A 124422-nucleotide genomic window follows, 5' to 3' on the forward strand; every position below is an offset into this window, starting at 1 on the left:
CACACCAACGTGTGTGTGTTTGCGCGCACGCACGCTCTGCTAGCTAGTTGAGAGATTAAAGAACAATTGCTTTGTCACAAATCACATACTTCTGCACTATTTTACACTATTTTATAGTGTAGTGTATGTAATGAAAAGAATATTATGCTATGAAGAGTACTATTAGTACCCAGATGGTGTACTTCAACCTGACAAAACAATTGTAATTAATGGTGAATTGACAACTATATATACAGTTTATGTATATACAGTGTGTGTGTGTGTATATATATATATATATATAGATAGATAGATAGATAGATAGTATATATAGATATATACTAAAGTGTATCTGCTAGGAGTTACTGTCATTATTTTTGAAATTACATATGTTAGCCAGCAGGTGGTGGCAAAATATTTTTTTTGTGTGTAATATGAGCCAGTTGGCGACGTAAAGTGAATCCGTTAGTCATTGTTTACATAGACCAGTGCTCGATGATCGCTGTATTACTAATACATTACCAAAGCTAGGAAATAGCTTTAAAAGGCTTTAAACTGACATCTGCAGGATTAAGGCTCATGCTGAGAGACACAAAACACTGATTTATTACAGAACTCAAGTGCTTACCTTTTATCGGAGTTTCCACATTGGATACATACTGTTTAACATGGTGGAGGACATCGCTGTTTCTATAGTGAATGACTCTTGCACACCAGCTACCGCGAAACAGAGAGGAATTTCCCCCGCTTGGGCATCTATTTTCCACTAAAAAAAGCATCTCAGATTGGGTGTGACAACAGGTGATTGCACATGCTCACACACACACACATATCCAGCCGTCTATCCAATAACTTGTTAGAAACAGCAAAAGCCGTGATACTATTTCTGAAGTGAACTTTTTGAATTAATAATGGAGATTCTGATCCATCGCGTAAGAAAGTAGTTCCATGCACAAATGCTTTTTTATGACCGTACTCGGTTTTTCCAGGTTTTTTTTAAATGTACTTGTTCATTGAACTGTTGTATATAAGCAATATCACACTCGCAATCATGCTATATGGCCCTACATCAGCACTGCTGTAATTACCTGCGGCCGAATCACAGCAGTGCTGATGTAGGCCCATATAGCACTCTTGCTCATGTGATATTGCTAAAAAATAATAATAATATATATATATATATATAATATACACAGGTGCATCTCAAATGTGAATATCATGGAAAAGTCCCAATAATACAGATGAGCTGAAGGCCGCTATCAAAGCAACCTGGGCTTCCATAAAATCTCAGCAGTGCACAGGCTGATTGCCTCCATGCCACTACACATTGATTCAGTAATTCGTGCAAAAGGAGCCCTGACCAAGTATTGAGCGCATAAATTAATATAATTTTCAGAAGGTTAACATTTTTGTATTATAATTCTTTATTCTAATATTTTGAGATACTGGAATTTTTTTTTTTTTTTTTAAAGGCTTGAAATATTTCACTTGATGTGTAATGAATCTAGAATTTGTTTTTTAGATGCACCTGTATATATATATATATGTCAGTTGGGATCACTATTTTAAGAATGTGAAATGTCAGAGAGAACTATTTATTTCAGATTTTATTTCTTTCATCACATTCCCAGTGGGTCAGAAGTTTACATACACTTAGTAATCATTTGGTAGCATTGCCTTTAAATTGTTTAACTTGAGTCAAACTTTTTGGGTAGCCTTGCACAACCTTCTCACAATAAGTTGCTGGAATTTTGGCCCATTCCTCCAGACAGAACTGGTGTAACGGAGTCAGGTTTGTAGGCCTCTTTGCTCAGACATGCTTTTTCAGTTCTGCCCACAAATTTTCGGATTGAGGTCAGGGCTTTGTGATGTTTGCCACTCCAATACCTTGACTTTGTTGTCCTTAAGCCATTTTGCCACAACTTTGGAGGTATGCTTGGGGTCATTGTCCATTTGAAAGATCCATTGGCAACCAAGCTTTAACTTCCTGGCTGATGTCTTGAGATGTTGCTTCACTATATCCACATATTTTTCCTTCCTCATGATGCATCTATTTTGTGAAGTGTACCAGTCCCTCCTGCAACAAAGCACCCCCACAACATGATGCTGCCACCCCCATGCTTTACGGTTAGGATGGCGTTCTTGCAAGACTCACCCTTTTTTCTCCAAATATAACGATGGTCATTATGGCCAAACAGTTCAATTTTTGTTTCATTACACCAGATGACATTTGTCCAAAAAGTAAGATCTTTGTCCCCATCTGCACTTACAAACTGTAGTCTGGCTTTTTTTTTATGGCAGTTTTGGAGCAGTGGCTTCTTTCTTGCTGTGCAGCCTTTCAGATTATGTTGATATAGGACTTGTTTTACTGTGAATATAGATACTTGTCTACCTGTTAACAGTTAACTTAGTGGATATAAACGTGTGACCCACTGGAATTGTGATATAGTCAATTAAAAGTGAAACAATCTGTAGTAAACAATTGCTGGTAAAATTACTTGCGTCATGCACAAAGTAACTGTCCTAAACAACTTGCCAAATATAAAGTTTGTTAATATTAAATCTGTGGAGTCTTTAAACATTTTTTTAAAGACTTCATCCTAAGTGTATGTAAACTTCTGACTTCAACTGTACGTGTGTGTGTGTATATATGTGTGTATATGTGTATGTATGTATGTACATATACATATATATACACACATATGTATATAGATATAAAAGGATATAAATAAACTGTATATGCTCATCAATATTTTATCAGCTACAAATTGCATTTTTCAAGGCCAATCTCTATAAAATAAATGGTTAAAATCCTTATCCAGTAATAAAAAATGACTGAAATAGTCATTGAAATTCAATGGTCAAAAACAATGGCAATCATTTACATACATTCTTTTTTTTTCTCCACATCTTTTAGAAATTAGCTTTTAATTTTTTTAAGGTGTCTAAACATGGATTAACATGCATGAATAAAAGAGTAAGAATCCTTGCTATTGGTTGGATCATTATGAATGAGTGTTTCACAATACTAACTTGCCGTGGTCTTAGTCATGTAGCTTGGGATATCTTATTTATAGAAAATCATACGGGAAAGTGAACATTCTTACTAAGGGCAAGGATCCTGGCACAAAGCTAGCTTTAGCCACAAGCTTGGAACAAAATGATCTATCTTTTCTTTTGCACTGCTACTAATCTCTCCTTACAGCACTTGAGTTTGTGGTGCCCCGCCTCCTTTGGAAAGCTTTGCTCTATTTTAGGATCTATAACTGCACCGCTTGACCTGTCAATCACCCACACTATGTTGCCCATGTAATGCCATACAGTTGCTGTTAGTCCCTTACTTCAATAACAATTACAGTAACCTATTGTTGCCATGCATCACAAACTTGTTTATAATTTTTCACCATTATGTACTTTCTTACATCATTTACAAAGGCCAAACTCTGATAGTCTGTCTATACCTTTGCAGTGTTAGAGTTTGAAATGTAGGTGGCTATTTCTCTGTTTTATCTCCTTTCCTTTGTAGAGAATTAGTTGAAACAGGCTGTTTTCTAGGAAGAAGAATCATTGCTTCCATATGGCATTTGTTGGGGGGCAGAGAGGAAGCAAGTGCAGACACTCCCCCAAATTCACACGCAACACAGCAATCACATCACACAAGCTGCAAGGGGAGATAGCAACATCAAATCAGTGCATACAAGAAGAGACCATTATCACGTATCAAAAACAGTTGACCGAGTGCTTTGCTGAGGCCAGTGACTGCCAAAGAGTGATCTCGAAAAGGTTGAAAGGACAAACATAGATTTGATCGCATTATAATAAAGTAGGCCTTCACAGAATCTGCGCACACAAAACTCTGCATAATCTCTGCAATTTTTCAGCAGAACTTCATATGTCATTCATAACATTTTAGAAATCCCTACAGGCCGTTCGTTCCTTGCGAGCACATTTATATGTATCAGTGCTTGTGTTGATACTTTAATGGCTTGTAAATAAATATCATGTTTTAATCCATTCTATAGGATTCCACAGATCATCCTTTTAAATAAACACAGAAAAAGCAAAAATCTGAAGATTCTATATGTTCCTACTAATACACAACAGATTTGTTGTTAGTCATACTGCCCCTACTTTTTACACTTATATGCCAGTAAATAATGGATAATGATTTTTCTAAATCATTTATAGGACTTGCACTTATAGCTGAGAATAACTAGAAAAAAAAACATAGTCACTAATAGAAGCTTCCATGATTTTTCCAGGCCTAGAAATCACAGTTTGAAAATGGTATCTTTCTGGGTTTTTTATGACTATGGTGGTAACTGTGTATAATCAAACTCAGGTTTTAAGCATGTCTGCCAAGTCCGTAGATCATTTTTTGAAAGGGAAACAAATTTTCCATTACACCAGCAGCACATTACAGATAATAGTTGAATAAGATGTCATGTCTAAGCAATGAATGCTTTTGTCATGAGAAAAATAAAGTGCTTATCAGGGATTAACCCTGAATAATAAATGAAACAAGCGACAGTAGTAATGTATCGCTCTCTCTTTTGATGGTCCTTGTTGCTTTAGATCTTGTCTATTTAGTTCAGCTCTAAAAGTGTTCTTAAAGGTAATTTGAGACAAGTTAAATTACTTTGAGGAATCTTAGAATAAAAGAATATGAATAAAAGCTGCATGTTTGATCTGAATAAATGTTCTTTTCATATGGAATTCTGCAGGACCACAGTTGAAACTCTTTGTGCCAAAGAGCCAAAATGGATCTCAAAGTGTAATTATTATGTATATTTTACTCGTACTAACCCAAGCTTTAAAAATGCATTGACTATCTGAAATGTATCTGTTCTCAAGTTTGTCCTTTGCTAAACTGCATTATTAGCAGTTGTCATATAATGTGTATTTTGTCAACTCCAAAAGTCTTTGAAAATTTATGAAAATTAATTGGTCAAAAGGTGTGGGAACCTTTTGGTCTTCTGTAAATAGCCCTTCCTTGAAACATGGATGTGTGAAAAGTTACTTTTAAGTGTTTTATATTTAGAAAAGGATATTACATATATAAGAATTATTATTAAAAGCTAAATTTTCTTTTTAATGTACAGTATACCTATCAGACTATTGGAGTGCAAAAAGCAGCTCAGTGTGGAAGGTGCTATTTCACCTAGTGCAAATCACTCTGTATTTTGTTTCTTATTTTCTATCAACCATTCAATGTTGTGTATAAAATAGTTTGCTTCTGACCTCATATACAGGCTCAGGAATAGCAGCCCTCCATTTTTTGTGTGTACTTTGTGTTCAGAAGAATTAACCATAACCTCCACTGTTCTGGAGCTCTGGAGTAGTCAAAGCATGCCTGCAACACCTACTTGATAGAAAGACAACTATGTAAAATAAGGAGAACATTCATATTTTATCACCTACTGTAAGTGACAACAGCTTAAAGGAATAGTTCGGAATAGTTCATTAAAATAAATGTTTTTATTTTGATGGTATATCACGGAAAGCTCGTTCCAAATCGCTTTCCGTGAAACACAAAAGGTGACTTTGAGAGCATTTCAATGAATAATGGCTTTACTTTCAGTCTGTTCCTCACATAAAGCTATATATGGTTTTGGCTTCAAAACACTTGGAATATAGTGCACAAGTCATATGAACAACTTTTGTGGTACCTCAATAGGGCTTTGTTGTTTTGTCGTTATATGTGGGTGGGGGTGGGGGAAGCTGCATTCTTAACTATGTCATATTGGTTTGGAACAGCATGGGGGTGAGTTAATGATGACAGCATATTTATTTTTTGGGTGAACTGCTCCTTTAATTTAAAACACAAACTTTAGAGTGTTGACAGGATTTAGATGTGCAATCATGACTTTGCATTTGCAGTCCTTTGAAAATAAGGTGTCTGGCGCAGTCCAGCGACTCTCGCGTAACACAGTAGTGTAAAGGTGCATGTCCACTCAAGGACAAACTGTTGATCCGAGCCCCCCTTTCCAGCACACGTTCCACACTGTCAGCATTAGATGCAGTACAGGCCACGTGTAAAGGGGTCTTCCCGTTGGGTTTCCTGTTGACAGCTGCTCCATTCTACAGAAGTACTATGGCACTCTCCAGTGCATTGTACATCATACACACGTGAAGACCCATTGCCCAGGATGACTCCAACTTATAACTTGTAGCCAATAACCAGGCTGGTGGAACATTTTTCATTTAAGAATTATCATATAATTCTATAATGTCTATGTTATTTGCAAAGTTGACAAATAACATAGACAATAGCTGTATTCTCATCAAGATTTTAGAAGTAAATTTTATATAAATGTACAAGGGAACATAGTTCATCTTAAGTTTTGCAGCTGGTCACTATGTTTACCCACCATTTGTTAATCACCGTTTAGCTTTTTGCAGTTCACTTAAATAGTCCTGCAGTGTGACAAATACATTTTAACCCAATTAAAGGCAAGAAGGCAAGCCGTTGTCATTGCTTGACATCTCATGAATAAACTCTAGCTTATTCAGTGTGCTTCACTGAACGGAATTTCAGATTGATTCTTGTGTATTTTGCTTGCAGTCTAGCGCCGACATGTGGCAAGATCAGGAAACTGCACAACAGAATCATGTAGCCTAATCACTGCTATCTCAAGGGACTGTTGTTATTTTCACACCTTGCCTATATTGCCGAAGTGTCTTAATGCAGTCCTCCACGTCTAACATAGTGTCTTTGTCAATGTTGGTGGTGCTTAGGATTGTTGCCACCTGGTCTGCATCGTTATGCTTGAGCGCTTCCAGGAACCGTGCCTTTAGTCGGTTTGCTGCCTCCTGCCGTGACAAATCCATGCCGTTATCTTCCTCCGGTAAACCGAGAAGTGCTCGCGGCCAGTTCATATCTCAGCCATATAAATAAACTGCGTACCGATTAATCCGCGAAGAAGAATTATTTCCGTAATATTAAATTATTCCCGAAAGTTCACCTCTGGTAGATTCCAGTGGACAATAGTGCGAGTGTGAAACACAATCGGTGTAGACTAACTTCTAACAGTCTGGGGTCTAGATATTTAGAAATGGACGCTGAGGGGGGAAAGGCACCGGCAGGGAAAACGACAGAATCTTACCTTTAAAAATAATACAGTAAGAACACGGCCGTCAAAAATAATTGTAAGCAAAATGGCAGAAAGTTTCTGAAAGCTTTCATCTTTGTGTGTTTGTAATTTACAGTGGTGCTTGAACGTTTGTGAACCCTTTAGAATTTTCTATATTTCTTCATAAATATTACCTCAAACATCGTCAGATGTTCACACAAGTCCTAAAAGTAAATGCAGAGAACCCAATTAAATAAATGAGACAAAAATATTAAACTTGGTCATTTCTTTATTGAGGAAAATTATCCATATCTGTGAGTGGCAAATGTATGTGAACCTCTAGGATTAGCAGTTAATTTGAAGGTGAAATTAGAGTCAGGTGTTTTCAAACAATGGGATGACAATCAGGTGTGAGTGGGTTCCCTGTTTTATTTAAAGAACAGGGTTCTATCAAAGTTGGATCTTCACAACACACGTTTGTGAAAGTGTATCATGGCATGAACAAAGGAGATTTCTGAGGACCTCAGAAAAAGATTTGTTGATGCTCATAAGGCTGGAAAAGTTTACAAAACCATCTCTTAAGAGTTTGGACTACACAAATCCACAATCAGACAGATTGTGTACAAATGGAGGGAATTTAAGATCATTGTTACCCTCCCCAGGAATGGTCGACCACCAAAGATCACTCCAAGATCTTGGTGTGTAATAGTCCAAGGGTAACTTCTAAGCAACTAAAGGCCTCCCTCACATTGGCTAATGTTCATGAGTCCACAATCAGGAGAACACTGAACAACAATGGTGTGCATGGCAGGGTTGGGAGAAAGCCACTGCTCTCCAAAAAGAACATTGCTGCCTGTCTGCACTTTGCTAAAGATCACATGGACAAGCCAGATGTCAATTGGAAAAATGTTTTTTGGATGGATGAGACTTTTTGGTTTAAATGAGAAGGGTTATGTTTGGAGAAAGGAAAACCCAGCATTGCAGCATAAGAACCTATTTCCATCTGTGAAAGGTGGTGGTGGTGGTGGTAGCATCATGGTTTGGGCCCGTTTTGCTGCATACTGGGTCAGGACGGCTTGCCATCATTGATGGAACAATGATTTCTGAATTCTACCAGTGAATTCTAAAGGAAAATGTCAAGACATCTAAAGAAGAATAAAGTTAATATCAAACCTTAATCCAATAGAAATGTTGTGGAAGAAATGTGAGGAAACCCACCAACATCACAGAGTTGAAGCTGTTCTGTACTGAGGAAAGGGCTAAAATTTCTCCAAGCCGATGTGCAGGACCGATCAACAGTTACAGAAACGTTTATTTGCAGTTATTGCTGCAGAAGGGGGTCACATTCAATACTGAAAGCAAAGGTTCACATACTTTTGCCACACAGAGATATGTAATATTACTCTAAATAAATGATAGGTATAATATTTGTTTAACTGGGTTCTCTTTATCTACTTCTAGGAAATGTTGATGTTTGAAGTCATATTTATGCTGAAATATAGAACATTCTAAAGGGTTCACAAACTTTCAAGCACCACTGTATGTAGTAAAAATAAAGGTTTATCAATAACTTTAAACCAACATTTGCTCTCAAATTAGCCAGTATTGAGTGATGGCTTAGTTCAGGCTAAATTTACAATCCTGTAACCCATACTTGGTGTGACCCATAGCCCCAACTATTATTATTAATATTATTATCTAAATGTATTATTCTTTTATTTGTCTCTGTTAAGCACCATCTTTCATTGACCATTTGTAGAATTATTTTTTCTAATTTTCAGCCCCATTGTTTGTACCCTATTTGAGCAAAGTGTCACAATATGTTAATTTACTAAATATTTATTATACTGGATAATTTGTGTATCTTACTAGTCTGTATCCTTTTTTTTATAGTAAGTATACATTATAGTGTGCACTACTATCTTGTGAGATGTGCTATGTTTTATGATTTGTCACTCATGAAAATTGAGTATTTTTTAATAAAATAATAAAAACAATTAAGAATTAATTTTGGTTCAACATTATACAATTGAATTTGATTAAGTATTATGAAACTGAAATGTATCTTAAAAATATTTTTAGTGTTTGTGTGCAATGTAGTTGCACAATCTGAGTGCTAGGTAGTTTTTAAGCATCTGACATCACAAGCCAACATTTGCCTTTTTTTGCTTTTTTTATTTCCATTATCTCAATGTATTGGCTAATTGCAAAAAAGAAAAGTGCAACATGTCAATCCACATCTGATTAACTGCTTTCATCATGAACACCACCAAAATCAAGACAGGTTTGGAATGATCATTGCATTTCTCTGAACAGTTAAGTCATTTGAAGTGTATTTACAGTCCAACATGGCAAACCTTCACAAGGATTTTAATCTTTCATGAACAAAAATAAAGGACAGAATTTAGCCGTTTTGGGAAGAATGGGTATGGCACAACAACGTCCCTCATGTGGGTATGACAAAAGAAAATATTCAGTTTAATGCTCTTTTCTCAGGTGTTGCATGCAATTCCTCTATATATCCTGACCGATTCTGTCATATACCAACAACAGGGTACAACGATTTTCATAGATGTCAGGTAAGCATCCTAATGGAGAGAGTCAGTGAAATTTAACAAAATCTATGAATTACAAACCACATTTCTGTGCTCAGATCCAGATGTGATTATCCCTGCACGCAAACACATTCCAACAGACAGACCCGGTAGACCATCTATTGTCTCAAGAAATTGAGACACAAATTTATAAAGATGAAAAAGAAGAAAAAAAACACCGGGCTAAATAGCTATTGCTTTAATGTTTACATACAAAAGTCAGTATTTAGTAAATGACTGAGCAGGTTAGATTTGGATTTACAGCAGGTTATTTTTAGTTGATTCTTAGCAGAGGGCTGGAAAGGATTTTATTATGCTAAGACAAGCTTTTCTTTGCAAGATTTGTTCACAAGAGCATTGCGAGTTTATAAAGAAACATACAATCTCCTAATATCATCACTGGACTTTTGTAATATTTAGATACAATTTAGAACAGCTTTTTGGTAATAATTTTTTGCTTTGGAAATAAATAATATTCAGCTGATTTACAAACATTTCTTAGATTAGGAAAAATAAATAAATAGACTATGACAGACTTAATTACTATTCAGAAGTAATTAACACTGAATATAATCTTACATAGAGTCACATTTGAATACATAGGCACTGCCTAATGTCCTCTGTACAGTGCCCAAGTACCACAGAAGCTGCCTTCGTGTTGCTATGGAAATAATCAGTAATTCAAATGTAAACACAAATGATATGCATCAACATAAATGTGAGAACTGCAAATTATGTTTACAAGGTAGCTCTTCATGAGCACAGAAATTAGAATTAAATGTGGACAGTTCAATTTTGGCAGCCAAAAGAAGACAGGTTAAAATGGGTTAATATGATTTATCAAAGCTGAATCCGAAATACAGAAGCAATGGGAATGTCTGTAGGCTACTGTGTTTTCGTATACTTACACTGCATACATATTGGAAATGTGTTGCATAAAATGTAACCCAGGATAAATCAGTAGAGGCGATATTGGTTACTCTATGCATAACATTTTTATGGTGCTCTCTTTGTGGATGTGAGAAATAATTGACAAAAACAATAGGATCGAACCAAATAAAATTTAGCATGATAAAATAATGGTAAGTAAAATAACATATAGAGTAGGTCCATTTTAACTGCACATTTGTCATCTGCTCTGCAACATTAGGATGCAAGAGAAAACAAAGATGCATTCACACAATCAGTGTGATTCAGAGTGTAACATCATACCATACAAATAAAATAAGGAAAAATGCATCACTTCAAAAGGCAGCACTTGGGTCTAACTGAGAATCTACCTCAGGGCAATGGAGAAGGATAGAAGCAGGTAGCTGTGGAATAAAAGCAGCAGGGTCTAGCAAGAGTTTTTTTCTTCTTCTTTTGTTTTTTAGAGTACTTATCTTGCATCTTTAGAGCAGTTTTAAACAGTGGACTCCTGAAATCGCCATTGCGTGTGATAAGTCTTCCAAAGATCGAAGAAAATTGATAGAGGTTTCAAGCTCGGAGAAGAACACACTGGAACATAATTTGTCCGTTGTACTCAACTGGAATACTGGCAGGTCATTGAAGGAGATGTGAATCCAAACAGTAGGTTTACAGTATACAGAATCCACAAAGATCAGAGGGATTGTGAGGTCCATGATATCTCAGTAGCTGGAATGGCTTTCTTCTCACAGCAGCGTCTGGATGCTAGTGGTTCTTGTGAGCAGCACTCAGAATCTTTGAGTATTTGAATAAATACTGTAATCGTCACCATGACAGTGACCATCCATCACTATGACCTTTGCTTTACCAAAGCCAATGCATGTAAATCTTTCCCCATTTCTTGGACAGACCACACATCTTGGGTATTGATAGAAAATGGCACATTAGACATATTAATATTTATGTTGTCTGCATATGTACATTGTCTCAACATCTAAAGGTGCTTGTAATGCAGAGTTATAAGCTGATATGCTCTGGATCAACATATACATATACTCAATAACCAAATAAATAGATATTAATCAGACATAAAACAAGAAACAAAACAGCAGTGATCATTCTGCAAAAACAAAAGAAAACCTGAATTTAAAGTATGTTTTTCAGTTAAGATAATAAAATCCATATTTGGACAATTTGGTTTTTAATTTGTCCAGTGGCAGCTCAATAGCAATAAGCCCCTTTTGCAATGAACTTTGAGTCCCATGAAATACTGAAATTCTCTGTACTTATAATGCTGTTCATGGTGAAACAAGTGAGGGTCAAGTGCTGTCAATCAGTGGTGCCCTCTCCTGGTCCACACGACTTGCTGTTTTTCCGGACCGGTTTTTGAACCTGCTCCAGTTCTTTTTTGCGCTGTTTTTCCATTTTTTCTCTGTTTCTGCGAGCTTTTTCTATCAGCACCTTCAGATCTTTCAGCTTTTTCTTAATGACAGCCCGATCCTGAGAAGACTCCACGCCCAGAGCCTGCCAAAAACAATTAGGGTTTAATGGCCCAAAGGTAACTTTCTCATAGTGAAAGCAGAAAAGGCCATGAATTATTCTAGTCTCTGTAAGTCTTTGGCTGGACACTGCCATATTTTGATGCAGGAAAACACTTAATGGACCACTTTCCCAAAAGAGTGCATATCTATGACATGCTTCAAGGAATAGTTCACCCAAAAAAGAAAATTCTCTCATCATTTACTCACCCTCATGCTGTCCCGAACTCATATTACTTTCTTCTCAATACACAAACGAAGATAATTTGAAGAATGTAATTGAAGGTGTTATTTTTCATACAGTATAGGTCAATACGGTCCAAAAAGCTCCATAAAGGACATACTAGTAAATGGGGTGTAAAATAATCCAAACAACTCGAGTGGTTTAATCCATGTTTTCCTTATTGGAATTGGGCAGGATGTCAAAATGTATAGTGAATAAGGAATTGATTTTGGTCTGTTGCTCACCCAAAGTGATCATATCACTTCAGAAGACATGGATTAAAACACTCTAGTCATATGGATGACAGCTGTGCTGCCTTAAGTCCATTTTTGTATCCCACTGAATACCACTATATGGACAAAAACACCTCATACATTCTTCAAAATATATTTGTTTGTGTTAAGCAGTAAAAATAAAGACATACGAGTTTGGGCGGCACAAGGGTGAGTAAATGATCCTTTAAGGTTGATTAGTATTTGTATCAATACAAAAATACTCCTTACCTTGAGTGCTGTACTGTCCAGCTTCAATAGCTGCTCTCCATCTACATTCTTGGCAGTGAAGAGAGAGACATACTGTTCCAGATTCAGTCCCATGAGCCAGCATGACACCTGTTGACATGTCCACTCAGTCACACTACGGTTTTGCCACTGGTACTGTTTTGGAGGCTGACAATCATCCATGATCTGACACACACACACACACACATAGTTACAGCACTGACTGCACTAGGTCACATACATAGTCATCAGCTTCGACTAATTTAAGATAAATGGCTTCCACAAATTTTGCATCTATTTCTAATAGCCACAATTAATATAATTTATCACCATGTACAAACCAAGTTTCCAGCGACAAGCAATTTGTCAGTCCACACTGTAAGCGAAAATGCTGTGTGACGCACAGCCAACCAGACGATATTTCAGATTTAACACAGCTATACGGAGTGAGATTTTTGACCAGTGAGATTTCACAGGATAAAACTTTGCTCTTGTCGCTTTATCACATCACACCTGGTTAGGACATGGTGTAAAGGAACAATTGGAACCCTAGATAAAATACTAATATAGACAAAAACGTACGTTTTTACTGTTTATATTCCCAAGGACATGCTAAGCAATGCCACAACTAGACTACATGCATTTCTGAGATAAATCAATTGGAAATGAGTTGGGACACAATTACATACAAACAAAGCCTCACCTCATCTTCAATCATTTCCACACTCTAATAAACGCAGCATAGAGAATAAGAGAAACACTTGCAGAGTCAGAAAAGGCCTGTCCTTTTCTTATATGCACTTTACAGGCAGAACAAGCATGCAAGTGAAGTATTAGATCTAATTCATTTAAACCTGCTGCGCCATTACACATACATTTAAAAATGTTGTATAAACATCACCTCATCTGAGGACAGTGTTAGTGTGTGTGATCGGCCAGACATCTTAACCTCAGTCAGGACACCACTGATCTCTGTCGAGCTCGTACTGCTGATGCTGAGGTCATCACTGACTCTAGGACCCTGAAAGAGAGATTCACCAGTGAGACACATTGTTATCTGATTGAGAAACCAGTGTACCAATTTGACTTGCATGAACTGCTTTTCCATTGCTAAAGAGGCAATTATTTATTCTTTGATTTTGATTGTTATATTGACTATGACAAAGTATTGTCAGTGTAATTAATGTTGATTGACAGCTAGGCCAATCAAGTCTCTTGAGATTAATTGAACGAAATACAGGAAGACTAACTCACACAACAAAATGTTTTTTGTACATTGATCCTGTCATTCAAATTTATTTGCATTTAAGAATGCAATGCTGGAAAGTCGTTCAAAATGTGTATTCAACTAACAAGGTCTATTAAAGTATCAATTTCAGGACAGATGTTCTGTTCCGAGCACAGGGTCAAGAATCAAAGTGACCCAGGAGCATATGAATCAGCCATATGCATGTGTATGTGTGCTTCTAGGCAGGTGTATTATCTAAAACATTATGTGTATAGGTATGACTTTGTGTGCATTTTAATACTCATATATTTCAGCGTAGTGTTCAACAGATATGGGTTTTAGCCAAGAGCCGATGCTGATATCTACAGATTAGGATGGCAAATTTCTAATATACTGTAGATAATACAATTTAATAGGTACTGTTTGTAAAGACAAACTTTGATGTTGATTTGACAAAGCATGTCCTGAAAGCTTTAACAGATCGATAGGCTTTGTGCATGATTGTTTACTTTTAAAAGTTTGAATAATCTTGGCAAGTTTGAACTTGAAAGGAATGTCAATGGAAGTAAATGGGATTTCTTAGAGATTTGGTTGTCCACTGTGTGAAAAAGTCCAATCAGTTAGAAAAGGCATTACACAGCAAGACAGAACAGTCTGAAGGTCTGTCCCAACTTTGTGGGAAGTAGCTTGAAAGCTCTATAATGAGTTACACTGAATAATTTTGGTCTTTTTGGAAAAACCCTAAACAGCGTGATAGCGATTAAGATTGCTGAATTTGAATAAACAGATATTTGACACAATATTGAATCAAAATGCACTAAAAATATTTGAGCACTTCTGTTAATCAGCCAGTCCAACATAATTAAATGGAAAATAATGTGCTGCTTTCGAAAATTCATATATCCAGAAATCGACCCCATGCAGCTGAATTACTGACAAGCAGCATCCCAAAACAGACAAATGTGTTAACTTTTCCAAATGGCAAAACAATATGGGTTCTGGTGCCATGGCAGCTAGGAAGTTATAGTGATCACATAAAAAATGGTGAGCTTGATTCAGAGGTTGCATTTTTGCTGTAATATTAGATTTTTACTCCACTAATGGTTGGGTATAGGTTTGGGGTTTGGGTTGGTTAATAAAATAAGACATTCCTGTTAACTGTGTTACAATGTTACCTACTAAAAATACAATTCACTTTTGCTGCTACCCTGTGGACATTTCACATCAACACCACTTCCAGCTTTGGCCACTAGGGGCAATGCTTAGAATGTCTGTAAGCACAGATTGAATTTAGCATCAGAACTTTCAACCTACGGTCACTGAATTCACAGTGTGATCAATCTGGACAGTCAGGACCACTTTTTGGCTGATGCATATAAACTCAAAGCTATTCAAAGCTAATTCAATGCATATATTCTTTGTGTCCTTCAGTCATTTGCACAAACTTTTAATACAAGATTTCATTGATCCCAGGATGGGTACTTTGAAGTTATAACTGGAGAGCTGTTGGAGCAAGGTCACTGTTATGGGGCTCAACTGTTTATAGGAATGAAAATATTTAAATATCATGATTATAACAGTGAGATTCCATGATGCTTAATTATCCTCCCCAATTTGAAGATAAAATAGTCAATTTAAAACTGAAGTGTGCAACTTTTTCGATGTGAAAATGCGTTCTCCTATCACCAGCTTAATATGACAACTTGGTTGATTTCCTCGAAAACTGTAAATACTGCAACTCTGTGGCACTATAAAAATATTTCTCTGTTTGAACGTCTTGACTGCCCAACATAGTAATATAGGTAGGTGTTCTGGAAAGCTGTTTGAAAAACGTTTTTTTTTTTCTGTATTGTTTCTGCAATTCCATTTGGTGGCACTACTGACACAGAATTTATACACTTTTGCATTAAATTTGAGAATTTCTGTAATATTTTGGCAATAATCTTCAAGCATTAAGCAGTAATGTCCAAGTATGTCTACAGCTAAAATCAAAAGTACTGTACATTATAATTTTTTTTAATGTATTTTTAATTAGCCTTGGATCTGTTGAAACAAGACGTGATACAGTACCAAGTAATACGAATAAGAGAAGAAGCATGACCATGAAAGAGATTTCTGTTTAATGGAAAAGGCAACACACCAGAAGAAGATTATGTCACTTAATGTTGGCTCAATAAACAAACAGTAAACATTCATGTTTGAAAAAATTCGATAGCATTTTTAATCTAGATGACTGTGTATGACTTTTCTCACCTTGCTGTTGAGTCTTTCTGGGCTGTTTTCTGCAGAAGGCTCTGTGGAGCTAAAGATAGGGGACTGGTTACTGAAGCATACACAATGAATGACTGGCAAATGTGACATTGGGATTGTGCTATTTGGAGTTGGAATCCAGACTATCTATATGTATCCATCTGCTGAGTGATTCTCCTAGATCATCTATTAAGCAATTGTTTGAAGCGGTGAAGATTTGTTCAAATGCAACCTACTTTACAATTCCTGAAAATTAAGCCACAGTATTTTGATGCTGACATTGTTATGAAAAGATCCAGAATTATGTATGGTATGTATTTGTTATAGGTACTGTACTCTGTATTTACCTTTTATCAGGAGATCCTTTGGGATACTGCTCTTTCCCTTTACTTTTACTCAGTGAAGGCCTGAAAGGATAAGTCAAAGCAGCATGTAAAATTCAGCCTCCGTCACCATTCACTTTAATTATATGTAAAATGAGATGTGATTAAAGTGAATGGTGACGGAAGCTGTTAGTCCCTAACATTATTCCTAATATCTTCATTTGTGTTCAATGAAAGTTAGTCATAAAGCATTGCAACAACATAAGGGTGAGGAAAAGATGATTGAATTGTCATATTCACATGAACTGCCATTTAAAAGGGATATTCCAGTTTTAATACAAGCTCAATCGACAGCATTTGTGGCATAATGTTGATTAACATGAAAATAAATTTTTACACATCCCTCCTTTTCTTAAAATAAGCAAAAATCTGGGTTACAGTGAGGCACTTATAATGGAGGTGAATGGATCCAATCCGTAAACCGTAAAAGTACTCATTGTTTCAAAAGTATAGCCACAATATTTAAAGAATATGCAAATTTTTGCATGATAAAATTGCTTACTAACATTTCTGTGTAAAGTTATATCCAATTTTACAACTTTCTTGCCATGATGATATAACACTATAAACCCTAAAAAAAAAAACATACAAATTATGGTTTTGTTTAAGTGAAGATGTATTTATGTAAGGGCTTTTATAAAACTATAAGCTTCAGATTTCTGCCTTTATACCCTCTAAAACATTATTCACTTCCATTGTAAGTGCCTCACTGTAACCTCAATTTTTGAACTTTTCAAGAAAAGGAGCTGCAAGTTAAAATAGTTGTTTGTGGTGATGAACATGGTGTCAAAATTTGCTGTTGATTGAGCTTAACTTGTAATAGTATAAATGTCTTACGTTATATAACATGATATATTTACAGCTTTAACATTAGCACTTACCCCAAGTCTAGAAGTGTTTTACCAGATTTCTCCTCTCGACTGATAACGGCTGAAGATCCTGTAATAAAATACAGAAACATTCAGAAAGTCAGCATACAACAAGATTCAACAATTATAAAGGCTGTGACACCACAGGGCTGTGAGGAGCAGCCCATGGCCAAGAGAGAAGGTCCCACCTAGGAGAGATCATTAACCAAGAGTACTTCCAAGTCAATGATGGGCTAATGAGGATCGCCATAAAAACTTGCACCTAGCATCACTCAAGGGGATATGTCTGGTCCTGTGAGAAGCTTAAACAGGACCTTGTCTGGGTGCTGGATGTCTACTGAAACTGGCAGAGGAGTATAAAAACTTTTAAATCTAGATCACACTTGCTTTAAAGGCTAATGAGTCACTGAGGATCTAAAACTCTGCAGATACCCCGGTTTAGTTTAACTTTGAGATGCACACAATTTTATTTTTTATAAAGTACTCTGTCTCTGGTCTTATTTTGGTGCAACTCATCCCTTGCCTTGGGGTGCGACAAGGCCATTTTTGAAGTCTTTGAAAGTGTTTATTTGCCAATACTACAAATGGTCAAAGATGCTTTCATGATGGGGGGGAAAAGCTAATTGTTATGAAAAGGATTTTATGGGGGTGTTCCTTTTATGTTATCTTGTCTTTTGGGAATTTGCCCAAAAGACAAGATTGTGCCCCCTTATTGTATCTCTAGGGCAGGGGTCCCCAAACTACGGCCCGCCCCCACATTTGGACCGGCCCTCTGAACAATGCCATGCAGAGAAATATTTTTACAATTTAATTTTAAATACGTTTTAATCATATCATATTTGTGTTTGATAATACATATTGTTTTTCAAAATAAAATTTCCCTTAGTTATAATTATTAAAGTAGCCAAATTATTTGTTAGATTCACCCGGATTAACGTTCCATCGTGATCGAGCAGGTGCACGCGATCCAGCAAGAAAATTTAAAGTGACAACAAAATGGCCAAACGGTTGGGAAAGAGAAAAGTTGATTCAGAATGCAGGGTATTTAACCAAAAGTGGACAAGTGATTATTTTTTTGTTCAATGCAAAGAAATTGCTGTTTGCCTCATCTGTCAAGAAACAGTCTCCGTGTTCAAAGAATACAATCTGCGCCGACACTATGAAACCCGCCACAGAGACAAGTATGCGAGTTTACAAGGCCAAATGAGAGCAGACAAAGTGTCGAAGCTAAAAAGTGGACTATCTGCTCAGCAAAATACGTTTGTACGGCAAACCCAGTTGAACCAGTCATCCATTCGAGCTAGCTTTCAGGTAGCTAAACTGATTGCAACCTGCGGTAGGCCATTCAGTGATGGTGAGTTCGTAAAGAAATGTATGAATGCTGTTGCGGAGGAGGTGTGCCCCGATAAGAAAGACGTCTTAAATGCGGTGAGTCTGTCCGCAAGTACAATCACCAGACGAATTGAAGAACTGGGGTATAATATGCCCAGCTGAAGGAAAAAGTGAAAGAATTAGATTGTTTTTGCATTAGCGCTGGATGAAAGTAATGACGTGCAGGACACGGCACAGCTGCTCATTTTTCTTCGCGGAGTTAGCTCAAACTTTGAAGTGTCCGAGGAGCTGGCAGCCCTAAAAAGTCTCAAAGGTACTACGACAGGGGAGGATATTTTTGGTAAAGTGTGCCAAACGATAGAAGAGTTGGATCTAGACTGGTCTAAGCTGGCCAGCATCACGACTGACGGAGCTTCTAGTATGGTTGGCGCGTCAAGGGGACATAGTTCACACTGATTAGCCTAATACGCATGAGTAAGTAAATAATTTGATTTCAATAGCAATGAATATGAAAAAATGTCATTACGATAGTAATAATTCTCTTTTAATAGGCTATATATCACTTGATATGTATGGTGCATAAATAATAAATTTATCTAGCTTTAGGAGGCATAATACTGTAAATCCATTTAAAATCATAATAAAATCTCCACAATAAATCACTCCGGCCCATGCCATTTTCTGTTAGACTACGGCCCTCCATTATAGAAAGGAAAAATGATGTGGCCCTCATAGAAAAAAGTTTGGGGACCCCTGCTCTAGGGCCTTAAGAATAATTCAATAGCCTTGCAACGAGTCCTAATCGGGTATTAATTGGTTGGTGTATTTACCCTCATTATCAGATTCCTGCTGTGGGTGCCTGATTGTAGCTTCTGTTGCACCAGCCACTCTGGAGGATTGAGGCCCAGAGCTCTGCAAACAGGGAGAAAGAGAAGTTCTAAACCTAAGAAGGACTGTTTAAAGCAATCTGTACTTTGCAAAAAGCTGTTTCCTGTCTGTTTCTGCTGAGTCACCAGTGTACTTTGTTTTCCTGCAGAGACTTAAGTTACAAGCACTTACATTACCAACACTTTTGATTATGGGAGAAAATGCACTGTGTTTTGTTAGACAAAACTATTATTAAAGGGGTCATGACATGCAGAATCACATTTTACTTGAACTTTTGACATATAAGAGGTCATTGTACTATACAATTATACTGTCAATTTCAGAACTGAAACCTCAATACAAAAAGATCAGCTATTTAAACCAGGCTCTAGAAATGCCCCGTTTTGGAATTTATGAAACATGTCACAAGTTAGTCTTTTGTTAATTGATAGTCTTTTGTACACATGTCATTTATCTTTTTGATGCCATTTGATGGGGCAGTTAAAATACTATTGGACTGCAAAAACCTAAGTAAACCACTTCATCAATATGTCATGACTGTTTGATAGTTTGTGGTGCTGCTTGAGTAAACATTTTAATATATTCAGTGTGTACATTGTATTAACCCTGAAAAGTAGTTTTATGACGTTATGTGGAGTTTGTTAATTTTCTTTGTTTTGCATTTCAAATATGGCTGTATTGGAAGGCTGGATGACGTTAGCCAATCATAACAGTGACAATTTACATTGAAGTCTTAAAGGGCCAGAGAGCTTGAGCTAGGCTGCAAGTGATCACATGACCAGCCAAATTCTAGTTATTTTATCAAATTTAATCTACTCATTTATCTCCCACTTTATTTAACACTTATATTCATGGAATAAATTAATCATTGTTGACTGATGTGTGCATTTTTCCAATGGCATGAGTAACAGAAAACAGTTGTAAACTGTTGGTTTTACGTGATGCTGCATCCACACCACTAGATGTCGGCAAAGACAAAGACGAATGCCATATTGAGCAGCGCAACATAAAAACAACAAAAATACACTTTTAACAAAGCATAAAGGCTTCCTGAGAGAACTGGATCGGTCAGTGCTACAATTATTGTCTTTCAAAGAATGCTAAATGTGCAAACAATCTTAATTAACACTCAGTAGTAAATTGCTGTGGCCATTCATACAACAGAAACACACTCAATGTTAATAGAATATATTGTATCTGAACCTACCAGACATAATCTGCTAGCACTAATAAATTGTTAAGTATGAGATTAGAATTGACTTTCACTCTTTATCAGTGCATCTGGCCCTCTGTGTGTCTTAAATATCGTCTGCCTGCATGAGAGGATTCTGGTGTGTGTGTGTGTGTGTGTGTGTGTGTGTGTGTGTGTGAGCGTGTATTTATCACTTTGTGGGGACCAAATGTCCCCATAAGGATAGTAAAACCCGAAATTTTTGACCTTGTGGGGACATTTTGTCGGTCCCCATGAGGAAAACAGCTTATAAATCATACTAAATTATGTTTTTTGAAAATGTAAAAATGCAGAAAGTTTTCTGTGAGGGTTAGGTTTAGGGGTAGGGTTAGGTTTAGGGGATAGAATATAAAGTTTGTACAGTATAAAAACCATTATGTCTATGGAAAGTCCCCATAAAACATGGAAACACAACATGTGTGTGTGTGTGTGAGCGGAGAGAGAGAGAGAGAGAGAGAGACTTACCCTCCTTTCCAGACTCTCATCTCTCTCTGTAGACCTGCAAAATCCCTGTACTCCACTGGCACCTGTCAGCTCACCCAGTTCTAGCACACAAAACAGAGCTTTCTTTTCCAGAATACAAATTAAGATTTTTACAAGAAAATTTCAGCTCTGTATTTCCTCACAAAGGAAGTGAATGGGTGCCAAAATTTGAAGCTCAAAAGCCACATAAAGGGAGTATAAATAAATCTATATGTTCAGACAATGTCTGAAACAGATATATATATTTAAGTAATTTTTATCATACATTCTCCTTTCTGACAGGTAGGGGGCAATATGCATTAAGACTGAATCACCAAAAACAGAAGAAGAAGATTGTTAAAGTTGAGTTTGACTGAAAAGGGAGAGTTTATAGTAAAAAAAAAAAAAAAAAAAAAGGACATAAATATTGATCTGTTTCTCACACAGACATATCATAACATGTCTGAACACATGGATTTGAACACTGGAGTCATACGGATTACTTTTATGCCTCCCTTTATGTGGATAAAGAGCCCTTAAAATTTTGGCACCCATTTACTTCCATTCTTTTCTAAAAAAAAAAAAAATCTTAATTTGTGTTTTGCAGAAGAAAGTCATACACATCTGGGATGGCATGAGGGTGAGTAAATGATGATCATTTTCGAGTGAACAATTCCTTTAAGATAGCATATTAGGAGAAAGTATTTATAAGTAATTAAAAAAATGACACAAATCTGCATGCCACTATCAAATATCTTGTACTTTGGCTGATGAAAAAACATAATCCTACAGCAGCCATTTGGCTACTTTGTTCATATATTAGAATGTCCTGTACTGCCATATGCACTTTAGGGATATTTGAAACTAAACGCACTCTTGTTTGAAACAGGGCTGAGATGATTACTGTTGAAGAGCCTTTGAGTGAACTAAAAGTGCTGCCGTCCCTGCGGCACTTCCTCTTAATCTGCCTCATTCAGTCACAATGCATCCAGTCAGTTTTGCAATGCTGTCCACTCTTATCAGTGATCATAGTGGATTCAGAATAGGTGGATTTGAAGGGCCAATGCATCCATTAAAAGTGAGGTGTGAAGCAACAAGCGTGTGAGATGAACAGTGCTGGTTTAATTTCATAAACAGATCTAGTTTGTGGTCAACCACAAGGTCAGGGTTCACAGAGAGGCACAGTGCAAAATGGTAGAGTTTATTACATTGAGATAATGTTACACAACAGGAGTTACACGATGTGTACTCTGCTGTGTACTCGATCTGTACACAGAAAGCGACAAATGGAGACTTAAGACTAGTCGCCATATTTAGTCTGCCATGAACGAGGCTGTGAGGGTTGTAAGTACACAGTTCAATTTGCCGTATTTTTATGTACATGGGTATTGATCGTTCAGCTGATAATGTATTGAAAAATGTGACCTAGGGCCTTAAGATATTTTAGTTTGTGTTAAATTTAATGTGGTATTGGCTACAGTATACAAGAGCCAAAATGTTTAATCTCAGCTTGTTGGCTAAGATGTTGATTATGTAACATATTTGACAGAGGTCTGACAACTTCAGACTAAAACAATTGCTTGAGTTTTGGGCAGGGCTATCTGACCAACGGAAGACAGGGGGAGTGTTCATAAAACCAGTTTGAAATCAGCTATTATTTTTACCACTCTTTTTGGTGATGCTTTGCCACATAAATTACATTTTTCACCTTTAACTAAAAGCCATGGAAATCAGGAAACTGGATGGGTTTGATATATTTGATGAGACATATTTCCCCTCCTGAGTAGCTAAATCCCTTCTCATTTCCTCTTACAGTATATTCCTGATAAGCACAGCTCTTATTAAGACTGATAAAGATATCTGTGCACCGACTATGTATTAAAATTCTTTCCTGTCACATTATGACGATGCCATCTGGTACTTGCTTGGTTCTTCACCTAACACTATATTAATAGTTTAAAGCTGTAGTTGATATGTGTGAATTGTCTTACCTCCTCCAGGGACACTTCTCCTTGGACACTGTGAGGCTGCCATTCTTTCAGTCAGCCTGGCTAGGCTCTCAGCACTGTTGTTGTTGTTGTTTACCTGGATGCCATTTTGTTTCATCAGCTGCATTAGCTCTGACTCCAGAGTAGCAATCTGTAAAAGAGCACATGTGGCATGCCATTGTATGTAGTATCAACAAACGAGGTAAACCTAAACTCCCATTTGAGAAACCTGGTACACTGGGCGCGTCCATTGACGCGGCATGCCACAACGGCTTGAGGCTGTCTACACTGGACATGTCAACACGAACGCTGTAAACCATTTAATTTGTGTAGTAGTGCCAGTGCGTGCAGCGCAAAATGGAACAGGACACCCGTTTATCATAGGCGCGATGGACACACTGCAACGGACACTTCCAGTGTAGACCGCATCATTGAGTAAAATGGGGTTCTATTGCTTCTGACACAATGCGACAGTCAAGTCCAGTGTAGACAGGGTGAAAGTTTAAACAATAATATTTCAATCTAAATATTACAAAATCCATAGATCTACCTTCTTGCTAATAGTTTTGTGTGTTTTCATATACAGTTGGTTTCAAACTATGAAAGTAGCTCATTGGGGAGAAATACGGTCAGTTTAAGTCATATCAAACTATTACAAGATATTGCATATTTGTTAAAGACATACAGAGCATTCAGAAAGTATTCAAACCACTTAATTTTTTTTACATTTTATTATGTTGCATCTAGGGCTGAAATGAAAATGAGTGAGATCACATTAAACTCTAATGATGACACGTGAGAGCAGCACTGCAGCTCGCGCCTGACTGAGAAGAGGAAGAATTCCTGACAGTCCAGATGAACTCTAAACTTTCCAAACAGCTTCAGGTGATGTAGATCGCAAAGTATGAGGGAATTATAATGCAAAAATACAAAGTAAGTAAATACAGAAGCACTCTCGTTGTGGAAGAGGTCAGCGCCTCTTCTATGAGTTGCGCAAATGTCCCGATCTGAGGGGGAGGGTTTGAAACTGCACCCGGCTGAGGCACACTCTAATATATGTATATTTTGTCTTTACTGCACTTGCAGAGGTATAACCAAGTGAAAACATACCCTTATATACAAAATACACTTATATTGAAGATACATACTCTTAAAGCAAGTCTAAATATCTTCTATGTTGCTTTTCAAGTAAAGGTCTCTTGTTTTAAGGATTTTTAGACAATTTTAAATGGAAAAAAAGTCAAAAACACATGATAAAAATAGTATTTTTTTCCTTTAATTCAGTGAACGTATTTTTAAAAGATGATTTTGTCCTCTTTGCATTTAAAGAGTCCTTTAGTTGCTTTTTTGCTAATTCCAAGCTGGCTTTCATGTGTCTGGCACTGAGGAGAGGCTTCTGTCTGGCCACTCTGCCATAAAGCCCAGATCGGTGGAGTATTGCAGTCATGGTTGTTCTATACACTCATTTACACTCATGATCTCTGGAGCTCAACCAGAGTGACTGACTTTCTCAGTTACTGTTCATAATTATGCCTCATCAACTGAATCTGTCTTGTGGTGTTCCCCAAGGTTCTGTCCTGGGCCCGATGTTGTTTGCAATGTACTTGCTTCCTCTCGGGCATAATAACACATTTTAAAGGTATCTCTTACTATTGTTATGCAGATGATATTCAATAATAAATGTTAAGCCTCAAAATATTTCAAAACTGTCTGTTCTTTTGAATTGTTGTAGAGTTATTCTGGCACAACTTCACAAAACCAACAAAGTGCTTGGAAAAAGAAAGAAGAGTAAAATCCAGCAAATCCACTTGGGGTGGAGAGAAATACAAACTTTATTTTGCCAAAGTATTTCGGCATCTAGGCCTTCATCAAGGCTAAAGCAATACATGTGAATAAAATGATTTTTCAAATACAAACAAAGACCAAACAAAGACAACCAATCAATGGGCTAGAATGAAACCACATGGTATAGTTGTTTCTGTTTGAAAAATCCTTTTATACACATTGTTTTAGCCCTGATGAAGGCCTAGATGCTGAAACATGTTGGCAAAATAAAGTTTTAATTATTGTCCACTCCACAAGTGCTGCAGTATTTGTTCTTTTGAATTGCCTCAACTCTATAAAAGTTTGGATGGCAGATAATTTTCTACAGCTAAATACTGAGAAAACAGAAGTTCTGATTTCTGCACCTGCAGGCATTGTCCCAAAAGTGATGGAAAGTCTTGGCTTTTCATCATCTTCTATTAAACCTACCCTTTGTAATTTAGGTGTCTCTATGGGCTAAGCTTTGAGTCTTGACCTGCATGTAAATTGTATGTTTCGCTCGTATTTCAGCCAGCTGATGAATATTGCTAAACTCACAATATTGCCAATTGTGTCCATAGCTGAGATGGAGGAGATTATACATGCGTTTATTTCCTCCCTCCTTGACTATTGCAATTTCCTTTTCACCTGTCTTAGCAATACATCCCTGAACTGATTACAAGTGGTCCAAAATGCTGCTGCCAAGCTTCTGACCAAGTCATCAAGAAGGTCTCATGTAAAACCAATTCTGATTTCTTTACACTGGCTTCCTATCAAATTTAGAATCCAGTTTAAGATTCTTGTGATTAAATTTAGAGCCTTGCATGGTCTATATAAAAGAGCTAATGCAGCCATATACTACCAGTAGAAATCTGAGGTCCTCTGATCAGGGTTTGTTGGCTGATCCTCGCTCCAGGCTCAAGACAAAAGAAGACTTTGCCTTTGAGGTTGTAGCTTCTAAACTTTGGAACTGTCTCCCATTGGAGTTAAGGTCTGTGGACACTGTGGACACTGTGGACACTTTTAAAATGTAGCTTAAGACCTACTTGTTTAGACTTGCTTTTGTTTAAATTTGTTTGTTTTTGTTTTGCTCCATTTTTTGTAGCCTTCCCCAGATCTGTGCCTCAACAAAATTGTGTCTCTGAGCACTGCAGGCCGTTCCTTTGACCTCATGGCTTGGATTTTGCTCTGATATGCATTTTCAGATGTGAGACCTTTAATTAGCCACAGATGGACTACAATCAAAGTGTAGAAACATCTCAAAGATGATCCAGAGAAATTGGATGCACCTCAGCAAAATTTCAAGTGTCATAGCAAAGGATCTGAAAACTAATGTCTATGGGATATTTCAGTTTTTTATTTTTTATACATTTGCAAAGTAATCAAAAATCTGGTTTTTGCTTTGTCCTTATGGGGTATGGAGTGTAGATTTATGTCATTTTTATTATATATATTTTTTAAAAGCATTTTAGTATAAGACTGCAACAAAACAAAATGGGTCTGAATACTTTCTGAATGCACTGCAGGGCTCAACATTAACGCTTGTCTGACAAGTGGATTTTTGAACAGGCAAGTGAATGAGAATTTTACTTGCCCAGCCAGACAAGCAGACTGATTAAAATGTCAATAACTAAAAAATAACCGGCTATATTTGTGATAGGCTAGGCCTGTGTAACTTATTAGAAAGTTCATATTCTTATTCTGCTGTTGAAAATAATGCATCGCATGTCATTTTAGAATTCGATAGGATCTAGTAACAGCTGTGCCCTGTTTGATTGACAGGTGGGTTATGTGTGTGTGCTGAAAATGCTTGCACTAATGCATCTGAATGGTCAAAAACATTTCAAAATTCCACCAAAATAAAATTAAATCTCCTTCCGTGCTCATTGTATGGACTATTTTATGATAAATTGATGTTGCTTATTTGCCATTTTGGAGCTTGACAGCCCCAGTCCCGCATTATATGGAAAAAAGTGGTCCGGATATTCTTCTGTTCCACAGAAGAGAAATATTCGTATGGGTTTGGAATTACATGATGGTGAGTAAATAATGACAGAACATGAATTTTGGGTGAACTATTCTTTAGGAATCTTGCTTTAATTTATATTTTCCATATGGGCAAATTAACTAAATAATGTTTGGAGACTCTTGGATGATTTTGCAATACTAGCCAGTTGCTATGAAATTGTGCATTGGAGTGGGTGTGTGTGTGGATAATTACCCTCACTTGAAGACTCTGGATTTCAGCCAAATTAGCCTTTTCTGCCTCCTCCAGCCTCTTCTTCTCAGCATCATCCTTCTGAGCAAACTCCAGCTCTCTGACAGACAGAAAGACAGACAGAAACACACACAGATTTGGAGGTAGGTCAATAATGTGTGTGTGCTAATAAATTGGAGTGAAACATGCTTACATGGAAATATTACTCTCTTTTGAAGGGCATAGAGAGCAGACAGCCTCATTGTCATGCAAACAACAAAAGATTAACCCATCAAAGCACTGACTACTAGGAAATATATTATACAATGCCGTCCCCTGACTGCTTATTTAGGCTTCTTAGAAAGGACAGACAGCAAGACTCTGCAGCAAACAATGGCATTAATGCCTGAAGGGAAACCACAATTAAAGGCAGTCAGGATCCAGAGGAGGAGAGGAGTTATGATAGACATGACCACAAAGATCATCACACACTCTGCCACTCTCAGTTCCCTTTAGTTCAGCTTGTGCAGAGAAATGCACACCAAGATTTATTTAGTAGACATAAAAGTCCTCAGCTACACAGAAATGGCACTGCAGATCCCACTGCATCATGAAGATTAAACTCAAGGCACACAAGAGAGGATTTTCTACCTAATAGTCTAGTAGAGGACTAGTTTACCCAGTATTTGGGTGTAATATATATTATTATGCTAATTAAGAGTGTCAATTTGTTTGCTTAGCAACATGCTAACACAAAAATGTCAATGAAAAACTTTAAGATGGCAGAGGAACGTACCTTATAATTCATTCAATAGCAAAAAATTTTAATAAATTAGTTAAATTTAATAAAAATGTGACTTTCAGCATATTTGTGTTAGCTGTTTTTTATGTCTGCTTAAGTCAGCGTTTCCCAACCACACTAGTGTGCCGTGAAAGATTGTCAGGTGTGCGGTGGAAAATTATAAAATTACACAAAATAAATGCATGACATTTTTTTCCTCATCTTTCGGAGAAATCCGCAGTTTTGAAAGTAATATTATCAGTCACTTTTGTGATTGTGAAGAGCAATTATTAATGTGCAAGAATGAGTATTATTTATAATTTATATTTATAAGTTATGACTGTGAAGTGACACCACTTTACACCAAAGTGTTTTTCGTTTTTGCTTCACCAATAATGTCTTTGAGAGTAATAAGCAACAAGAAATATTTAAAAACTGTCCAAATTTGTGAAGAGATATTGAATGTCTCATTATTTATTTTAATTAAATGTTACCTTATCGTTTATGAATATCAGAGACCCCAGTTATTGAACTAATTTAATTAAACATAAACGAGTCCTTTTATTACTTTCTGCTATCAAAGCAACTGCAAGATTTTTTTCTCTCTTTTAGTGGCCTCCGCTGTCACTGCGGGGAAAAAAAACGTTCATCTGCTTCGTGTGGTGTCTCTGTTGTTCATCTGTTCTCTTCATAAATAAATAAATGCATAATCTGCTATATGCCCATCCTGTAAGTTCATGATTAAAAATGAAAATGTGAAAATATGAAAATAAAAGCTTTTTATTATTTAAAAAGAAAATTAAATGTCTTATCATTAAAATATGAAAATTAATATGACGGGTTATAATAGATTATGATGGAATTTTTACGACCCTGTCCGTCAAAATGACGGACGATAAGAAAGTCTAACACAAGCACTGTATGTGACATTTTAATTATTTATTTTCTGCATAGCCGAATTTCAAACATTACAGAAAAAAGGTTGGGAAACACTGGCTTAAGTGTCATAGCAACATGCTAATGCTAAACTTTATTGAAATCAGTTGTTACTCGAGCCTCATGTGAACTTCATGTGATGACATAGAGCATTCCAAATCAGTCACTTTGAGGTTCCATTTAAATAAATTAAATTAGGCAGTAGACAGCAAGACATTTTCATTTTGTGCACAGAACTAAGGGAAATAGCTTATTTAAAATCTCAGAATCTCTTTTACTGCCATTTATTGTAATTAGTTCATATGTGGTCTTTTGAAGTATTATGATAACTATATAATCAAGACACTCATCTTCTGTTTTCAGCACTGTGCTGATACTAGAATTACCTTAAATGTAATTACTATTCCCTAGGACTCTTATATTTTGATGATACAGTTAAAGTACTGCAAAGATCATCTCAGTAGAAATGTACCTCTGCTGGAAGTCCTTAATGAGCTTCTTGGCCTTGTTGTACTTCTTCTCCAGGGTCTGATACTGACTCTGGGCCTCCTTCAGATGCTCATTGACCGTATGGCACAACGTTTGAGCCTCGATCCAGTAGGTCTCTAACTTCAGCATCCTCTCCTTGTTGTCCTCGATGCTTTGCTTTAGCTGTGTCTTCTCTCTGTCCCATCGTGCCTTCTCTTTTTCCACTGCAGCCAGCTAAATGAAGAGCGCAGGACGCAGGGGCAGAGAAGAAATGGTACAGCTGATCATGCTTGTTTCATGACATTTAACAGCAGTGTTTTAAAAAGGGACACATGGTTTGAATACCTTCCCATAATTAAATATTTAAAAATAAAAAAATGAAGGTAAACATCCCACAAAGGCAGCAAATGAACTGTCAGAAAAGCAAATACTAAAGACAACATGAAATCACAATTGAGCCTATTTACAGTACTTTTACAGTAAATGTTCTTGGTCTTATTGTGCATGTTATTTGAATAAATACAGATAAAAAAGGAAGTTTGTTTTCATAAACTTTCATCAAATGAAATAAATTTCTCTGCCTCTAAAACAGCTTTTTGGTGGCGTCAATATGGCTGCACAGATGAGGAAAATTAATTCATAATATTACTAACCAATAATATAATAGCACCTTTTCACAATCCAATCAAATCCCGATAGATCTAAAATCAGAATATGGCCTGAAGGGGAAAACTACAAAATATACTTTATCTTTTTAATTGTGTAATAATATTTTCCCATCTTTATTAGAGGAATTTGTCTTAAGAAAAAATAGAAAATTTCAACATGGTATCAAATGAGCCAAAGAAATAGCAAGAGCCCTGTGAATGCAGTTCTGATCTTGCTCAGTTTATTAATGATAATAGACTATAAAGTCTGGTGTAGAGGTGAATTGGCACTTTCCAAGATTAGGATACAAATGGATGTCCCATTACTTTTTGGAGGTGTTATCATTAGACGCACAAATCCCATGTTTTAGTAATGAGAACTAGTAGATTGTTAAATAAACTATTATCTAAAGATTATCTCTGATCTACTATATATATTTTTTTCTTTATTATGAAAAATGTGTTCAAATCAAAATCAAATCAAATCAAATCCCTTTATTGTCACTCAACCATATACACAAGTGCAACAGTGGGTGAAAGTCTTGAGTGCGGTTCCAAGCAACATAGCAGTACAACATTTACAATAAACATCTGATTTACATTCATTTAAGTTTAATTTGATATTTAATGTCTATTGCTAGAAACCCCCCAAAATCAGGTTTCTATTTAGGCATAACAAGGTTACAAACATTTTAAGAGGCACAATTGTGAAAAAATGCCTGTTGTTCTGTCCCTGCAATGCACTGCAGTCAACATTATAATAAGTTAACTTACAAAAAACTCCAGTTTGTAGCTTACACTTATTGAGAGATAATCGTTAGCTGGCAGCCTCTTACCTTGTTCTTGAGTTTCTGGATCTCAGCTTCAGTGACAGTGTGTTTAATATGCAGCTGTAGACAAAGTGATAAGAGAGAGCAGAAGAAGATGAGTGAATACTCAAGGACTGTGTTTCTCTCTAAGTGCACAGACCATGACAACACTCCCTCTCTCTGCAAGTCATCACTCGAAAGACAGAACAGGAGAGAGGGAGCAAAAGAGAGCAAGAGAAGAGAAATGAAGAAGTGAGCTCTGTAATGCAATGATTTTATGATTTCTCACCCAAGTACATGGTCTCTCGTCTGCATCAGTTTATAAGAAGATCAGTATATGCATTAGATTGTCCTTGGTTCAAGCCAATACTGGAAATACTGACTTCTTCTAAGATTAAACAGGCATTGTCCAAAATGAACTTTTTGCAACCATTACCTAGGGCAGGTAAATAGTGAAGCTTTACCTGCATTACATATTTCTTAGCAGTAGTATATAAATACAGAATAATATACTATAAAATATATTTTGTCCCTACAGGATTTTTCCATGCATATTTGTGACAAACAGTGCAGGTCATTATTTCACTTGATAGTCTTCATCTCTTGGTAAAACTAAACATGTCACAAAAATGTGCAGGCACATGTTTTGTTGGCTTAAAGGGATAGTGCACCCAAAATTAAAATTCTCTCATAATTTACTCACCCTCATTCCATCACAGATTTTTATGACTTTCTTTCATCTGCAAAACACAAACGAAGATTTTTTACAAATAGTTCAGCTCTGTTGGTCCTCACAATGCAAGTTAATGGTGACCAGAACTTAGAAGGCCCAAAAGGCGGTATAAAAGTAATTCATAAGACTCCAGTGATTAAATCCATATCTTCTGAAGTGATATGATAGGTGGGGTGAGAAACAGATCAATATTTAAGTCCTTTTTTAACTTGTAATCTTTGAATTTTTCATTCAGCCACCTACTGTTTGGGGCTGGTCAAAGGTAAATTGATAGTAAAAAAGGACTTAAATGTTGATGTTTTCACCCAGACCTATCATATTGCTTCAGAAGTTATGTATTTAACCACTGAAGTTATATGGATTATTTGTATGCCTCCTTAATGTCATTTTTGGACCTTGTGAGATCTGGTCACCATTCACTTGCATTGTGAGGACCCACTAAACTGAAATATTCTTCAAAAAAAAATCTTAATATCAGTTCTGCAGAAGAAAGAAAGTCATACACACCTAGGATGGTATGAGGGTGAGTACCGTAAATGATGAGAAAATTTGCATTTTTGGGTGAACTATCCCTTTAATGTGAGTATTATTTCACAATCTTCTGGAAAAAAATATTATAATAAAAAAAACATCCTCAAAAAACGTATGATGGGAAATTTTCACAACGTAAATGTCGTTAGAAGTCAGATTTGTATATTTTTATTTCAATCGCTCACGTCACTTACAATACATAACAAGGGTAAGACTGCAATGCAACCAAAACTGTGTATCCTTTTGCAGTACCCAATACTAATTATCTTACCAGCCAAAATGCTGATAACTTGGTTATATTATTTTCTTTTCTTTTCTATGTTTTATTTTTTATTTTTTTTGCATATACACTGAATTTTGGTCAGGCGATTTTGTAGGCAGACAAAACAAAATAATTAGTAAGATGTGAGGTGAGTATAGACAAAATGGAAAAGGACCAATGCAACATCTATTTTCTAAACTCAGGGATGAACAGGATGCAGTGAGGACTTACCTCTCTGAACTTCTGATAGAGCTTGGTGGCATCCAGTTCAGATGGCGAGATGATATCCTCGTTTTCAGGTAAATCAAATACCTCAATGGCCACATCTCTGTTTGTTCCCGTTTGCCCCGCCTCCTCTTCCTCATCTGTGGCATACTCACCTGTCTGAGTACAGACACATGGGATTAAACATCCACCATACATTTACTGAAGCGATCAATGTGGACCGGAGACTCTATCTTTAATAAGATGTGCAATGCTTATTACAAGCTTTGTGTCTCCAAGATGCTGTATATTAAAAACAACAATATCCGTAGATATTTGATACTTAAACAATTATATTTAATTGGTAAATTTGGCCAATTGAGACACATTAAATACTTAAGATTAAGACACTTTAACACAATAAAGGAGGGAGCTAGGACATATCTGAAAAACAGACCATCATGGAGACTTTGTGGTGGGCTCTTTTAACTTGGGCCAATAACAAAGCCTCAACAACCACCCGGAACACCCTAGCAATCACCTAGCAATCCCCCATAACACACTAGGAAGCATCAGGCAACACACTAAAAACCATTCAGAACATCTTAGCAAACGCACAGCAATGCTTTGGTAACAACACACTAGCATTGTAGCGACAAGTTTAGCAAGGGCAAGCACAAAAAATCTACTCTAAAAATAAACATTTCATCTTAAGCACCTCTTAAATTTTTTTAGCCAAGAATTGCAGATGTATTTTGAGGTATGCCGGCTATCTTTTGACAATAAAAAAGATCAATGCAGCATCTATTTCTCCTGCTTGAGTGTGGGTCTGCCAAGTTATTTTGGGTGAATTGATGTGCAGACACACAGTCAGGTTGGTTCCGCTTGGCTGGGACTCATATCTGATTGCAGGGCAGTTCCCTGGGAGGCCTCCTTTCCAGATCAAATTATCCTGCCAGGCAGGATATAACCTTGCCTGTGCTACTGTACAGTTTAAACTTCATAAACCTAAGTCTCATTTGTGTCTCATCTGTTTCTCTATTATTGTCTTTCACATAATATGCAGAATGAGGAAATGTACCAAAATGAAGAGCACACAGACTCCCATGTCATCAGTGTGATTTTACCTCTCACATGCCCTCAAGGGGCAAATTAACTCATTTTGCAGTGACACATTCAATTAGTATGTGTCACCAACAAATTAACAGACCGGAGGTTACCTTTCCACACATGGATGTGGAAACTAATTGTAACAACAAATTTTACATAGTTTTACACTTGTCTTCTGAAGTCTTATAAGTCCTTTAGATAATGAGCACATGACAATGTGCCAGTAAGGGAACATAATGAGCACCAAATCTCCCTGGATTTTATAGTGCATTCTGGGAATTTGTAGGGAGAAAATGTTTCATTGCACTGGAACGATTTTGCGATTAGGATTGGGACTCCCTGAGCAGTGCCCTGACTACTGAACTAGAGAGCTGATTGAGACACACCCAAAGTAGCATTGGTATAACATTTTACCAAAAAAAAGTTTTAAGGTTTAGATTATAAAAAGACAGATGGTATATTGTTGAAAATTTAGACTAATAAGTATTTGGACTCTTTCTGGTTGTCAAACTGTGGAAAAACTGCCATAGTTAATTCGATGAACTACCTCGTGGTTACTCTGCTTGGACACCTGTGTGAACTTAAGGGGAACTGACATCATACATCCACTAAAAATGACATTCGGACCAGTTGGTTAAAAGTAATTACAAAATGTTGTATTATTGATGTGTTGCGTACCTTCCACCACATCTGCTGACAGGTCATCTCTGTCTACCTGGACCAGCGATGGGACAAGGGGAGGGAAAGCAACAAAAAAAATGCGGTACTTGTACGCTGTAACGGCGATGGTACCAAATTAAATAACTAATATTAAAAAGAGAGGGAAAAGGCCAACATGGAGTGGCAGTGGGACAGAGAGTTTGAAGCGAAATTAGGGTGATCAAATCATGACAGAATTTTCATTTTTGGGTGAACTATTCCTTGAAGGCCATTTACTGCTGGCAATTAATTTGTGAATCTTTTTGGGAGCTGCTAATCCACAGCACAGCAAGATTTTAGGAAGGTTCACAACATTCTGGCTCACTGAACACACCAGCCCTTAAACATTCATTTTGTGAGGCCCCTCTTGCATGACACTAATATGACACATTGCACACACAAATACATTTACATTTTCTGAGACTCAGAAACACACACAGTACATTTTCAAATACAAACACCCACTCACCCACACACACAAACACACTAATCTTTTCCAAGGACTGTTACATTCATTACAATTCCTCCTAGGCAGCCGGTCTGCAGGGAAAAGGAGCCTGTGCCAGAATTATAAAACAGTGCTGATCACACAGCCATTTCAAGAGCTCAGTCTGCATTTCAGCCAGCCGCTACAAAATATCCAGACACAACAGCACATTAGAAACAAATAAAACAATGTGCATTTACATCACGCATGTCCGTTAGATCCAAAGACCACTGCATAAAGCTGACATCAGCATTCAAACACAGAGCCTTAAAATTTATAATGTGATATTCTGATGCAATACACTGCCAAAATTCATATTTTTAACAAGTACAGTGTTTCAGTATTTCTTGTGAAAAGGATGCTTAGAAGATAACAGAGAAAAGACAGAAAGCTGAAGTAGAAATCAATGTCTTTAAAAAGCCATTATTTCAAACACTAATTTAGATTCTCACTAACAAATAATGAAGGGCATTAATTCACTCTTACATTAGCACATATAAGTCTTGCATCATTTTTCACTGCACGAGAGCTTATCATGCTAAATTGTGCATGTCCTCCGAATCATAAGGTAGAAATTGTTTTGAAAGGCCTACTGATGTAATTATCTCTAAATCGTAGTGGACGATTAATTCAATGTTTCCTTCAGTCAGTCATCAGAGCTTTAATATAGAATCCTATTGCTATGACAGCCCTGCATGCATTATGGAAAGTTTCTTTCTGGATGGCTCGAAAACAAATCGCAGTATGCATCAGACAAACAGATGTGAAAACAGACTTGTGGCCCTTTTGTATGGAAAGTTACCTGATCTGTTAATAAGAAATTAGTGATTTGTAATACAACAAGCATCTCCGTTTTTCTCATACGGGTTTGGAACGACATAAATGTGAGTAAATGATGACAGAATGTTCATTTTTGGGTGAACTATCCCTTTAATGATGTTCTAAGTTATGCTTCATTTAAGTATCAATTTTGCCTTAGATGCTATTCCTAAAATGATTTAAAATAGATAAAAATATAAACAAATGAGACAATTGTTGACAAACTGTTAAGAGTATAGAGCTTTAAAATTAATGTGGACATAATAGCTCAAATTATTTGATCTAGGAAGAATTTGATTTACAAGTTCACTTTTAGGCAAAACTAAGCACAATTTGGAACATTGCTGGAAGACTTCTAGAGGAGATGCATGTGAGATTACTTTCTAAGGTTTAAAAAAATGAAATAAAATTAGCCTATTTATAACCCTGTTCCTGGAGGCCCCCCAACACTACACATTTTTTATATCTCCCATATCTGACACACCCAATTCAGGTCTTGGAGTCTCCACTACCTGATGAGATGAATCATTTTAGGGAGATATCCAAAATGTGTAGTGCTGGGTGGCTCCGGGAACAGGGTTGGGAATCACTGCATTAGACATATACTTATTAAAAAGTATTTGGACTATTCTGAAAAACAAATTCAGAATTGAAAGAAAAAGAAAGAATTATCTTAATCGACAGCAACATTTGAAGAATACCCTCATGTTATAAACAAATGGATTGTAAGATATTGCGACAAAAATATGCAATAGATCTGTTAACGAAATAGAACCTCTGCAACCCATCAACTGTAACTTGAATATATAGGTTTTGACCGGAAGAACTGGTTCCCTCTTGTTGCACTTTAATGTGGCAAGTTGTTATAGGTTTAGGCTTGTAGCGTGAACAAATTGGTAAAAGTAGATTTGAACCTGCTCCAACTGGCTCTTGACTGTTGATTAACCTGTTCAGACAGACTTTGACATGCTCAGACAAGCTCTGATCTGGAGACCTGTTCTGTCCTTACCTCATCATCATCAGCGTCGTACTGAGCATACTGTTGCTCTATCATCTCTCTCTGAAGTCTCTCCTGCTCCAGAGTTTGACTGATGAGCTGAGCCACCTCACTCTGCTGTCCCGGCCGCTCTCGGCCTATCACAAACCTGCAAAGACATTCCAACTACCAATGAGAAGGGAAGGATTAAATGAAGATCAAATAAGGAAAGTAAAGGCTATATCTGAAAGATCTGAGCTATTGATTTTCAAATGAAGACAAAAACAGAAAAGAACAGATTTTAAATAAACATTGCAGATTGTGACAAGGAGGAGGGCGGAGCCGTGTCGTGACTACGCACGCCCGGCCCCCAATTGGGCTAATCAGTGGAGGAGAGGGATAAATGCGGTGGAACACGGCAGATCGGGAGACAGAGAGCCACATGCAGCTGTCATGTGTGTGTTTCTGTTGTGTGTCTTTTGGTTTAAGTTCTTATTAAATATTATTTGGACTGTTCAGCCGGTTCCTGCCTCCTCCTTTCCCAACCTAACCTGTGTTACATTGGTGCCGAAGCTCGGGAAGGAGGTGGGATGTGCTGTTGTGGAGTCCTCACCACTGCCATCCACCCAAAGGAACAGCCGTGGTCATCCGCCAGGGGATGGAGGGGTTTGCTACCGACCGCCTGGACGGCTCCACCACTCCAGGCTCGCTGCCGGCCAACACAAAGATCAACCGCTGCGGCTGTCGTCCACCAGAGGGTGGAGGAGTGACCGAGGACAAGGTGACGCCGTGTCTGGGAAACCGGCGAGCAAGTTTTGTTTTTCTCTCTCTCTCCTCTCTCTCTCACTGTCATGGAGCCCTTGCCCTTCCCCTCTCTTCTTTTTAGTTTTTCCCTCCCCTCGCAGTTTTGGAGAGAGAGAGCCACATGCAGCTGCCATGTGTGTGTTTATGTTGTGTGACTTTTTGTATAAATTAAATATTATTTTGACAGTTCAGCTGGTTCCCTCCTCCTCCTTTCCCAACCTTTACCGTGTTACACAGATATAAAGAGGTGGATGGTTAAATTGAGTGTCATTCAGTTAACTCAGTTAACACCTGTTCTAATTCAATAAAGTTAAAGTATGTCAAGTTCTTGAATTGTCTGGCTTCAAGTAATGATTTTCATTTTAACTTTGCCAATGGGATATAACTACATACGCCACAAAGTATTTCAAGGAAGATGGTGGGAGGTCAGTGTGATGAATGGAGAATATTTATGAAAATAATCCTACAAGAAAATATAATGCAAAATTTCACTTAAATTGAGTGTTCTACTTTCACTCAGTTTTACAGCGCAAAATCCATTAAAAAGAGAACTAGCAGGGGAGCATTCAGCAGGGAGTCCTAATCACTTTGCATTAGCTGCAGATAACGGCCCAAATTTGATCTCAATCTAAAGCAACAACTGGACCAAATACCCCTTGATGCTGAGCATCTCTGTTACTTCGACAATGCAGCTGACCTGGAAACAGTTCTTCCAGCTCAGTACCACACGCAGGGAGTCCCAACTGCTCCGGGACAAAGCTCTCTTATAGGTAAAACCTGCCATCATGATTCACGTACATCTGGAGTGACAGGATGCATTTGAGGATGTATACATCACCTAACCCGGCGAGGAGGCGTTCTTGACAACTTGCTAAAAGCCCCCTGACACTGACACTGAATCATCACAGCCACGAAACACTCTTAATAGAGAGTCAATCTCGATATATTTATTGGTGTCTCTGGAGCAGATACAGTTTAAGACCTGCCTTAAATCCTACAGTAGTTTAAATATAGCTGATCTAGAATCTGGGCCATGCTGCCTCATTGGTGATTTCAGAGAGGAATTATGAGAAGGAGGGAAGTGAATCAAAGAAAAAGGAAAGAATAGACAGTTGAAATAGAAAAATAAAACAATCCTAAAACTGTGTTTTTTGAGACCTTCGTACTACTAGATATGTAAATATATCTTCACACCCAGGCTGTCAGCTAACACCTGTGGTGCAGTCTGGTTGGCCATGTGGCACACTATAAAAACATTTTATCAGACAACCTAAAAAAATTATAGAGCCTGGTGCTAGCAACACAAAGATCATGGGTTCAATTCCCAAGGAACACACACACACACACTGATACAATGTATGCCTTGAATGTATTGTAAGTTACTTTGGATAAAAGCATCTGCCAAATGCATACATATAAATATCAATCAACCTGACTACATTAGCTTACAACAACAAAAGTCATCTTTAAAAGGTCAGATCTAGTAGAAATAGCTCCTTAAAGACACTGAATCAACTGACATGTGTTTTCTTTCTTGTGTTGACATATTTTCTATTGAAACAAGAAGTTTGATTGGGACAGAACAAAGTACTCATCGGTTTTTTCAAATAGTCAACAGCCCTGAACCATGATTTGATACTTGCTAGTTGGTTGCAAATGGTTTTAGGGGAGGGGCATTCTCCTTCTTGAAAGCATTTGATTGGACAAAGATCTGTAGTGTGAGATGAGTCATCAATATTTTTGCTCTGTTTTCCTGGAAGAGAATGACTGTAGTTTTAAATGCGTATCCTTGCTTTAAGTACATTTTTTGTACTTTTTGTAGTACCCTAACATATAGATGACTTCAAAGCTAATAGACATGGACTACAACTCACAAAACTCCAATTTTGATTTCCGGGGACTTCTATGCACATAAATATGATTCAAAGTCAATTCTGAATTCTAATCAGTTATTAAATTGGCATTAAATTGGCAGTAATTGCAGAGCCAGCAGCAGTGAGGTGACTGTGTGTTTATATTTACAGAGGAAGAAGAATACACCACTGACAGCTTCTGTCTAATAATAATAATATGCTCCTTCACGCTGTGCTGTCGTATTGTTAATGGAGAGCCTTGTTCGCTCATGGTGTGAAGTCCTCCTGCAAGCTGGTATGCTTTTCAAAAGCATGCTCTGTTCTGAAGCATCTAAGGGGCGTTTAGACACTAATAAGAAGCCAGTGTTTTTCTCATAGTAGTCCTGAGTGAGCGGGAGGGATGATGGTGTGTCATGGTATTTTATACATTAATAATAACATTGGTCATTCTAGCAGCTTTGTTAAGACAGTGGTGATGATTTGGATGAGGGATCTGGTAGAATTAAAAGGCAAAACGGAATAAATAAAGTGATAGTTTGTCCAGAAATGAACATTATGTCATAATTTACTCACTGTCAGGTTGCTCCAAAGCTGTATTAATTTCCTTCTTACATGGAACACAAAAGTAGATGTTAAGCAGAATGTTAGAGATTGCCTCAGTCACCATTCATTTTCATTTCACTGCCTAACACCTCCTTTTGTGTTCCATGAAAGAGAGAAAATCATGCGGGTTGGGAACAACAAGAAGGTGCGTAAATGATGACAGCTTTCATTTTTGGATGAGCTATCAAATTAAACTTAAATGACTGTGGATATCTGGCATCTTACCTGACCACTCCTTGTGTGTTTCTCAGGACAGATGCAGCAAAGCTCTGAGTCACACCCACCAGACTGGTGCCATCAACCTCCACTATTTGATCATTCACTTTAATCCTGTGGAAAATGGTGGTTATATATTAGTGGTTGCTTCAGAGGCGCTATTAGAAAAAAAAGCTGCAAACTTTAAAACAGGTTTTTATAACAGTATCATCATTTCTCTGCTTCCCATTGTGATTCTTAAATAACACTGTAATAAAAGCATAATTTTTTTCTGCCTGAGGCCTTTTCATAACTCTGTTATGACTACTGTTTTTTTTAATGAATCAAATATGGAGATGTGCTGTATGTGGGACAGTGTTTTCCAACGCAGGGTTCGGGTTGAAACTGTAGGGTATTTGCCAGAGTTAAGGTGCCAGCTCCAAGCTGTACTAAAACATACTGGTTTTGATACAGGCAGCTCTAGTGTGGCTTTGGTTCAGTGTGAACAAAATGCTCAGAGTTGCTTTAAACTTCTTTGCACCTTTGTAAATACATTTGTGCCACCTCTGTGCGGCATTCAAAAATCAGAGTAAATGCAAATTTTCATGGTTAATATGCCACTTTAAACATGGCTTCTATGCTGCTTTTGCAGTGTAAATGCAAAATGCCACACAAATGGCAAATTAATTAAAGGGATAGTTCACACAAAAATGTAAACCCTCATGTTGTTTCAAACCGCTATGACTTTCTTTCTTCAGTGGGACACAAGAGATGTTATGAAGAATAAATTCCTCAGTCACCATTCACTTTCATTGTATGGAAAACAGATGCAACAAAAGTGAATGGTGACTGAGATTAACATAAGCCAAACATTTCCTTTTCTGTTCCACGGAAGAAAAAAGTAATTCAGGTTTGGAATAAAATAATGTTAACTAAATGATGAAAATAAATGTATTTTTTTTATTTTTTTTATTGAAATACATCATATATTGTTGTTAATATATTATTTTTTGAATTTAATCAAGTTAAATTATGTATTTATTTAAAACACTACTATGAGTAAATAATTTAGGTCATGGTTTTTAAGCAGACAAAACAGTTTGGAAACCCCTGCCTTGTCCTAGAACTATGAACACTGTTTTTCTGTAGGTCACACAGGGCAGTTGGACCTGTGGTCACATTGTTTCATTTCAGCAGCTAAAGCGTAATGCTCACAGGACAGACAGATTTACGCTCACAGCATGGGGCTTACAAGTTGAAGCAATCTCCTTAACAACATGTGATAATATAATTTTCAGAATCGTAGTGTTTGCACGGAGAGCTCCAACTGTGTGATATCTGTAATGAACTTAGTGAATTTGAAAAATTTCCCCTGACCCCTGATTCCTGTCTGGAAACCAGGCTCCTGGTAAATCTTGTCTAAAATGCAGGCAAGCAGGTGGAGGGACGCTTTCAAGATTGGATGCTAATGTGCATCTAAAGAGTCTAGTGTAAGCACAGCTTGACCTTCAGTTGCAGTCTGCAATGTCTCCATTATACTGTGGTTAATGAAAGCTGAAAATTCTTATTTATTTATGCAAAAATGAAAAATACAGACTCCAGGGGAAAGATATGAATGTCCCTAACCTACATTGTTACACAGTGCTCAGAGACAGACAGAGAGTTAATAGTGGAGAAAATTACATTCTAGTCATTCAGCTGTCTTTTTGAAACATTGATGCACAGCACGCAGTTGCTTGTAATCTTAATCGTTCTGTTATGTTTAAAAATAATAACATCTGTGATGTTCGGGTCAAAAATGACCCGTATAGAGTTCAATAGATTTTCAGCATATTTACAGCACACTCATCTATAAATTATGAACATTGACATAGGCTTACCTACATGTTTTCACACAGTTTAACAGGAAAGAGCGCCACCTATGTTTTAGTTATGGTATTACACGTGTACAGAAGATATACAGAAATCCTTAGCTTTACTGTAAGTATTTACACTACTTAAAATAAGATGATACTTAGATTACTTACTAATTTGATTGGTTTGATAGAAAAACAGAATCATAGTTTATATTTATCAAAATTACAAGCATAGGAATATTCAAGATAGAGCATTTATTATTGTACAACAAATACGCTGCAATGTCAAATCAACATTGCGCAGTTGAACTAGAAAAGACTGTGTGTGTGTGTGTGTGTGTCATAAGCACATAAAGCAGAGATGTAGGTCTTGCTGGAATTCCCTACACTTCTGCTGTAGCAGACGGACAGAGAATATGGCATTTGTGCAAGCCCTTTCCTGAAACATCACTGGGGCTCCGCAAGCCTCTCCTCAGCGTGCCTGGCAAGGCGATGTTGAATAATCCTTGCCAGGACCTTTCCTGGCACACTGAGGAGCGAGATGCCCCTATAGTTGTTACAATCCGTGTGGTCCTCCTTTTTAAAGAGAAGGACCACCAGGGCATCATTCCAATCCTGCTGAACCTGCCTAGTGGTCCAGACTGTTGTTATGATGTCATGTAGGGCAGTCTGTGCACAAACGCCACCCTCCCTCAGCATTTCGCTTGGGAGATCGTCTCTGCCCGGTGCCTTTCCTGGTCTCAGGCTCAGGATCACCTTCAGTACTTCCTCCAAAGATGGCACCTCAGCCAGCCACCCACAGGGATGTATGTGCTTATGACCAGCTCAGGTTTGACAGCAGAGGTCTCACTCCGAATCAGTCGAGCGGCATTATCTTTTCATCGGTTGCGTAACGCTGTGTGGAAGCTACCCAGTTTGTTGCTCCTCACAAAGCTTCGGGTACTCTCGGCCACGGTCATTCCCTCCCTTCTCTATGCTTGCGAAACGTGGACCCCCCAAATGGAACATCTTCGCCGGTTAAAAACATTTAGGCTGGCCTGCCTAAGATCCATCCTGGGATTAACCAGGCTGGATTGTGTGAGGAGCTCACAAATCTTTGAAAGATGTGGACAAAGTCCCATCGGTGAGCTCCTCCGGCAGGCCAGGTTGCATTGGCTGGGTCATTTAGCCCGTATGCCTGGCCACTGCATGCCTAAACAGCTTTTGTTCGGCCGGATAGAGGGGGCTAAGCGGGCGCGGCACGGGCTGGAGAAGAGATGGAGTGATGTGGTACAGGAGTATGTGGAGCTGAGTGGACTTGCCGATGACTGGTACCAGCAGTGTCAAGATCAGCCTCTTTGGAGGAGGCTTGTGAAGGATGCTACTGGCCAGTTGGAGGCAGTCGCTTTTCAACAACAAGGAGGGCAGAGGAGCAACGCTCACAACAACGAGCAGAGCGCCGGGTGGCTAAAGCACAGCAAGTTGGCATAGTAGGGGGCACAGGAGGTGCATCAGCCAGTCATCTCAGTCTGTCAACCAGTGTCACCTGTTGGATCTGTCCCGTGACCTCCTGCCAGCGGGCATTCGACACTTCACGTGGCCTAAACGTGCATATAGCCTGGCTATATTTTTCATAAAACATGAAAACCCAACGTGTGTGTGTGTGTGTGTGTGTGTAAGAGAGAAAGAGAGTTGGCGAGATATTGACAATCCTCAATCAAGAGAAGCTTCACAGCTGCATTGAAAACCAGTATTATTTACCCACGGGTCAAATTTGACCCAAACATAATAGGTGTAAACAAAAAGTCCATAATATTAAGAAATATTATTAAAGACGCTGATTACCACCCCTGGAGTCACGAGTTTGAATCCAGGGCATGCTGAGTGACTCAAGACAGGTCTCCTAAGCAAACAAATTGGCCTGGGTGCTAGGGAGGGTAGAGTCACATGGGTTAACCTCCTCGTGGTCGCTATAATGTGGTTCGCTCTCGGTGGGGCGCATGGTGAGTTGAGCGTGGATGCCGTGGAGAATAGTGTGAAGCCTCCATGCGCGTTATGTCTCCTCAATAAAACGCTCAACAAGCCACGTGATAAGATGTGCATATTGACAGTCTCAGACGCGGAGGCAACTGAGATTCGCCCTCTGCCACCTGGATTGAGGTGAGTCACTACGCCACCACGAGGACTTAGAGTGGATTGGGAATTGGGTATTCCAAATTGGGGAGAAAAGGGGAGGGGAAAAAAGAAATATTATAAAAACCTAAAAATATATATTTTCAATATGTTAATTTAGACAATGTTGAGGATAACCCAAAAGCATTTTGACCAAACTCAAGATTAAATATAGTTTTTCCACTGTTTTTAACTCTTACACAGATACAAAATGACCCGCACATAACAGGAGAGTTATGTCAGAAAGGTCTGTTGCTTCTAAATATAAAATACATGCTTATTTTGCCGTTTACAGTGTAAAATGTGGTAACCTGCAATTGCTCCCTTACAGAGCTATTTCTACCAGATTTAACCCTTAAAATTAGATTTGTTGTTGTAACCTAATGTAGTCAGGTTGAGTCAGTGATGTTAAATAATATTTTGACAAAATATTTTTGAGCAAAACCAGTTAATTTATATGTTACCACATGAAGCACATTTTATGATTAATATTTTGTAGTGTAGTATGTTCAATGCTGCATCTAAATGTTTTTATCAGGGTTGCCACATCTTTTGACCAAAGAATTTACATGACTTATCCATTATCGGTCACTTGGATATTGCTTTGGTGGATTTTCATTTGTGTGTGTTACACTGTAAAAACTACCTCCAAATGTTACACTAATGAGCTGTTCAGCCTGATCCTACCCAAGTTTTGCTGGTGTAATCTTATGTATACAAGCTGATTCAGTGATGTTAAATAATATTTTTGACTTGAACTAAACCAGTTAATTTAGGTTTCCACATGAAGCACATTTTTAAAGTTAAATTATTATTTTTTTATTTATTTTTTAAAGCATTCAAACCACAACTTAAAATTCCTTTCACAAACACATAACTTTACAAACACCTTAGCTCATTAATCCTGATCACAGGAATCAAAGTTGCTGGACTGGAATATTTTTGCCAGTTGCAAGATTTTTCCCTAACCTGGCTCTCTTCCATAAGATTGTCAAGCTCCTCAGCTGTAAGCAGTGATAAAGCCCCAGAGCTTTCCTCTAATTTTAGGCAGCATGCTAATCTCAGTCACCCACAGGGAACACTCAGGGATTCACTCACTCTGGGTGCAGTAGGAACATAGGGAGGACTACTTTTGATCATTTGCGCTTTAGCTTACCTTCCATCTCTCTCTGCTGCTCCACCCTCAATGACAGTCTTGACAAAGATGCCCAGCTTCTCCAGGCCTGCGTCAGCACCAACCCCCATTCCTATAATACTGATGCCCAAGCCATCATCATCTGAAAAACATGATCAACCAATTAAATTAGTGAAAGAAAAAAATATAAGTGGGGAGCAAATTGAAAGATAAATCAATAGAGGGTTGGATGGATGCTTGCTTATGTTAACTGACCAATATTAATGGCTTACCAATAATTATGATCACTTCCAGTGCTTATAATATGCAGACACATACAAAACATTTCCCTTGTAATCTATACCTGTTCATTTAGGAAAAATGTGGAATTATAAAGTGGCTCCAAAAAGTAAATGTACACTTAAAATGCATACAATACATTGCATTAGATAACAAAATGTTAAACCAAGTAGAATTTAAAGAAAGATAACAAGCAGACTGTTAAAGCCCTTTTAAAGTGTTTAAATTATAAAACAAAAGATATTCAAAAATATATACAAGACATACTGTACAAAAGATGAAAAATCACACTACTTTATATTTTTTTGATATTTTGTAATCTAATGCAATTGCATTCATACTTTGTAAAGTGTGGCTTTACAGTAAAAATATTTTGTGGGGGCCACTGTACAATAATTTACAGTGCATAGTTTAAAATCAAGCTGTCATTCAGTCTTATCCAGACCTAAACATTTAACCTCAGATAAATCTCTTTCACAACACTATTGTCCCATTATTCACCTTTTTCCAGTTCCACAGGGAGAAGTTCCAGCTTCTCCACCCGTTTCTCCAGCTCATACTCTGCTGAGGATGCTACCGGGTCCACCTCTTCATTCCTCCGGTCATAATCTTCATTGCAGTAGGTTTTGAACACCTGGGAGTCAAAAAACAGCATGATGTCACATTACTGAGGTTTCAAAACATTGAGTTTATAAATTATGAAAGACTGAGAGTCTCTTTTGAAATACAGGTACATTATCAATTTATTGGGAAAATGCAGCACCATTCACCAAACCATCCATATTGAGCATTAGAGACAGCCACTGGCTTAAAATTGGGGGAGAGACCCCCAAAAACAATCATGCATCTGACGTTGTTTATATATTTTTATCAACACTGAAAATAATTTTGTATGAGATACCTTGCAATTGCATGGCTGTGATTCAATATTTGTTGCCAAATGTATCCTGAGACAAAAAAAACTAATTGAACGAGTTGGTATTGCCCAACTAGAAGGCGGTGTCATGCTAGAAGGTTACGGACAGCGGCCACATGGCGTTTTAATGGCCAGGTATCACAAACTGAACGTGAACTTTCAATTCACATGAAACTGAAGCTTAAATGCACTAATTACAAAATATAACAGAGGAATTCGATCTATCAGACTCATATCCATCATAAAAGCGACTTAAATCGGCTGTTTGCCAGCATTTAAATGACTGACTGAAGACGATGGACGTAAACAAACTGACAGAAGTCATAGAAAGAAACACATCCTTGGGACATGATGCTCTACTAATCATCCAACAACAAACTAGGAAGTTTAATATTTTTTGCTGTGATGATTTTAAAGTGATGAATTAAAGATGGCACTTTTGGTAATGTTTAAGTGTGCATTTGCATGTAGTTACTATCAGCAAGTTAAATTTGAAAAGTTGCGTCTTAAATCGTCCTCATTATTTAAAGCATTGCCTCTGTACAAATTAATCGCATTCAACAATAAATGTCAAATTTAGTCATGATTGGACATTTAATTGCCTGCTGTAAGCAATGTTCTGGTTATTATGCATAGTCCACAGGTTTATTAGTAAGGTGTTGTGGACAGTATTTAGAGTCTGTGGCCGATTCTTTATGTTGGAGTGTCTGACAGAACAACGGATTGCTTTAATAAACTGATGCAGAAGAAAAAAATGTTTAATGCCATGAGCTACATCTTGTGCACTCACAATAATCTTACATTTACACTTTTTAAGCACTCTAGTTACACTTTAAGCACATGTCCGTAAACGATCTTTCTCTCCCGCACCATCCTCCGCAGTCGTCCTTTATCCCTCTCGGAAGCTTGATTAGCCTGAAAAGGGACCGGGTGTGTAGAATCACGACCCGGCCCCGCCCTCAGCCCTGCCACAGTCACCTAAGTAGGTTCCCAGACAAACAAAGGCCCCTTGTCAATGATAGACATACCTGCCTCTCCCTTACCTGTGTCCTTACTTAAAAGGGTTCAATGTGACTACTAAAAGAGGTCAACAGATAGATTGCCCTTTTATGCTGACTTGAGAGACAGCTTCCCTGACCCAGATTCAGGAATCATTAAAAAGACAACCTCAGACATGGTTACAGACATTACAATACCATTATTAAATACTGACAATATTAGTATCAAAATGAATGTGTTAACAGATGTGATTAATTTAAAATGTCAATGTCTTATTTATTCAATTTGACGCTATTACTTTCATATCACTAACTTCAACCACACACCCTCTCTTCAAAACCCTACCCGCTGAAGACATGTCAGCCAACCTGAATGAGAAAAAAAACTAAAAGTTAAATTGCCTGTAATTTAGCTATCTATCACTGAGATTATTGGGTTGCTGTGAGAGATGAATACAATGTTATCAATAGGGCTGGGTGATAAAACAATCGTAATGTTTATCGGAAAAAAAGAGATTTCCTAGATATCGATGATTAACTTGAGTAATTTTCTATACTTAGCCTATGTTCTACATGTAGAACGATAATGCAGGTATGTGCCTGTTGTGCCAAATTTTGATTCGTGACTGCCCCTCACATGCACGCGTGTCACACAGTTGATATGCTGGTGCTGCGAGCTTGAGTGCTATCTTGTTTACTCTAGCCATTCATAAGCAATCTTTTCATACACAGCTAGCACCAAGAAAGCATAAAATGATCATGGAAGTGTTGTCCAAGCATACATTAATAAGTACAATTTAAATTAGTTAGCATAAATGATGCACAAATTTAGCAGAACGATTCAAATTGGAAACAGAAACGAGGCTTCGACTGAGTTAGAAAAGTATACTAATTTCTCTTTGATTTTACGTTTTGCCAAAGCAAAGTTCTTTTAATGTCCCACTGAATTAAATGTGATATTAACGATCCAAGCCTGTGGTGATGTGACGTTTGTGCATTTGACCTTTATTATTAATTCTATAATTCACTTGGTGTCATTTTATTCACTCTTCCCTTTGCACTTACTGAACATATAACTATCAATAATAAAAAATACAAAAGAGTTTTAAAAATATGTGTATATGGAAAGATACATTTACAGATAAAAAAGAGTTTAGAAACATATATCAGACAAAGGGAATATATAAGAGGCAATGAAATGCTTTCTGTGTAACAATAGGCCTGTAGATAGCATACTCTCGCTTTGTTTATAGTTGTGAGAGTTGTATGTCAGTGTATCATTACCTCTACAAAAAACAGAAATAAACCAAATTATTAAACTCACCTTAGTTTTAAAACAGATGTATTATTTACTCATAAAAGGCCAAGAACATAAAGATACCTCAGAATATTATTGTTATTATTATTATTATTATAATTCATTTTCCAAACCTTATGGCCCAAAACACATGGTCATGTTTTTCTTCATTTTGACAATTTTACGGCTTGTATAATTCATAAAAATTTAATTGAAAAGACATCTATCAACATCCGCTGTTGACTCAAAAACTGGTGCCATGTTATGGAGTTAAAGAGTTGATGCTATTGTTTTTATACAAAGATACATTACTTCAGTATGTGCTGGAACCCCCCTTTTCAATAACTTTAGGAGAAGTTTCACAGACACAACACATTTATGCTGGTGACATTTATAGCTATGAAGGCTGTGCCCTTAAAAGCTTTTTAATGTAGCTTTAATAAAATGGGTTTAGCAGAGGGGAATATAATTTCGGCAATGTCATTATGACACCTGCCAAAATTATATTCTCCTCCCTATCTCAGGATTACAAGGCCACAGAGACATCACATTTTTGCTGGTGACATTTCTAGCTGTGCAGGCTGTGCCCTCAAAAGCATTTGACAGTATCTTCAATAGAATGGATTTATCAGAGGGGAATATAAATTCAGCAATGTCATTATTAAACCTGCCAAAAATGTATTACCCTCCCAATCTCAGGATTACAAGTATGCAGAGACATAAAATTTTTGCTAGTCACATTTCTAGCTGTGGAGGCTGTGCCCTCAAAAGCATTTGACTGTATCTTCAATAGGATGGGTTAAACAAAGGGGAATATAATTTCTGCAATGTCCTTATTAAACCTGCCGAAAATGTATTCCCCTCCCAAACTCAGGATAACAAGGCCACAGAGACATCACATTTATGCTGGTGACATATCTTCTTATGGAGGCTTTGACCTCAAAAGCATTTGACTGTAGCTTCAATAGGACGGATTTACCAGAGGGGAAAAAATGTTCATCAGTTACACCTGTAAAAAATGTATTCCCCTCTCGATCTCAGCATTATAATAACACAAAGATATCAGATTTTTGATGGAGATATTTCTAGCTATTGAGGCTGTGCCCTCAAAAGCATTTTAATGTAGCTTCAATAGTATGGATTTACCAGAGGGGAATAAAATTGTGGCAATAGTATTATTACACTCAGGATTATAAGGACACAGAAACATCACCTTTTTGATGGTGACATTTCTAGCTACTCAACTCACCCAACTCAGCTTTAAAAGTTCAAAGGTTCATAAAAATGATGGTACTGACATTTTTAGCTATGGAGGTTGTGTCCTAAAAAGCTTGAGACTCTGCCTTCAAAGGGAACTGTTTACCAGGGGGCAGTATAATTTTGGCAGGGCCTTTGTTACGCTAACCATAATAATATTGTCCTCCCCAACTCAGCTTTACAAGTTCACAAGTTCATTAAACGCTCCATTTGTCAGAAGGTAAAAGCATCAGGGCCAGAGACAGGTTCTGGACACATGCATGTTGCTGAGGAATGGGCCAAAGTAAAAATGATGCCTTCGGGGTCAACTAAAAATGCACAGCAGCAGTCTCAGCATAAAAAAAATGCAGACACAGAACATCAGATTACCACAAGAGAGAATTGAAGAGAATTTTAAAAAGCACAAGACAAAACCTTAGAAACATTAACCACTTAAATTATTAAGGATCATTTCCTTACCACTGACAGAGTTGTCCACATGGTTTAAAAAATTGTTCAACTGTTTTCCAGTATGCTTATCTTGCACTTTATGAACCACCACCTTGAACTTAGTGTTGGAGATCCTGTAGAGAGATTGCTGGGCTGAACCAGTTCCAGTAATTTTTTTGACAAGGTCTACAGTCTTTATCATGCTGCTGCTAAAACCCGCTGTGAACTAACTTCATGCTGTCAAGAACTTGCTTTGCAGTTTGTGAATATAGGGAGGATTCTTAGCACTAAATGGATAGCCTCTAGTTATAGAACCATCAAAGCTGTATGGCAACAGTACCAGCACTTCACAAACACTTTTCAGATGCCTCGACTGATCCAAAACAAAGCTCCACAGAGAGATGCATGTTTGTTGGTTTAGCAAATCATACCTCTGTAGCGTCACCTTTGTGCACAGTCTTGCATTAATATATGATGCCTTAGAGGAGCTAGCAGAATTGTCAGTGTTACTTAAGGACAGAAACATGACTCTTCCCAGGGCGGATGCATGTCTCGCTCGTCAGGTCCATGTGATTAAGTCCATGGCCGAGGTACCTGTCTATGGGTAAAGGAGGCACAGAGAGCAGTAGATCTGAAGCTCTTTAAAGGAGTGTCATTGACAAACCATACGAGCAGCAACAGAGACATCAATTGACAACTGTTATTTGATGCTAGCTAAAAGTCTAGAGAGGAGAATGGTTTAGGTTAGAACAAATATGTTGATGTTGTTTTATAAACAACATCAAAGCACTGGATCCCTCTAGCTGTCCAGAAGAGTGTGATGTCCGTTATGCTGAGAATGAAGTACAGGAACTCTGCTCCATTTTCCAGCTCCACAATGGTAGGGAAATACAGAGTGGTCATGAAGTAAAAAATTGACAATGTTAAGACCACTTGTGAACGCAGAAACCCTAAAGAGCTGAAACCCCTCTTACAGACGGTAAATATTGGCCCTCCAAATTTTCTCCAAGACATTATGTGAGATCCTGGATTCAGAAAAGCCACTGCTTAGCTGACAATTGCAAGGCACAAACAAAGGTCTAGGTTACTGTTGAAATCCCCGTTCCTTGATGGAGGGAACGAGACGTTGTGTCGATTGAAGTGACACTAGGGGCTTCTTCGGGAGCCACGGTTACCTCTGAATTTGAGAAAAGGCCAATGAGAAATTGGCGAACAGAATTTGCATGTCCCTCCCCCGGACATACGGGTATAAAAGGAGGGAATCGTGCATCTGTTAGATAGGTTTTGTACCGAGGAGCCGAGAATAAGGTTCGGCCGTTACAGCGGTTGGTACAGTGTCATGGCCAGGTGGACGTCTCATTCCCTCCATCAGAGAACGGGGTTACAACAGTAATCTAGACATTCCCCATCTGTCACTCACTCGACGTTGTGTAGATTGAAGTGACACTAGGGGTCCCATTCAATAACGCCACAACACTGAATTGTGTTACGTGAACTGCTGATGCAGGTGCAAAGTCCAACAGCAAAGCTTCTTGCAGAGGTGAGTGAACAGTAGTGAATTCAGCTCGCTGATCACACAACCGCTCGGCTCCGAATAAAGAAATCTACCTAACAGATGCACGATACCCTCCTTTTATGCCCTACCCGTATATCCGGGGTAGGGACATGCAAATTCTGTTGTGTTGAAGAAATTGAGTGACAGTTGGGGAACCAGAAATTCTGTGCAACAAGTTCATGGATATGAACCACTGTGGAAAATATTGTGGAGTAGTATATGTTTACCTTAATTTCCGGATTATAAGCTGCAACTTTTTTCCACGCTTTGAACCTCGCGGCTTAAACAATGACGCGGCTAATATATGGATTTTTCCCGCTTTCAAATTTTATTTAAAAAAAAAAAAAAAAAACATTCTGTGACGTGCTCAGTTTTTTGGCGGCGTGAAGCTTTCATTAGACCAATGAAATTGCCGAACGGGTTAAGGTCAAACAACTTTTTTGTTTACTGTTTAGATTAAATCGAGCGCGCTCAAACTTCCCATCATTCTGATTACGGTAGTGATTTTGTTGCACGGGAGCTTGGTCTTAATGAGTCGATGATAAGACATTGGAAACAGCAGCGTGAGGAATTCTATGCGCCAACACTAGACTGACGTGTGTCTCTCTCTCTCTCGAGGTTCTGTGGCTGCTGCCTTTTTATGCCGCTCTCCCCATGCTTACTGAAATTAGACACAGGTGTAAGCGCCCTTACCGCTTTTCTCTCCCGGACAGGCGCTTGACCACGCCCCCGCTGCCACACCGTATTTCGTTAAAGCCTATTTATTTTTGTTACAAGCCGTGTTTCGTTAAAGCCTATGTAAAGTTCATTTGTTTCAATGTACCGGTAGGCACCTGCGGCTTATAGACATGTGCAGCTTATTTATGTTCAAAATAAAAAAAAAATAATTTATTCAGTGGGCTTATATTCAGGTGCGCTTAATAGTCCGGAAATTACGGTAATTCAAGATTGCTTTGATTAGCATTTTTTATTCAAATGTGTTTTGTTTTGATGGCTTAAAGTTAATTTCATAAAGCTTATATAAATAAAAATGTTTTTAATGATTAGACAAATTTTGTAATCATTGTGTAAGGTTAGCAACAGGATGCCCCCCATCCCTTACACCAAATAAATATTTGACAACACCATCCCCCTTGAAGTTTTTTTTTTTTTAACAAATTAACATGATGGTAGCCATTGTTGACCACAAAAAACATAAAACAAAGCGGACACCTTTAGACCCTCAAGACTGATTGTGAAGTTTTAAAAAACATCTGATATTCATTTTGATATACATTTTTTCAAGTCATGTGGTGGAACCCTGAGAAAACTCCTTGATATTCTTGAATGAAAATTCATAATATTTATATAAAAAAAGTTACCTTGAAAAATGTGTTTGAAAATGTTATACTCTCATGTATTCAAGGTTCATAGAAATTATAATACTGTAATACCTTTTAATTGATGGTTACACCACATGACAATTTATGAAACCAAAAAAGTATTAAACCAAATTGAAGGTTACATTTCTGAGAACATGGCAAGTGTTTTAAACTAGATTTTTAAAAGATTTCTCATTTTAACACCTTGGACAACCTTATTTGTCCCATAATGACCCATAAGTATTAGAACTTGTGAACTTGTAAAGCTGAGTTGGAGAGGGCAATATAATTCTGGCAGATGTAACAATGACCCTGCCGAAATTATACCGCCCCCTGGTAAACAGTTCCCTTTGAAGGTAGAGTCTCAAGCATTTCAGTTCACAACCTCCATAGTTAGAAATGTCAGCACCATAAATATTATGTATCTGTGAACTTGTAAAACTGAGTTGGGGAAGGCAATATTATTACAGCAGGTGTAACAATGGCCCTGCCGAAATTATTCTGCCCACTGGCAAACTGTTCCCTCTGAAGGTAGAGTCTCAACCTTTTCAGGTCACAACCTCCATAGCTAGAAATATCAACATATAGCTAGAAATATCAACAAGTTTAATGAACCTGTGAACTTGTAAAGCTGAATTATAGAGAGCAATATAATTACGGTAGGTGCAACAATGGTCCTGCCAGAATTATACTGTAATATATTTGTTTTTAAAATGATTATATTGCCTTTTACATTTATTCATATGGCAGAAAATTTTATCCAAAGCAACTTACAGTGCATTCAAGGATTTCATCAGTATGTGTGCTCACCGGGTTTAGAATCCATAACTATGGCATTGCTAGGTACATGCTCAACCAGCCATTGCAAGATGGCAACTTCCACCAGCACATTTAGGAGGTGTGTCAGCTGCCTTGCATTAACTTGTAGCAAATTTACAGGCTGCATTTAGCACAAGGCCACTATGAGAATCATCTGCTTAAAATAAAACATGGCTGATCATAGTGGAGTTAAAGCTATCTCATCAGAGAAGAAAAACATTTACATTGGAATATCTGATGATTTATGCTAATTACAAGCTCATTCCAGTGTCTCCAATATGGTATCAAACACTTCAAAACCAAACTTGAGGTAGCCAAGCCCTGGATCATATTGCAAGCATAAACCTTGTACAACATTAATAATGTAAACTGATCAACAACTATGCATTATTGAGCAGTCACATTGCTGACCAAATGATTAGCTGCTACAATGTGAAATGGGGCCATCGTCTAAAGTCCTTCGCACTTTTAGAGAAAATCATAGGCAGAAAGATATGGATAGAGAGAGAGAGGCTGTGAACAAGTTTAGTCTTGAAAATAGCAACTAAAAAGATATTTCCTGCAATGCAACATGGTAGAGCAAGAGTGGCCTGTTGTGAATGAACCAGTTAATGCTGTTTTTGCACTACATGCAGGTTTTTGCACTGAAAAACTCACAAAAGTGATGCAGCTGTTTAGTGAACTGGCCACATTGTGTGCCTACCAGTTCTATGCTACAGATATGGGTTCCTATACTGCAGAGCATAAATGCAGAAACATTCCCTTGAGTGGAGCTCTAATCTAATGGTAAAGACAAGATTCTCACATTTGCTGAATTATCCATCTCTTCAGTCAGTGGAACAGTTCCAGACCAGAAGTTTCCTCACGCCATGAAGTAAATTACCCTGTATTCTCCTGAGCGTAGCCAACTTTCACAATGTCGACAGTCTACAGTTGGCTAAAAAAGGCTCAAATGTTGACTGTCATTTTGTGAAGCTGACATGACAAGCATGAAAGGCTCTCTGCACTAGCAGACAAAGTGTGGCAAGCATGGTCATGGCTACTGCCAGGTCTGATGGACTGTGGGAAAATATAATAATTGAGATCTTCTTTTAGATTAATCAGAAAAACCTATATCTGTCCAGAATACTTTAGATTTACTATCATTATATGATTCAGTATTTCTATATAGCCTAATTTTAACTGCCCATTTTATAACAAAGATACATAATATAGGGATGAGAAAGGTAAGGAACTTAACAATTCTGGTTCCGATTCCTCTTAACGATTCCCTTAACGTCACCTTCATTATGGATTTAGACTTTTTGTCAACTTTCTGGTTAAAAAATGTTTTAAGTACTGCCTAACTGCATCCCATTTGACATAGGCTAAAAAAAAGCCACTGCAAATGCAGTGACAAATATGATCCTCACCTTAATTATTTTACTTATATCCATAATGTTATACACAACTGTCTGTAACACCCACATCCAGAAATCTAACACCTTATTACAGTAATTACAGAGATCACAGTCTGAATCAGTACATAAAATGACAGACATGCTATTTCAGAGAACTAATCCCATTAAAATGGTGCTTATCAGTGGTTTCAGTTATCAATCTGTCCATTGGTAAAAAAAACAAACAAACCAAAAAAAACACACATAATAGAAAATTCAAGCCATCATAAGTAGCTTTTTCTTTAGTTGAAGAAACCCAAGCAACCCTTTATGCTGAATCTTTTCTTCAACTAGGTTGAACTTGGCTTCTATCCAACTAAAAGCCGTATTTTTTCTGAGAAATCTTGTGTTCTTCAACTGTCTATGTAATATTGATTGAGCCCCTCTCAACTCCTGTCTCTTATCAGCCTCATCTTCTCTGCTTCATCCAACCCTTGGCATTCGCCCAAAGATCAATACACCTGTTAGCTACCGTCAAACAAATTCAGCTAACCTTCTTTGTCTACTATTCTTAAATCAGCCTCTCATTCTGTCCCATCATCTACTGCTGATACACACTGGCATACTGCAATCTTATATTTAAAACCCAGCAGCCTGTGGGGTCTTTGGCTCCAACTGCTACCTTGTAAAATGGCCAAGAAATGTGAGCTTTAGTAAGCGATTTACTGTTAGAAGGAGAGCTGGGTACACGGTGCAATTTTTCCTGTCTGCTTGAATGACGAAAGACCAAAATCTTCAAAATGTTAGCTTTGGGTTAGGGAGTACAGTTAATTAAATTTTACTTTTGGTTTAACTATAAACTTTTGACAAAAAAAACTTTTAGCTTTTGGCACCACTTTTTGGACATTTCACCTGGAAATTGGAGCTCACTCGTGGCCATACTTTTAATAACACTTCCAGCTTCGACCACTTTTTGATAAGCACAGATCTATTGACCTACAGTTTCTGAATTTGCAGTGCAATCAGTCTAGACTGTATGGGGGAATTGTATGTAGACTACTCATTCTATCATTCTACAGACAGAAGGAAAGGTTAGTTTGACAGCATGATAACATCAAGGGAACACTATATAACAAGATATTTACTGTGTGGATCACATAGAAAAGCTTTACACGTTTTTTACATAACGTCTCTCCCTCTTTTTCTGTCTAATGGTGCATTCACAAACAACGCAAAGAAAATTTTCACCTCATATTACTCACGCAAGTTTGACTGTTAGATTATAAATTTGTGTTTAAACTTGCATTCGCGCTAGTAACGTGAACCCGCAAACTCCCCTCTTCCGGAAAAGGACAGGAGGCTGGAATCAAGTAGATGTGTATATTTTCAGAACTTACCAGGTAGTCCAACTTCCTTGCTCACTTTCTTCCAAGCGATGTCTTTTTTTGTCCGGTCTCTGTACATGTATGACGTTGTGTTATACAATTCCGGGTGCCCACACACCTCTAAAACAACTTTTTCATAATTTTTTTCAGATTTCTTCTTCTACTACGTCAGTACGTCAGTGACAATCTCAATGCTGATAGGCTTTCGTGACAACTCGTCAAGCGAATTTCTCAGACGAGTTGAAAAATTGATTTCGCATGTTCGAGTCACGTCATTCGCTTCATTCGCACCGCCCACCGTGAATTTGCATCTATTTGCATCTTTGCATTGACTTTCTATGTAATCGCGCTGTGCGAAATGCTCGCTTCACATTGTATATGAACGCACCATTAGACAGCAATACTGTGGCCAAAATTGTACAGTGTGCATGGGCAACAGTGAAGAATTTTGAGTTTTTTTTTAAATTTCAGGAATGTTATGCTCAAAATAATGTTACATTAAGAATACTAGAAAAAACTTTGTGCTTCCACATTGTAAAATTTGGAGAACATTTTAAGAACATAAATTTGTTAAATGCATATGAAGTCAGTTCTCTTTAAGTTCACTCACGGGCCTTAGCAGTGTAACCATAGGAATAGTTTATTACATTAAAGTTACACTATGTAAGATTTTTTTTGTCAGAAATGAACAATAATGAGCAAGTACACCAACAATCTGTCTTCCAAACCATGTCTTTCGCTTACCCCGATTCACTTTGTAAGCCTGTAATTATGATTTATATTTTCAAGCGTCAAGATGAATTTGGCAGGAAATTACATACTTCCGTCATTTGACTGTACGTGTTTCCGTCATGTCCGTAAATAAATAAGAGAAGGTCTGGAGCAACTACAGTGCGTAAATATGTGCGGTGAAAGGTGTGGTAGTAGTTTGAAGCTGAAAGCTTGTAACCACAACAAATGTGCGACATTGATCATGGATAATTCAAAAGGCAATCTTCCTGGGAATCATGTGTTTTCAAAATAAAGAAACCACAAACTGAGAAGAGTCTGCAAGTAAAAAGGAAAAGGGACAGAGCCCGTAATAATAAAAAACGAAACAACATCGGCTTGGCTTTTGCAGAGGTGGTGACAACTCATTATTTATTTTTTTTAGCTCATTTCTTTTGTTAGCCCGGTTGCTCTCTTAGCGTGGTAGTTCGTTAGATAGCTTTAGCCACCCTAATGGGCATTTTATTATGGATTGTGGTACTGCAGTGTTTTCAATTTAATTTTCGAGGAAGGAAAATTACTTTTTTTTTACTTTATGCTGGTAACAATGCCTCTCTAAACCAGTTACTACTTTAGTCTATTTGCCTGCTTGCCTGCAAAAAGTTAATTGTTTTCACCGGTTGATTTTATCTGATATGACTAGAAATTGTTATGTCTAATGTCAGCATTGCTTGTCTTTTGAAACACTTTTTACTAAAAACAATTGTTTTCAATCAGTCAAAACAACAGCAAGATATGCTACTTACCTTCAATAAGACACATTTTTCGGATATCCATATTTTTCTTCATTTTTTATTGTGTTTTTTTTTTGTTTTGTTTTTTGGAGGGGAGGGGATGAGTTTGGATGTCATTAGTGCCATTCACTCAGATAAGATGATCACCTGTAACCATGGTTTCACAGGTACTCCTCAAACCATCAGATTCATCCAGGCAGGAGTGCAGAGCCGAAGCCTAGTTCACTAATTACCAATTAGTATCCCTTGTATCATAATGCCAATCTTAAGATTGGCAATGGTATATGAGCCCCACCATTTTAGGTGCACATTTGCCCAATATAAGCGGGTGCTCAAACACCATTTCTTTAGAATTTTGTTCCTTCAAGGCCTACATTGTCTCATCTTGACTACACATCTGGATCAGCCCTCCTGTTGACGGACACCAATTAGTGGACGGATTCCCTGCAGACGCATCAGGACGTTCTTCATCTGACTCTATGCACCTGCAGCCGAAGATTTACCCACCCCCTCTAGTGTTCCATTGAAGAAGTTTCTCAACCTCGCGTGGATCGTCGGCAGGAGCTTTGAGGTAATTTTGAGTGTCCTTTGATATAAATTATATGTATGTATGCATGTAAAATTCTGTCCAAGTGATGTAAAACACTATAAAAGAGCCACTTATGTGTATGCGTCTTTTTAAAGCTGTTTAAAGATGTTGTATCGCAAGTATTCCTGTGAGCGACACATTGCTCTGTCAAATCTACCAATTTGAGAGCTACGTTCGCCTGCGTTCACTGCCTGGGCCGCACCCACGCCGAAGCAGCTCTCATGGGGACAGACTGCCCTCACTGTGAGGACATGAGTCACAAAATGCCCCGCCCTAGTGTCACCCTCGTTCTGAGGGATGATTCTGCCTCCCACGCCCTCCGGTTCTCGCCTCCTCCTTCCCATTGACTTCTTTAGGACGAGGCAACAACCAGCTTTTCAATATAAATAAAAGTTTTAATATAAAACTTAAACAGACACAAACACACATGACGGACATGTCCGTAAACTATCTCTCTCTCCCGCACAATCCTCCGCAATCGGCCTTTATCCCTCTCGGAGGCTTGATTAGCCTGATAAGGTACCGGGTGTGTATGATCACGACCCGGCCCCGCCCTCCCACACACAGAAAGCTTGATATAACGAACCATTCACAAACAGGAAGAACTTCAAAGATCTTTCAAAATAAAAATCCAGCTGAAATGAGAGCTCTATTCAACTGATTGCATGAAATTGAAGACATTACAACAGAAAAATATTACTACTATATAAAAACATAATATTCAAAGCAGTCACAATAATTAAATATACTAACCATATTAAATGGTTATATTATTAGTAGGGCTGTCGATTTAACGTGTTAATGTATTTAATCGCAGTGCTTTCCTGAGAGATTTACTCCAGAGGTCAGTAAGTGAAATTTCAGCTGAGTGAACAACGTGCAGTTTATTACAGTGAATAAAACATTAACAACTCTTCAACATAAACGAGTGAACCAAGGGATCTCAATATGTGTTTAAAGATTGAGTATTAAACTAAATTTAACTTGAAACAGTGACCTAAACATTTTCCTTTTATGACACAACACACACGAGATGCGACACAAGCATGTCTGACGCAGGTCGTATGGTCTTTACATCACAAATATTTAATTACCAACAAACTCGGTTTTTCACAATCCCTCATAATTATTCCTAGAAAACATTCCCTGTCTTAGGTCAGTTGGGATCACTATTTTAAGAATGTGAAATATCAGAATAATAGTAGCGAGAATTACTTTTATTTATTCATCACATTGCCAGTGGGTCAGAAGTTTACATAAACTTTGTTAGTATTTGGTAGCATTGCCTTTAAATTGTTTAACTTGGGTCAAACATTTTGGGTAACTTTCCACAAGTTTCTAACAATAAGTTGCCGGAATTTTGGCCCATTCCTCCAGACAGAACTGGTGTAACTGAGTAGGTTTTGTAGGCCTCCTTGTAGGCTCGCACACGCCTTTTCAGTTCTGCCCACAAATTTTTAATCGGATTGAGGTCAGGGCTTTGAGATGGCCACTCCAATACCTTGACTTTGGTATCCTTAAGGCATTTTGCCACAACTTTGGAGATACACTTTGTTGTCATTTTCCATTTGTTTATGTGGGACGTGCCTTTATTACGTGCAGAAATTCACAATCTCGCAAAATATGTGATAGAGATTGATCCAAGCTGCCACGCCTGCAGAGGGTTTTACAGCGGCTACCTTTTCTTTCCGAAGAAAGGCGGTGGGCTAGAGCTGATTTTAGATCTGAGACACTTGAACAGCATGCTTGCAAAACGGGCTGATGTTTTGCAAGCAGAAAAAAAATGTTTTGCAAGTTAACTCAGAAATAGATCTCATCGCTCATCCACCCAGAGGACTGGCTTGGGTCAATTGATCTAAAGGACGCATACTTTCATAATCGAATTGTACAGCATCACAGGTTTGTCTTGAGATTCGCGTTCGAAGGGGTGACATATCAATTCAGAGTCCTTCCCTTCAGATTGTCTCTAGCCCCGTGCACGTTCACGAAGTGTGTCATTGCGGCGCTTGCCCCTTTGAAGATGACCTATGTGTACATTCTGAATTACCGCGACAATTGACTATTACTGGCCTGATCAGATTCACCATTTGAACAGCCTGGGTCTCAATGTCAACTGAGTGAAAAGCAAACTTTCTCCCAGCCGTCAAATCTCCTTTTTGAGGGTTGGACTCGACTCCATGAACATGTGTGCGCACCTCACGAGCGAGCGCATCCATACCATTCACCAGTGTCTGTCTCAGTTCAAACTGGGGAAAGCATTTCCACTGAAGTCTTTTCAGAAAATGCTGGGTTTTATGGCAGCAGTTTCCGCCGTCATACAGTTAGGTCTTTTACATGAGAACTCTCCTGTGCTGGCTCAAACACAATGTACAGAGTCATGCCTGGCATCGGTGTCACATGCGCGTCACCATGACTCGCCACTGCCTGGCTGCTCTAGCACCATGGACAGCTTCAAACCTTTATCAGCAGGGTGTGATGCTGGTTCAGGTTTTCAGATGAAAAGTGGTGACTACGGAAGGTTCAACACAGGTCGGGAGTGCTGTGTGATGGATGCCCAGCTTTTGGCACTTGGACAGGTGCGAAACCGGCGTGGCACATTAACTGCTTGGAAATGCTAGCCATCTTAGCGGTGAAAGCTTTCCATTCTGACATAATGAATCATCACATTCTGATTCAGTCAGACAATGTGTCAGTGGTAGCGTACATAAATCGCCAGTGCGGCACTCCATCGCTACAATGATGAGCCTGGAGCAACGCCTCCTCACGTGGAGCAATCGCTATCTCCTCTCCCTGTGCTCTGGGCCATCTGAACTGCAGACCGGACATGCTGTCACACCAGAAACTGAAGGCAGGGGAATGGAGAATTAATTGTCAGATAGTTCTAAGGATTTGGGAAATGTTCGGCAAAGCGGAAGTTGACCTATTTGCTTCCACAGAGACAGCCCACTGCCCTCTTTGGTACACCATGTCCCAAACCCGCTGGGAGTGAATGCCTTGGCCTACAAGTGGCCGACAAAACACAAATATGTGTTTCCCCCGGTACGTCTGCTCCACTATGTCATCAGCAAAATCAGAGAGGACAAGGTATCAGTTCTGTTGGTTGCGCCAAAATGTCCCAACCAGCCATGGTTTCTGTAAATTATGGAGATATTAGATGGCCTTCCATGGGAAATACAGCTGAGGAGGGTTCTGCTCTCTCAAGCGCAGGGCACAATTTGGCATCCCCAGCCAGAGCTGTGAACCAACATGTATGGCCCCTGAACAGAGCACAGCGAACAAGCCTGAATAGGCTCAGTCTGTAATGAACACCATTTTTCATGCTAGAGCGCAGTCTACAAAAAGCTTCTATGCACTAAAATGGTGTGTGTTTGCGTATTGGTTCTCTTCACGCAGCAAAGACCCAGTGAATTTCTCCATATCGGAGGTCCTTAAATTCCTTCAAGAGCGGTTAGATGCAGGTCTTACTCAGTCAATGCTTAAGGTCTATGTTATGACCATCTCAGCATGTCACACCCATGGCTGGCTCATCTATAGGTAGACAAGATCTGATAATAATGTTCCTTAGGGGAGTGAGGTGCTTGAACCACCTTCACTGTGTAACGGTTCCAACATGGGACTTTAATCTGGTGCTGAGGGTGCTCCCCATTTGAACCACTGGAATACGTTGAGTTACATACTTTAAAGACTGCACTGATGTTGACTCTGGCCTAAGGCAAATTTGTTGGTTGACAGTTCATGTCTGGATTTCACTCCAGGGCTTTCAAAAGCCACCATCAAACCCAAAAAAGGCTGTGTGCAATGTGCCTATAGTGCTTTCCATGCCCTTTAGGTCTCAGATAGTGCACCCACAAGCTTTCTCTTCTCCACCGTCTAATTCAGATGAGGAGCAGTTAGCACATTTATTATGCCCTGTGCGGGCATTGCACACATATGTGGAGCACACTTGCCAGTTTATACCATCAGATCAGCTCTTTGTTTTTTATGGAGGACGCACAAAAGGCATGTCCGTCTCCAAACAAAGGCTCTCTCACTGGATCGTTGATGCCATCGCCCTTGCTTATGAATCACAGGTTGTGAGATACCCTATTGGCGTAAAGGTACATTCAACTAAAGGCATGGCTTCCTCATGGGTATGAATAAATGGTATATCCCTACAGGATATAAGCTTTGCAGCAGGACAGTCTTTGCAGAACACGTTCGCAAGGTTTTATAACCTAGATGTGCCGTCCATCACTTTGCAAGTCCTCTCTGTCTAAAGAGCTACTATTCCATCACCCAGCGGGTGAGCCTAAGCTCCTTATTACGGACGGGCTACCTGTTATAATTTTACTACAGCTGCCTGTGTAGACCGCTATCCAGTTTACTCCCATTAGAAGTCACAAGCACTTCCAATAGAATTAAACCTCCCTACCTACCTCTGGTTATGAAGGGGTTAAATTATTCTCTGTGTACTATATGACTCATAAAGATCCTCAGATTAAGATTAATTTCCCATCTGGTTTTCACCATGTGGGGTTATTCATTTTAATATACACCTGAAGACATATCATAATAAGTCACCGCCCAAAAGGCCCATGACCTCAAATACATATTCTTCTAAGTGTTTCTATCCTGGCACATCTTATGGTATGATGCTACATAGTGTGGCGTCATGGGACTCTGTTCCCCATAGCGTTCAATTGCAATGTTGAGTGAACTGAATCAATAGGGAATGTCTCATGTAACCTCGGTTCCCTGAGATAAAGGGAACAAGACATTGCAAAACTTGGCAACACTACTATTTCAGAGTTTTAAGGTAGATGCATCTGTTCTTGTCCTTCAGTCAGAAAATTCTAAAAACAATAGTGTTTGAGTACCCACTTATGTAGGGCAAATGCGTGGCAAAAAGTGCGGGGCTCCAACACCATTGCCAATCATAAGATTGCCGTTGTGATACAAGGGCTTCAACTAGGTTGTGGAAAAGGAATTCCCCATAGCATTCAAATGCAATGTCTCATTCCCTTCATCTCAGGGAACCGAGGTAACATGAGTAACTGGAGACATTCATCAGCAAGTAACTTGCAGATTTATGCTTCAACCGCAAGAGGGCCAAAAGTTACATAGTGTAAATTTAACTATGAACATGTTCCACTATGTTTGACAACCAGAATTAAATGCTACTTAGTTTGATATTTTGTTCAACATTTTTAAGTCAGGCTTATTAATTTCTAAAGTTTCAAGTTTCCTGACATCTCTTAATATTTGAATGCAACAGCCTAATGATTGCTGATCCTATCAATGAAAACTGTTGCCCATTTATGTGTTAGAAGCCCTAGTAGAGACTGTCCAATATTTCGTGACACTCAGCATTATTTTAAAAGCTATTTTATCTTTCAGCTACTTTAAAAACTCTCTGGCTGTGGAGGAGACTATAAACTGATGAGTCAACTGATGTGAAACTCTCAAGCGAGAACAGTGATTAGCCTTTTGCCCCGTTTAAAGAGCATAGCTCCTTCTCAAAACTCCCTCTTCACTAGAAAACTAGTAACTTGTTTTAGAGTATGTCTGCCTTGAAATGCCATTTCTGTCTCTTTTTAATCTTGTGTTTGTGGACATACCTATGGGACCTCACCATCCGCCAACACAAAGCGCACTAGAATAGTGAGGGGGAGCTCCAGCATAAGGGGATAAACAAGAGACAAACAATTGCATACTTTGTCTTATGCTCAAATATGTTGGCTGAGTCTGCTCACATGATCAGTAACATGGTCTAATGAATACTTAATGCATTAACTGATCACGAGTGGTTGAGGGTGTTACATTTATGAGCTAAGTGTATGTACAAGCTAGTTTTAGCTATTAGCTGAACATAAATACACATTCATCATTATACATAAGCAATACTGGAACTTTTAACCTTTTACTTATTCTTCATAAGAAAGAGATTTATTATGGCTCCTAACTAAAATAGTTATAATAATCTATGAAAAATTACGTCCACAGAATAAGTGTTAGTTCAAAGGATAAAATATATGGAAATTCTTCCAATTCTTATTTGATATTTATCTTTTTATTTTCAGAAAATCACTTAATCTCTTCAATACAACCAGACTCTTCTAGAAAACTAATTTAGTTTCCTAAACTTTTCCAAACTTTATAAAAATTAAAGAGAATCTTTCTGTATGTTTATACTATTTTAGAGCTGAGTATAACAAAAAGAAAATGTAAGGAATTTTCCAAGACTTTTTAAGGTTTTAAAATATTATAAGTCCTGGAAATCACAATTTTAAAATGTCCTGATATTCCTAGTTCTCCATGACCATCGGAACCCTGTTCAATATGTTTAATTTTCTGGATTTTGCTACTGTTCACAATAAATATCTATTTTAATGGAAATAAGAAAAGAATATACAAAAACCTATATTTTTAGGTAGATCTAACACTTCTTCCTTTTTTATTGATTATAGTTTACATTTTTATATAGAGATCTGTATTTAGATATATGGTCAAATTGATTGTATTAATCATTCATGGTCACAATTTATAAATAACCCATGGTAATATGTTTTGTTTCCCTGGATCAAAATTCAGATCTGAATGGGTTAATTATGAACCCAATGAGACAGTATATATGTAAAGTGCAGTATTCCTGAGTCCATTGGACACACATTGAGGGGAAACTGGCACTCTGCACAACTGGGTTAACACACAACTTCTACATTAGTGCTGGCTGTCTCACAACAATACAGGACACTGTGTCAGCGCTGAACACAGTGAAACACAGAGTGGAAAAATCCTCTCTGATACTTTCAGTGATGGCTTGTGATGGGAGGAAGAATTAGAGCCTGGCACAGACATTTGGAATAGTGCAGCCTCAGAACCACAGGCCTGTCTTCTGTTTCCTCAGTCGTTAAAAATTCAGCTCCACAAGGGGTCAGATATCAGAGAAACAAGCAAACAAAAAATACCACATCATTAATAATGTATTGTGAGACAGACCTTCACCAATGACTACAGCTTCAAAATCGCTGTCCTGAAAACAAGACAATTTCTTGATTGTGTTTTATATTGTGAAGCTAAACTGTATTCTGTAAAAGATAAACCACACATTGACAGCTTGCTTGTTCTGCTTCACACATTTAACAAATGAGAAAAGAGCTTTAGCTACTCCAAATAATACTTTCCCACTGATTACATAATGGTTTTCATCTGATGAATGAATAGACCAAAATATAGCCATGTTTACAAGTGGTTGACTGATATTGGCTTTTCAAATGGCCAGTGCCGACACCAATAACTAGAGAGCAGGGTGACTAAAATAATATGCGTATATACTGTAGGATAGTATAATTTATTTAAATATTTTTTAATTTATCCCCTTTTTCTCCCAATTTGGAATGCCCAATTCCCACTATTTAGTAAGGCCTTGTGGTGGCACAGTAACTCACCTCAATCTGGGTGGTGGAGGACAAGTCTCAGTTGCCTCCACTTCTGAAACAGTCAATCTACACATCTTATCACGTGGCTCATTGTGCATGGCCGCAGAGACTCAGAATGGGAGGCTCATACTACTCTCCGCGATCCAAGCAAAACTTACCACGTGCCCCATTGAGAGCAAGAACCACTAATCGTGACCGCGAGGAGGTTACTCCATGTGACTCTACCCTCCTTAGTAACCGGGCCAATTTTGTTGCTTAAGAGACCTGAATGGAGTCAACCTGGATTCCAACTCGCGACTCCAGGGGTGGTAGTCAGTGCCAATACTCGACTGAGCTACCCAGGTCCCCTGTAGGCTAGTATAACTAATTCTAACCATTAAGTTGTACAATTAAGGCTTTTGACAAAGGGACAAATAACTGCTGTTTTGTCAGCCTAGCGATTGATCAGTCTATCACTAATGTTCAATGTACTACCTGAGAAAAAAATCAATACAGAATCAACTGAGAAATTATGGGATGTCTCTAGGCACAGTTTAACCACAAAATCCCTGTTCTGACCTTTCTTAACCTTCCCTTTACATCAGCCTTGGCCATTGTTTCAAAAATGCCTTGATTTATAGATTTCTAAAATGGAAATTAATAAAAATTCCCCACTGCTCAGCTCAATTAACTAAAAGTCTGCACTTAACGAAGATGCAAAAAGTGAATTTATACTGAATATATATTTAAACAAAATTTTAAATATAGCTAATTAATGGCCTCTGACTAGCCAACATTTTACAAAATTCCAGGACTGAGCTGGTATAAATGATATAAATGGCTGGATTGATTCAGAGAGAGTCGTGTGTTCTAGATATGTGCATCTGTGAGATGTCCAGTGCACAGGAAGTAGTCATCTGATTGCTGCCCAGTTACTCAAACCCATTTAATTCCATTAGAGAATCAAGACAGAATAAATATGTCATAACAAGAGGTTGAATTCAATAGAAGTAATGAGATATTTAATTTCAGCCTTTAAATGCAATGACAGTACAGACGCAACAAAGGGCAAAGCTAAACAAATCTACTCACAGGACATTCTGTAGAATATAGTTTCTGCCACATTTAATGCTTTGTCTGAAATATAAAGTTAATTTGCTTAATTAAAGGGATAATTAACCCACAAATGAAAATTGTGTCATTTACTCAACCTGACATCATCCTATAACCCTATGACTTTCTGTCTTCCATGCATGGAGCAAAAGAAGTAAGGCAGAATGGTATGGGCTGGCAGCCTCAGTCACCATTTACTTTTAATATGGAAAAAAGATGCAATGAAAGTAAATGGTGACTAAAATAATTCACTTTAACCATTTGCTTTCACAACAGTATATGGGGGAAAAAAGATGCAATGAAAGTAAATAGTAACTAAAGCCATTTGCTTTCACTGTGTGTAAATGTGCAATAAAAAGTGAATGGTGAATAAAAACATTCTGCCTAACATCTCCTTTTGTGTTCCACAGAAGAAATTAAAGTTGCTAAATGTAAGATTGACAATAAGCATTTGAAATGGGTACTGCAGTGCAAATTCAAAATACTGGAGAGTTGTCTGCCCCGCCCCAGACTCGAAGCCCATGCGGGTTGCCACAATGAGGACACGCAACACGAACGAGTGAAATTTCAAATGTCAAGTGACGAGCTTTACACTGTAAGTTGATCAGCTAATGTATATGTTTGCAATGTTTTTATTGTTTGCTAATTAAAAAAAACAGCTTGTGTGGATCTTTTCATGATCCAGTTCTTTTGCTGGCTTCCATGGCTACAGCACGCAGTGTTGTTTGTCTGCAAACTTGTTCAAATGTGTCGAATTCTGCTCAGAATGGAAACTTCAAAGTAGAATATACTGGCTGTAGCACTGTTATCGGAGAAGCCAGTATTTCAACTTAGCGTGTTTCCTAATTCACTAATGACATAATATTATGGTCATTTTATGATTTAGTACAGTAATATTACATATCGCACCTTATACAATAAATATTACATATAGCACCTTTAAGTCATATGGGTTTGCAACAACATGGTGGTGAGTAAATGATGAAAGAAATTCATCCTTTTAAAGATAATTCAGTCTTATATTAGAAAATTAGCATGAAATGAGCCTTCAAACACCATCTACTCAACAACAAAATCCAGCAATTATACTGTATTACATTTCAAAATCTAATGCATCAGAATGCTGTGACAACTCAACAACTGAATATGACATTTGACACTGTTCTGACACTTTCATGATTTTCTTCTTCATTTCTTGTTCTGCCATGAAATGCCACATCCTTTGTACCATGTATTGTGGTTACACAAACCTGGTTTGTGTAACCACAACAAACCACATCATCTTTTCTTTTAATTTTTCTTTCTTTTCCCAATCATTCCTATACAAAAAGGCCAGTGAGCATGGCCACTGGATGCCATGACCTCATTATCAGAGCCAATCTGACACTGCTCCATCAATGGGTAGGCCTACAAGAGGAGTAGAATCAGTGGATGTGCAAATTTAGTCAGGTCAATGAAACTGATTTGAAGTGATCTCCACTGTTAAAGCAACCCCTGTGGAAGATATCCATTAATACTATCTAGGCCAGTGCTCCTCAACTTGTTGTGTTTCAGGACCCAGATTTTACATTAAACATCATGTGGTGACCAAACACAATACCAAAATTGTTTGTTGTACAAATGTAACCAAATTAAAACCATACATTCAAATGTATTTAAATAACCATGATCTACATAAGACCAGCATGTGATGTGCAAAATTAGGTATTGTACACCCAAGAATGAAAATTCTGTCCTCATGTTTTTTTAACCTTATGACTTTGCTGCTCCATGGAATGCAAAAGGGGACCATTCACTTTCATTGCACCTTTTTGCCCAAAGTTAAAGCAAATAGTGATGGAGGCTGTCAGTCCCTTTAGCATTATGCCTAACATGTCCTTTTGTGTTCCACAGAACAGACCTGTGACCCCTTTTTGGATCGCCACCACTGAGCTAAGATAATAAAATATACCTTTATAGCTCAAATTCATGAAAGGGAAAAATAAATAATCTAAGCATGGTTTATTGCATGAAATTACAAGATGATTTTTGAGAGTAATGTTGCAATCTTTTTGGAATGAATTGATAAACCTGAAAGCTCCAGAGTAAATGGGGGAAGTGTGTTGTAGAGTGCTGTTATCCCATACAGCCACTAGAGCTGCCTCCACAAGAGCCTCTTACTGCAGCTCTAGAATAATCAAGCTTTAAAAAAGCTTTAATATGGAATTGATTTATACACTTTATTAGAAGCTAAGAAATATTATGCATAGGGTAAAAAGGGTCCAGAGTGATTAATCACTGACAGTTTTTTTCAATGTCCTCCATGTTCCTCCTCCCTCTCATGCTAGGCTAGTTTACCACAAATCTGTGTCTTTTCTCTCAAGTCTGAAAACAAACCACAGATTGTTTCCTCTGTGTCTGCAGAAAAGCATGTGCCCTGGGTTAAAAATTCCCTGACTCATGAAAAATGGCTGAGTCTTTCTTTGTCAGGCTGATGATCAGGATAGTTCAGCAGAGCTGACAGTACTGTAGCCTACCCCAGTTGGCAAAACACCCGTTCACAACGTGGCAACATGCGTTGGCATTTTTTAGTTGCTCCACCTGTTAGGGTACAACTGCATTCTCAATAATCTCTAGGGGATGAATATTTAGGAAAGCACAGCATTAAAGAAAATATCTGGAATATCTGTTTATGTAAGTAGCTGTTTCTCTAGAGCCCTGAAGTCCTGTCTTAAATCTAAATATCTGACACTGACAAAACGTTAACCTAAAAAATATGTTTCATCTAAGGGGGCTTTCACACTTGGTTCGATTGCCTGTTCCGAACCCGAGTTCGATTGCTCCCCCCTCCCCCCTGCCCCCGATTGACTGTGTTCACATTATATATTTGTATCCGAACCGCGGTACGCTTGCATCATCAAGCTGCAGCTGGTGCGTAATCGTGTTGCTTGATAACCGCGAAATGAAAAGGCGTCAAAATTCAATGAATAGACTTGCTCGGTTCACATTTGTTCTTCTTTTTTTTAACCTTTGGTTTTGTTTTCAACATCAAGATACAGAAACACACTTGCGTCTGTCTGCCGCAAAAATACTGAAATCATTCAAAAGACAGCGGGCTGTCCGCCGAAGACAATTTTTGCGAAGGCAAGCAGAAATCATCTCTCTGCTTGCAGTGCGTGTGCGTGTGCGTCAATCCCGCTTTTCGTCAAGGTAAGTGTATACACACACACTCACACGCACGCACGCACGCACGCAAAGTAAACTCTTTCCGCTCATTTTGAAAGTGACGCGTGTGAGACTGACGACCACATTATACGTCATCAATAGCGGTTCACTTCCGAGGTTTGGTTCGATTGCGTTCATATCAGCAGCGAACCGTACTGGAGTTCACATGAACCGAACCCCAGACCACCTTTTTAAGCGGACCCGAGTACGGTTCGCGGGTGTGCACCCGAGTTCGGAAGACAGCGTTCACATCATCCAAACGAACCGAACTCTGACGTCATTCGAACCGGGGTGCGCACCAAAAGTGCTAGTGTGAAAGCCCCCTAAATGATCTTTTGTGATTCAAGTCAAAACTATTATTTATCATCAATAAATCAACTTGATTACAATAGGTTACACCAACAAATTTAATTTTAAGGATTATATCAGGTAGAAATGGCTCTTAAGGTAACACCTGCAGGTTACCACATTATAAACTGTGTAATATGCATAATTTGGCAGCCGCAAAGACTATATTTCACGTTTATATTTAGCTGTCAGATCCAAGAATTCAAAGTGAGCGTAGCATTGGGATATGATTTGACTCTTAAGAATACAATACAGATCAAGAGCACAAAGGTGCACAAACCAGGCGTAACAGACCTTTTAATTCAGTTAATACTGGCACACGACTTTAGCTTGTTTGATGGAGATTAATGTGCAAACATCACGTTTACCCGATGAAAGAGGCAGGGGAATGGGTCCAGCACTGCTTAAGGGCATTAATGGGACTGATCCAGACCAGGGGAACATTTGTTTTCTAGTATTTTCCACATCTTCATCCAACATCTGATTAGAGTTAATAGCTGGAGTTGTAAACACATATCCAGCAACTGGTAAATTTCATGATTTCACATCTAATCAATGACAAAAACCAAACGACTCAGTCCACAGCAGTGCTTTTACATAGGCAAATCAAAGTTAATCGATTTAAATGGTAGCCTATAAGTGAATTTAGTTTATTTCTAATCCACTATACAATGCATTTCAGAGAAGTTAACATTGAGTGTATTGTATTCAAATCTATTAAAAACAATGTGACTCTGTAAACTCCTGTTGAACACGAGAGATGTATAGACCGACTGTAATTAACACCTTCATGCTTCACCTTGGAATAAATTGCAAACGTAGCGGTTATTCATGTTCTCATGGGAGAGTGACTTGATCGTGTACAGAGAGGGGATTGACAAGCACAGGAAAAAGCATCAGTGGTGTGAAAGTGCCAGAGAGGATAGCCAAAAAGGCTTGCGAGGACAGCAGCTATATATGGCATATCTCCCTGTAGGCATGAGTGGGCCTCTGGATGTTCCTTTATTGGTCTGTCTGCTCGTTATCTAAAAAAGCACTGACATAGGCAAGCAAAAGAGAATTGCTTCCACACTAATATAAGAGAATCAATAAAAGGACATTAAAGGCCTCTATGGATTCAGTTATTTATGTATGTATGGCTATGCTTTTAAAAGTGATAAACAACAGGAACTTGAGCAAACTCAACATAATGGCGGTCCACTCTAAGTACTTCCGTTTAGAGAAAAAAACAAAACACACTTGGACAAATAAGAATTAAAGAGGTAGTTTAGCCAAAACTTTTAATTCTCTCATCAATTACTCACTCTCATATTGTTCCAAACCTGTTTGAATTTCTTCCATGGAACCCAGATGAAATGGAAATGTTAGGCAGAATATTAGGGACTGACAGCCTCAGTCATCATTCACTTTTTATTCACTGTAAAAAATTATTTGTCAGGTAACCTAAAAAATGCTTTATGTGATAACATCTAAAATAGCTTGAGTCAGAAATATTATTTAACATAACTAAATCAAAATGACTACATTAGGTTACACCAACAAAGTCATTCTTAGGGTTAGAAGTAGTTCCCTACAATGTAACAATTGCAAGTTACCACTTTTTACAGAATTCACACAAAGTGATGTTAACCAAAAACTGTACTTCAAACGGTAGCATCTAAATTAACCGATTCAAGCCAAAAATCAAATGTTATATCCGTTATTTAGCTCCTTCAGGTAACAATTGCAGGTTACCACTTTTTACAGTGTTGTATGGAAATATATATTTTAAAAGTGAACGGGATTGGTGACACATTCTACCTAAAAATCCTTTTTGCGTTTGGAACTACATGATGAAAGATAAGTAAATAATGAAATAATTTTTAATAATAATTGGGTGAACTATCCCTTTAACATGGTAAAGACCAGCAATAAACTTACTTTTATGGGTGCAGAGCTAAATTGAATTTTTCGTTTCTGTGGAATTTCCTCCTTGTCCTCCTCTGGAAGTCCGGGAATCTCTATGATCTCTGATCCAGGGTCATAAGAAATGTCATCATCATACAGGTCATCATCTGGCTCTGTACAGCTCTCCCCCCAGCCCTGGTAGCACGCATCTCCATCCGCATTGAAAATAACTCTCTCATTGCTACAGTATTCCTCATTGGGTTCTTCTATTTGATCCTTTGTAATCCTACTAGCCTCCTCTTTCACATGACTGTCTGTTTCCTCATGAACCTTGGTGGCTGTAGAAGTTTTGTCACAAACAGCAGCGTCATTGACTTGAACTGTGGTTAAGGAACAATCCACAGCCTCAACAGATTTCAGTTTTGTTTTAAGAGAGGATTGTTTCAGATCACTGTATCCATCAAGCACCTCAGTAGTACTTGCATCCACTCTTTCACTTTCTGTCTCCGTTGGTTCTTCGGATCTCTCCTGAGGCTTCTTCTCACCTGCTTTCACCTGATCCACAGCCTCTGACAGAGGACTAGGACTGAGAAGATCTTCTGAGGAAGAAGAAACCGGCAGATTGTGCTTGCTACCCACTCGTGTCCTGTAAAATCCACGTGATGGAGACTGTCGAGCACTGGTATCATCCTCACTGGCCTCCCCCTGTCTGTGTAAGCCATCTGGGGAGTACAGTCCTCTTCCCCCTCCATAGCCTCTTCTGAAAGTAGCACCAGAGCCCTGCTGGTCTATATTTTCGAACACAGCACTGAGCTGACTCACAGTAGGTGATGAGGCCTCTGTTCTGGAGCAAAGACTATCCAACGAGTCTGTACTGCCTCTGTTTGAACGCGGCCCCCGCCAGTCATCCAAATGTTCATGAGAACCCCTCTTGTCTTTGCCATAAGAATACACAGGTGACTGTGAAGCATCTCTGGAGCTCTGCTCAAAGAGTTTCCTTGTTTCTGTGAACTTTGAGTTATGGTGGCCACCACCTGTCTGCTCCCCAGTGCCATGCTGTAACTTGATCACCAACCCATCAACCCGGTTGACGAAGTTTGATGGTTTGGTGAGTTTCTGTGGGGAGGTCTCGTCCACTGATGAGCCAGCATTCTCAGTCCCCATCTGCATAAACATGTTCTTGATTCGACTGACATGGGCCCCATATTGCCGCCCTCGAGGCTGCCTGACCGCCTTGGGGTCTTTGAGCTTGGGGTCTCCATCCTGTCTAGGTTGGTCAAAGGCCTTCTTTAGAGCCTGGAACTCAGTCCTGTAGGCATTCCGGTGCGGTGAAGCACTCCTCAGGTTATTCCTCTCTGCCGAGGCCTCCGTCTTCAACATTTTAGCCTCGACAATGGAGGTATTCTCAGATATGCAGTAACATTCCTTCTGCTTGTGTCGGTTTGGTGCAATTTCACATTTTGTTGGGGACTGAACGAATCCTGAAAAGATTGAACACACAAAGATGCAAAGTGCTTGTTTATTTACAAATGATACTGCAATAACTGCAATATTTGTGCAAGGCATTCAGTTCTACATTTTCATTCATTTCAGTCAATACCTAGCTAATCCAATTCTACACAGCAGCAGAGCAGATACATTGAAAACAACATCTCTAAAGAAACTCTAAACCTTAGTTTGTAAACACAGCATATCACAAAGGGCTCGAATGCTTGTAGATGCTTTTGCACTGGCTCTAACAGTCCACCGCCCTGGCCACGACCATTATGCGTGATCATCACTTTGCCATAAGGATGGAAAGACATTCATCACGATGTTGTTGATGCACCGATGTGTTCTCGACGCAGTCTCGATATCTTCTCGATATGAGCCACAGATTAGATTCTCCTCCCATCAACACACGTCGTTGGCACTGCAGATATTCGCTACACATCGCCTCATTACGTGTCCAGAAACTGTTTAAAACCAATTCCATATCTTCCAAATGAATATTTCACATCAATGATATGAGTAGACACAGGCTGAGTGCGATTTCAACTCGCACATGACCAACACAAGGACAAAATATGACTGTGTGTACGCGACCTGCACGATATAAAGACAGACAAGGGGCCGTTCACACCTAACACATTTGACGTCGGTCCGCGATGCTTTTCAGTTGTTTTTCCGTTGCGCGCATCTCGCGTTTTTTAGACGCCAAGCCAATTTTAATATAACTTCAACTGTTAAAACGCGCCTCGAGACACACGTTAATTGCGCTGCGTCTAGCTTTTATCTTAGCGCATGAACGCGTTTGGTCTGAATGTCCCGTTCCAGTTGCGCTGTTCGTTAGATAAGATGACCAAATTTAACTCTCCCAACACACGTAATAACGCAGACCGTCAACAGCGATTGTGCATAATTCATCTTTTTTCGCAAATCCAATAAAATGCGTTCCTCTAAACCGAAACATTACGCAAGAAAACAGCAAAAGTGAGACCCTAGCTATCAGTAATAATGATGAACAAGCCTTTATGCACATCACATCGCCTGAATCACTGACAGCTCCATCCAAACCCGTTATACATAAACACACAATAGCTATACAAACCTGTTCATTCTAGCGCGTTTATTACAAACAACTGCGATTCAGCATTGTGCACAAACACAAACAGGGTCACAAAAAGCAGAAGTGATAGAAGTATTGCTTAACTCCCTTGTTGCTGAAATGTTCAAAACAAGAGTCACTTACCTTCGCTTTCAAATTTGATGTAATGCCTGTTACCTCAGGAATAAATATGTCCACGCTTTAAATAATTAATCAAACAGAAATGGCTGCATCGCTAGGTCTCCATGTAAACAACACTTTAATTCAGCAGCGCTATGGCCATCAAGCTGCCAAACCTTTACCAGACAATTGACACACAAACCGGTTTACCCACAGCAAGCACGCAGATAGGCAGAACCATTGCAGGCGAGGGGTGACATCGCCATTCCCTTAGAATTGGGTGTTATTATGCAACACCATTGAGTTCCACTCTATCACGATAGACAAAGCACGTTTAATGTTGGCAGACGTATTTCGTGCAACTACTACACTACCGCAATAGTATGACTCGCCCACTACACGTTCTTTTTATGAGAGCGTTGCCCATGTGACAGGTGTGTAACCTTATTTTCAAGAATGGTTCGGGCCAGTAATCTGTGTAGTGGCACTAACAAACTGCAGCCTGGCATAGGGAAAACGGAATTAAAATAGCAGCATCCTATATCTACAGTAGTTGTGCGCAAGTGATGCAAGGCCACGTGGAGCCAATTAATGGATTATTCAATACAGTCAATAATGTGATCAGCTGAGTTAGTCTGTTAACTAAAACGAGTGAAGTATTGCTGGCTCTAAGAGTGCTTTAGGGACTGTTTTAGCTATGAACACATTTTGTTGTCTTTTTTTAACCAAGCTGAAAGTGACAGAGGCATAAAGTCAGTTATTGTGGTTTTGTTGGGAAATTATATAAATTATTAAATAGTTTGAGGAATGAGAACAGCAAGATGCTGTTGTAAAATGTATATTTAGGGTTTAGGGTAGTGATGTGTACAGCATTCATTCAAGACCCGTATTGATTTTGTTAACTGGTTTTTGATTCGTTAAGCCAATTTAGTCCCAGTGCTGTTTGTTTGGTTTCGTACTATTAGGCCAAAAAGTGCCAAGGGAATTTAACGAAACCACTTTATTGTGATAGGGATAGTACAATAAACTAGGGACATATTGAATTACGTATTTATTGCACTATTACATACATAAGATGTAACCCTTTATATTCCTATCACCAGCTATCTGGGTATGTTGCTTAGCAACCTAATGTCTTAATGGTACAATATGCAGCTTGGTAGCACTTTTGTTTATGAGGTGCAAAAAAAAAATAATATATATATATATATATATATATATATATATATATATATATATATATATATATATATATATATATATATATATATTCACTTTATATATATACACACACACACACACACTGCATTACCAATCATTAGGCAAGTGAGCATTCTGATCTCATCATTATTTCCATGCATACTTTCCAACTCCAAACCATATAAACTTGAATGCTTATTGGATGTATTTGTGTAATGAGGGAGGGTGTGGCTTATATCAAGGCGTGCATAATTATTAGGCAGCTTCATTACATCAGGTAAAATGGGCCACAAAAGAGATTTAACTGACACTGAAAAGTCAAATATTGTAAAACTCCTTTCAGACGGATGCAACACTCTTGAAATAGCTAAACTATTGAGGCGTGACCACTGGACAATCAAACGTTTTGTAGCGAATAGTCAACTGGAGCGCAAAAAATGCATGGAGAAGAAAAGGTGCAAATTAACTGCAAAAGACTTGAGAAGAATTAAACGTGAAGCTAGCAGGAATCCACTATCCTCCAATTCTAACATATTCCAGAACTGCAACCTACCTGGAGTTCATGTATAGGTATGTGTTTGAGTAAAATTATTTTTGTTTTGTTTTATTATATAAAGTACTGACAACATTTCTTCCAAATTCCAAATAAAAATGTTGTCATTTAGAGCATTTATTTGCAGTAAATGACAACTGGTCAAAATAAAAAAAAGATGCAAAACAAGTTTATTTGCATTGTTAAACAACACAATACTAATGTTTTAACTTGGGAAGAGTTCAGAAATCAATATTTGGGGGAATAACCCTGATTTTCAATCACAGCTTTCATACGGCATGCTCTCCACCAGTCTTTCACATTGCTGTTGGGTGACTTTATGCCACTCCTGGTGCAAAAATTCAAGCAACTCTGCTTTCTTTGATACTTGTGGCCATCCATCTTCCTCTTGATCACATTCCAGAGGTTTTCAATGAGGTTCAGGTCTGGAGATTGGAGTCTCCATCTATTCTACACCTTGAATGACCTGAATGTGTGGCATGGAACATTGCCCTGCTGGAAAAACCAATCCTTTGAGATGGAGAACATTGTCAGAGCAGAAGAAAGCAAGTTTTCTTCCAGTATAAGCTTGATTCATGTGCCCTTCACAAAAAAATTAATACAAATAAATAAATGATATATATATAATTTATTTTTAAGATCTACACATTTACATTTCAAAACAAAATGCCATCCAATGTATTGTGTAATTTTGTAATTTATTTTAACATTTTGTAAAATTAATAATTAATTCATTCAAATTCAAAAAAAAAATTAATTAATAAAACTTAAAATATTGAGTTTTTATTTTGTAAATGATTACTTAGTTCAGTTTGATGGAATTTTATGAAATTTAAATGCATAAATCTTAAAAAAAAAAAATATATATATATATATATACACCCACTTAAAGGATTATTAGGAACACCTGTTCAATTTCTCATTAATGCAATTATCTAATCAACCAATCACATGGCAGTTGCTTCAATGCATTTAGGGGTGTGGTCCTGGTCAAGACAATCTCCTGAACTCCAAACTGAATGTCAGAATGGGAAAGAAAGGTGATTTAAGCAATTTTGAGCGTGGCATGGTTGTTGGTGCCAGGCGGGCCGGTCTGAGTATTTCACAATCTGCTCAGTTACTGGGATTTTCACACACAACCATTTCTAGGGTTTACAAAGAATGGTGTGAAAAGGGAAAAACATCCAGTATGTGGCAGTCCTGTGGGCTGAAAATGCCTTGTTGATGCTAGAGGTCAGAGGAGAATGGGCCGACTGATTCAAGCTGATAGAAGAGCAACTTTGCCTGAAATAACCACTCGTTACAACCGAGGTATGCAGCAAAGCATTTGTGAAGCCACAACACGCACAACCTTGAGGCGGATGGGCTACAACAGCAGAAGACCCCACCGGGTACCACTCATCTCCACTACAAATAGGAAAAAGAGGCTACAATTTGCAAGAGCTCACCAAAATTGGACAGTTGAAGACTGGAAAAATGTTGCCTGGTCTGATGAGTCTCGATTTCTGTTGAGACATTCAGATGGTAGAGTCAGAATTTGACGTAAACAGAATGAGAACATGGATCCATCATGCCTTGTTACCACTGTGCAGGCTGGTGGTGGTGGTGTAATGGTGTGGGGGATGTTTTCTTGGCACACTTTAGGCCCCTTAGTGCCAATTGGGCATCGTTTAAATGCCACGGCCTACCTGAGCATTGTTTCTGACCATGTCCATCCCTTTATGACCACCATGTACCCACCCTCTGATGGCTAATTCCAGCAGGATAATGCACCATGTCACAAAGCTCGAATCATTTCAAATTGGTTTCTTGAACATGACAATGAGTTCACTGTACTAAAATGGCCCCCACAGTCACCAGATCTCAACCCAATAGAGCATCTTTGGGATGTGGTGGAACGGGAGCTTCGTGCCCTGGATGTGCATCCCTCAAATCTTCATCAACTGCAAGATGCTATCCTATCAATATGGGCCAACATTTCTAAAGAATGCTTTCAGCACCTTGTTGAATCAATGCCACGTAGAATTAAGGCAGTTCTGAAGGCTAAAGGGGGTCAAACACAGTATTAGTATGGTGTTCCTAATAATCCTTTAGGTGAGTGTATATATATATATATATATATATATATATATATATATATATATATATATATATATATATACAGGTGCTGGTCATATAATTAGAATATCATCAAAAAGTTGATTTATTTCAGTAATTCCATTCAAAAAGTGAAACTTGGATAATGTGTACATTCATTCCACACAGACTGATATATTTCAAGTGTTCATTCCTTTTAGTTTTGATGATTAAAACTGACAACTAATGAAAAACCCCAAAATCAGTATCTCCGAAAATTAGAATATTGTGAAAAGGTTCAATATTGAAGACACCGGGTGCCACACTCTAATCAACACCTGCAAAGGCCTTTAAATGGTCTCTCAGTCTAGTTTTGTAGGCTACACAATCATGGGGAAGACTGCTGACTTGACAGCTGTCTAAAAGACGACCATTGACACCTTGCACAAGGAGGGCAAGACACAAAAGGCCATTGCTAAAGAGGCTGGCTGTTCACAGAGCTCTGTGTCCATGCACATTAATAGAGAGGCGAAGGGAAGGAAAAGATGTGGTAGAAAAAAGTGTACAAGTAATAGGGATAACCGCACCCTGGAGAGGATTGTGAAACAAAACCCATTCAAAAATGTGGGGGAGATTCACAAAGAGTGGACTGCAGCTGGAGTCAGTGCTTCAAGAACCACCACGCACAGACGTATGCAAGACATGGGTTTCAGCTGTCGCATTCCTTGTGTCAAGCCACTCTTGAACAAGACACAGCGTCAGAAGCGTCTCGACTGGACTGCTGCTGAGTGGTCCAAAGTTATGCTCTCTGATGAAAGTAAATTTAGCATTTCCTTTGGAAATCAAGGTCCCAGAGTCCGGAAGAAGAGAGGAGAGGCACAGAATCCACGTTGCTTGAAGTCCAGTGTAAAGTTTCCACAGTCAGTGATGGTTTGGGGTGCCATGTCATCTGCCGGTGTTGGTCCACTGTGATTTCTGAGGTCCAAGGTCAACGCAGCCGTCTACCATGAAGTTTTAGAGCACTTCATGCTTCCTGCTGCTGACCAACTTTATGGAGATGCAGATTTCATTTTCCAACAGGACTTGGCACCTGCACACAGTGCCAAAGCTACCAGTACCTGGTTTAAGGACCATGGTATCCCTGTTCTTAATTGGCCAGCAAACTCGCCTGACCTTAACCCTATAGAAAATCTATGGGGTATTGTGAAGAGGAAGATGCGATACGCCAGACCCAACAATGCAAATCAGAGCTGCCTGGGCTCTCATAACACCCGAACAGTGCCACAGACTGATCGACTCCATGCCACGCCGCATTGCTGCAGTAATTCAGGCAAAAGGAGCCCCAACTAAGTATTGAGTGCTGTACATGCTCATACTTTTCATGTTCATACTTTTCAGTTGGCCAACATTTCTAAAAATCCTTTTTTTGTATTGGTCTTAAGTAATTTTCTCTAATTTTTAGAGATACTGAATTTGGGATTTTCATTAGTGGTCAGTTTTAATCATCACAATTAAATGAAATAAACATTTGAAATATATCAGTCTGTGTGTAATGAATGAATATAATATCCAAGTTTCACTTTTTGAATTGAATTACTGAAATAAATCAACTTTTTGATGATATTCTAATTATATGTCCAACACCTGTATATATATATATATTTGTACAAAAATCAGTACAGACGTAATAGAGGGTTTGTATCACCCTTGGCTTTCCCTAGACTGTCCAGTTGTGGAGCATTGTGCAGTACAAATGACCAAGGCCATCTGTCTGCTCAGCCTCTCCATGGGGGGGCTGAAGACATTGTAATAGACCTCATGTCTTTGTCATCTTTAGAGCTTACTGCCATGATGGATGGGGGAGGGGGAGCCTCAAGCGTTCTCCAAAATAATTAGACAGGTTTTGCATCTGTATCTTACACAACCAGGGTTTAGGGCCCGAGATGCTGGAGGGACTCCATGAGATGATATCTGAGTTAACAAATGAGCAGATCAACACAATTATGCCTAGATGCACCCAATAAACACTAAAAGCAGGCAATGTGTCTTGACTAAACTAGAATTGTCCAACTAATTAACAAATGCCACTGATCTGGACACATTCACAATAAAATGCTTTATTTTGAAAACGCCTTGAGTTTTGCTACATTTACGCCTCATCTACACTGGAACGGCACTTTCCTCTTCTGAAAACAGACTTTTGAAAACGCTCTCTAGCATTGCATACTTTTGCAAACCAACAAACCAAACCAATAGGCAACAGTATGCATACAGCTATGCATAACATGATTCCAGTTCGTCCTTACAGCGCTCCCCTTGTAAATAAAACTGGAGATCTCTTCCAGCATCTGCGCCAGATGTTCCAGCCAACCAGCGCCCATCATCATCAGCTGCAACCACAATGCGCTCGCGCTGAGTGACTGAGTGAGTGAGTGGGAGGAATCCGAGCAGTGGATGATACTACTTGTTATGGCTGTTACATCCCGAGGACCACAAGCTACACCTCAAACGTGTGATGTTAATTGTTATTGCAGCAAGTGAACGATGGCCTCGGTCAGCGTTTTCGTGTGGCTCATAGTGGGTATGTATATATAGGCTTGAGTCGACGACAATGGGAGGATTGTTCGTTCTTTTTCTTTGGATGATAGCTAGCCTGCTGGCTAACGGAATAGCTCTCGAGCTCATTACATCATAGTGATAAAGTGCATACGCTTTAACAATGAATTCAAAGCGCTAGAGTAACGTTAGTGTATTACAGTTTATAAATGCTGCACATACGATGGCAGATTGCTAAATGCCAGCATCAAAACACACTTGGTTGTTTTGACTTTTTAAGAGGAATGTTTTGAATGATTGTGACGCAATATTTATTAGTACATTTTAAATGACATTTACATATTTTTTCTCCTCTGTGTCCGTCGTAAAAGCCCTAATTGTTCGTTCTGCCAATGGCATACACGGTCAAATCCGGGCTTTAATCGACTCCAAACAGAGATCTGTGTCGCAGAGTGGCGGTGAGTGATTGGAAAGACTGACGGTGTCTCGAAACCTAGTGAGCTGCCTTACTAGACAGCAGTTTTGGGCACAATAAGCGCGTGACCATTCTCACAAAACCTGTAAAGAAAAATGCCCTAATAATAATAATGTGTGCCATTATTCTCAGGACACTTAACCACATTTAACCACCAAATTCCCACTACCGTAACACGTCGGGATGTTTTCCATTCCCATTGTTCTCAATCTAAACATTATTTACTAATTTGCCCATATAAGCTAAAACTGACAAAACCTGTATTTGGGGACATTTAGGGATTTGAAAAAATAAGTTTAGTATAGGGTTAGTCATTTAGTATAGGGTAGTCTATAGAATATACAGTTGAAGTCAGAAGTTTACATACACCATAGCCAAATACATTTAAACTCAGTGTGACGAGGAGGAGGGCGTGGCCTGGCCATGATGGAGCACGGCAGGGGCTGAATCAGCTGATCAGCGTGAGAGCGAGATATGGGGCAGCAGGAGACGCTGGTTCGAGAGAGACTTTGCATATGTGTCTGTGTTTGTTTGTTTGTTTGTTTGTTTGTTTATTTTAAGTTAATTTACATCATTAAAGTTTATGTTGACTGTTCAGCTTGTTCCCGCCTCCTCCTTGCCCATTCTTTATCCGTTACACTCAGTTCCCTATCGAGAGGTCTCTCCTATTGCGTAAGTAGCTTACGCTATGGGAAAACTCCGTTTCTCGAGAAATATTGAAAGAAACGGAGTTTTCCCATAGCGTAAGCTACTTACGCAATAGTCGTTCCCTCCTCTCAGGGAACCGAGGTAACGTTAGTAACCGAGTCGTTTTTCACAATTCCTGACATTTTATTGTAGAAAAAATTCCCTGATTTAGGTCAGTTAGGATCATTATTTTTATTATAAGAATGTGAAGTGTCAGAATAATAATTGAGAGAATGATATATTTTAGTTTTTTAGTTCTTTCATCACATTCCCAGTGGGTCAGAAGTTTACATACACTTTGTTAGTATTTGGTAGCATTGCCTTTAAATTGTTTAACTTTAGTCAAACGTTTTGGGTGGCCTTCCACAAGCTTCTCACAATAAGTTGCTGGAATTTTGGACCATTCCTCCACACAGAACTGGTGTAACTGAGTCAGGTTTGTAGGCCTCCTTGCTCGCACATGGTTGGGATGGTGTTCTTCGGCTTGCAAGCCTCACCTTTTTTCCTCCAAACATAATGATGGTCATTATGGCCAAACAGAAAATTTAATCAGACCAGAGGACATTTCTCCAAAAAGTATGATCTTTGTCCCCACATGCACTTGCAAACTGTAGTCTGGCTTTTTTACGGTGGTTGAGCATTGGCTTCTTCCTTGCTGAGCAGCCTTTCAGGTTATGTTGATATAGGACTCGTTTTACTGTGGATATAGATACTTGTCTACCTGTTTCCTCCAGCATCTTTAAAAGGTCCTTTGCTGTGGTTCTGGGATTGATTTGCATTTTTCATACTTCTGTTGGAGACAGAATGTGTCAACATCCAGAATGTTGGTCCCATGGTGTTTATACTTAAGTACTATTGTTTGTACAGATGAACATGGGACATTCAGGTGTTTGGAAATTGCAACTTTTGGAAGTCCATAATTGCTTTTTGGCTGATTTATTTTGATTAAGCAAAGAGGCACTGAGTTTGAAAGTGGGCCTTAATATACATCCACAAGTACATGTCCAATTTGCCAACATAAGTGTACATAACTAAGTGTATGCAAACTTCTGATTTCAACCCCCCCTCTCTCTCTCTCTCTCTCTCTCTCTCTCATATATACATATATATGTGTTTTTTTTCTTCTCTCATATGGGGTTTCATTAAAACTGAATTGGAAACTTTTGACCATGCCTTTATCATTTAATTTTGGTACTTTTCAAATGCCTCATTTATAGATTATTTCTGTTTTAACCTTGTCCCAGGCCATGAATTTAGTTTGAAGCTAAACATTATCCATTATAAAAATACTAATTATTACATGTTTAAAACTATTATAATCTAAACAAAGAGTGAAATGTTCATGATAAATTAATACCAAAAAAAAATTCTTTATATTTTTGCGTAAAATAGAACCTGGACATTTTCTTGACGGGTTTGGTGAGAATCACATGCTGACTATGTAGGCAGTTCACTAGGTTTTAAAACACAGCCGATGAGTTTGGAGTGATCATAACACAAGCAGCTCTTTCCCAGTGCAAAGCTTTTTGAGCTTAACACCTACCAACCTGCTGAATCGCCAGCCTGTATAATTTACTCTCATTTTGACTTTATTAAAGCAGTGTTCAAAACTACTTCATTAACAAGACTACTGTTTGTATTTTATTTTAAGATGGGGCAGCGATGCACCCTCCAATTTGTATAAATATATATATTTTTTTAACGTTTTACCCATTCACATTAAATGTGCATAGTAGATTTAGCATTTTTTTGTCCATTACAAATGCATTGTCATTATGTAAAAGCATTCTGTCAACTCAAAGAAATGTATCTGAAATTGTTTAAAAATGAAAATCGGTATTACCTGTTGAATGGACGGCATGAGACAAGCATTTTCTCACTTCACTTCTAGCATGCCCCCGGCTGCAGCTTAGTCATGACAGGCTGACCCAGTTTTATGGATAGTGTTCTCTTCCAGGCAAAAGCACTTTGAACACTTTGACGTCTACAGTTTTGCAATCCTACAATTAGTCTACACAGAGTTTTTTTTTTCTTATCAATGACTTGCGAAGCGCATGAGCTTCCCTTGACTGGAAAAGAGAAAACGGCACCGATTCAACAGTTCAGTTGAACATCCCTGGCTGTGCCATTGAAAGGGAGAGAGAGAAAAGAGTGTCTTTTCTCACTAGGCACATGAAGAATATCTTCATTTGGCCCACCCATGGTCGGCCCATAAAAGCATAAACCAGGATTAGCCATTTCTACTGCAGGGCCTGTCTGTAATATGCATGCGTTACATGTGTATGTGCGCATGTGCACCGTTGCTCTGCCATTAGAATGTGGTGAAAAGTTTGGTATTAACCGCTAATGGTTGAACTATTAGAATATACTGTTGTGTATCACCTTCAGTTGGCCTTGTGTTCACACAGTATTCAGATCATTTTATAACCTCTGTGATTTGTTGTAGTTGCTATCAGGTTTATATCAGGCTCTGGGCTAAGGTCACCCACAGGGTGACAGAATAACCCATCTGGCACTCCAGTTATTCAAAGCATGCATCTGTGGCCCCATTAGCACAAAACCACAGTCATCGACACCCTGGAAAATGGATCAATATCTGTCATGGATATAACAGTTAGTAAACATTTTTAACGACACAGGTGTTCTCAAAGCCCATAGCTGTGAAGGTGTGTTTTTTCTTTTACAGAATGCTTTGAATTTCTGTGAACTTTGCACATTGAAGTAGTTCTTCCAATAGTCATATCTCTTATTATCACAGAAATTAGGCTATTTAGATGGGCATAATTAGTCATTAATTGTAAAGTCTAGACTTTCTGTTATAGTAGACTAGGACAAGAGTGTGGTAGTATCTGGACAAGCCTAAATTCATATAAAAGTGTTTTTTTTAGATTGGATCAGCCTTATATGACTCTATAATTGGTACTTAAGAACTGTTATATTGGTGTGTACTTTGCTATACTCTGGGGACAAATTTGTCCCTATAAGCTAAAACGGTGAAAACCTGCCTTTGAGGACATTTAGGGATGCCCTTATTTGAAAAATATAGTAGTATAATTTATTTATTTAATTTTGATACTTTTTTATTTTGTTTGTATGGGGTCTCGGAAACTTTGGACCATGCCTTCATTATTTAATTTTGGTGCCTTTCAAATGCCTCATATGTATAGATTATTATGGTTTTAATCTTATCCCAGGCCAAGACTTTCAGTATTAAACTATTAAAATCCATTATAAAAATACACATTTTTACATGTTTAAAACTATGATAATCAAAATATACACAAAATAAAATAAACAATTTCAATATTGACTTTATGAAAAATAATTCTATTCATTCTTAAAAAAATAGACTGTCTGTGTCATTTCCACCCCACCAAAAATATATGTATGTGTGTGTGTGTGTGTGTGTGTGTGTGTGTATTCTATATATAATCTCAGCATAAAAGAAACGTCCTCTTACTTTCAACTGCTTTTATTTTCAGCAAACTTAACATGTGTAAATATTTGTATGAACATAAAAAGATTCAACTACTAAGGGGGTCAAAATCAAATGTAATAGTCAGAATTTGGTGTGGCCACCAGCTGCATTAAGTACTGCAGTGCATCTACTCCTCATGGACTGCACCAGATTTGCCAGTTCTTGCTGTGAGACGTTACCCCACTTTTCCACCAAGGCACTTGCAAGTTCCCAGACATTTCTGGGGGAGAATGGCCCTAGCCCTTGCCCTCCAATCCAACAGATCCCAGACGTGCTCAATAGGATTGAGATCTGGGCTCTTCGCTGGCCATGGTAGAACACTGACATTCCTGTCTTGAAGGAAATCACACATAGAACAATCATTATGGCTGATTGCATTGTCATGCTGGAGGGTCATGGGTACCACATGAGTGAGGAGGATGTCTTCCCTGTAATGTACAGCATTGAGATTGCCTGCAATGACAACAAGCTCAGTCCAATGTTGCTGTGACACACCGCCACAGAGCATGACGGACCCTCCACCTCCAAATCGATCCCGCTCAAGAGTACAGGCCAAGGTGCAACGCTCATTTCTTCGATGATGAACGTGAGTCCGACCATCACCCCTGGTGAGACATAACTGCGACTCGTCAGTGAAGAGCACTTTTTGCCAGTCCTGTCTGTTCCAGCGAATGTGGGTTTGTGCTCATAGGCGACGTTGTTGCTGTTGATGTCTGGTAAGGACCTGCCTTACAACAAGCCTACAAGCTCTCAGTCCATCCTCTCTCAGCCTATTGCGGACGGTCTGAGCACTGATGGAGGGATTGTGCATTCCTAGTGTAACTCGGGCAGTTGTTGTTGCCATCCTGTACCTGTCCCACAGGTGTGATATTCGGATGTACCGATCCTGTGCAGGTGTTGTTACACGTGGTCTGCCACTGCGAGGACGATCTGCTGTCCTTCCTGTCTCCCTGTAAAGCTCTCTTATGCGTCTCACAGTACAGACATTGCAATTTTTATGCCCTTGGCATCTTTCTTTTGGTGTTTTTCAGAGTCAGTAGAAAGGTCTCTTAGTGTCCTTAGTTTTTATAACTGTGACCGTAATCGTCTGTAAGCTATTAGTGTCTTAACGACCGTTCCACAGGTGCATGTTCATTAATTGTTTATGGTTCATTGAACAAGCATGGAAAACATTGTTTAAACACTTTACAATAAAGATCTGTAAAGTTATTTGGATTTTTACAAAATTATCTTTAAAATACAGTGTCCTGAAAAAGGGATGTTTCTTTTTTTGCTGCGTTCATATATATATAGCCTATAATATTTACATATATATGTAAATGATGGCGATGGAGGCGTTTCTTTATTTGACTACCATATATAACATAAAATAATTACCCAGTGCATTTTACATTTGAAGTTCAAGGAAATCCACAGTTAAAAATATATCTTTTTGTAAAAGTTCAATAAATGCATGATGTTTCCAAAGTCAGTGGGTAATCGTGTTAAATAATCGTGATCTCAATATTGACCAAAATAATCATGATTGTTATTTTTAACCTACTCCAAACTGACTTGAAATGAGAAAAGGGAGAGAGAAGATAAAGAGACTGGAAAGGCATAATGGCAACTATCCTTCCAGCAGCAATTATCTAGTAAAAAAGCTGCATAAATGACCTCTTTCCTCTTCAATATTGCTTGACAGAATATGTGTGTGCGCATGTGTTTGCGTGAGTTGTGCCAGTGAAAGGGGTTTGATGTTGAAAGCGTGTGAGCGTGGAATGCAGTGAGCGTGGAATGTTAAAGTGTTCGGAGATTGTGACTCACCGTACTACAGTCCACCAATCAATGAGACTCAGAGGCCTAATGCCCAAGACACACGCATTACACATTCTCACAAACTCCCAATATAGGGATTTTTTTTTAGGTTTTAACGCAAGGAAGAAACATAAATGTATAATAACGGGTAAAATAGACAGTGTATTGAAACAGGACCTAAACATTATGGGTGAAGTGCTTAATTTCTACACTACTTGATCATCAAACCGACTTGCAGAAAAACAATTCCCCCTGTCCTCATTGCTCAGACAAACAGGTTGTCCCACCCCAAACATATGCGATTGGTTAAGCCGTTCAAACAAACAGATACAAATTCCTTAGTTACACACTTAACCACTAAAATAAATGAGAAATATACAGATAACCTATGTTGATCATTTGAATCATCTGATTTATATTCCTAAGTTGTACTATGTTTGTTTCAATGTTTCAACGTTTATAATGTTATTAGTTTTGGTAATATTTATAAAAAGCCATTTAGTTACTCTTTTCTATGCAGATGTTTTGGTGAGCACTTGGCAGGATGAAGGAAATTAATCCACTATATTACGCCACATTTAATAACCCTTTTCTCTTTCCTCTCTGCATCAGTGATAACCATCCTGAGTAAGTCACACGCAGACCGCAATGTTTATCCTTCTGCCGGAGTGCTTTTCGTTCATGTGCTTGAGAGAGAATACTTTAAAGGGGAGTTCCCACCTTATCCAAAAGCAGGTAAAGTTACTCCACTGCTACCTACTCAATAAGACAACTACAGAATTAATGTTTCACTTTATTAACAAATAATTCAAGGCCATTCTAGCCGTGCTAAATTACATGATATAGTAACAGCTATGATGCATAAAAACTTTTCCAGATACTTTGCTCAGCACCAGTAGGGATCAAGAATTAATCTTAGTTTACATGTCAGAGACTTGATTTGTGTGATTGAGATTTGTTTCCTTAATATTTTCAAGTAATTTATACAATACACACAGTATATATATATATTATATTATATATATATATATATATATAAGGCACTCAAAGCTGTGCTATTTTGTGGCAGAAACTCTAGGCAATATAGTGTAGATTCTCCTCTTACTGCTTAAAGGCATAGTTCACCCAAAAATGAAAATACTCTCATTATTTACTTACCCTCATGATATCCCAGGTTTTTATGACTTTCTTTCTTCAGCAGAACAATTTGAAAAAAATTAAAAAATATCTCAGCTCAGTAAGTTTTAAAATGTGATTGTGATCATACTTTTGAAGCTCCAGAAATCACAGACTTTCAGCATAAAAAATAATCGATACAACTCCAATGTTTAAAGTCTTCTAAAGCGAAATGATCACTTTTGATCAAAATGTTTTGCCTCAGTTCACGCGTGTCTCATGTGCCAATGCAGTTCCATCACATGTGCATACCGCTGCAGACCGGAAGCGATGATTTAGAATGAAAAAGTACTTAAATGTTGATCTTTTCACACTAAAAGCAATCGGGTTGCTTTAAAAGACATTTCTTTAACAGCAGGAGTCATATGGATGACTTTATGCTGACTATCTATACACACCTGGGATATCATTAGGGTGAGTAAGTGATGAGAGAATTTTCATTTTTGGTTGAACTAACCCTTTAAGCTTACTGTCTTAATATTTTTTTCATTTCAGGTGATGCCAGTAATGACCCAATCACATTTAACACCAACCTAAAAGGCTATCCGGACAGGCCTGGATGGCTGCGGTACATTCAGAGAACGCCACATAGTGACGGCGTACTCTATGGCTCACCAACTGCTGAGCATGTGGGCAAGCCAACCATCATAGAGGTCTGTTATTGTGTCTGAATGCTTATTAGAATTGTTTGAACCCATAGAACATTTTATTTTTGTAGAAATAAATCCAATCATTTTTTTGTTTGGGGAATGGAAGGCAATGGCAAAGTTTAATTCTTAGAGGCACAGGGAAACTTCATCTCCTCTTTTTGTATTGTTCAGGCTTTAAATTCATGTAGGGATTGAGATCTTTATTCTGTTGTATGTGTTTGCTTCTGGTTCATACGTTCTCTGCATGGTATGAATGTAAAGCTGCCCTGAGCCAGGCTTAAACTTTCACCCTTGCGCGTTGCAGATTACCGCATATAACAGACGTACTTTTGAAACCGCCAGGCACAACTTGGTCATAAACATCATGTCTACCGAAGGTGAGAGCTAAGAACAGTGTTGATTTTACAAATCTCATTATATCATGGAGCTATATGCTTAATGAAAGACTCTATTGTTTAACTGAAAACCAAAGTGGAGAATAATCCTAAAGCAAGGATTAGTGTGTATTTGTGTCATTTGAGGTTCATGAGTCCATCAGCCATGCATTAGGAAAAAATTCAAGGGGGAGTTTTGTGGTTTTTAGTCCATTAATTTGATCTTTTCTGCTAAAGACCTTGTCCCTGTCCCAAATGGCACTAAGCCCTCCTCTGAGTCCAAACTTTGGTGATGTAAGTGAATGCAAACTGATGAGGCGTTAGTCAATGAGGGTGCATGAGCTATAAAAGTGTGCATTTGGAACAGACTTAAAGACTTCAATCAGATGATGCATTTTTATACATTATGTTCATCATATACATGCAGTTTTACACATTATTATTTGAAAAGTCATGACATTAATAGATAGGGTAAAGAAAAAGACTTTTGCTCACTCTTGAATATGTTTTTAACTGAATAATGTCAAGTAATACACGGACAATAACGCATTAGACATATGACTCAAGATCCTCTGAAAAACAAAGCACACACATACCAACAATGAACCCCCGTCGTTTTAAATATTTAGAGAACAAATAAACATGACTAGGACACATTCATAATTCTTCTTTGAAACAACAATAACAAAGGTGTAATGTTAGGTTTCTTACTATATTAATGCGATTTTGTGGCCGCGTTTGAACAGGTGCCTGATCTGCATAATTCCTTTAGTGAAAAGAGTAGAGCACGTGAAGAAAAATGGCGCTTTTACAGACAGACAATTTATTCTAAGTGGATTCTCCCCTTTGTATTAATTTGTGTTTATACATCACACTTGAGAATGCAATTTTGCGCTCATATAGGTAATTCTGCATTAGATTTACTGTGACCGACTGCTCTGAGATTCCACTTCAGCTTACAATCTTTGTTGAGCTTTAAGCTGAGCAACTGTTACAGTGCAGATGCGACCTCACTGTGACGCAGTTCACCATCTGCACTCTCGTAACAGCCACTTCTACATGACAGCCACATTATTATACAGCTGTTATGTAACCTAGTTTGGATTACTTCTAATATGCTGATGTCTCCTTCTTTTGCTGTCATTCAGCAGAATTTCCCCTGCCCTATCAGGCTGAGTTCTTCATCAAGAACATAAATATTGAAGAGATGTTGGCCAGTGAGGTGTTGGGAGATTTCCTCGGTGCTGTAAAGAATGTGTGGCAGCCAGAGAGGCTCAATGCCATCAATATCACTTCAGCACTGGACAGGGGCGGACGAGTCCCCTTACCCATCAATGACCTAAAAGAGGGGTGAGACCTAAAAAAATGCAAAGATGGTAAACTAAACATTCTTTTGAATAGCTCAGTGATTCTCAACTGGTTTGCTTCAGGATCCAAATTTTGCATTGGACATAAAGTTGCAATCCAACACCGTACCAAAGGTGTACAGAAATCTCCTTAAATCAAACAATGACTACTAAAAATGTATAATATTAAATACAAAAAAAATATGAAATAAATCAAATAAAATGACTCTCTTCAGACAATAATTCAAAGAACATGTTTTTGAACATGTATTTAATGCAGGCTAGGTCATATTTTATTTTACTGTGCATAGATTTGTAAATGGTTTTCAAGATTGAGGGTATGCCATTAGGGCTGGGATAAACGATTATTTTTTAAACGATTAATCTAGCGATTTATTTTTTTGATGCATCGATTAATCTAACGATTAATTTTTTCAGTCCGATTCGATTTCGATTCGGTTAATCGACTTGTGACAACACCGGTAATACTGGTTTCATCGGGGGTGGGGGTGTATAAAATGTTAAAAAAAAATAATAATTTGCCGGGAGTTTGATTGACTGGCGATCTGATCAATCAATCATAATACGCCATTTCTGTCCGACAAAGTAGTCAGGAGAGAGAAGATTAACGTCAGTGGATTTGAATTTGAATAATGATTGTAGGCTACTGTACTGACATCTTTCCGCGGTTAAAACAACAGTCCTTCTGATGTAGGCTACATTCATGTTTAGCCTGATTTGATGCTATAAATTAACCAAGGAAAAGATGATCGGTTCACGAGCAGCTTTAACTGAGGCAATCTGTCACGACACATTAAAGAGCCACAATATAGTAGGCCTATTTATGGTTTAATTTTCTTTGAATGACCAAATTTGAAAGTTGAGACTTTATTAAATGTTACCTGCTTGGTCCTGTCTGTCAGCGCGTTGTCAGTGTCCTCTATGTATTTTTCACGACATTCATAGCTATAAGCGCATTATTAATAGCTATAAGTGAAAACTTTAGGTGTCGACAACGTATTATAGCCTACTCCAACATCGAGTGCAAAGTGGAGAGTTGAAAAAACTTACGGTGCTCTGTCATCTGTAGCTGCTGGTGCAGTGGTGCTAGAATGGAAGGCCATCTCCATTTTGCAAAGACGGCATATCACGGAATTGTTTCCTTTTAAATTAAAGAATTCCCATACTTTAGAGGAACGAGTGCATGCCGCCTTGCACTTCTGATAGTCTGAGGAGCCACTCGTGTTGCTACTACGCTCCGGCGCCGCCATCTTTGATTTGGGTCCGACGAATCGACGCGCATATTTTGTGTCGACGTATTTTTTGCGTCGACGTCATCGTTGTCCCAGCCCTATATGCCATGCAAACTTTTCATGTTGATTAGCTTCTACCACATGACCTATCAGTTTGCGCCAGAATATAGTAGATTTTATTTGACACACAGACTTTGACGTCAGCAACAAAAAAAGATTGGAAGTTGATAAGCTTGTTTATTTTGCTAAACTAAATATGTGTTTATATGGTTAGCTGCATTTTATTTGCATTTATTTATTTTTTTTCTTTCTGCGGTCCACAACCCTATCAGAACAGACCTGCAACAAACACACTACCCACCAATTGAGAACCACTGAAATAGCTGATTGGCACAGAAGTTGGTCATATAGTGTTAGATATCAAACAAATATGAAGTAGCATTAGTGTAATGTGTCGGCTACCATATCACCCTGTGGCTATTGCCTGGTTGCCCACTAAAGCTAAGCAGGGTTGAGCCTGGCCAGTACCTGGATGGGAGGCCTCCTGGGGAAAACCAAGGTTGCTGCTGGAAGTGGTATTAGGGAGGCCAGCAGGGTGTGCTCACCCTATGGTCTGTGTGGGTCCTAATGCCCCAGTATAGTGACGGGGACACTATAGTGACTGACAACCACTGAAATAGCTGATTGGCACAGAAGTTGGTCATATAGTGTGACAGGGACACTATACTGTAAAAAGCACCGTCTTTTGGATGGGATGTTAAACTGAGGTCTTGACTCTCTGTGGTCATTAAAAATCCCTAGGGCACTTTCTTGTAAAGAGTAGGGGGGTATTCCCCCATTGGCCCCTATCTATCATGTCCTAATAATCTCCATCCCTGAATTGGCTACATCACTCTACCATCTCCTCTCCACCAATAGTGTGGGTGTTCTGGTGCACTATGGCTGCCTTTGCATCATCCAGGTGGATGCTGCACACTGGTGGTGGTTGAGGAGATTTCCCCTATACTATGTAAAGCAGTTTGAGAAAAGTGCTATATAAATGTAAGTTGTTGTTGTTAATGTATGAAGTAAATTATGAATAAATGTAAACCTTTGGAAAAGTCCTGATGCAGACTTTATGCCATGCACAGCGTGTATGTGATGGTGGGAGCAGATGTGCAGTTCTCATCATGTCTGCGAGAGGTGGAGACTCCACAAAACCAGCTGCGATGCAGTCAGGAGATGGACCCCTTCATCAGTTGCGACAAGAAGTTCAGAGCTCAGTTCAACATCGACTGGTGCAAGATCTCTCTGGTAAGCTTCAGGGCCAAGGGCCAGTGTTTACTCATACTGTGAAATGTGGATGTCTTTTGGGCCACTTTTGAATCTACTGATGTATGCAATAAGCATGGCATGCTTTTTAGAGGCATTTTGTATGAATGTAACATGTTAGAGGCTAGAGTGCAAATATCATACATTGTAATTACTATTCATGAGAAAAACATAACATTGTATAATGCCTGCCCTCTTTTCAGAGCATTCCTTTCAGTGAGCAAAACTCAGGGGAATAATGAAACGTAATGTTTTTCAGACATACTGCCTCACAGACAATGTTATGCACAAGGGTATTTAGAACTTCTTGGAGACAAATTAGCATACATTTTTTGTATTCGTCACTAAATCAGTGTTAGCCTTATACATTTACTATGAAAAACCTTTCACAGATAGCTTCAAAAGAAATAGTCGGCCCACCAGAGCTCCAACAATAGAAATGTAATATATTCCCACCTTGAATATGAAAAATATTTTAAATGTATTTTTGCAGCTGCAATGTACAGTATATCATTAGTGTTGCTGATATGTTTTAATTTTTGTTACTAATTAGAAACAAATCTGACAACATTTTTATTATGCTAAGCTTCTGTTTTTTTTGGTTTTGAAGGTGGACATCACTAAGGTAGTTCCAGTGTACAGTAATCGCCCAGACCCGGGCACGGGAGTGCTACCGGACATCGGAGAGTACAACCCGCCTCCTGAATCACTGAAAAGTAGGGACTATTTTGCCGACTTCCTGATCACACTGGCTGCACCTTCGGCTGTTGCCCTGGTACTCTTCATCATCCTTGGCTATTCCATGTGCTGCCGACGGGAAGGGGTGTAAGTTTACTGTACTTAAATCTTGGTGAATGTGAAACACACCCACACACAGCACAAAAGTAAAAACAAGAATGCATTTGCAATTTAGTTAAAAGGACAGTTCACCCCAAAATTTTAATTATGTCATCAATTACTCTCCTTTATGTTATCTAAAACCTGTATGACTGTCTTTCTTCTGCAGAACACTAAATGAGAATGTTAAGTCTCAGTCACCATTCACTTTTTTGCATCTTTCATCCATACATTGAAAGTGAATGGTAGCTGTGGCTAACATGCTGCCTAACATCCTTTTTTGTGTTCCGCAAAAGAAAGAATGTCACAGGGGTTTGAAACAACAAAAGGGTGAGTACAGTACATGATGACAGAATTTGTATTTTTGGGTGAACTGCTGTGTCTAATTAAAGGAATAGTTCACCCCAAAATGATAATTTTTTCAGAATTTACTCACCTTATGCCATTCCATATGTGTACGACTTTCATCTGCTGAACTCAAATTAAGATTTTTAGAAGAATATTTCCGCCCTGTAGGTCCATACAATGCAAGTGAATGGGTGCCAAAATTTTGAAGCTCCAAAACCCACATAAGTCATCATAAAAGTAATCCATAAGACTCCAGTGGTTTTATCAATGTCTTCAGAAGAGATATGATAAGTGTGGGTGAGAAACAGATAAATATTTAAGTCCTTTTTACTATAAATTATCCTCCCTGCTCAGTCAGTCTCCACTTTAACTTTCTCTTTCACATGCTTCTTCATGTGTTTTTGGTGATTCACATTCTTCATGCATACGCCCCCTACTGGGCAGGGAGAAGAATTACTAGCATAAAATGGACTTGAATATTGATCTGTTTCTCACCCACACCAAGGGCTGGACTGGGAAGAGAAATCGGCCCGGGATTTTATATAGCAACTGGCCCAAAAGTTGTTGGGGGAGAGTGTATGCTAACGCGGTGGCTCATTTTAGCTCATTGCGGCCGATTTTAGCTTACAGCGGCCTGCTTGTTTCTCCCGATGGCCAGTCCACCCTGATCTGCCCCAGTGCGTTGGGTCACCGGGAAAATTCCCAGTATGCCAGATTACCATTCCAGCCCTGACCACACCTACTGTATCACTTCTGAAAATATGTATTAAAACACTGGAGTTGGATGGATTATTTTTATGCTGCCTTTATGTGCTTTTTTGGAGTGTCAGCATTTTGGCACCCAATCACTTGCATTGTATGGACCTACAGAGCTGAAATATTCTTCTAAAAATCTTTGTTTGTGTTTTGCTGAAGAAAGAAAGTTGTACAAATCTGGGAGGACATGAGAGTGAGTAAATGATGAGAGAATTTTCATTTGTGGGTGAACTATCCCTTTAATGACAATTGTTTACAGTATTTATCAGTATAATTATATTAGCATTTTAAAGATTTTTCATCCTAATCATAGGGATAAACTGTTTTGTGACAGTAAAGCATCTTTTAAACCATTTAAGTGAGATTCACAAGGACTTCTGAGATCGATGTAGAATGTGACAACTTGTAGCACCTCAGTTAAATAATGAAGGGCAGGACAGGGTCACATTCATGCTCATCCTCATCAAGCATCCACTTCTGTGGTCAGTTTTTGTTTTTTCTCCATTTAATCATTAACTAAGGCACCCTCAGTCCAAAGGTTCCATCTGTTGTATTCAGAGCCATTCCGACAGATGTTTCCTCTACATGATCAGCCAATCCCTGTGTGTCTCTTGATGTCCCCCACCAGCCTGAGGGAGAACCCCACACCACCAGACTTCATTTAAAATCTACACACCTCCATTCCCCACCATTTGAACCTGATTCGCTCTCCATTTTCTTTTGTGTGGTTGTCTCTAAATATTAATATTAGTATTTAATTCAGTCATTTTGTTTTGTTTCTAGGAAAAAAAGAAACATGCAAACACCAGAGTAAGTGTTCCCTCTCCTGTGGTTTTGGCTTTTTCTTGGTTTATTTGGTTTATCATTTCTTTGGATAGGTTATTCCCTCATTATTTTATTTTGAATTCCCTGTATTTTTATGTGACATGTTCATATCCATCTCATTCATTAAATCATTTTTATGTGTCCATGGAATCATCAACTTGACTGCTACAGTAACAGAGTTAGGGGCAATATAGATTAAATATGCAGTATGCCAGCTCAACTCTCACATTTTTATTATGATCAGAGATAATAAATAAGGAAAGGCAGTGTGGCAAAAGGCAACAATATGAATCAGTATTCGTTTGCAAACTTGATACAAAGAAAACCCCAGCATAGTTGTTTATGAGTTCTTTATTAGTCAAAAAAATGTGTATAGGTTGCATAGGAACATTGTTTATTCTACCCTATACTTTTGCACATGTTATGTATAAACAGTACTGTGTGCTTTCTTGAAGTAGTCATTTAGTTGCTCTTTCCATTCCCAGTATACAGCTGGTTCACCACAGCTCCATTCAGAAGTCTACTAAGGAGCTTCGCAACATGTCTAAGAACAGGGAGATCTCTTGGCCTCTCTCAACACTGCCAGTCTTTCACCCTGTGAGCGGAGAGGTGGTGCCGCCCATCCACCCCGACAACTACGAGACCACCAGTATGCCACTCATGCAGACGCAGACGTGAGTGTGTTACTTTGGCTTTAATCAGGGTTTCTGGGTAGAAAGCAAGGCTTGCACACAGTGGATCAGTCTTGTGGATCTGGTTAAAGAGGAGATGAGAAACTAGGCTACTGTAATCCACTGTTTACATCTTAAAAACTAGACAGAATCTCTGAATGACCTGGTTTTGAAACTGCCTGATGACTTATAGAGCATAGAACAGACCAAAACATGTTCCATTAGCATGAGCAAAAACTTTAAAGATCAACATTAAAATGATTTACTAAGGCAATGCAGAAAATGATAGAGTAGTGCTAGTAATGACTTTTTTGTCATGGAGCCAAGTCAGGTATAATAAAGCTTTGTATTTATTTACAGAAATCTTCAAAATCAGATTCAAATACCACAGCAGCAGACTTCTGGTAAGTGCAGCATCCATTGTAGATGCGTAAGATTTTCATACCTGTGTTATGCACAGCAAGCACTGTAATATGTTCTTCTGATCAATGAAACTGACTGCAGTTGCCAAAATAAAACAGACTTAAACTCTCACTGAAGGTAATGTGAGTAGTTTTTGTGGCACTAGTGGCACCAAACAGAAAGAAAAAAAATCCAACAAATTACGAACACTCCCCCTGTCTTCCACTGGCTGATGATTCACAGAATTGGTTAAACCAATGTTGCATTTTCATTTGGTGTGGCTAGTGGCACAGAAATGGTTACGCAGTGGTTAAGCTCCTTTCATTGCACTCTGGTGAACCCATGTACATATAATGAACCGCCATCAATCGTCTTGAAATCTCTTCCTAACATGTGATTCATTCATTCATGCTAACAAAGGAGATAATTATTGTATGTCGACTTTTCGGAGATTAGAGGCGAGTATTACTCTTTGCTTCTCTGATAGTGTGCCATGTTGGTTGTTTTAGAAGCAGATAAACCATTTGGAGTTTGTCTCTAAATGTTCTTCTCATTGTAGGTAAATGGTATTCCTGAGGAGAGGAAGGTGGCAGAAGCTTTAAACCTGTGATGAGGTCCTCTAAGGCTTCATTTTTGTAACTGTTTATTTTATGCCAAATGTGCATGTGTAGCTATAGCTTTAAACTCAATGGCTTTTTGTTGTAAAGCATATGTCTGAAAGTGCAATGCACAAAACATTTGTGTATTCACAGTGGAATTTGTTTTGAAGGTGCACTCAGCAACTTGGACTTACACTGACCCCTAGGGGCACGAATGCAGCATCATTCAAATGCAATTCTTTTTCAGTTAACTATGCCATTTTCAAAAACCACTGTTCACAGTCAGCCATGATTACTTCAACCCATGAGTGAAAGTGTCCAATAACAGGAAGGTTACTGCAATTGAGTTGTATTCAGCTGGTCATGTGATTCTAATATGGCCACCCCCATGAGGGGACCCTCTCCATGAAGAATAAAACAGTTTTTATAATGTTGCTGAGGTGACTGGAGTCTTCATCTCTCATGAGTGTTAATGATTTCATACATAGGCTACTTTTTAAAATTGCAATCCATTTATAACTTTTTGAATGAGGAAAAAAATACTGAGTGCACTTTTAAGATGGGCACGCTGAAGGAATCAAAATTAAACATGTCAAATGTTTTCTAATTTTAAGAGTAAAGAAAGGAAAAGTTTTTTCTTTTCAGATACACTAGATTTCCTTTGGTCTACCACTAATGGGGGCACATGGAAGGGATATTATGATTCTTTTTGGTAATTTTGTTCTCTTTTATGTGTAAATCTGTTTTGATAAAAAAAAAAAAAAAAAACATTTATCATTAGAAAATACTGAGTATGAGTGTTAATTATAATTGAAGCTCTGTGGCATAATGTTGATTTCCATAAATAAATCATTTTAATTGTGGTTGCAGTAAGGCACTTACAATAGAAGTCTATGGGGTCAGTCCATAAATATTGAAAAACACAGTTGTTTCTAATATTTCACCTTTCTCCATTTAATCATAAACTAAGGCACCCTCAGTCCAAATGTTCCATCTTTTGTATGGAGAGCCATTCCGACAAATGTTTCCTCTACACATGATCAGCCATGTGTCTCTTGATGTCCCCCACCAGCCTGAGGGAGAACCCCACAGATGACAACAAATCATGTAATCCCAGTATTTGATATAACACAGATAAGTTAGTAAGCCTTTTATCACACTAATAGCATTTTAACATGTTTACATCTTGTAGCTATACTTTTGAAGCAATGAGTAGCCTACTTTAGCATTTATGGACTGGCCACTTCACTTCCATTTATTTTTTTAACAAGTTTTTAGTCAAAATTATATTCTATCGTAATCAACATGCTACAAATGCTGTTGATTGAGCTTACCTTAAAGGAGACCATTATGCCCCTTTTTACAAGATGTAATATAAGTCTCAGGTGACCCCAGAATGTGTCTGAAGTTTCAGCTCAAAATACCTTAAAATTGTGATTTTAAAGCTTGTGCTTCGGATACTAAAGCAACAACAAATCATAACCAATATGACTGACAGCATACATACCGGAGTTCAGCCATATATGTATGAATATGTGTGTTTGTATGTGTTCTGGTCTCCGTGAATACAATCAGAGACAATGGTAACTTTAGCTGCATTAGCCGTGGAATCAGCTAACAAGCACATTCGGAAAGACGATTTGCAAACTTTCACAAAATATAAAGTGCGATACCTACATCTTCAGGATTTAAAGCTGAGAATATTTTTTTTTGTGTGTGTGTGTGAAAATCCTGCTTTATATTGACACTCATTCACAAAGCAGTCCGGTGTAAAATGATTTGCACAAACATACACAATTTCTGTGTTTTGGGGCACATTTCCTTCGAAAACAAACGCGACTTCAGTGGCTCTGATGTCAGGAGTACATGAAGACTCCTATGTTCACTTTTACGGCCAACAGCAGAACACTTATGACGCTTACGAAGCTGAGACGACTTCTCACAGTATCTGCTACAGCGCGGAGAAAATGTGTTATCACTCAGGGGATCTATGATACTAGGGTGGAGTCCGTCAACAGTCGTGGGCGAGGTGAAGGGTGGTTGTGTACACACACTGCCGACTCATATTTACGTAGCCTACAAACACCATGTAAAAGTGAATTTTGCATAATAGGTCCCCTTTAAAATAAACATAAGGGAAATCTCTTACAGGTATTAAAAAATAAATGAAGATGAAAACAAATTTACAATATTGCATGTTTTTAAGGATTAGTTTATCATTAACATTGACTACAATAAGATGAAGGCATTTCCAAATGAACATGAATAATTCCACATTTTCTTTTAACAAAAACGCTTACACAACTCCTTTGAGACCTTCAGGTTTTCTTTAAATAAAACCTACACCAAACTATACAAATAATTTTAATTATGAACATAAGCAAGTTAGTCTTCAAAAAATAAAAATAAAAACACATTTACAATTTAATGGACGTGCCAGTTGATAGCACTTGCGTCAGTTTAATCTGTATAGCTTTTGTTTTGCTTAGAAAAAAGTAATAGCATCTTAACTGATTATATAAAATGCCAATAAGTTTTATATTCAGTAGACCAAGTACATAAGATGCCAACATCTGAATATGCCTCATAGCTTCTTTTCAATTCACAAACATTAAACTGCAATGAAAATTGTAAATTACAAATGTGATCGCTTCTATAGTGATGTGACTTTTCAGCCAAAATGTCAGTATTTTTAACTATAACTACTAGTTTTAAGTACCCCTATTAAAATCAGACTGAATAGAGCCTCTAACAATACATTTGTCTTTTGTCTCTCAATGGCACATAATGTAGGATATATTTACAGAAAATTATTACCAGTAAACTGATAATTCAATTCAACTTGTTTTATACATGTTATATATTTTTAAAATGACATCAAGTTTTAAACACCACGCTTTAGTTACCTTATTTCAAACAGTTTGAGAGGATATGAAGATGTACATTGAGCAATATATAATGAGGTCACTGATTGTAGACAAAGCTGGCTCTAACATTAAGCTGAATTCATATAAAGGGAGTAAACCCATGTGGTAAGGATGAGACCACAGTAACAGTACTGGCTTTAGTGCCTTCAAGTTTGTAGGGGAGAAACTCCACTTAGTGCAACTGAAGAAGGGTAAAGAGGGGATTATGTTTGAAATAGTGCCCTCATTATAAATATAATTGATAGATCAAAGCACATTTTTTCTTCGGTTATTTCAAGTCTACCTTTTAAATTAAAGGCAAAGCTCACCCAATGAAAATGTCACCATTTACTCATGTTCCAAAACTCTATGACTTACCTTCTTCCATGGAACCCAATTCTTCTTTAACTTTTCCTTTTGTGTTCCACATAAGATAGAAATTCATAAAGGTTTGGATGAGGATGAGTAAATAACAGAATTTAATTTTTTGGGTGAACTGTCCCTTTAATAATCTAGAGAAGAACCTGTTCAGGTTGCATCTTCCCAAAGAACAATAAAGCTGCTGATGTGGTATGAACTGAAATCATTGTTTTTAAAGAAACATTTGGTGCATGTGCTGATGAAACATGCCACAGTGTCAGTTGTATGCGGCGAGAGGCAGGAATGTAGAACTCCTTCACATTTTGCAGCCATGGGCATGGAGTACAAAATAAAAAAAAGAATGGGGAAAAACAACAAGACACAAACACACACCCCTGTACAAAATAGTCTTAAATTATTAAATACGGTCCATAAAACACACATTTCAGAGCTATGAGAGAAGGGTGGATGAAGCAAGTTAATCTTATCTGCCTGATGAGGAAATTACACACATAGCCTATGTGTGATGTGTCAACAGCAAACATCCGGCTTTAGAATCGGTGTTTGACAGGACTGTTTGATCAGAGTCTAATCATCCATATCAGTGCTGCTCCAAGGACCTTGGCGTCTATTCTAGTTTGAGTTTTGTATACAGACCAGTGCCTTAAGAATTCCTTGAAAAGTGATCGATTCCTAAAAAAAGGAAAGCTCTTGGCTGGTCACATTTCCTTCTTTTACACACACATTTTGGTGAGATCCAAATTGATCCTCACCCAGACGAGGTGTGTTAGTGTCTCTGATTGCCCTTAGTACCCGGATTACTGATACTGTCCCAGAAAGAGTACCAGCATTAGAAAAACTCCTGCCCCTAACAGTCTCTTCAGTAGAGGCCCACTCTCTTTTGGAATAGCTGCCTGGGCCAAGTCATTGGTGATCTGGGAGATCTCATGAGCTACACAGACAAAGATGAATGTGCTGACAATAATGTTCAAAGTGGGGCTTCCAGGAATGAGGACCAGGATGCCCTTGGTGTCCGCTGCCAGCCAAATATGATACTGGCATATAAAGAGCTAAAGGAGAAATTATGAACCATGTTATAATTTCATGTTAATATAATGTCCTATTGTAGAAAATTGTACATGCAATCCCAACAAGTTTGTTTCATTATAGAAATGTGGCCTATATACATGCATTAAATACAAAGGACACAATGTACAGTACACTTACAATGGAAGGCTTGAAAAACCCCACAAAAAATAGAATATTTGTTTAACGGCAGAATTATGAAGCTATTATGTTTTGGAAAGCACTTACATTATTTTTTTAATAGAAAAATGTTTTCATTGAACTGTTAAATTGTCTTAATCATCCTTTTAAGGTGGGACTTTTGTAGTTGTAGAAACTTCTGGTTACGTGTTACTCAATGCAATTCCTGTGGGTGGGGTCAGCAGAACTCGGCTTGATCAGCTTACCATGGAAGGAATTTGATGCCCCTATCCATAAGTAAAGTTTGTTGCTTATGGATAGGAGCATCACATTCCTTCCATGTATCCTTGTGGATTCCAAGCAAAAGTATCTGATCATGATTCGATTTGACTTTGCACAGACAGGGTTGGTAACCAGTCTCATGCTAACAAGAAGTGTTAAAATGGCTACACTTTCCAAAATGGGAATAGTTAGCATATTTTGCAGCCTGCTTGCTGCTAGGCCTCCATTGTAAGTAACGTATATTAGTGTTAATGCATTTCCACTTCATTATACACAATGAAGGAAAAATAACCCTGAATATTCCATTTATAATTTACTAGCTTTTACTGATGGTTTGTGGCTCACCTCTAAGGAGATCTTTCCAAACCATGCAAAGAATGAGCTGTACAAAGAGCGAGCGTATCCTGGAATATTCCGGATCAAAATAAAAGCCAGAATCTGGGGGCAGAAAAAGCATATTGGAAGTCAGCAGCCTTACAAGCACAACAGAAAGAAACAAAAATCCTTCAATGGGCTCCATTATGTTCAGGTTACAAATGCTCTTTTTGTTCCCACAAAAGCTGTCTGAATCAACTGTGAAAAAGGTTAGTGTTGTTACTACAAACAGTCAAAAGAATCCTTTTCAATTCTCTTTTCTGTTTTGGTTAGATCATCCACAGTTAAAAGGACAGCTCACCCAAAAATTTAAATTCTGTTATCGTTCTCTCAAATCCACTCTTTTTCTTTACACTGTTGGGAACGAAATGAAGTTCAACACAAAAGGTGTTAGCCTCAGTCACCATTCATGGCTGAGGCTAACATTCTGCCTAACATCTCCTTTTGTGTTGCATGGAAGAAAGAAATTCATACATCCTTGGAACAACATATGGGTGAGGTGAAAGATTTATTGCATGAGAACAATATAAAGAGTAAATACAGTAGTAGGAATGGACCAGAGGGGTACTTGCCTGGACAACAGAAATGTATGGATGCATCTCATTACATTCCGACTTATTTTTGCACCCACTGGCCCAAATGGAATATGTCTGTAGACAAAAGAACCGATTGTGAAACAAAGTCACGTTACCGTTTAAGCATTTCAGAGAAAAAAAGAATAAGCCTTACTATAAAAAAAACAACAGAGACAAAGAGCAGACAGTTGGAGATCTTGGTAGAGAAGAGAGGCTCTCCTTTGCCTTCAGACAGTAGCTGAAATTTCTGGAGCAGCAGGTAAATTAAGGCAAAGAGCATTCCATTGATCACAGCCTAGGATATAAGAATAAACCCAGGAACAGAGTTATTAATGTTAATGGGGGGAAAAAAACTATTGAAATCATTTTCATTAACTGAAATAAAAATAAACACTTTAGAAACTATTCAAATGATTATTCAAAGACCCTTGCACACCTGGAAAGTAATAGATAAGTGCATAAGAAAAAGATATCAAGACAAAAAAATAAAAATTAAAAATCCTGCACACTACCATAGCTTGCACGGTCAAGTCAAGTGTCAAGTGGTTTTTTATCGTCGCTTAACCATATACAGTTAGTACAGTACACAGCGAAACAAGACAGCGTTCCTCCAAGACCATGGTGCTACATAAAACAACACATTGAGGTAGCAGTAAGGTATAAAGTGACAATGAATTAAAGTGCAACTCTGGACATGTGCAAAAGTTGGATGGTGTACAGATGTGTGTGTGTGTGTGTGTGTGTGTGAGACAGTCCAGTCCCTGAGTATTGAGGAGTCTGATGGTTTGGGGGAAGAAGCTGTTACACAGTCTGGCCGTGAGGGCCCGAATGCTTCGGTACCTCTTGCCAGACAGGAGTGTGAAGAGTTTGTGAGGGGTGTGTGGGGTCATCCACAATGCTGGTTGCTTTGCAGATGCAGTGTTTTATGTAAATGTCTTTGATGTAGGGAAGAGAGACCCCGATGATCTTCTCAGCTGTCCTCACTATCCTCTGCAGGGCTTTGCGGTCCGAAACGGTGCAAGTCCCAAACCAGGCAGTGATGCAGCTGATCAGGACGCTCTCAATAGTCCCTCTATAGAATGTAGTGAGGATGGGGGGTGGGAGATGTGCTTTTCTCAGCCTTCGAAAAAAGTAGAGACGCTGCTGGGCTTTCTTGGTAATAGAGCTGGTGTTGAGGGACCAGGTGAGGTTCTCCTCCACAGAGGAGCCGTCGATGTTCAGCGGAGAGTGCTCACTATGTGCTCTCCTGAAGTCAACAACCATCTCTTTTGTTTTGTCCACATTTAGAGACAGGTTGTTGGCTCTACACCAGTCCGTCAGCTGTTGCACCTCCTCTCTGTATGCTGACTTGACGTTCTTGCTGATGAGACCCACCACGGTCGTGTCATCGGCGAACTTGACAATGTGGTTCGAGATGTGCATTGAATTGCATATATATATATATTTATATATATTTTTTTTTGGTGTCGAAAAGCAACATCACAAATACATTCTTGATCGTGTTTTGCAAGCTATGGTAGTGTGCAGGATTTTTTTCTTTTTGCCTTGAAACTATTAATATAAAATCAAAATGGCCACCTTTAAAATAATTTTTTTATCTTTACAGCATGCCTTTACAACATGAAAACTAGACAGCGATAACATTAGACAGCCCTGAGAGATGTAATGCCCTTATATTTTAATGACACCAGTAAATGCATTAACTTTGGCAGCTTTTAAATACAAAAAAAATAAAATATTCAAAACACTATTTTTTTTTTTTTAATTAAACTAAATTAAAAAGACAAACTGAACATAACAGAAAAAAAAGAAATATTTTATAATTACATAATTAAAATTAACATATAATAACCCTGCCCACAGAACATTTAATGATGTGAACTTGCAATTTGTTTTATAATGTAAACTTTATAGAAGTACATACAAATCGATCCAGTTTCCACCTGAACCACCACTCATGGATGCTACCTTGCAGCTCAAAGAGCTTTGAAACAGGCCACACTGAGAAAATACCTTCAAAGAGTTCCTGCAGCAAATGCAAAATGATTAAAATGCACACAAAGTATAACCAAATGAGTCTGCTAGACATAACTACTGTGAGTGACACTAACCTGTGAGTATGCAAAGAAACAAATGAAAAGAAGTAAACCTAGAAGTTTCAACAAAACTGCCAGATTCCAGAATCCACTACCTGTAAATAACAGGGGAAAAGAGGTAACAATTACCATGGTAAAAGCTTAATGTATTTGAAAAAGTTTTACAAAATGCAATTGTAATGGAATGATTTTTATACAACATATTTACCACTGGCTTTCTTCTGAAGAATCTGTGGCCACATTGCCATTGTGGCATAAATAACTACAAACCAAAAACTGACAAGAGGCACAAAGTAATAAAACTGGTAAGGCCTGTCCATAACCAGACACAGTACCACCACAAGAAAGTTGAGTCTGAAGAGAACCTAGAAGAGAGACACACACACACACACACACACACACACACACACACACACACACACACACACACACAATTAATTGTATACAGTGCAGTTACGCGTGTACACTACCAGTCAAACATTTGGATACGTTCAACTGAATTTATGCTTCTGAAGATCTTAAAGATCTTTTGATCAAAAGGATTATGCTTTGTTTCAATAAAAAAAAACTTTGTGTGAATTACTTAACTAAAATTCTAAAAAGAAAAAGGAACAGGATGAGTTGGACTAGATAGATGGTGAAGGAAAACCTTCAATAATGTTTAAAAAGCACACCAGGTGAATACTTCACAAAGTTTGTTGAGAGAATGCCCAAGAGAAAAAGAATGGTTGCACTTTTAGTTTGTTCAATCATTTTGGTCATTGCATAATTCAATTCAACAAATAATGTTATTTCATTGTTTTGATGACTACTATTACTCTAAAATGTTGAAAATACTACTAATAAAAATGAGGTGTCCCCAAACTCCACATTGGCAGTATACAGTATTTGACACCATAATTGGTGCTATTTTAAGTAAGAAGTACTGTATGTGTACTCCAGTAAAACAAGATAAGGCAGAGGGTAGCAACAGGTACCTGGCACACTCTGTAGAGTCCAAAGTCACCCTTCAGCCAGAAGAATGAGAAGTGTCCATATCCTGTTTGGAAGAGATACGCAGCTACCAGGACACGGACATGCATGTACACAGGTATGAACTGAGGAGATACGGAGACAATAGCACAATATAAGAGTGCAGTCAAAGTGATGCAATATAAGAGTGAATCCATGAAACTAAACTATTAAATAACGTACAGCGCTAGCTCCTGAAATGTGATAAATGAGGATAACCAGCTGCATCCAACCCTTCCATTCGTCTGTCTGTTCTCTGTTCAGGAGTTTGGTCTAGAAAAAAAATTATTGCATGCTTACAAATCAAAAAGAACTGATCAAGAAGCTTGATCTTGTAATCAAGCTTTTTGTAATCAAGAAGATTACAACAAAAGTAAAGAAATGCTCTGTTCTAAAATCTAGTAAGCTGCCTATGAAGTTAGCATTTTTAAGACAACATATGAGCACTCCTAACGTGAAGGTATAATTTATTTATGGTAATTACGCTACCTTTAAGATACCTCTTTTCTGGCCAATAGCTAAAGGCTAGGGTATGCTTAGTTTTCCTGCATGACGTAATGTCTCTGCATGATCAAGTGCTCAACCTTTTAAAGTACACTCTTTTTACCGCAAGCCCATACAGGAAAGCTTTGTGTACTAAAAAAGCTCTGTGATACTTTTTACTACTGTCCTACAGTTTTTTGGACTGTCCACATGTCTAGCAAAACTGGGCTGCATGCAGACAGTCTGCATGTGCTCTTCTGGTGATGAAATTTGCGTCACGCGGACTACGTGCAAGACATGCCAGCACATGGAAAACCAAAGTATACTTTGGCCTTAAGGCAGCACAGAATGTATCCTTCACTGTGCCAAGCTCAGTTAAAAATAAATCCAAGGTGGTGGATGAAGCGAGAGAAATGTTGATTATGAATACTTTTATCTTGGAAGCAATAAAATATAAAAGAATGCCGTCATTAAACGTTGATTACTTTACCTAATATTTGTTTGTGCTTTTGTATGTTTTGTATTTCTATGCTTATTAGAATATCGATAACCAAATTCAATGACTTTGGGGTTAATCAACTGCAAATTCAACTGGCAAGTTTTCTGTGCAGAGTGCTGTTTGTGTTGCTTCCTAAGTACAGTAGAGCATAACAAATTTGTGACTTATGAGGTTCCATGACATTTAAGTGCAAAATATATTTCTGACAAATGTGAACAATGGGCATCTGCACAACGGGAGAAAGGTGCTATGTGTTGTTCCTGGCAGTTTACTAAGCCTTATAAGCTCCATATGGTTAGGATTAGGGTGAGCGTAGGGTTAGTACTTCTGCTGCCTGCCAGGAACAAACTGAAGCACCTATGTACAATGGGCGTGCATCCACGTAAAGTACACGTGATGCAAATTTGGTCATCGGTAGTGTGTGTGAACACTAAACGCACGCAGCTCGATATTTCTAAATGCATATTTTTAACGCGCCTGGAATTATTTGCACTAATTATTGTGTCCACAAGGTGGCAACACTCACATTTAAGCCATTGTTGTCATGTAGAAGTGCAAAAAGAAGATGTAAGCGCCGCTAAACAACAGGAGACAAAGGTAAAAACAACAGCATTGGATGTGTAAGAGCACGGGTGTGAGGAGGTCAGGAGATAATTGTAATTGAATAACTCGAGTCTGAAGAACTATAAAGACATCTTTATGGGTCTAAACTCCAGAAGATAAATATAACAGTATCTCATAGAAGTCGTAGTGCATGCTCTACACGCCTAAAACATACGCACAGTCAAATGGAGTATCATTTGATAGGCTCGCATTCAACTGTCCACAGAAGCTGATTGTACGCGTCAAAATTGAATTATACTTTGGGCTTTAGAATACTGCCTCAAAAGATAGTAGGCAGCTCACTAGGTTTTGGAACAGAGCTAATATCTTGGATGAGGCATATATTGGATGAACATTTCTCAATTGTGAACAACGTCCAGAGAATCTGTGCTACCTCTTTGCTGTTCTCATTATAGAAGATACCCAGAACGAAGATGTAGATGAGAGGGATGAAAAAGGTTGAATGCGTGTAGAATTTCTGTTCCTTCATGAATATGTCTGCCCTGTCACACAGGTAGAAGTACAACATGATAAGGCTCATTTTGCAGATGGCCAGTAATGGTCTCTTTGGGCTGAATTGACCCGCAGCAGTAGGGGGTTTCTTCTCCTCTCCAATCTCCTCATCAGGAATGGGCCTACTATTATGATGTTTACTACAGCCCAGGAGGAGAAAGCTGATGATGGACACCAGAAAAAGAGCAGCAGCCAGCTTCTGAAGAACACTTAGGGGAGGAGTATTCTGACAGCAAGAGCCATCAATGGGCTTCAGGATCTTGTTGCACATGGAGTTCATCAGTATCATGGCACCCTGAGAAGTGTGCAAAAAGTCATATTTACTGAAAAGTATAATAAACAAACCACTTAAAGAATAGTTTACTCAAAATGTAATTCCCCCTCATTTCCTAAACCCACTTGATTTTCTTTCTTCCGTTGAACACTAAAGGAAAAGTTAGGCAGAATGTTTGCCTCAGTCACCATTCACTTTCATTACATCCCTTTTCCATACAATGAAAGTGATTGTGACTGAGGCAAACATTCTGCCGAACATCTCCTTTTGTGATCCACAGAAAAAAGAAAGTCAAGACAGAATGTTCATTCTGGGGAACTACTCTTTAATATGACTGATCTGTGGACTTACAACATCCCTTGTGCTCTCAGGGAGGTGCAGACCGTCAACCGATTTGGAAATGGTCTCCATGGCAGCTTGCCGAGAGGCTTTTAGGATCTTGACTTTCTTCTTACTGTTATTCAGAGTACTAAATGCTGCCTCGTTATACAAGTTTATCTGTTCATTTGTGATCATCTTTCGGCTTTCACTGAGCACCTCCTCATAAACAGGATCTTAATAAACAAATGCGAGAAAAAATTACACAGAAACGTGATATGATAATTTTGTCTTTTGAAGGCTAAGTCTCAAATGTCAACTTACCTTGCAGAACCCAATAGACTTCACTCTGCTCAGACAGTTTTTCCAGTGTGTCTAATATACCCGTGAGGTTTGCTTTGTACTGAAAAAGTGCCTCGCTCTTGCCGTTATGCAACTTGATGGACCACTATTGTAAACCATAAACATTAAGTGATTAGAATAAATCTGAATTATAGCACCTCAAGGCACTATAACTTCAAACACAAACTGACTCACTGTAGCAGCGCCGAGGATGATGGCATGTGGTTTGGGACTGGATCCCTGTAATTGAGAGATATGACAAGATTCAACACCTTGAAGCCCAAAGTATACTTTGTTCAGATGTGAACGCTGAGCATCCGTGTACAGGACATGTAACGCAAATCTCGTCATCAGCAGAGTGCCAAAGCACTGAACACTCACAGCCCGAACCATGTATCTTGAATGTGCAGACTGCACATGCGTCTGGAAATATTTGCACAAATTACTGGGTCCACAAGGTGGGAATACTTACATTTAAGCCTTTGCTGTCACGAACAAATGCTAGAACAGACGTAATCACCAGTAAATAACAGGAAATTAAGGTTAAAACAACAACAATGGATGTGCACGTCAAGAGCGCGTGTGTGTGAGGAGGTCTGGAGATCGCTGTATTTGTATAACTTGAGTCTGAAGAAATATAATGACATATTTATGGGTCTCAACTCCTAAAGAGAAATAGTCCGGTGTCTTAAAACCATCATAGTGCGAATGTGCCAACCACCTGTGTATGCGTGTACCATAAAATGGCATTTACTTTGACAGGCTCATGTTCGACTGTACGCAGACGCAGAGCGTTCGCGTCAAAATAGAAGTATACTTTGGGCTTAAGCATGTCACTAAATAGCTTGCATGCTTTACATTCAGTACAATTTGATTAATTTACCTCTGCCCATGACATCAACTGCTCCTTCAATGAATTATTCACTTCAGGATACCACAGGAAGTTCTGTAAGGTAAACATAGGCAGCATATTTAAATAAGAATCAATAAATATGAAGGATCAAAATTATTCACTTTCACACAACTAATTAGAAATAACTCACCACAGTGGATTCGCGATCTACATAGGGGATGTTCTCATGCTGGTGGATTTTTCATAAAGGTTGATGAAAAAACATGAATAATATAACATTACATACAACACATTACATATCTTAATTTTTACATGATGAAATAGGAGACAGTAATGGGCATGTATGGTATTAATGTCAATAAACAGCTGCTTTTGTCTGCATATTTTGAAACACCAGTTAGTCCTCTGGTAAACACGAATGATTACACCATTTCCCTTTGCATTCAACAGCAGCCTTTGAGCGGAGCATGTTTAAGAGATTACATTATTTGGATACCTTCAAGCCAAACACCACTTTGAAATAAAATCTCACTTTGGTAAATAATATATATTGTATATACCAAAGAAGGCTTACAGAAAATGACTAGCAACAACAAACCTTGTTGCCATCCTCCTTCACCTCAGGGTTGATCATTTTGATGAAAGAATAGAAGAGCTGACGTATTCTTGAGTCTCCTACAAAGGCTATTCTCTTCTCTCTGAGGCAAGTCTTCGCTTCACTGAAAGACAACAAGCATGATTGTAAATTTCAACCCAACATTGTCATTCCCCAGCTGTCATTAAGGGGATTTCACAGCATGACTTACGTGCTTTTGTACTTGTGCAACATGCAGCCATAGGGCTGCCAGACATTGTCCCCTAAAAAGCTTCCACTGGATAAAAGCCAGTCACATGTGTCACTGCCTGAAAGAAACAACCCATAAGATGATTGACCTGAAAAGTCAAGTAATGACAGCAATGTCCTTCAGTGTAACATGGAATACTCCATATTAAGTTAAATAATATTTTGTTTAATTCTTGTACATACATGAATCTACTATGACCTATGACATTAATTGAATACTGAAATATATACAGTATATTATATATACACACACACACACACACACACACACATACATACAGAGTTAAAGTCAGAAGTTTACTGTACATGTACCAAACTCAGTTTTTCACAATTCCTGACATTTATTTGCAGAAAACATTCCCTGTCTTAGGTTAGTTAGGATCACTACTTTATTTTAAGAATGTGAAGTGTCAGAATAATAGTAGAGAGAATTATTCATTTCAGCTTTTATTTCTTTCATCACATTCCCAGTGGGTCAGAAGTTTACATACACTTTGTTAGTGCTTTTAAATTGTTTAACTTGGGTCAAACGTTTAACTTGGGTCAAACGTTTTGGGTAGCCTTGCACAACCTTCTCACAATAAGTTGCTGGAATTCCTCCATACAGAACTGGTGTAAATCAGGTTTGACTATTTGCTCACACATGCTTTTTCAGTTCTGCCCTCAAATTTTCTATCAGACTGAGGTCATGGCTTTGTGATGCCCACTCCAATAAATTGACTTTGTTGTCCTTCAGCCATTTTGCCACAACTTTGGAGGTATGCTTGTGGTCATTGTCCATTTGGAAGAGCCATTTGCGACCGAGCGTTAACTTCATGGCTGATGTCTTGAGATGTTGCTTCAATATATCCACATCATTTTCCTTCCTCATGATGCCATCTATTTTGTGAAGTGCACCAGACCCTCCTGCAGCAAAGCACCCCCACAACATGATGCTGCCACCCCCATGCTTCACAGCCTCACCCTTTATCCTCCAAACATAACAATGGTCATTATGGCCAAACATTTACAATTTTGTTTCATCAGACCAGAGGACATTTCTCCAAAAAGTAAGATTTTTGTCCCCATGGGCACTCGCAAACTGTAGTCTGGCTTTTTAATGATGATTTAGTAGCATTGGCTTCTTCCTTGCTGAGCAGCCTTTCAGGTTATGTTGATATAGGACTCGTTTTACTGTGGATATAGATACTTGTCTACCTGTTTCCTCCAGCATTTTCACAGGGTCCTTTACTGTTATTCTGGGATTGATTTGCACTTTTCGCACCAAACTACGTTCATCTCTAGGAAACAGAATGCATCTCCTTCCTGAGTGGTATGATGGCTGCGTGTTCCCATGCTGTTTATACTTGCGTACTGTTGTTTGTACAGATGAAAGTGGTACTGCCAGACATTTGGAAATTTCTCCCAAGGATGCACCTTGAATTGTGGAGGTTCACAATTTTTATTCTGAGGTCTTGGCTGATTTCTTTTGATTTCCCATGATGTCAAGCAAAGAGGCACTGAGTTTGAAGGTAGGTTTTAAAATACAAACACAGGTACATCTCCAATTGACTCCATTTAGCCAATCAGAAGCTAATTGACTAACTGCCTAAAGGATTGACATAATTTTCTGGGATTTTCCAAGGTGCTTAAAGTTTAGTGAATGTAAATTTCTGACCAACTGGAATTTTATATTGTCAATTAAAAGTGAAACAATCTGTCTGGTAACAATAGTTGGAAAAATTACTTTTTTGTCATGCACAAAGTAGATGTCCTAAATGTCTTGCCAAAACTATAGTTTGCTAATATTACATCTGTAGAGAGGTTAAAAAGTTAAATAATTTTTATAAATTCAACCTAAGTGTTTGTAAACTTCTGACTTCAAGTGAATACAGTATACACCTGATGTGGCAAAAAAGTTACTATTTACTATAATACTATTGGAATGAAACCATAATGTCAACAGTCTTATTAAAGGTTATGAATTTGACAATCATGATAAGCACCTGCTGTGTTAATAATACACTAATGTACTGCATTTAAATGTGCTGTGAAGTTTAAAAGGCATGCCGTTCACAGTCCAGCAAGCAGTTTTATCAAGCATGACTAATCTCATTTGAAGATGGCAGATGCCACAAGTCAGGACTGGATTAATGGTCTGCCAGTATGACTTAATTACCACCACAATTTTTTGATTCTCACAAAACCTGTCAAGCAAATGTCCTGGTCCTAATTTACTCCCAAATCAAGTCAAGACAAGATATTTTTTTGTTTGTTTGTTTTGTTTTTTGTAAAGCGCTTTTCACAAATACACATAATTTCTTTAGCTTTAAAGAAAACTGTGCTGTAATGTCCTAAATGTCCTTACTGAGCACTTGAATAGCATTACTGAAATACCTGCCTTAAAATTATTTGTCTTTAGGCCCTCAGAAAGCAAGCCAAACATGACTTTGGCAAGGAAGACAAAAATCCATAAGATGTTAGTTAGAAAAATAAAACCTTGAGAGAAACCATGCTCAACTGGAGGAACCAGTTCCACCTCTGGCTATACAGCATGAATGTAAATGCCAATATCAGTTAGGTATTTATATTACAAGTCATATGTATACTTTCAAGATTTCTTTCAAGGTGACATTATTTTCATGATATTTTTAGTCAGTGGCGATGTGCACGAAGAATGTGAATTGCCAAAAACACAAGAAGGATGTGAAAGTGGAGATTTACAGTAAAAAAGGTTTCTCACACACACTTATATCTCTTCTGAAGACATGGATTTAACCAGTGGAGTCTAATGGATTACTTTTATGCTGCCATTATGTGCTTTTGGAGCTTCAGGTATTTGGTACCCAATCACTTGCGAGGATCTACAGAGCTGAAATATTCTTCTAAAAATCTTAATTTGTGTTCTGCATAAGAAAGACAGTCATACACATCTGGAATGGCATGATGAAGTTAAATGATGAAGGAATTTTCATTTTGGGGTATCCCTTTATGTGTCCTGAAAATAATGTCTCTACTACAACAACAACAACAACAACAACAACCTATCCCTAAATAAGGGCTTCATTTTCTTTTTGCGAAATATTATTAATTTATTTTCTTATATACCACATTTTGACATGAGCTTTTAAAGATGCAACTCGTCCATGCACTATGTGACTAAAGAATCAGATATATCTGAGAATGCAAAAAAGGCAAAGAAAAGAAGAAAAGAAAAAAAGAAAAGAAAAAGCATCCCTTGTGATGCGATTTAAAATCAGCTGGGCTAGAGCACTGCCTTCAGCCAGGTTCCTCTGTTAATGGCCCATTTAAGTCTTTGACAGTTACCATTATATGCTGTCCAGTCTTTTTAATCAAACAACGGCAAATGCACGTCTGTTTTGAGAAAAAGGTCACCGTTTTCCTGGCTTTTAATGCGCAAGGGTACAGCTCTACTCTTGCAGTGACAGATACACACACACACAGACTAAAAAGCATTGCATGAGTGACAGCGCTAGCGCTGATGTTAACATAAACAAACAGCTTGTTCTCACACACTGCGAATAAACACTCACCTCCATAATGCCGAGAAGCAGTGTGACACACAGTGAGCAGGACGACAGCGACGATAGACAGCAATTTGGCATTTTTAATCGTGAAATACTGGTTTATTTCCCGTTTGCCTAGGCTATAGGCCAGGACCGCCATCTTGGCTCCTCCATGACAACAGGCAGACAGACGAGCCGCGGCGGAGCTGACGGAGGCAGAGCGGAGCAGCACATCCCCGCTACCCTCATCTGCTTCAGCAGCTTCTCTCGAGGATGTAGTGCAGTGCGATACTGCTCCTAGTGCTTCGGCTGTCTCAGCTTTCATATCCATCTCTGAAGAATTTCCCTTTCGCTTTTTAACCGTTTAAAGTTCTGCAATATAATATATATTAGCAATATTGCAGTTCTCAAATCAGTCCTACTTTTGGGGTGAAAAACTTCCACTTGTCTAACTGGAGGAAAACAGAAATCGTAAATGTTTAATATATCCTGAACCTTCCACCCAGTTGGATTATGATTATGTTTCCTGCAAATAAACCGTATGGGCGGAACGCTGATAAAGACAGAGCTGTGTAAAATAGTGTGATTGTAGACTTGTCCTTCCCCATTAGGGAGAGGTGCGCAAACATTCTTGTTTTGACTTGGCATCTTGCATATCAAGTTATTCATGTCAGAACGCAATGTCATAACCTACAGTTTAAAGTAGGCTATTCAGTCAATTGCCCATTTGTACAACACAACAAGATCTCTCGAATTAGCATCTCAAATAATGCACCTTGGTAATTAACCGTATACAATATTAGTTGACATTACTGTATCCATTAGTGTTTTGCCCAATATTTGTTATGGATGTTTCTTAGACATAAAGCTCTTTGGTTTCTGATTCACCTGCTATATGTTTTCTAGCACATCTGAATGATGGGGTGTGTTCAATTCAGAAGTGATCACACCCTTTTTCCTTCAAAGACTTTACCTTCCATTATGAGAGCTTTGAAGATCTGAAAGGTGGGGGGCTCAAATACAGTGGTCTTTTGGTCAGTTTATTGTAAATTCTGTTTGCAATGGCCCTACAGCTTGGCCACCATTATTATTCAACCATCAAAAATGCCCTTTTGAAGTCATAATTTATGCCAAAATCCAGGGGCGTAGAATTTGGTAGGGACGCTAGGGACGTGTCCCTACCAATATCCAATGACCACTGATTTGCCCCAGCACTAATTTCGATAAAAAAATTAAATATATTTATATATAAAATCAATTTTATATAAAAATTAAATATATTTATATATAAAACCAATTTTATATAAAAAATAAATTATATGTATATATAAAACCACTCGAGCGTTCTGTGAAAAAGGCACAATTCCTGGTACACGTGGTTCTCTATTATAAGTCCCGCCTCGCGAACCGACAGCGCTAATCCGATTGGCTTTCCTTTTTCTTTCTAACTTGTGAAAGGCTGTAGCTTAATTTGGTTGTGAGAAGCGCCAAAGATCCTTCGAAACCTAGAAGCGGTAAGTGGGAGAAATCAACAGCTCTGTGAACAAAAATACGGGACAAATCGCGTCACATATTGATTATGGGACAGTGCAGTTTTTTTCAATGTATGACAATCACGGGATAAATAGCAAACCTAAACTGTGTGTGTGTGTGTGTGTGTGTGTGTGTGTGTGTGTGTGTGTGTGTGTGTGTGTGTGTGTGTGTGTGTGGCTATGGCTATTGAAGTGAGAGGCTTGTTTGATCAAGTTGAAATGCTTGTTAGGCTGCTTTTAGTCATCCCTGTCTCATCAGCTGAGGCTGAAAGAAGTTTCAGTGCTCTTAGGAGACTGAAAACATGGCTCAGATCAACAATGGCACAAGTGAGACTTAACAGTATTGCTGTGTGCCATGTCCACCAGGACAAACTGGACAAAGTTGATGTCAAACAAATATGCCAACAGTTCATTTCTGTTAATGACAGACTTAGGCATGTGTTTGGCTTCTTCAAATAGTAAAGAAGACAGTAGACACAAAGTTAAGTCTCTGTCAAACTGCCTCCTTGTCATTATTTGTTGCCTGTAACATTATAGAATTCATTATTGCATTACACTATGAGCGGATTTTTTTGTTTTTGTTTTTTGTTGTAAGTTTATTTCGAATTTATGTAAAAAAGAACATCCGAAAAGAAAATGAAAATCAAAAAGACAAATCAAAGTGATAAGAATAACACAACAAATTAATTAACAATAGTTACAGCCATAGACTTTTAACTCCTGTCATTGTCCATTACATATTTGAAAAGGAGTGGGAAGAAGAAAAAAAACATAAAAAAATTTAAAGTTTAAAGTTAATAAGTCTGTTAATCTGCCTCATTGTCATTATATGTTGCCTGTAACATTACATAATTCATTATTGCATTACACTATGAGCAGATTAAAGTTAATAAGTCTGTTAAACTGCCTCCTTGTCATTATTTGTTAAACCTGTAACATTGCAGAATTCATTAATTAACACATTAAGGTCAATGTAAAATAATAACCTTAATACATTGTCCCATTCATTTCATTTCCTGAATGGAATCCTCCGGGGATGTCCCCACCAATCTCAAAATCAAACCTACGCCTCTGCCAAAATCTCTTAGACTACTTGTTCACGATTTCAAACTTTCATTCTTTCTTTCTTTCTTTCTTTGTCTTACTGTAAGACCTGTAAAACTTTCTAACTTCAAGCATTTAAAAGTATTTATAATTTTCAGACAAGGTTTTGTCAAACCAACATTACAGTTTGTCTCAACAACGAGATGTAGGGCAAGATTTCAGTTGTAGCAACGAGTAGTATAATAATTGTTTTTGTACAACAGCCCTTTTAATACAAAGCAAAAAGTTTAATCCTATAAAGCCTAACATATTAAATAACATTTTAAGTAAGCACACGTTGCTTCAATTCAATAAATACAAATTCTGAAATATCTGTAATATAAACATATCAAATTATCCAAATCAGCAAAGATTACACATCAAAAAGTTGAATGCATCACAAAATGAAGGTAGCCATTTAGGGAATTAATTTTCAAGGTCTTCTACTTCCAAGAGTATGGAAACTTTCACCAGGAGGCAGTAGAAATCTACCACATTGCATGCAACAGGATTTTCAGCAAAATTTTGAAAATGTTGATGATGTAGAGGCTATAGAAAATCATGTATCAAATATGATATGCATCATGGGGTTAAAGAGTGGCTCAAAAATGTCATTTGAAACAGTAATGCAAAAGGGTCCTATGACAGGGCTGAGGGCCCACATAGTCACAGGGCCCTGTTGAGGGGGCCTTGTATAAGATGTGGGGCCCACATATTCAAGCGTATATTAAACATTTGTTTTCAAAGTTGAGTTATAGACCCTCATGGGCCCCTGGGCACTGGCCCCACTGGCCCATTCTGTAATACACCTATGACCATTATAATGGGGATTATTGCTTTTGACGCGGCGCTCGTAGACGTAGATTTTTTTAAATGCTTTATTGTAACAGTTCACATGACAGAAGAATTAAAAGGGAAAAAATGATTAACAAGCAAAGAAACAAAACAAAAAAAAAAACAGAAATAACTATATATAAAGGGGTATTAGAACATTCGAAAGCCATAAATGCAAGGGTGTCTAATATGGATAAAAGTTCAAGGCTCTACAACAGTCTTTGTTGCCTTGGTGTTCCTTACACCCTACAAAGTTTCTAGGTACTGATAGCGCTCAAACTTAAACTGTCCAAAATGTGTGTTTCCTTTGACAATCTATATTTATGGATATAATATTTACCTAAAATAATAAATAGGTTAATGACGTAACATATTTTCTTTTCTAAGGGTTTATCATAAAAAAAAGTTTAATATATTGATTTTCCGGGTGTAGACAAAGTGGAGTTTGAAATGAAGTTTCATGCTGACCTAATAGTAGGCCCTATAGCTGTAATATTATTAATATTGTTTAGCTGTAATACTGTCTATGGCACAGCAATATTATGTCCTTCTTTACTTGTCTTTGGCAAATCTAGAGCATCATAAAAGTCTGCTCTGTAAAGGGAAAGTTTGGCTGGCACAGGGTTAATTTCTGGGTCAGATGTGTGTGTATAGTTTGTTTCAAAATAAACACTTTTGTCTTTTAAGTTTGTGGCTTCACTAGCTCTTCTCTTGTACATGCTATTCGGACATTTTTGACTGAAATCAATATTGTTTCTTTAATAAAAATTGTGGCACAAGGATTGTTTACTTTTTCTACATTTGCCATCTGAACACACAAAACAAATTGGACTGGATTTGATGAGTTTAGGCCATGTGACAAAAAAAATAATAAATAAGAGACACTTGTGTTGCTCACAGACAGATTTGAATGACCATAAGAAATTATTTGGTGAGACTATAAACAGAGCAATATTTTTGTGGAATTTGTCAGATAAAATAAAAAATTCTGACATAATACAGAACACACACAGACAGAAATGAAGGGGTGAAACTAAAGACTAACTTAAACTTACTGGGCAAACAAGCTTTCTTAGTTTGCCTACAAATGATAATGAAATGCAGTGACATTTTTGTTTTGCCAATGTGTTCGTTTGGTGATATTTCTCCTGTTCACGCACATCTCTGAAATTCTTGACCTAAAAGAACATTGCTGGTTGAAGAGGGTTGATGAACTAATCATGGGTCCACAGAGAGGAAAACCTGCATTATTGGCATTACTTCCATGTCTGGAGCATTACAAAATACACGTTAAAATACATTCGCTGAAAAAACTAAATATCTTATGCAGTGTTGTTTCTAAAAACAAAATAAATCAAATTACACTTTTGTAATTTGACACTCAGGTACTCGCGACAGGTGGATGTCTCAGAGTGAAACATTACAAGAAATGCTGTTAATCAAAAAGACGTGCTTGAAGAAACACACTTTTTATATTTTTAAGAACAGACAAAAGAAAAGCCGCCAATGCTCGTATCTGATTCACTGTTCAGATGCGTGTAATGGGACCCTGTCTCCTGAAACAAGCACATGTAAAGAGTTATCACTCCTTTTTCTCTGTTTCATTCAACTAAAACAGTTTGGAAGAATAATGTAGTCTATGAGAATGCTGCTAATAATCTCCGATCATCTCGTGAGGTGCTGCGAGTTTAGTTTGATCTTACACATTGTGAACGCAACCCTGCAGTTTCAGTAATATATACAGGTATCTTTGTATTAAATAAACAAAGACGAAAATGATTAAATCATAAAGTAATACAAGACATGTTCACATTGAAGCTTAGAGGCATGGCTTTCACTGCCCAGCCCGTCCATTCGACTCGGTTACGCAATTCAGTTTGCCAGGCCTCCGCCCCCCTTCATGGCCGTTAATTTTTCTGCAGATGAGCATGGCGCCGCGGCACGCACAACGTGAAAGTTACCACTGCCTGCCGCCAAACCTTCAAACCCTGGACAGACCTCTGCTTTCTACCGGCAGGAGTACCCTTGCAGCAGGTGTCCTGACGCGTTCTGGTTACAACCGACGCCTCCAAATTGGGTTGGGGCGCCGTGTGCAACAAGCACGTGGAACCGAGGCCCGCTGCTTTGGCACATCAACTACATAGAGCTGCTGGCTGTTTTCCTTGCCCTGAGGAAGTTTCTCCCATTAATTCGGGGCAAGCACGCCCTAGTCAGGACAGACAGCACCACGGTCGTAGCCTACATAAATCGCTAAGGCGGAGTACGCTCCCTCCACATGTCACAGCTCGCCCGTCGTCTCCTCCTTTGGAGTCAGCAGCGACTCAAGTCACTGCGCGCCACTCACATCCCCGGCAACCTCAATGTGATAGCGGACGCGCTGTCAAGACAAAGCTTGCCTGGCGGAGAGTGGAGGCTCCACCCCTAGTCGGTCCAGCTGATTTGGGACCGGTTCGGCAAGGCCCAGGTAGACCTGTTTGCCTCCCAAGAAACCTCCCACTGCCCGCTCTGGTATGCCTGGACAGAGGCTCCCCTCGGGGCAGATGCTTTGGCACACCCGCACCCAGACCTCTGGAACATCCACGTCTGGCCCCTGGATGGGATGTGGAAGATCTAGCCGGCCTACCACCGACCGTCATAGATACTTTCAACCAAGCCAGAGCCCCCTCGACAAGGCATCTTTACGCCCTAAAGTGGCATCTGTTCGCGAACTGGTGTTCTTCCCGAGCTGAAGACCCACAGAAGTGCGCGGTTAGGTCAGTGCTCTTGTTTCTACAGGAGAGGTTGGAGAGGAGGCTGTCCCCCTCCACCCTCAAGGTGTATGTCATCGCCATCGTGGCTCACCACGACACGATAGACGGCAAGTCTCTTGGCAAGAACGACTTAATTGTCAGGTTCCTCAAAGGTGCCCGGAACTCCCTCCCGGCCTAACCTATTCCCCTCCTGGGATCTCTCGATCGTCCTCACGGGCCTCCAGAGACCCCCCTTCGAGCCGCTAGATTCAGCTGGACTCAGGGCCCTCTCTCTCTCAAGACCGCCCTGCTGATCGAACTCGCCTCCATCAAGAGGGTCGGGGACCTGCAAGCATTCTCTGTTAGTGACACTTGCCTGGAGTTCGGTCCGGCAGACACATACGTGATCCTAAGACCGCGACCGGGCTATGTGGCCAAGGTTCCTACTACACCCTTCAGAGATCAGGTAGTGAACCTGCAAGTGCTGCCCCAGGAGGAGGCAGACCCAGCCCTTTTGTTGCTGTGTCCAGTACGTGCTTTGCGTATCTATCTGGACCGCACACAGAGCTCTAGACGCTCTGAGCAGCTCTTTGTCTGCTTCGGGGGACAGTGGAAAGGGAACGCTGTCTCCAAACAGAGGCTTGCCCACTGGGTTGTCGACGCCATTTCATTGGCTTTTCACACCCAGGCCGTGCTACCCCCTTGCGGGTCCGAGCTCACTCCACCAGGGGTGTTGCGTCCTCGTGGGCACTGGCCAGGGGCACCTCCCTAGCAGACTTCTGCAGAGCAGCGGGCTGGGAAACACCTAACACTTTTTCGAGATTCTACAATCTCCAAGTTGAGTCAGTATCGTCCCGTGTTTTCTCAGGTCTGAGCCCGTAGAACTCGGTAACACGCTGACGATCTGACTGGGTGAATCGCTTGCGCCTAGTGCCCTTTCCCTCAACCGAGGTAAAATAGTGTGCCTCCGGTCCCAGAAGATCCCATCTTCGGGTCGCTGGTTGACTCCTCCCTAGCCCTTGTGGGTCCGCAGTTCAGCGGAGGAACTCGCCGACCCAAGCCACTACGAGTACCCAATCTACCCTGTACTGGAATAGGTGCTCCACAGATAAGGCCTCCGGTTCGGACTCCCCCTGTGTGTAATTCCGCGGTACTGTCCCCTCACGAGCGGACTCAGTTACAGCTGCCTCGGTCGCCATGCTGTACGCTATCCCCCCTCTACGAGGTTGGATCTACCACTGCACCAACTTTTCCACATAGGTCCTAACAGGCCATGTGAGGTATCTGCCACTCTTTGCCTCCCCTGCGGGGTAGGCGTGGCCTCCGCAGGGTCTTCTCCCCAGAAAGAAGGGCTAAGACCCCTTCCCTCAATGCGTGTAAGGGCCCCGGCCGTAGTTGCTCTATGCGAGAAACATAGAGAGAAACGAGGCCCAGCCAGGCTGGCCCGTTCCCAGGTTGGCGGCCATCACCTTGTTCCCCCCTCCAGGGTAACGAGAAGGATTCTGATGGCTTGAATGGGGCATTGGGGAAGGGTACGTGCAGTCTGATACAGTTGGTTGTCCTGCACGTAAGAATACCTGAATCCCTCCATCGGGGAACGGAGGTTACATACGTAACCTAGACGTAATCTCTTCAGTATTCAAAATACGTTTTGAATGTAACTATTTTAATGACCAATTATTTAAATTGTAACTGTAGTGGAATACAGTTACTTATATTTTGTATTTTAAATACATAATACCATTACATGTATTCCGTTACTCCACAACCCTGCCAATACATGACGCATTCTCAACACGTTTATTGTTTTCAGTCAAATTTGTCCGCATACAATTCAATGGTGAGTCTAAAACGAACAGTGCACAATAGTTAAACTCTACACAGTGCCAATCAACCCAACAAG

General features: G+C 38.5%; 3 protein-coding genes across 12 annotated transcripts; 1 reads left to right on the top strand and 2 right to left on the bottom strand.

Moving 5' to 3' along the window:
* Positions 1-9212: 9212 nt before the first annotated feature.
* On the bottom strand, positions 9213-85574 carry LOC127650656 (neurabin-1-like). 4 transcript variants are annotated; one of them, XM_052136224.1, is made up of 20 exons: positions 85316-85574; positions 73252-74699; positions 46284-46416; positions 45525-45645; positions 40392-40496; positions 36940-37075; positions 32843-32995; positions 31113-31166; positions 29634-29863; positions 27469-27565; positions 23448-23595; positions 21460-21539; positions 19706-19787; positions 17556-17613; positions 16639-16698; positions 16295-16343; positions 13715-13834; positions 13517-13540; positions 12817-12999; positions 9213-12076 (listed from the first exon to the last, which is right to left on the bottom strand). In XM_052136224.1, exons 2-20 carry the CDS (start codon positions 74596-74598, stop codon positions 11882-11884), a joined length of 3375 nt encoding a protein of 1124 aa, XP_051992184.1. In that variant the 5' UTR covers positions 74599-74699; positions 85316-85574; the 3' UTR covers positions 9213-11881. The 4 variants fall into 4 exon arrangements, with proteins under 4 accessions (XP_051992184.1, XP_051992185.1, XP_051992186.1 ...); XM_052136225.1 differs by lacking the exon at positions 85316-85574 and adding an exon at positions 75950-76096; XM_052136226.1 differs by lacking the exon at positions 85316-85574 and adding an exon at positions 75809-75869.
* LOC127650661 (epsilon-sarcoglycan-like) lies at positions 82125-99994 on the top strand. Of its 7 annotated transcripts, none has more exons than XM_052136233.1 (13): positions 82128-82335; positions 82682-82768; positions 89360-89482; positions 90419-90576; positions 90878-90950; positions 92096-92297; positions 94677-94839; positions 95468-95682; positions 97582-97608; positions 98109-98297; positions 98655-98698; positions 99117-99154; positions 99256-99992. In XM_052136233.1, the coding sequence occupies exons 1-13, from the start codon at positions 82299-82301 to the stop codon at positions 99304-99306; spliced, it is 1407 nt and encodes a 468-aa protein (XP_051992193.1). In that variant the 5' UTR covers positions 82128-82298; the 3' UTR covers positions 99307-99992. The 7 variants fall into 7 exon arrangements, with proteins under 7 accessions (XP_051992197.1, XP_051992198.1, XP_051992193.1 ...); XM_052136236.1 differs by having other exon boundaries at positions 92099-92297; XM_052136237.1 differs by lacking the exon at positions 97582-97608 and having other exon boundaries at positions 82125-82335; positions 99256-99994.
* A 1475-nt stretch (positions 99995-101469) lies between these two features.
* LOC127650658 (N-acetylneuraminate 9-O-acetyltransferase-like) lies at positions 101470-116910 on the bottom strand. Its single transcript, XM_052136229.1, has 18 exons — positions 116369-116910; positions 112798-112894; positions 112590-112710; positions 112182-112220; positions 112022-112084; positions 111334-111378; positions 111121-111244; positions 110830-111032; positions 110086-110499; positions 108290-108379; positions 108073-108192; positions 107304-107460; positions 107111-107190; positions 106924-107025; positions 105154-105294; positions 104997-105074; positions 104395-104487; positions 101470-103631 (listed from the first exon to the last, which is right to left on the bottom strand). Exons 1-18 carry the CDS (start codon positions 116670-116672, stop codon positions 103380-103382), a joined length of 2523 nt encoding a protein of 840 aa, XP_051992189.1. The 5' UTR covers positions 116673-116910; the 3' UTR covers positions 101470-103379.
* Positions 116911-124422: the final 7512 nt, after the last annotated feature.

The sequence above is a fragment of the Xyrauchen texanus genome, chromosome 10 (genome assembly GCF_025860055.1).
Source record: "Xyrauchen texanus isolate HMW12.3.18 chromosome 10, RBS_HiC_50CHRs, whole genome shotgun sequence".
NCBI lineage: Eukaryota > Metazoa > Chordata > Actinopteri > Cypriniformes > Catostomidae > Xyrauchen > Xyrauchen texanus.

Bases quoted from the DNA above. Each gene is read 5' to 3' on its own strand.
- LOC127650656 (XM_052136224.1), bottom strand. From the start codon at position 74,598: ATGTTGAAGACGGAGGCCTCGGCAGAGAGGAATAACCTGAGGAGTGCT. The intron at 31,167-32,842 runs GTAAGTCCTCAC...CTTTGTCTACAG, and splicing joins TCTATCAGAAGTTCAGAGAG to CTGCATATTAAACACACTGT. The intron at 13,541-13,714 runs GTGATGTTTATA...TGCGTTTATTAG, and splicing joins TAACACTGTCCTCAGATGAG to AGTGTGGAAATGATTGAAGA.
- LOC127650661 (XM_052136233.1), top strand. From the start codon at position 82,299: ATGGCCTCGGTCAGCGTTTTCGTGTGGCTCATAGTGG. The intron at 90,951-92,095 runs GTGAGAGCTAAG...GCTGTCATTCAG, and splicing joins AAACATCATGTCTACCGAAG to CAGAATTTCCCCTGCCCTAT. The intron at 92,298-94,676 runs GTGAGACCTAAA...TGCCATGCACAG, and splicing joins ATCAATGACCTAAAAGAGGG to CGTGTATGTGATGGTGGGAG.
- LOC127650658 (XM_052136229.1), bottom strand. From the start codon at position 116,672: ATGGATATGAAAGCTGAGACAGCCGAAGCACTAGGAGCAGTATCGCAC. The intron at 112,085-112,181 runs GTGAGTTATTTC...TTTACCTTACAG, and splicing joins TAGATCGCGAATCCACTGTG to AACTTCCTGTGGTATCCTGA. The intron at 105,075-105,153 runs GTAAGGCTTATT...TTTTGTCTACAG, and splicing joins TCTCTGTTGTTTTTTTTATA to ACATATTCCATTTGGGCCAG.